The following is a 144179-nucleotide window of genomic DNA, read 5'->3' as shown; positions in this document are numbered from 1 at the left end:
CTCCCATTCCCCTACCCTCCTATTGTCTATTTGCTTATTATGTTTTTGTCTGTTCTTAGACTGTAAATTCTTCAGGATATATACTATATTTTTTATATATTCTGTAAAGAATCTAGGATACTTTTACAATGTATAACAAATAATAGTAAATAATGCCTGAATCAGCATGAGGAATAAGAGCTCCTTAGGGGTCAGTGATCAGCTGTTGCAGTGTGTTGTAATGATTCACTGCTAGTTATCAGCAGTTACAGAAGAAAAACAAAACCCAATCTCAGCTATTGGCAGGTAAAAGGCTTCTCAATAAAACCTTTAAAAAGAGGATTTCATGCTGGATCAAAATTGAATGATACAGTATGCTTTTTTCACAAACAGCTTTGATCATTAACAAATTGGGGCAGAACATGTTTGTAAAACATGCAAAGTGAAGAGACAGAATTGTGTTGAGACAAAAGAAAGTCCCCCCCCCATACTTACTATAAAAGTCCAATCATAAGGAACAGAGTCACCTAACATTAGCTCTCCTTCAGTATGCATCCACAATCATGATGGACAATTCATCACAGTGATATTTCAAGATTAGTTTTCTGGGACAAGTCATACCTATATAATAAGATTCCTCTTTGTATCACTCTGAAGCCTAAAATGTCTGTTGAATCAGTGTGTAGCAATGAAAGCAACTACAAGCATGACTGAGAGCTCTTTTTGTTCAGAATATCACAAGGATGAATCATCACTCGGTTTCATGGTTTGTTACCATCCAATTTTTAAGTTCTCAACCATTTTGAATTTACACCCATGCAGTATATAGCAATAGCAAGGCATGTATTGATGCCATGCCAAGAGTCCTAGATCATTGTGATATCATTGATATCAGAGATAACTCAAACACCACTCTAACTCTACAGTTAATTTGTATGCACCAATTTCATTGGTTGTATGAGAAAGTGCACAAACGGTGGATTATGCAGCCCAACTGTCACCCACACAATTTGTAAGGGACTGGGGCATAGGCAGCCTGGCCTAGCAGTCACTGCTGGGCTGGTGTCCACTAATCAAGGACAGCCACAAGGCAGTAGTCAGTGACCAGGAATCAGTGTAAGTCACTGGAGCCAGGCTTGATAGGCAAGTATCAGGGCCAGAGAAAGGCTGGTATCAGAGCTGGAGATCAGAGTTAGTTACCAGGCTGCAATCAGGAGGCAAGAATCAGGGTCAGAGTCAGGCTCAGGACAGAGACTGGAGGTGCAGAGAGCAAGGTGAAGTCTGGAGTTGCAACAAGACAGAAGTCTGCATGTTGCTCAGAAAACTTCATGGGGCACTCTCTGGAGTTAAACAGTGAGCATGTGCTAATCAGAAGGCCACAGGGTCGTGTCGCTATGGTCCCTTTGAGCAGTACCTCTTGGGGCACCTAGTCTCCACAGTGCTCCTTGGATATGGCGCTGCATGGCCTCCTGGTGGTGATGTGGGAACAGCTGCTATCCCATTCTCCACAAACCAGAGTTCTAGTCCTATGGATTCTTACATTACTCAACCCCTTCAGGTGGCATCCTTCCTCTGGGTTGGCACTGGGCCTGGTTTGTCTGGATGGTCTTGATGAAAGCTTTTTACCAGGTCAGAGGCATAGCAGGTTCCCAGGAGTGCTCTTCCAGACCATAGCCCTCACAATCTTTGAGGTAGTACAGTCTCTCCCTCTGCAGTTTAGAGTCAAGGACAGCATCGACTATGTATTCCTTATGCCATTGGACCTGGACCAGCAGGGGCAGCTGTTGGGACCACTCAGGAAAGGGGTCTTCCTTGTAAGGCTTCAGAAGGGATAGAATGAAATGAATGAAAGACAGGATGTATCTTAAGGGATCTGAGGGAGCTACAATTTGAAGGTGATGGTTGATTTCCTGACAAATCTGGAATGGTCTGAGGAACTGGTGGTCTAGCTTTTAGGATGGTCTGTTCATACAGAGGTGTTCTGCGGCAAGCCAGACTTTTTTGCCTACTGTTAGAGCTGGGTCTTCCTCGCGTTGACAGTCTGTGTAGTGCTTGTAGTCCTTTTTCATATCTTCAAGGAGATCCTTAAGCTCCTTATGGATATGATGAATTCACTGGATCCAGTCAGTGGCTGCTGGGTTTAGGGAGACTGCCAGCAAGGCCAGGTCTAAAGTGAGGGTGGTACCCGTAATTTGCAAAAATTTGCAAAAAAAAGTGACTCTGCCCCATGGAGGCATGGCTGGTGTTGTTGTATGAGAGCTCGGCATAAGGCAGGAGGGACAACGAGTTATCTTGATGATAGCTGACAAAACATCTTCAGTTTTGCTCTAGTACTTAGTTCACCTTCTCTGTCTGCCCATCTGTCTGGGGGTGGTATGTGGAGGAGGTAAAAGCACAAACATCCAGTAACCAGAGAGTTTCATGCCCAAAGCGTGAGACAAACTGTGGGCCTTGGTCCAAGGTGATATGGTTGGAAGTCCATGAAGACTGATAATATGCACCAGCAGATGAGCTGTTGTTTCAGCATAGGGCAGGCAATCACAGGGATGAAGTGTGATATTTTGGTCATTTGGTCTACAACTGTCAAGACCACTGTGTGGCTGTCAGATTTGAGAACTTCACTATGAAATCAAGGTGATTGAGGCCCAGGGTCTAGGGTGGGGTACTAGAGTTCTGAGGGACTTAGCACAGGGAATCCTGGTGCATAAACACAGGTCAGAAGTGTCAACGTAGTGCTGGACTTTGGTTCATATATGGGGTCACCAGAAGAAACAGGAAACCGTGCAGAATGTCTGAAGGTGGCCATAATGGTCCGCCAATGGGCTGTCATGGCAGAGGTGAAGCACTTCTAAACAGGGGTACCCCGGCGGAACATATATGTGCCCATCAAGTTATATGGCCTTGTCTTGTGTGGAGCTTTGCATTTTGGTTCTGGCTCTTAATTTCTTGGTCTGTTCTGTCACCTCCTAGGCTAACAGATTACCCATGAAGCAGATCGGATTAGCTCAATCTGATCTTGGTGTATTGTGGCACTAAGGAAGTTGCGAGATTTTAGGAGACAGGATGATTCTTGGTGAGGTTCCTCACCCTCTTGGTAGTATTCTCCCTTCCAGCATAAGGCATTGGCTTCCTCATTACCAAGCAATACATGATGATGAAATAGAACTAAGAGAAGAATATTGCCTACCTGAGCTGTCTTTGGTTCAAGGCGCAAGCCTTACGCAGATATTAGAGGTTCTTACGATCAGAGAATACTTGCATCTGATTTCAGGCTCCCTTGAGGTGAAGGCACCACTTTTCAAAGGCTGATTTAATTGTAAGCAGTTCTCTATCTAATATTTCACAATTTCATTCAGCAGGGGTGAGTACTGGGGAGTAGTAAGCGGAGGGGTGCAGCACTTCCTGTGGCCCATGACTCAGAGAGTCTGAATCCAATGCAGACATTTCCACTATAAATGCCTGGACCGAGTCAGGATGTGCTAAATCAGGAGCAGTGGTGAAAGTGGCCTTGAGCTGTTTGAAGGCAAGGTGAAAGCTTCAGGCACCCAAACAAATTCAACACCCTTACTGAGGAAGTTTGTCATGGGGACTATTTGCACTGAGAAGCCTGAAATGAACCATTGGGAAAAATCTGTAAAGCCCAGGAAGAGCTGCAAGTCCTGGGGGGACCTGGGCACTGCACAGCTGGAGATGGCATCCACCTTCTGGAGGGTCCATCTTAATGTCCTCTTGGGAAAGGCTATAACCCAATAATTCTGTAGAGGATTGGTCAAAGGTACATTTTTCATATTCAGTTTCACATACAGGCTGTGCTTCCAGTCTTTCCAGGATGGAACAAACCCCATAACAATGCTGCTTGGGGTTCTCTGAAAACAAGGTGCTTTGCCAAGATAGATGACTATGTTGGTCCAGGATGCCTCTAAATACATCATTCTTGAAGTGTTAAAGGGTTGCGGAAGCACTGGTCAAACCAAATGGCATTACTAAAAATTCTAAGTGCACATAGAGGGGTTTGAAAGACAGACAGTCTTCCATTTATCTCCTACCCTAATGTGCACTAGGTTGTGAGCCCCTGCCAGCAGTCTGTTTTGGTGAAAATTCTGGCAGACCGCACTTGAGCTAGCAACTCCAAGATTAGGGGTAGAAGACACCGGTTTTGGACTCTCACTTGGTTTAGGGCACAATAGGCTATTCAGAGAGTAGCATTCCATCCTTTTTCTTAACAATAAGAACCAGAGCTTCTGCTGGGGAGGTGGAGCACTGGATGAAGATCTTGGCCAGATTTTCTTGGATGTACACACAAAGGGCTGCTGATTCTGGCTTGGACATTACACAGATCCATCCATATAGGGCTTTTGCCTCGAGTTGTAGGTCTATAGAGTAGTTGTAGTCTCAGTGCAGAGGTAGCATGTCTGCTTTTTTCTTTTCAAAATCCTCAAAATCTACTTATCAGGTAGATGGGGACTCAAGTTTGGGAGTGGTTCCTTTTGATTAGCCACTGCTACCTGGGTTTCTCCTGATCAGCGGCAGGAGCCAGGGACAGAGGGTGGGGGCCACCAGTATGCAGATCCTTCATCAATGTTCAGAGGGGAAACTGATCCTCTCCTCTCACCAGGAGATGCAAGGATTGTGCTGCACCAGCCAGGTGACACCTAGAATCGGGGAAGCATGGAGAATGAATTTCACAGAATTGTAGCACCTTGTGATGCCCCTGGAGTACGGGCTCTACAGTTAATATTTCCTGTATTACGGTTCTGAGGACAAGAGTGACCCATCTATCATTTCTATGAAAACTGATGTAGACTTTAACAATAGGGGGATTTGTAGGGCTTGAGCAGCTTTAGCACCTCTGAAATTACTGGTGGCCCCGGAATCAATCAGGGCCCACTGAGGGGGAATTGGCTTGGCCCCATTCACAATACGCAACTGTATCTGTACTTGGAAGGGGAGGACTTACATGTCCCGGATAAGGTTTCCGTCAAGGGCTGAGGGGTAATTCTGGAGCAGAGCGACCTGGTAGTGTTCAGACTGGCCCACTCTATATGGGTTCACTTGTTTCCAACTCCTTGTTGGTCAAGGTCCATGATAGGCAGGAGGTGCGGGCATGTCCTGGCACTCCATAATAAAAGCATAAATTATTGCCCCATCACCATTCCTTCTCTTACAGGATCAAGTGTCAGTGCGCCAAGTAAACTGGCATCAGTACATGGTTGGACCCTGAGGTTTTCAGCATGGCATACAGGCAAGGTGGCGATGACATGGTTCCCCTTCTCCTTTTGCTCACGCAGCAGTTGTCAATACGGAGAGAGAGTTCAAGAAAAACATCCATCCTGGTTAGGATCTCAACATGGGTTAGCTTATCCCTTACCTCCTCACTAAGTCCATACTAAAATCGGTGCAGTTTAGGCTGCCTCGTTCCACTTGTCAGTTGCAAGTCACTGGAACTGGGCAGGGTATGAGGCAGCTGGTTCTCTCTCTTGCTGGAGCCTTTGTAGTGGAACTTCCACTGAGTGGGCAGAATAAGGGTCATCTTGTGGGGAAAAGAAAAAAAAAATCACAGAAAGACATTTTAGTTTGTTAACATCAGGATGTCCTGCTTCAGCAGGAGGAAGGCCCAATTTAGCACTTTTCCAGCTAGCAAATCGATCACTATTCCCACCCTCACCTGGTCAGTGGGATACATTCCTGCTCTGCCCTTGAAAATGAAACTGCATTGATTCAAGAACCCCCTGAACTTCTGGCGGTTCTCATCAAAACATTCATGTAGCAGTACTGTCGGACCCTGTTTGGAGGGCAGTGGCCCAACATGAACCTGCAGCATGGCCTTCTCTTCCTGGGATCATGCTAGCTGCATGCAAAGTGTCTGATTTTCTGCTAGGAGCTGTGCCACTTGGGACCACAGCACATAGTTCTTGGTTTGGAGTTGAACAAGCAGCTCCTACAGATCTGGTACCCCAGTGAGTCATGATAGACATGCCCCTTCCATATCCCTACTAAGGGGCTTCTGCAGAAGGGGTCAAAAGTGGTCTGGGGAAACTACAACAGGACCAGGGTGTAAGAAATCTTACTTAGCAGTCACAGCTGGTCTGGCAGCCACAAGTCAAGGGCAGCCACAAGGCGGTAGTCAGCAAGCAGGGATCAGAGTAATTGCTAGAGCCAGGATCAACAGGCACAAGTCAGGGTCAGAGTCAGGCTGGGGTCACACCAGAGATCAGAAAGCGAGGTGAGGAGTAGAGTCACAGCAAGCCAGAAGTCTGCCTGGTTACCGAGACAACTTCCTGGGCCACCCTCCAGGGTTAAATAGAGAGCATGAGCCAATCAGAAAGCCACAGGAGCTGTTGCCATAGTCCCTTTGGATCTACATCCTGCAACTCCTAATCTTCACAGTGCTCCTTAGAGGTAGCTCTGCATAACTTCCCAGTGGCAATGTTGGAACAGCAGCTGTCCCAGGCTCTGCAAACCTGGGTTCTAGTTCTGTGGATTGTTACACAAATAACACAACAGACCCAGAAGTGAAAGTAAGGCAGTATAGCATACCGGTAAGAAAGTGGTCACCAGCACAGGTCGGTACACAGCCGACATTAAAAGCACTTTAAGCTCCATACCAGCAGGGCCACTGATGTGGGGCGGGGAGGGGGCAAAAGGGGCAGCTGCCCCGGCAATTTAAAAGGGCCTGGGGCTCCTGGCAGTTGCCGGAGCCCCGTGCCCTTTAAATCGTAGCTGGAGCCCAGGGTGGTGTGAGCTGGGCAGCGCTAAAGGGCTGCCTGGGAGAATGTGGCCCCAGCCCCGCCCCTTCTTCCCAAGGCCCTGCCCTTCCAGGGGCCCAGAGCCCCCCCCCCACCTTGCCCAGGAGTCCAGCCGCACTGCGTACTGGTAAATCCTTTAAATTACTTTCACCCCTGAACAGACCCCCTCGTTTGCCACCAGCATACACGATAATCCCAAGCATCACTCTGAATCCTAGAATGTGAGTTAGCGTGAAGCAATGGGAACAACTACAAGAGGTTTTTGTTTAGAATATCACCACGTTCAATCATAACTGGGGTTCACAGTTTTATACCATCCAATATTTTTAAGGCCTCAATCATTTTTAGATTATTTGTTTGTTTGTTTTGGTCACACATTACTTTACAAATTATACCCGTGCAATAGCACAGGCTTTTAGCTACTAGTTTGTTATCACTGTCACTGGAATGTTTGATAATGGATTCTGTTGAAGACAACAGATTCCTGCATTGTCAGGGAGACAGTCTGGATACATTAAATCAGTCTTTTCCATCTCTAATTTCTGATAACATGGCCATTTCCTTCCACTATAAAACCTGGAGCTACCCTCTCTATTAAAAAATATAGTCAATAAAGCCAACAACAACTGTAGAACCTTCCTCTTTGTTTTTCACATTGTTTTAGATACGAAACCTCTGCTGTGATAATTTCCTGGAGAAGCAGAATGGTCTAGTGACAGGGTACTGGATTGGCAATTAGCATTACAGGGTTCTACTCCTGGCTCAGACTATGCTTTTTTTTTGCTCTCCCATCTTTATCTTGTCTTGTCTATTTAGAAGATTGTAAACTCTCCATCTTTTACAATGCGTTTGTAGCGTCCTAGTGCCTACCACAATGGGGCCCCAAATTTCAGGTGAGACCCTCTAGGGCTAGGTGATTCTGTAATTATAGGTGAAGGTGCCAGCTTCACCTATAATTAAGGTTACCTAACATTTCCATTATAAGACCCTGTTTTCAGTTGCTTATAATTTTGCCAAACTTCAACTGCTGAGGCTGAAATTTTCCATGCAAAGTGGTTGCCTCAGGCTGATTATTATTATTACTAAGTTTCAGTAAAAATGATTCAGTCATTTGCAAGATCGAGAATCAGGTAAAATACACTGTTTTGCCCATGTTAAATTCTTACAGATGTTTGCTGAAAAGTTCTAGCACCTCCACATTTTGAGCAGAAGGGTTGCCTTGGGGGCGGAGATGTACTTTTTGCTATTCTTGTGAAAATCCATCTAAATTTGGCTGAATTAAAAGCTTCTGAAAATTGCCATTTGCACATGCTTAGCAAAGGTTTGTTAGAGACTGGCTGCAAAATTATCTGAATGTTTCATATACCCTGAGCATGGCCCACCTCCATACTTGTGGGGGACAATACTGTTCCACATGATTAAGTTTATGTTTTTTCAGTTTTCTTTATTAAAACATATAAATTATATAGAATAAAACTCTGTGATAAGACATTACGGTTGTAAAATCAAGCACAAGATGGATGGTGCACAGAGAATGAGGCTGTTGTCTGTAGGAACTCTGCTTCATTTGCCCAGAAGTCAGATGTGTAGTGAAGAAAGCAGGGGACTGAATGAAGAGAAGGGATAGTCTTGTGGTTAAGGCAACTGAATATCCCACTGGGCAAGTGGATCCTATCCATGCCTCTGCCACAGAATTACTCTGGGATGTTGGACACGCACATCTCGGACATCAGGAGCCTGATATGCAGAAGTGCTGAGCACTGACAACTGCAACTGAAGTAAAAAAGAACTGTGCTTTGAATATATAAAGTGGTGTAAAAATGCTATTATGAAAAATCGGTCCCTACGTTTTTCAAATTTGGCAGCCAAAAATTAGTGGACACTTTTGTCCTTAATCTCTTTCTGAATTCCTCCTCTGTAAAATGAGGATAATACCTCACAGGCCTATTGTGAAGATAAATTTAATTAACATTTGTAAAGGAGTCAGATGCTATAGTGATGAGAACCACAAAAAGTCCTTGAGGAAATTCGTAATTCTAGATTCACTGCAGGGTTTGAATTGTGTACAACAAATAAAGTATGGGGCCCCACATTAAATCAAGAAGATAAAATAAAATATTTAATAACGACTGATTTGGTGCAATGAACAAGGCAGGGTCCTATGGAAAAAATAATATGTGACAATGTAATGTATCACAAGGGGCTGAATTAAGATTGCATGACCAAAACTCAAAGAATCCCATACAAGAAAACAGTGCACTACTCCATTCCCTGCAAAATTCATCCAGGTCACAAGAGTGTAAAGAAGCATGAAATACACAGGGTGAGTAGTTGACCTGGCCCGGAATGCAAGCTCAGCAAATTCTCTGTGTCAGACTGTACTTGGAGAACTAAACAGTGATCCTTGCTCTAGTCAAATCTGTGCGCATTCAACGTCACATAAAGAATCCCACACTTCTATATAGAAGTGCTGGAAGAAAAATCTTGTTCTAGTGTAAGGTTTTCCAAACTGTCTCATAGAAAACAAAATATTAGGACTCCCTAATGAACATATAAAAGGTGTGTGGAGTTTCCCATCATCATATTTTCTTGGGGTAAGTGGGGTGTGAAGGAAATTGGTGAGTGTAAGAGGATAGTCCAGTTTTAAAGAATATTTCAACAGCAAAACTTGCTTGCTTGGTATTTTTCACTTCATGTTCAGCAAAAGTAGAATTGTGTCTTGAATATTCAGAGGAGACTATTTTTATTTTAGAGATTAAAGTGAGAATCAACACAGAAAGGAAAAGAAGGGGGAATTCTTTTGTTGTATTTCCCTCCACTGTGTTTTCTTGTATCACTCAGAAAAGACAGTGGGATGTCCTAAGGAATCCACTTTGCCCAGTTTGAGAAACACAGTTTTAGGAGAAGACTTTCGTACAGATCTAGACTATGCAATAAGATCTCTGTGAAGGTATGAGATTGAGAGAAGACAAAAGATTGATCACTATCAAAATAAAGACACAACAGTATATGAGCAGGATCCAGAAGCTGGGAAGCCCACTGGTTATCAGCTGTAGGGAAAGGGCTTGATGTGTTTTGAACTGGCTGTGTTCATGCATGGAGGTCACACCTTAATTATTGTTTGTGAGAAAAAATGGAAAATCTACTTTCCTCTATTCTGCTAATTGTAGCTGTGACCTCAGTGGTTCTAAACCTATTTACCATTGTGGGGCACATATGCAGCTCTCTCTGTTTTATGTGGGCCACAGCCACACAATATTTTGTATATATATATCTATATATATCTATATATAATCTACACACAAACGCTACCTGCATGCCCTGAGGATGTCACATAGGCTGCAGCTGTGTGCTCATTGGACCACAGGTTGAGAAAACCACTGTCTCAAACCCTCACACCACATTTCTTAACTATCTAATTTCTGTGGAGGCATAAATGGTTTTGGGAAAGGGTGATTATCTATAGTACTAACTGCAGACTTAGAGAAACAAAAATGTACTCAATACAAAAATGTATAGGGTTTATATATATACTGCTGATCTTACACATTTTCAGAGGATATGCCAGAATGGTTTAGGGAAGATTGGAAGTGGATGAATGCCAGTTTTTGCTAATCCCCAGTACCCACTTCTCTTCTCCCACAAATGATGTTCACCAGAAGAGTGACCTTCCCACCAGGCATATGCATAAATTCCTTTCCACCATAAGGTTATACATCACAGTTAACTCTCAGTTTTATAAATATTTTATTATTTGTATTGCAGAAGTCCCAAAACCCACAGTCAAAATCAGTGTCCTATTGTGCTAACTGCTAAACAAATACATAGGAGGGCACCATCTCTGCCTTGAAACCCCTCCCAAAATATTTGTTTCATTATTACTCATCTGTCTTTTCCTGGTAGCAGCTGCACTTCTCATAGAATTCCACTCCCACTAACAGCAGTTTGACCACTAACAGAGCCCTTGATGATGGCAGAGCGGGTTGCTTCATATGGGGACAGTACTGCTCCATTGTGCCTGTCACCTCATCTATACATTTTCCCTGCCTGCTCACTTCTGTCCTACTCAAGGTGGTCCAGCTGCTGTCACTGCTGTGTCTTCAGACCTTTCCTTCTCCTCCTCCTAGCTGCCACTTCCAAACTCCAAAGACTCTGTTCTTTCTCATTTTTTAAAAAAAGGATATCACCAGAGTCATTTTGCTACTGTTTGAACAACAACAGAGTGGAAAAGATTATTGCTCTATTGCTGAATTCTGTAAGACCACTTATATTGTAATTCTGGTCTCTCACAGCTGCAGGTAAAAACTTGCACCTTATTTTATATTAGTATTTTTACCAAATTAAAATGTTTTCAAACAAGAAGTAAATCAATGCATATTACAACCTCCATGCCTTATTCAAAATGACCAATAGTTGCCAGTTTCTCTCTTGTATTCCCTTCAAAGGACTTGGCTCTGAGACCCATTTGGAAGTTCTCCAAATGTAGTATGTTGTGATCTACCCAGAGCCATCTCTTTCTTCTCTTTTCCAACCATGACATTTTCAGTAGGGTTTCTTGAAGCCAACAGCCCATACACCAGTTCTACACAAAACGCCTCTTTCAATTTGTATTCTGCTACAGTTAACCCAGACAACAACTTTGGAGTGCTTTTTCATTGAGTTTTCTGTTAAACACATTTTGAATAGGTTCCTGTGTAGCACTCGCTCAATACCCTCCCCTATCCCTGGCCTTACCATATATACATGTTTTAGAGTTTGGCTGCTTGATCTCTGCATAAAGCTTTGCTTTCCATTTACTTGCCAATTTTCCTGCTTTCTTATTACCGCCATATTACTAAGCCACCAAGATGAGATACAGTCAGGCTATGCTTTCATCTCCAAACGTGTTTCCTTGCCTTTGTAACACACACTTCAAGTATTACATGTTTTTTGGAACCTGCAGCGCTTCACTCAGGTTCTTTTAGAACATCATGGAACATCTTACAGTATGACTCTCCAAGACAATGAGAATCATGTGACTAAGGCTCTCTTCCACTTTTGTTTAATATTTGCTCCAGTTCACTCAGTATTCTCAAGTAACTTTTCTTACATTTTCTTCTATAAAGTGTGTAGGTACCAGCTCTACTCTGCTGCAGCTAATTCATGTTCTCTCCTGCTTTTCCTGTTTTAACTTTATTAGCTTTGTACTTTGCAGAATTTGTCAATACCTGCAACCAAACAGATACAAGCCTTTGCCATACCTGCTTCCACCTACTTGCAAATCTGTTCCTGTACTTTTCTTGCTTTTCTTTAGCGCTTCTTTTATGACCCTTGTAGTCTCTTTTTGAAGTTTCAGTTTTTACTATAATATTTTTGCCTTTTCAGCAGCTTTCCAGAACACTTGTTCACCCAGCCTTAGACTGGAGCTACAAGAAATCTGCCTCCGTATCATACTTCTGGCAGATAAGACTAATATTGTACTTATTCTCTCTATGACTACGCAAAAGTTACTTACCTACCTCAGTCTCGTCATCTGTAAAATGGGAACAATTATACTTTTTTGTGGGCAATAAGACTGTTCTCTTTCAGATATTCCGACAACATGATATGAATGAACAATAAACTAAGTCAAAACCTAAAGTTGTTTGGGACCCGCAGGTTGTCCTAAAGTACCTCCCTGGTTTGTCTTGGAATGAGCTTTCCCTAATACAAAAGGACCATTTGAAACTCTTTATGAAATTGTTCCCTGGATGATTAAGAATCCACCCTTTCCTAGATAGACAAGGATTTTAATCCACTTTGTTCTGATAGAAAAAAAACATTAAAATGAAAGAAAATATTGCAGGGAAAAGTCTTATGTCACTGAGAGTATTGTTGCTACATTTCAGATATGAACAAAGGAGGAAATAGGAGATGGTCTGAAGAGGATAGGTGTGAAAACATAAATACTGGGGAAGCTAACATGATCAAGACAGTAAGGCAGAGTAGAAAGAGTCTGCAAAATTCCTGGAAGAACACAGTGGAATCAAGAAGCAACTGAGCTGAAATAAATCAGACTTTCTCATGGAGAAATGAGCATGGCTGGAATGGTCTAGGTTAGCAGAGAGAGAGAGAGAGACTTGGAGTGTCCCAGTGGTGAGTCAAGTTAGTCTTGGAAGACCTGAAAACAGAGAGAAAGCAACATAATGTGGATATTGAATTAGTGGACGAGGCCAGAAGAGGGAGGAACAATTAAAAGATACTCACAATGTTAGGGAAGGGAAGTTGAAAAAGCTCATTGAAATCATTGTGTTGTGGGGAGCTGAGAGGTTCACCAGAACTCCAAGTTAACTTGCTCTGTATATTGATTTCCTTGACTTGATGGTACTATTCCCAAAACTTTATCTGCACTAGTCCTTTTTTAAAAAGCAAAAAAGAGGCATGATTTAGTCACATGGTCTCCGCTCACGACTAGAAGCCAGGGAGGCTGATTTCTAATGTGAATTTTCACAGATGTTCTCTGTGGCTGTGGAAAAGTTATTTAATTTCTCTTTTTCTGATTCATCATCTGTAAAATGGGAACAATTACAGTTATCCTCCAGATGTGTTAGGGTAAATTAAATGTCTGTAAAGAACTTTAAATAGGTAAAATGTTATATAAGTGCTAAGATTATATATATACTTTCTTAAAAAAATTAAAAAACCTTCTTGTGGTCTCTCCGTAGGGTTACAGAAGGCTGGTGCATGCATGCTAATAGTTTACTTGGTGCAGAATCCACCCTTTTACTTTAATTTCTACTCATATCAGGACATTGAGTGAAGAGCAAAGAGGGTTATCAATAACAGGATAACAATGTTAAATGGAAGACTCAAAGAATTATGTTAATGGAGAGGTTATTTAGGGTTTGGGAAGGTTGGCTGGAGAGGTTGGCTTCGTTCAGAACTGCAGTTTGAATGATAATAGCAGCTCACTTTCACATTTCTACACAAGCATCCCTTGGAACATGGTAACAATTACTGTTTCTAAAAATTCACATTTCATATAGCTTTGAGAAATTAAACAAAACGAGAATCAGCAGTTTTCCCTTTTTGGTTCCTGCAAGTGTAGCTCTGATCAATGGAGGTCTATGAAGTAAGTCTGCTACCCTACAAAATAGCTTGAAGTTATCCCAATTAATACTCTACCAAAGCGTTTGTGGTGTGGGGGGTTGGCAAGGAGGAAGAAAAGCAGTGACCCTATGTTAAGAAGGAAAGAACTCAGATCAATGCATCAGTGGCTGGACAGTCTTTTCTTTGCTTATTTTCACCAACAATACTACCATCTGTACACACCACTTCCTCTGCCTCCTGCCTTTTATAGAACAGCTCACAGAGAAAATTAACCTTAGTGCTACTGACATGGTTAAAAATATTGTGGAAAGATAAAACACCACACAAGTAGTAAAATGTATGTCATTCAAGGTGGTCAAACAATGAATGCACAAAATAAATGCAAAAACTTAGTTAAGCTCTGTGCTCTCAAAGTTGGAAAATTAAAAGAAAGTAACTGTTACAATTGAACAAGTCCAATAGATACTATGGAGCTGTGGGAAAATACAGACAGGATTGTATCTTGATTGGATGAAGCACTTTCACAATGGCAAACAGTTTAAAATCAAACAAAAAGACTAAGCCTGGATGAGGGGCCTATCAAGTGTGTCCTAAAGACTTTCTATCTTTAAGTATCTTGATTTAGGTGTGTTCATCTGTCTTGGTTGTAAGTAGGAAAATGGACAAATTTGCAAGATTTCATTTACATTATGGCAACAAGAATTTTAAAACATGAACAAATTTCCCTGGCCATCACAGACAATTTTTGCTAAGAGACATGTTAGTTATTTATGCCCTGTACTATAGGAGGCAGAAATAATGGCTCTCAGGGAACAAAAATCCTTGTTCCATCTTCCAACCTCTAGCATCAGTAAAAGCTGATACCCTAATTAAAAGAGAGATGAAGAAAAGGAACTACTAGGGGTATCCCCCTTCCTCATTTTCTTTGCTGGTAGTGAAGAACAGAGCTGGAATGGCAGAACACAAGAAGCCCAAGCAACACCTTTACAGTGGCCCAGATTTGTGTGTTGTAAAATTGGGCCCCTCTGTAAAACCATTCAATTGGGGTCACTCACATGCTTAAAATATAATCACTATACTATATATATGTTTTTATTAATGTTTTGTAACAACTTATTTAAAATATATTCATTATTTTTTGTAATGTTTTATAAAAATAACACCTTTCCCTTGCTTTTGTTCTCTCTTCTCAGTTACTTCCATTTTTAACTTTCACTCCACCATTGGTGTCTTTTTCCTTTATCTTTTCCAGTGTCTGCATTTGTTCAGTCTAACTTTTCTGCAGTGTTTAATAATGGCTCCCTCCCCCTTTAAATTCCCCCTCCAACCAGTTTGTGCCTCCCTCCTTCTCTTTTTTCCGTTTCACACTCCTCTCTTCCTCCTTTGCTTTCTATTCCACATGATCTCATAAAAGTCTCTCAAATTCTCCTTCCTTTTCTCTATTTCCTCATCCTCAATCTTTTGTTCCAGCCTCTCTATTTCTTTTCTGTACAACCCCAACAAGGGTGAAACTGGAAACAAATGTAATCGTATTCTCCAAAGTTCCCTCACAAACTGAGATTTATCCAAATGAGACTTTACTTACAGTATATCTTCAGAATATGATTGTCCCTCTTCTTTCTAGCAAGCCTTGATCAGCAGTGAAATAATTAACAATGCTGACATTTAATTTGTCATTGTACTTCAGAGATAATAACCACTTTAAATTAATAGAAGTAATTCATACCTCTCTCAGAGCCATTGTTTCAGGCTGCATGCAGACTCAGGCAAACATCCTCCTCAGGCCACATTTTTAAGTTGATTGGTGTAATCATAAGAGTTAAAGTTTATATTCTGGAGCACAAGATGATAGCCTTCAGGGAAAAAAAAGTATTGTTTTGCCAAACTGCAGTGAACTGGATCAATTCAATCCCTGACACCCAGCATCCACTCTCACTCCCCACACACACATGGCCATCGGACCTGTCGTTCTACAGATACCCCTTTGTGACTAGCCTTCCACCCCTGCATATCTTGGAAGACAGGGAAAGTGAAATAATTGGGAAGGAGGCAAGGCACTGGTGGAAGCAAGCAGAATGGGAAGCCAATGGGTGTGATGAAATAGAAGAGATGTTGGGATGTGATGGAGGTAGGTAGAGCTGCTGGGCTAAGGCTGATGACTCCCAGGAAGCACAAAGAATGAATTGCTATGCTGCAAGCTGCCTGTACATACATTGTGCTGCCAGCTACATGTTGAAAAGCTAGTACAACTAGCAGGACCTGGGGCAAACAGGAGCTGCTGCTCCCTGGCCACTCAACTGCTCAGAAGAGCAGCACCATCTCATTTGGTAGCGCAGAAGAACCTGAAGAAGCAGTCCTATCCTATGGACCAAGGAAGAGACCATCACACCATGAAAGTGCCCAGTTGTGTAATGGCCAACAAAGGACAGAGAAGGAGATTCCTTCTCTTCTGAGCAGTCAGGTTGCAGAGGAAAGAACGAGATATACTGCATTGTGTATAGAAGACAACATTTTAAAAAAATTCAAGGAACAATTCTCCAAATAAGGTAGAAGTCCGTGGACCCTGGTGGAGCTACTGTCTTGGTGTTCCTCCATTATGGAGAGGTATTTGACATCAGATGAGTCCTTCAGCTCATCTCAGTCTAAACAGAAATTATTTTTACTATGATCCTCTTCCTGCCTCCAGTTGCACTTGTCTAGTTGATGGGAATCTTAAGTGTTTCACGAAGTACTAACTCTGACTGTACTGGAGTCTTCAATACAAAAGCCCCCTCTCCTCTTAAAGGAAGGGTCAGTTCAGATAAGGCACAATCTCCTTCTCTAACAAAGGAAAAAGGCTTTGGACTTGACAGCCAAATTTACGATGGTATTTTTGATACAACCAGGTCAGACCAAGCTGATCTCCTATCACAAACATACAGAACTGGGGTTATTAGGGATTATGGGACAAAAAGTTTTGCAAATAGTCCAATAACCTACCTTAAGCTAATAATACAATAAGAGATACAATTTTCCAAAAGAGGAGTACCCATATCTCTCAGCATGTCAAAGGATGCAGTCAGTACCTTGTAAGCTTTCAGTTAATTTGCAATAAATAACTCTAATAAATTCCACTGGAGAGATTTACAAATTGAGACAAAACAATGCACAGGAGTTCTTAAAAGGCAATGAAATCAGAGAATAAAGATTTTGTTAAAGCATAAGAATCATTAAGTCATCCAAGCCCATTTACAATTACTGATGGTAAATCTGTCTAGTCCAGATGAGAAGTCTTCTTTTTCCAGAGCAAGTTTATGAATAATATGAGTGATTTAAAGCTCAAAGCAGGTGTGAAAGTGACTAAGACTAGTAAGAAAGATGGGAAAGAAACCATACACACAAGAAAATAGTCAACTTTGATTCTGAAATCACAAAAATGATTTACCCTAATCAGTTTTCAATACATATCATCTTAGTTTACACACAAACAGAAAAAAAAAATTAAACTCTTGAAAAAAAAATGAAAACTCCCCCACCCACCAAAAAATTATTTTTACTTTTAGCTCTCTATTTCCCCCCTTCCACCATGGATGACCTAAATTTCTAGCTGAAGTATCTGGTAAACTCCTTGCTTGGAAAAAGAATGCTAAGCTGCAAAAAGGCAAACTAAAAGGAGGGAAAAATTAATATGAAGGGCTCACTGGGCCAGGAGGCCATAAATGTCGCAGAAAGGAGAAGACGCTGAAGTAATACTTCCCAGCAACATTAAAAAAGTGATTGCGTTTGCAGAGAGATAGCAGAGGGCAGGTGTTGCCAACCGTGTTGAGAATACCAAAAAAAAAACAAAAAACCCCTCAATTTTGCCCTCATTGCATTCATTATTTGTACAAAAATAAGTTAGAGAGAGGGACAAGCCATCAAACCAACATCCCAATCTTTCCTACTACAGAATGAACATTTACAAGGAAAATACTTGATCAAAGTAAGACAGGGACCCAGAAGGATGGAGGACCATGTTCTATTATGAGCAAAATCTAGAGGACACCCACTCAGAAGCAGGTAATCCAGTTTTATGGCCTACCAAACATACATTCAGTTCATAATTTTAAAATTCAATAGTTACTTAGATACATACCCTTGACCTCTTTCAATTTCAACTGAAGTCATAGCAAAATTAAATAAGATTAGATTATAGTCAGTGTCTTACTTCTTTTAATTATTATTCCACTCAGTAGATGTTCATAAACAGACTACCTGAGCCAAATTGCAGTTTCCAGCATTGATATTTCAGACAGAGACTTTTTTCATATGGTTGAAGAGTTCCTAATTTATTGCTTAAAGTTAAAAAAAAATCCTCACTTACTCCAAGGCAAACTCTCTTAATACAAAGCTTTCTCTAGCATAAAACGTGTTTCTGACTTCCATGCCTATAGTATAGCTTTCCAACAATATATAGCATCCATGTTCTTAGTGTTAGATTCCCCCCCTTCACTCCAAGATACAGTAGTTCCCTTTGTTATATAAAGATTTCCCCCAATATAAAGTGATTTTTTCAATTACAAGGCTCCATTCTCTCTGTTTTATAAAGATGACAAAACACCATTGATACAATATTTATCCACCATATTGAAAGAAGAATTTAACATTTTAATAGAAACTTACAGAAAAATGTTAGAAAAAGGCAGAGGAAAATAAAACCTTTGGTCTTCTGGTTTAGATTTACCATTACAGTATTTCCTGTTGAGGATTAGATATAGTTTATTTTTAAAAGTAATTTCTACAATTATAGGTATTTCTAAATCACTGATTGCTTTGGTATCTAAGCATTGTACAAACTTAAATAGTATCAGAGTACATAATGAAAGTGGTGTTACTTCTCTTTGTTCCCTGGTGAAGTGGGGTGTATGAATTGAGGGGGGTTTGTTTTTGTTTTGTTTACTAGCACTGTTCCAGGACCTTTTGTTGAAAGGCACATCTTACATTTGGACCTAAACACAGCCAGGCTTGGCCTTGATCTGATTTCTTCTGGCACGGAGTTCCTTAGGCAAAAAGTTCCATAGCTAGGATGTTGCCACCAAGAAGACTGGCCCCAGCAGCTGAGAATCTGATAAACAGAATTGATCTATTAATATAAATCCGGAAAACTGTTCGTACAGAAAAAATCAAGTTATTTTAAAATGAAGCCTGACTCAGTAAATAATACTTTGTAGTTTTATAACACCTTTCCTCTAACCTTCTTAAAGTGCTTCACAAGTATTAATTAAGCCTCACACAATGCCTCCAGAAAAAAAGTGTATATAAACTTAAAGGTACTCTAAAAACGATAGCATGTGAAATGAGTGAGCATCCACCTGTACAGGACTCTTTTGCTGCAGCATTCCACACACACACACACACACACATCCAATCCACCTTGTGGTTACAGCTTACAAGTTTGTGGTATGTAGAGGGAACGGCAGAGCTGGTTAAAGATTCTCTTTTGCTTCGCATACCATGCAAACCTCTCATTAACTCATACATTACTTTCATTAGTGCTGAAGCACTCTACCTCAGTGTGCTTCATGACTGGTTTGAAAAAAATTCATTAACTAAAATGAGATATCACAACCATAAATGAAAAGTCATCCTTCTGAACCGATTTCTGATTTAAAAATGGAAGGGGTTAAACTGACCTTCACTGATCCAGAAGAGGTGACGAGATAGAACTTTTTAAAAGACCAACATGGAGAATTTCAAGGGGTTATTATGAAGGGGTATCTACAAGATTATTTAAAACAAAATGTTGTTCTAAAAGCATGCTGCAGCCTCCAAAACAGAACAGATCACACATTTTAAAAAACTACCATTTGTGAATAAGCAAAATGTGGGGAATCACCAGTTTTTCCTGCAGGGCTGTGGAGCTTGGATAGAGAGTTGGGGGAAGGGCAGTTGGGTTGGTGTATATGAAAACAGAGCTGGCTGCGGGGTTTGCACTTAAAAAGGGCTGTAGAGCTGGGTACTGGTTGGTAGAAGGGAGAGAACAGAATAAGCCTGAGAAAAACCCATCAGAGCTCCTGTCCTCCCCTTTCAGTGTTAATGGAAGAGATGCAAGTCTATGGAAGCTGCAGTGGGGGATGGGGATAGTGATGATGGAGGGGGTGGGGAGAAGCCGAGCAAGGCCTGAGAATCATCAGCAGCTCTTGTCCTACTCTCCTTTCAACATTAACAGGAGGATGTGAAGCCTGCTTAGCTGGGAATGGGATGAGGGAAGCAGGGCAAGAGCATAGTTTAGCTTTTGTCCTCTCTCCTCAGGGTTAATGGGAGGACATGAAGCCTGTGTACCTGGGAAGGGGGAGGGTGTTGGTGGAAAGCAGGACCTTAGAAGGATCACAATTTTTTCCCCTCCTCTCCCTGCAGGGTTAATGGAAGGATGTGAAGCCATTGTGAATGGGCAGCTTTAGGATTTGTGGGGTCCTGTGTGAAGTAAAATATGCAGGGGCCTCAAGCAAACTTCCACAAACATCATGGTACATTTGGGTTTGTTGTAGCTTTGCTTATTCGGAAAAGGAAACTAAACCAGTAAGTTACTCAGTGTTGGGGAGTAACAGTCAGCGGGGTGGGGTAGTGGTGAATTGGGGTCCTTATCTCTGGAAGACAGGAGACTTTGGTTCCCAAGTTCATTTTTGAGGGCAGAAGGCAGTTCCAGCAGAAGGGGGGGGGGTCCCACAAAAGAACAAAAACAACTTGCCCTGCGTGGCTGCACTCTTGGGCCGTGTCCAAGGCCACCCTTGATGGTGTGACTTGAATTGGGGGGGAGGGGGGAAAAGGAGGTGAGCACAAAGCTGAGAACTGCCATGTCTTTTTACCCTGCAAGATTAATTGGGGTGGGGGGGTCATTCATGTGGTGGTGGTTACTGTACCCGGCAGCCCCACTTTTTTAGTCACCTTATTTTGTTGCACCAAATCTCCAGACCGGCTGGGGCTTTACAAAGCATCACTAACACAAATCCGACCCATGTCCTGCTTTTGTCTGCCCCACTGGTGTCTCCTCCAGGCCTGCCCTTCCTGCACCCCCTATCTGACCCTACACACAGCCCCTGTCCCAGAGCCCACCAGCCCTAAGGCGCCTGCTCCGACCCCCCTGCCCCACACCACTCGTCCCCCTTTGCCTCCCCCTGTCTCTGAGGGGGGCGCTCGCTGCTGTGGGGAAGGAGAAGCCCCGTCCCTGGGGATCCCGAGGCCCCTGCCTGTGTCTGGTGAAGTTAGGGGCCCGGCTGCTGGGGCAGGAGCCCCTGAGCCTGAGGGGCGGGGTGGAGCGTCGCTCTGCGCGGACAGGGCCCCTCATACGGGAATGAGACGTGGGAAGCCCCCAACTGTGGGGCGAGATTGGGGGTGGAGGCTGTTCCCGGCTCCATCCGCGCCGGGTTTTCCCGCTCACTTCCCTCCCTCGCTGAGAGAGCACCCGGCTGCCTTTCACTCTCTTCGCCTTCGGATCCCGCCGCGGCGGCCGGGACTCCTTCCCCCCACCTCACAGTCTTCCCTCCCCAAACTCTCACTTTAGCCCCAGGCTGGGCCAGCTCCTTTTTAGTTCGGTCCCCCCCGGCCCCCGGCTGGGTGCGTCCCACTCTGGGCCCAGGCTGGGGGAAGTCTGGTTTGGGTCGGGACGGGGACTATTTGACGTTACTGCCACGGTCTCAGCGGAGGCGGGGGAGTTGAGCCTGCGCGGTGAAACGGCTCCTCTCAGCGCTGCTTCCTGGAAACTCCCGGTTTGGGGGGGCGGGGGAGAGAGTCCCAGCTCCGACAGAGGAACCGAGCGAGCCCCTAGCTGGGGGGAGTAGGGGTCCCCTAAGCCCGAGGGGAGTGGGGCATACACAGCCCAGCCTGATGGAGGGTCGCCCCCCAAATCAGGAGGGGCGCAGCCCCCCTTACTGTATATGAGGGCGAAAGGAGAACCCCAGCCAGATTAGGGCAAGGGGGGGGGGGGAGACGTTTAGTGCCTCCCATGCAGTACACAGGGAGAGCAAACCCAGTGGGGGGGCAGAGACCCCTCCTCATGCTCATCACCATGACGGGAGCCAGCCAGGATTGGGAGAGACAGCAGCTCAAATGCCCCATACGTGGGGGGCAGGGAGGGAAAGCCTGCTGGTGGGGGACAGTGGGACACAGAGTCTTTCAGTCCCATCCTGGACGAGGGGAAACCTGGGTGACCAGGGGGTTCCCATAGCCTCTCTAGCCCTTACAGTATACTCAGGGAGCGCAGAGAACCTCTGTGCCTCCACCCCCATCATGCTGTATGGGAGGTGGAACAGGCTGCAGCCGCACAGAGTTAATGGTAGAGAAACTGAGAGGGGGAGGGGGGAGGGGAGGCAGAGTTTGTAAATGGAAACACTGGCATATAAGCATTTAGCACAATCAAGCTGAAAAGCTCCAACTGCAAAGGGCTGAAAACAAAAAATCTCCCTTTGCTGCCCCCTGGCAGTCAGCACCTGCCATTTCTCTCAGCAAAAAGAAAGAAAATCTATACGTACATCCAGAGCCCCTAACAAAGTTTAAGTTTCTGCCGACTTGCAACTGTGTGTAAAAGATACTGTGCACACATTCTTAGAGTACAAGTCAGGGTTGGCCCAAGGACATATGAATATTGGTACTAGACCCATTTATATATGTCCCTTTCTCACTTGAATCTCAACAGGGTCCCACTTGCACTCAAGGCTCTCCCCACTTCACATGTCAAAACCAGAAACTCACACCCATGTGTCTTCCCTTCCATGATGAATGTCAAACAGTGAAACCCATCACATTTATAGGTAGCCTTCCTCACTTTGAATACAATGGATTCCCCTCTTCCACACAGATGAATTGCACCCTTTCCCTCCAACCCCAAACAGTAACACTCCCCTTGAGATGCTAAAGTATTAAGACTAGCATCTACATTGGTTATGAAGTATGGTTATTCTGCCAACAGTCCAAAAATAAAGATCTTATTTTCTCAAAGTCCTCCAGCTTATTGCTTTTGTAAGTCACTCTCTCCAGAGAGGCTAACTCCCACAGCTCACTGCACCCCTCCTTTAAAAATGGAGCTGTTGATCATTTCCAGTGTTGCAATGCCATTTCCCCAACCATTAAAGAAACGTTTTCTTCATTGAAACCCCCAGATTCAGCAATTTTGGGATTGCACCCAATTTAAAAAAAACAGATAAAAGGTAATGAATTACTTGGAAGAGTAAGGCTATGTCAACACTACACAGCTTTTAGCGACATGGCTGTGTTGCTACAGCCGTGCCGCTAAAAGTCGTGCAGTATAGCCGCTGTTTGTCGGCTCTCCTGCCGACAAAAGCTTCCACCCACAACAAACGGCGTTTGCGATGTTGGTAGGAGAGCACTTTTGAGGGGTGGGGGTTTAACACCTCTGAAAGACAAAAGTTTTGTCGTTCAATTGCCAGTGTAGACATAGCCTAAGATTAATTCTTGCAAGTAGATCCTCCCAAAACCGATGTGACCAAGCATTTCCACAAGACTTGTATGATGCTTAACATCCTCAACAAGCACCCATTTCCTTAATGCTAATGCTGTGCATTTTTATGGGATCCAATATAATCTAAATGTAAGTTTCTGTTATATGAGTTGGTGGTGGAAATTTAATGAGACTCAATTGTACTAGAACTGCTGATCTATTTGAAGTTACTGGCCCACAAATCTTTCTGTAGTTCTAATTTGACCTCCCATGAGGGAGGAAAGGAAGGTTGGAAGCTGGTCTCATAGAGGACCCTATGTCTTTAAGAAATGTTGATGCAGGTAATCTCAGGAGTTGCTATCAAGGCCAAGCCAGAAATGTCCTGAAACAGCTTATATACAGTGTATTGTAGCTGTGTCAGTCCCAGGATACCTCACAGTGGGTGAGGTAATATCTTTTATTGGACCAACTTCTGTTGGTGAGAGACACAAGCTTTTGAAGTCTGGGATATATGCCATAACACACTTAAAACCGCCTTCACCAAATAAGGACACTCCACTGAAGTAGTAGATCTCATCATGGAGGAGGCCACCCAAATACTCCAAGAAAAGCTTCAATACAGAAGAAAACCCCCTCTGACCGCACATCCCTAGCTGTCACCTGCCACCCCATACTAGAACCCATATGGGGTATCATCAAACCACCACAACCCATACTCAATAGGGACTGCATCCCAAAAGAAAATTTTCCTGATTCCCCCACTTCCGGCTTTCAAACAACCCCCCAACCTCTCCAAGCTCATCATCAGAAGCAAACTCCCACAGACCAGGACCCACCAACTCAAAGCAGCACTCGACTCTGCCAGAGCAACAGATGCAAAACATGCAGACATATTTCCATTGCTACACTGATCAACACCCCCCACAACACAGCTTTCAAGATCCATGGATCCTACACATGCCTATCACAACACGTGGTGTACCTCATCAAGTGCACTAAATGCCCCCAACAACAATTATGTGCATGAAACGGAACAACCACTAAGCTCTCGAATTAGTTTACACAGGAAAGTGATAAAAGTCAAAACCATCCTATCACCTGTGGGTGAACACTTTTCAGAAAGCGATCACTTTATATCTGACCTAGCAGTCCTCCTCCTCAAAGGAAACCTGCTCAATACTTTCAAAAGACTAGCCTGGGAGTTTAAATTCATTACTTTGCTACACAACAAGAGCATAGGCTGAACAGAGACAATTTTGCAACAATCTGTAACACACTGTGAATATTCCACTCCCCTGAGCGACATAAGTTACGCTGACATAAGCTTTAGTGTGCACAGCGCTATGTCGGAGGGAGAGCTTCTCCCATCGATATAGCTTATGCTGCTCGCGGGGGGTGGTGAGTGGGGTTATGCCAACAGGAGAGCTGTCTCCCATCGGCATAGAACGTCTTTGCCACACGTGCTGCAGCAGCGCAGCTGTACCGGTACAGTAAGTGTAGACATGCCCAGAGATCCCTATGCATTAGCATGACAGGGAGCAAATGTATCAAATAGTTTTAATAAATGCACATAGATTCAGTAAAACAGAATGATTTATTAGACCAGTGGCTCCATCATTTCAACCACACTCCCAAATCCACATGTTTAAAAACCTTTGTGAACTTTGTAATGAGAAAAGCTTAGTGCACATTCTTTAAAACAATATTATTATTTGTATTACAGTAGCACCGAGGGGCAAATGAGTAATTCCAAAATACACAAAATTTCTAAACCATCTTATGCACTAGTTGTCTGTAACACATTAAGAAAAAGGACTCACTTTTTAAATAACAATATTTTCAAATTTTTGTATCAAAATAAATTTACTTTGGGACAGATATTGTGCACCACATTCACTGATAATTTTTTACAGCCAAGTTATAAATTCCTGAAAATAAGGGGTTTATAACTGAATTGCTGACAGACCCTTAAAGAGTGACACTAAAAGCAACACTATAATGATATATTATTATCCCCACCATAACTTTATTTAGTCCACTGCAGAGTGAGGACCCAAGCTGGTGTCCCCCAGCCTCCTTGACATGCAAGTTCTTGCTAATGCTCCTCGTTTATCTCTTCACACCTCCATTGCCCTTACATTGCATGGTCTCCATTCCGTGACCTGGGCTGAGCATCTGACTCTAATTTTTTTTCAAACTATCAGCCTTCTGCTGCTTTCCTTTTATTATGAAAATATTAAAAGATAAAAAGCTTATACACCAATAGTTGATCATCTGTACACATGAGTAACTTTCTTTGGAGAAAGCTAGCAACTAAAAACATCCTACCCAAAGAACTTTGGCTAAGGAACCTAGTTTGATTTTGCCCAGGGCCTTTCTTCCCCAATCTTATAAACAAACAGGTAGGGGAAAACTACCAAATAACCACTACCAAGAAGCCACTGATGCACCAGGTCCTGGTGCTGATTCTCTTGGAATAATTGTAATTTGCTGTTTAAATAGCAGGAGACAGGAAAATAATATCACTCCATCTGCATGCCATGTTACAGTAATTTTTCCTGAATGATTTCAATTCTAGGGTCTTTGAGGGGATAAAGGCCCAGATTTTGAAAGGTTTTTAGGTGTTGCTGCACTCAGCATTACAACGTCTAACTCATTTAAGAGCCTACATCTCATTTTCAAAAGGGGTTTAGGCACTTGGGATTTAGGCTCTTAAGTGACTAAATTCCTTTTGAAAAAGAGACTCATACTTCTAAATGAGTTAGACATTGCAACACTGATTGCAGTGACACCTAAATACTTTTACAAGGGCCAAAGTGTCTATCAATGAGGAATTTATAGAATATCCTTGTCCAGGGGTTGGAATCCTTTTCATTGCCCATTGAACAATTCACATTTAGCAGTGGGATGTCCCATTGCAGAGGGAAGTTTTTCACAAGGTTAAAAATTAAAAAAAAAAAAAAAATCAAGCATAGCTAAATAAATAATTTTTTAAATCCAAAACTACACTGGAAATATAGCTGTAAGAGAAGAGAGAGAACACATAGCTTGTTGAGTTTATGAATCCTGAATTTACATAACTCCTTTTAATCTTAAATTCCGTTTTTGTGTCCTGCAGCCTGTGTGTATGTCATTGTTTGTCACCTTGATTTTACAAATCTCCACTTTCAATTAATATTTCTGGTGCCACCTGAAAACTTCATACATTTCTGGGTCCTACTGTACTTCCAAGTATTTTGATAAAGGAATTCTCTTCATAATGGATATTTGAAGTACAGTTATATTTGGAAAAGTGATTAAAAATGGCACTCTGGGGTTCCATGTGTATTGGTTATCAATTATTCTCGATAACATTTTCTCAATTTACAACTTTTTCTTCCCTTCACTGCCAGGCCTGCAGGTGCAACCTAGGATCTGCAAATCCAGCAGTGTTTTCTGGCTTGCATTACATCACCAATAAATAAAGATTCTGTAATTGAACTTAATTAACAATTCTGTTGAGAATGAGTGGCCCAGAATAGAATCCAGCTCCCTTTCCCATGGGCACTGCACAGCTAATGCAGCTAACAGGAATAGAGTAAAGTCTAGTTTGGTAAAGAGAATGAAGTGATTGAAATATCTGTTTGATTTTGTAATTTGCCAGTACCTCCAGCTAATGTGGTTTCCATGAAAATGTAGGCCATTACTAGGTTACCAGTGGTATCTTAAAGGAGAGTACATGCTTAACCATATTATTTCTTGCTGGATGTATACAGAGTTGAACTGACTAGTCAAATTTGGGGCAAAAAGAGAATTTCATTAACTTGGGTCCGACCACAATTGCCTTGGACACTGAGGTTCTTTCATTTTTGCACCTTTCACAAGAGTACTGACAGCTTTCCCCTACAATTGCAGGAGAAGGACATCAGTCTTTTCCATCTGTATTTTGCTTCTTTGTTAAAGATAATTTTAAATACTTACAACCCTTTTGTGGGGAAAAATAAGCTCCTCTGTATCACCTATAGAGATGATAAAAGAGTAAATATGGACAGGAGTGGCTAATCACATCCTGTAGTAACTCTTCAGGTGACATCAAGTTACCCTCTCTACAGGTTTGTTCAAAGTCAACCTAGAGTCAGCAGCTTTAGCATATAATTTGAATAAATGTTAATCCAAATGTTCAATAACTAGAAGGTGATGAAAGTGAATAATAGAAAGCATAATGCAACAGATAAAAAAAAGACTGTATTGCATAGAAGTGGTAGCAAGTGGAACAAGTGAGGGTACAATGTGAGATCTAGTATACATGTGAGTGTGCAACCATGCACAAGACCCTTTGTGTGTGTTTAAAAGAGAAAGACTGTGAAAGGACTGAAGATTTTCCACACACATTTAAGGCAATATATGGTTATGCATTTATGATTTGTTGAGCATGTAATTATCCAGCACAGTATGTACATGGTATAAAATAAGCATGACTGTGAGTGGGACAGTAAGAAAGGGAGAAAATGTCTGCATGTGGGTGGATAGGTTTGTCTGTTTATGTTGTTGATTGCTTCAGAGATACAAATGGGGAATGCAATGTAGGGTAAAGCCTTATCTGGGAAGAGAAGGAGAAAACATCCTGGCTTTTGTGCTGCTACCAATTACAGTCTACTTGCTTACTCTGAAGTGAGATCCACAGCACCTAGCCATATCTCCTATCTCCAGGTAGATTGGATGATAAAAGATAAAAGTTTTAGAGTTTCACAGCTCTCAGAGTTGTGGGTGTTACATTTCTCACTAAGTGTCCTTGCTGTAAATGCAAGGTAAATTATTCTCTCTCTCTGTTTTTAGTTCCCTTTTTCTCTTCATGCTTTAATCGTTTTGACACCAGGCTGTACAAAAGTAATTTAAAATTAACATGACTGACAGTTGGTAGATAGAAGGGCCCAGTTCAGAACTCCGCCTCCTTCTCAGGACTACTGAAAGAGCTCTTCTGATTGGCTGCAGGACCTGAGGCAGCTGACAGGGTTATAGGAAAAACATAGCAAACAATTAATTTGTTAATTTAGTTTTCTGTTTAATTTGAAACCAGAAAATTGTCAATCACTCATCATCCTATGAACTTAGCTGCATGGTTTCATTGCAGTGGCTGCAGCTCTTGCTAGCCAAGAGGGGACATGTTTGAAAGACAGGGAACTGTTCTGTGGAGGTATCCAATGCCATTTAATAGTCCTGGGAGAAGTTGTTAGCCTTTGAGTTCTGTAGTGCTGTTTTTTAATGTCACATTTATTAAACACAAACACTCTCACATTTAGACTGGAAAATATGTAATATACACACATGTATACCAGCTTTATAAAATTGTTGTGGAAACTTACTGGTCTAGGCTCAAAATTTACTAGTCCATCATTAGCATGATAATAAAAACAAAGTTTTATTTATTTATAAATAACTTGTCTTGGACAATCAGAATGCTTACAAGGCTAAATGGTACACACTAGTTAGAAGGTTTGTGAAGCATAATGGCCCTGGGAGTCTTGTGGTATGTCAGGGCTAATATCCTTTGATGGAAGAGGAAATTCAATTTTCTCCTATTCAGCTGTGAATGGGAGTGTGTAATTTTGAATCAATTTAGGGGGAGGGCTTCTTGAATTTGTAAGTGTTCTATAATAAATTCTGTACATACGTTTGAGGTAATAAACTGAATTGTAACAATATTTTTATTTGTGAATCTGTTATTTATGCTTTGTCTGAGTGCACCTGCTTACAGAAAGAAAGTGTCATTTGTATTCAAACTGAGAAGTCATCTCAGCCCTAATGTAAATTAATTTAATCTCAGACTGTAGCTTTTGTGGAGTGCCTTGATGAGGATCTGATTTTGCTTAGGGGGAAAAAAGTTGTAAACACACATTTAACAAATGAGTTCTTTGCCACAAAGGGAAGCCTTTGTGGCAAGTTTGTAGATGACACTAAACTGGGAGGAGTGGTAGATACGCTGGAGGGTAGGGACAGGATACAGAGGGACCTAGACAAATTAGAGGATTGGGCCATAAGAAATCTGATGAGGTTCAACAAGGACAAGTGCAGAGTCCTGCACTTTGGACAGAAGAATCCCATGCACTACTACAGACTAGGGACCGAATGGCTAGGCAGTAGTTCTGCAGAAAAGGACCTAGGGGTTACAGTGGACAAGAAGCTGGATATAAGTCAACAGTGTGCCCTTGTTGCCAAGAAGGTGAACAGAATTTTGAGCTGTATCAGTAGGGGCATTGCCAGCAGATCAAAGGATGTGATCATTCCCCTCTATTCAACATTGGTGAGGCCTCATCTAGAGTAGTGTGTCCAGTTTTGGGCCCCACACTATAAGAAGGATGTGGAAAAATTAGAAAGAGTCCAGCAGAGGGCAACAAAAATGATTAGCTAAAAGAAAAGGAGTATTTGTGGCACCTTAGAGACTAACCAATTTATTTGAGCATAAGCTTTCGTGAGCTATAGCTTCACTCCGATGAAGTGAGCTGTAGCTCACGAAAGCTTATGCTCAAATAAATTGGTTAGTCTCTAAGGTGCCACAAGTCCTCCTTTTCTTTTTGCGAATACAGACTAACACTGCTGTTACCCTGAAACCTGTCAAAAATTATTAGGGGGCCAGAGCACATGACTTATGAGGAGAGGCTGAGGGAACTGGGGTTGTTTAGTCTGCAGAAGAGAAGAATGAGGGGGGATTTGATAGCTGCTTTCAACTGCCTGAAAAGGGGGTTCCAAAGAGGATGGATCTAGACTGTTCTCAGTGGTAGCGGATGACAAAACGAGAAGTAATGGTCTCATGTTGCAGTGGTGGAGGTTTTAGGTTGGATATTAGGAAAAACTTTTTCACTAGGAGGGTGGTGAAGCACTGGAATGGGTTACCTAGGGAGGTGGTGGAATCTCCTTCCTTAGAAGTTTTTAAGGTCAGGCTTGATAAAGCCCTGGCTGGGATGATTTAGTTGGGGATTGGTCCTGCTTTGAGCAGGGGGTTGGACGAGATGACCTCCTGAGGTCCCTTCCAACCCTGATGTTCTATGATTCTATAAGCCAGGACTGGGTTAGGACATCACCACACACTAAAAGCAATGGACAGTTGCAACTAAGAAGTGCTATCCATCCCAGTCTTTTATATTGCAGTAAAATAGAGGGGTAGATTTGCAGGTAACTGCTCGGGGATTCCACATGAACTCAGCAGCTCTTGGAGCGATCCAGTCTTTGCATCTGGTGACACCTGACTGTCCAGTTACTGTTTAGGTCGTCCATAAATCATGAAGCCAAACTTACTAGCTAGTAGTGCCATTCTTAACATTAGCACCCTTGTACCCAGGCCTACACAGGTCTTGGGGGGTGGAGGGGGGAAGAGTGTCCCACCATGTGTGCCCAAGTATGTGTGAGATAGCTAGATCAGCCTACAATTTATCAGGTACATGCAAGCACGCGGCCCCAAACCATCAAAAGGCTGAGGGGAAAGTGGGATGAATTTACCTCAGATGGTCCTCTTGTCAGAGAGAGTGGTGGGAAGCTGTCTTGCCTTCCAGTCCTGCTGCCCAAGAGGGTGACAGGGTCACTGCATGAATTGCAGGCTTGTATGGTACAAATGACCCCAATCACCATTTACTTTGCGCTTACGGTGAGCTGGGCTGATGGCAACTGCATCTCAACAATAAGGGCCTTATCCTGCACCAGCAATGTTGATAGAATCTTTGCTACTGACTTCAGTGGACACAGGATTGGGCCCTACTATTAGGCTAAAACCATAGCTGTGATAATGAGCATCCGGCTACAAAGCAGGGGAGGATTACACCTCATTTAAAGATCAGAGTCAGTCCAAGGTGGGTGCACAGTTCCACAGATCTTTTAATCAGTCACATCTACCCACTCTCCCAAGCTTTCAGATGACACCAGCAAGAGATTGTGGTCACTATTAGAGGGCCATTGACCTTTCCACTCTGATTCATAGAGGATGATACTAACAGGTAATTGTGTCATACTCTACATCAAGTTCCAGCCATCCCATCTGCAGAACCAGCTGAACTGTCATTCACTCAACCATCAGCAGCAGCTATTTGGAGACACTTTACCTGGTCAGGCAGTCTGTGGAGAGCTGCCTAGTGCCATGTCTCCAGTTAGGTTTCTATCTGAGGGGAGAGTCATGCCAATTAAATCAGGCAGCATTGAATCTCTAATTGACACAAATGAGACAGACAGACAGCTGGAAGGGTGGGGGAGGGAAAGGGAGCAGGTGTTGTGGGTGAGAGAGAGAGAGAAATCTACTCTCATAGTGCTGCAGTCTCTTTATGCTATAGATGTATGCTAGTTAGAAACATTAAAACATATTTAAAAGTGTCAAGGGCTTTCAACTGGCGATAAAAGTAATCAGTGAAGTTAATACATTTATGAGTGTTCTATGGCTGACTGGAAGATTTTTAGAAATCTTCCACCCCAGCATTTTCTTAGTTTCCCCTCTTATTTTTATTCATCTATATAAATAAAAACATTAAAATGTCCTTCCCCTCTACACTTGAAAGTCACAGAATTGCTGTTGAACAGTTACAGTTGAGAGGATTTTAGATGTGTACATCTTTATGTTACTTTTTCTGCATTTAACAGTAGTTGATTTAGAAACAGTATTTTTTCTCCCTTTCTTTCGTTAGCAGAAGATATTTTTAGCTTAAATGCCTTTTAAACTTTAATTTACAAATAAAATGTAATAGTTCTGTCAATTCATAGATCTCAAACTTCAAAGCACCTCAGAGAGGAAGTGACTTGCCAAAGGTTACAGAGAAAGTCAGCAAGAGAGCCAGTAATAGAAGCTAGGTTGCTCGACTCCCAGGCAGTGCCTTGTTGTGAGTAGAGATTGCTGCCTCATCCTTAATACTGCTTTTAAGGAAATAAACCCTCTCTCTAGCATTCTTGAAAAGTAAAACACTTTTTTTTTGGTTGTGTTTCTGGAGCTTCTAAAAGGGACTAGAAACTTTTATCTTAAGAGCATTCTTTGCTTTTCATTTGGGCACAGATAGCGAGCCAGCCAAATTCCACTTTGGAACACTAGTGTAAATTTTGAAGTAGCAGCTGTGAAGTCAATAGTCACTCTGTTTTATACTCTTGTAACTGGGATGAGAACCTGAACCACTACATGCATCTCCATTTGCATGCATCTCACAGATTTGTGGGTTGCGGTGCAATTACACCAAGAACATTTTTCTTTTCCACCCGCCAAAACTTTTGGAATCTCTTCCAGAATGTGTTGAACAATTTTCCTTCAACATTTTCCCTGCTGGGATCATCTCCTCCAGTAAAGACAATTCTTTGTGGTATCCATGGGAATTGCTTTCGTAATTAGAAGCGTACCCAGCACGGATCAGAGAGTGTTCAAACCTGGGAGCTGGAACTAGTAGGCGGGTCTGGTTAAATCTGCCCTGCCACAAGAAGAGAAACCCAGTTATTGTTTAAACATCCTTGCCCCATCCTTTAAATAGCATTTGGGAGTAGGGGAAAGAGGTGGGGGGGGAAGGGGACATTTTGATTTTATTTTACTTCAGAGTGGATTTTTTAAATCTCCTTAAACTTCATTGGACAGAGAGAGTAGAATCTTAGGCTTGAAATCAGTAATAAATCCAGTTCAGGATATCAACTCTCCAGCAACAACAGCTACTACTGTTTAAACAAAGTAGCATTCAAAGTATTTCTTCAAAGTTGCAATAAAGATTAGGAACATCTAAGCAAAGGATGATTACAAGAGACAAGCCACAATTCTGCTCTCATTTGGACCCCTGCAAATCTGAACTAGCTCTACTAACGTCAACAAAGATGCATTGGTGTTAACCACTGTGAGATCAGATTGAAGCTGGATGGTTATGTAACTCTTAGGAAAACTGCTTGTGTGTGAGATTCTTACTTGGATGCAGGAGGAATTATTTGTATCCATCCAAGCATAGCCAGAAGAATATAGCCATTTTGGAATCTAAAACTAGTCAACTTAACTTTACCTGGTTTTGTTGGTGCAAAATAAATAAACCAACCTCAAAAATTGATCAACTGATGACTTAAGTCTACCAAATATTAGAAATATATACACAGTCCTGGACTATTATTAGTAAATATTTATATTATGTAGCAAACACCTAAATCTGTTTTACCCATCCCATCTCTATTCCAGTGATGCTAACAGAGAATTACCTTAGCTGGGTTCTTTCCATTATAATCAGAATGATTCAAGCCAAAATTGCTTTCATTCATCCTAATATGTGTGGCTCAAAAGCTGTTTTCTGCCTTTTTTCTTCTGTTGCAAATATTCAAGTAGATGACCAACCTGCTGTTTGCCTAATGAATGAACCTACCCTGGGGAAAAGAGAAATTTCTGTTACTTCTGATCTCTTATATTAAGCTGAAGAATTTCCACCTGTTGTAGGTTTGCAACACCATCTGCTGTTTAAAAGCAAGACAGCATTTGAGGTACACATCACACAAGCATTTGGGTTTGTTTAATAAGATACAAATGTGGAAGGGCTTTGTGTAATTAGCACTCTCCCTCACTTCTACTTTTTCAAGCTCCTGAATATATTTCATCTTGGTCTTGTTTATGGTGAGTAGTGTTGTGCTTTCTCCACTGGGAAACCTAGAAGGCATGTTGGCCAACTAGAGATGGTTAATAAAATCTAATGGCCACAGGCTGCAAAACAGGGATCTTAATCCACATCCAAACCATCCCAAAAGATGCTCAGATCCAGGGTTTGGGTTTGTATTTTGGGATAATCTTTGGCCACCATGAGAGGATGTGGATGATTTGACTTTTCTTTTGCAGCCCTGTCTGCCCCACCCTACCAGCATAGCAGATTTCTAAGTAGGACTGTTCTGTTCCCAAACAAACCTCATCCAAAAGGAGCTTGTTAAGAACTCATTCTTGGAGAAGAGCGATCTACTTCCTGGAGAACTATTGATTCATAAATGAACCCTCTTGCTCTTCAAATCAAGATGTTTCCCTGAGTTATGACACTGCCAGGGTGATGCAGAGTGAATACACTAACCAGGTCCCCTGCTGTGAAGGTTAGATATTGACCTTGTAATATAAACCAAAGGCCCCAGTCAGGATTGCGTGACAAGCCTTCCCAGTCTCTACTGAGATTCTTTGACTCTTCACCCAAGAACCTCTCACTGACGTTCCCCCCACTGGAAGCTAGTCTAACAAACAGGTATATTTTTGCAGTGTCATTCCAGGTGCTAGCAGACTGGTTCACTTTGTGAAGAACCTTTTGACAGAAGAGAGAGGCTGAGAAAGCCAGAAGGCTTATGAGTGGAGGCAATGCCAAGGAGCTGAACACCTTCCTTTGATTGGTGCGTCAGACCTGAGCTGAAGGGATATCTCCTTTAGTACATCTATCAATCTCCTTACTTCTTGGAGAAGTTAGTCCTGTCTTCTGTAAAAATATTTGCTTAGAGTTGGGATGATTACAATTAGGCCTGTCAAGTGATTAAAAAAATTCATTGCAATTAAAAAATTAATCGCAATTGCACAATTAATTGCACTTTTAAACAACAATAGAATACCATTTATTTAAAGATTTTTGGATGTTTTCTACATTTTCAAATATATTGATTTCAATTACAACACAGAATACAAAGTGTACAGTACTCACTTTAACTTTATTTTTGATTACAAATATTTGCACTGTAAAAAACAAAAGAAATAGTATTTTCAATTCACCTAATAAGTACTGTAGCACAATCTCTATCATGAAAGTTGAACTTACGAATGTGGAATTATTTACAAAAAAATAACTGCATTCAAAAATAAAACAATGTAAAACTTTAGTGCCTACAAGTCCACTCAGTCCTACTTCAGCAAATTGCTCAGACAAACAAGTTTGTTTACATTTGCAGGAGATAATGCTGCCTGCTTCTTGTTTACAATGTCACCTGCAAGCAAGAACAGGCATTCGCATGGCACTGTTGTAACCGGTGTGGCAAGATATTTACATGCCAGATGCACTAAAGATTCATATGTCCCTTCATGCTTCAACCACCATTCCAGAGGATATGCATCCATGCTGACGACAGGTTCTGCTCGATAACAATCCAAAGCCGAGTGGACTGATGCACGTTCATTTTCATTATCTGAGTCAGATGCCACCAGCAGAAGGTTGATTTTCTTTTTTGGTAGTTCGGGTTCTGTAGTTTCCGCATCTGAGTGTTGCTCTTTTAAGACTTCTGAAAGCATAGAATCATAGAATATCAGGGTTGGAAGGGACCTCAGGAGGTCATCTCGTCCAACCCCCTGCTCAAAGCAGGACCGATCCCCAATTAAATCATCCCAGCAAGGGCTTTGTCAAGCCTGACCTTAAAAATATCTAAGGAAGGAGATTCCAGCACCTCCCTAGGTAACGCATTCCAGTGTTTCACCACCCTCCTAGTGAAAAAGTTTTTACTAATATCCAACCTAAATCTCCCCCACTGCAACTTGAGACCATTACTCCTTGTTCTGTCATCTGCTACCACTGAGAACAGTCTAGAGCCATCTTCTTTGGAACCCCCTTTCAGGTAGTTAAAAGCAGCTATCAAATCCCCCCTCATTCTTCTCTTCCGTATACTAAACATCCCCAGTTCCCTCAGCCTCTCCTCATAACTCATGTGTTCCAGTTCCCTAATCGTTTTTGCCTTCAGCTGGACTCATTCCAATTTTTCCACATCCTTCTTGTAGTGTGGGGCCCAAAACTGGACACAATACTCCAGATGAGGCCTCACCAATGTTGAATAGAGGGGAACGATCACGTCCCTCGATCTGCTGGCAATGCCCCTACTTATACATCCCAAAATGCCATTGGCCTTCTTGGCAACAAGGTACACTGTTGACTCATAACCAGCTTCTTGTCCACTGTAACCCCTAGGTCCTTTTCTGCAGAACTGCTGCTGAGCCATTCTGTCCCTAGTCTGTAGCGGTGCATTGGATTCTTCCATCCTAAGTGCAGACTCTGCACTTGTCCTTGTTGAACCTCATCAGATTTCTTTTGGCCCAATCCTCCAATTTGTCTAGGTCCCTCTGTATCCTATCCCTACCTTGCAGCATATCTACCTCTCCTCCCAGTTTAGTGTCATCTGCAAACTTGCTGAGGGTGCAATCCACACCATCTTCCAGATCATTTATGAAGATATTGAACAAAACCGGCCCCAGGACTGACCCTTGGGGCACTCCACTTGATACTGGTTGCCAATTAGACATGGAGCCATTGATCACTACCCGTTGATCACTAGCCCGACAGTCTAGCCAGCTTTCTATCCACCTTATAGTCCATGCTCCACATCTCATCCCTCTTAGATTCTGGACAGCACTTCAGATCCTTGGGTCAAGTGCTATATAGCATTTTTAGAAATCTCATATGGGCACCTTCTTTGCATTTTGTCAAATCTGCAGTGACAGTGTTTGTAAATCAAACAACATGTGCTGGGTCATCGTCCGAGACTGCTATAACATGAAATATACAGCAGAATGCAGGTTAAACAGAGCAGGGGACATACAATTCTCCCCCAAAGACTTCAGACACAAATTTAATTAATGCACTATTTTTTTAACGATCATCATCAGCATGGAAGCATGTCCTCCGGAATGGTGGCTGAAGCATGAAGGGGCATACGAATGTTTAGCATATCTCGCATGTAAATACCTTGCAACACCGGCTACAAAAGTGCCATGCGAACGCCTGTTCTCACTTTCAGGTGGCATTGTAAATAAGAAGCTGGCAGCAGTATCTCCCGTAAATGTAAACAAACTTGTTTGTCTTCGCGATTGGCTAAACAAGAAGTAGGACTGAGTGGATTTGTAGGCTCTAAAGTTTTACATTGTTTTGTTTTTGAGTGCAGTTATGCAACAACAAAAAAATCTACATTTGTAAGTTGCACTTTCACAATAGAGATTGCACTACAGTAGGGGGTCTCAAACTGGGGGTCATGACCCCTCAGGAGGTCGCACGGTTATGTGGGGGGGGTCGCGAGCGGTTAGCCTCCACCCCAAATCCCGCTTCGCCTCCAGCATTTATAATAGTGTTAAATATTAAAAAAAAGTGTTTTTAATTTATAAGGGGGGGGTCTCACACAGAGGCTTGCTGTGTGAAAGGGGTCACCAGAACAAAAGTTTGAGAACCACTGTACTACAGTACTTGTATAAGGTGAATTGAAAAATACTATTTCTTTTATCATTTTTACAGTGCAAATATTTAATACAAAATAAGTGAGCACTGTATACTTCGTATTCTGTGTTGTAATAGAAATCAATATATTTGAAAATGTAGAAAAACATCAAAAATATTTAATAAATTTCAATTGGTATTCTATTTTTTAACAGTGTGATTAATCGCGATTAATTTTTTTAATTGCATTTAATTTTTTCAAGTTAATCGCGTGAGTTAATGGCGATTAATTGATAGCCCTGCTTTTTACATGACCATTTATCTTCAAAACATTTTTAGAGGTGGAGGGAATCTCTTCCCAGAATGGAGTTAGCATTAATAGCTGCTGTTCCAATGTAACGGAAGGAGGAAGGCAACAAGTTAGCTATGGTCATTAATCAAGACATCTTGGTATTTTAATAACCAGAGGCAAAAAATAGCAGCTCCAGCTTTAGAAGGGTGAAGGAAGGTTTTATTCAGAATTCACTGAAGCTAGAACTCATTGTCCTATAGAAATGTAGGCATCATCTAGTTCCCATACACCCCTGATGGAGAAATCTGTTAAAATTCTATTAAAACATTTGTTTTAAAAGGAAAGAATCAAATTGGAAAGAATCAAATTACATCTAGGCAATACAGTAATCCACACACAAAATCAAACATGTCCCTGAACTAAAAGGACTCTCTCTATTCCCTGAAAAAGAGCGTAATATACTGGATATTTTGTCCACAAGAGGGTGCTGGTACACACAAGTCAGACATACTTCTTCTGATTTGTTATTTGTTTTATTTTGAAATACAAGTACATGGTGAGAAAACTAGAAAGTTGTTGATAAATGTAAAATAGGTGAGAATGGTCTTGTGCAATTCACACTCTGTGATTGGAGGGGACACTCCAGTAAATCAAATTGTGGTAAATTTAGAAGGAAAAAAAATGAAAAAAATTTACAGTTAGCCTCTGAAATTCACTGAACTCATGAGACTGCTGAAAAAATGACTTTTTAAAACTAATAATTTTGGCTGGATAATTATGAACATTAACCTTTGCAGGCATAGACAATTAAATACATTTCTAGTCTGGTTTCCTGTTTGACTAGGTGCAGTACCATATCCTTAAGAGGAAGGCATAAGGAATCCTATATATAGTGCAGTTATAAAATAATCTACCCAGTGGGGAAGTTTCTTCCCAATCACAGACAGTTAGTGGCTGATTTATGCCCTGAAATAGGAGGGTTTAATCTCTTTTCAAGGGCTTATCCTGGCTTTTGCTGCCAGAGCAAAGTGAGGTCTTATACTCGATGGCATATGCTTGTCTGTAACATGATAACTTTTGAACACTGCCTCCAGCAATTCCAAAATGTCAGGGAATGATCTACATGTGAATGAATGGTCAGAACCCTATTGATTTTGGTGAAATCTGGAAAACTGGCAGGTGGCAAATGAAGGAAATATGGAGCTCCTAGCACTTGTTGTGTAGACCCAGCGACTTCAGCCACCTCTAATTGTCTCCAGATCAAAGATTACTCCTGCCACCCTTCTTAGCTCTGATGATCCTTCCAATCGTTTTAAAATGTTGATACCCTGAATAACTTATCTCCAAGAGAGAAAGAAAAGAAATGGGGGGGGGGGGAGGGAGGCAAAGCAACAGAGCCCCTGGTATAGGGGAAAGGGTGTTGCAGGGAGTCCTTGAAATAGAGGGGGATGGAAGACAGAAAGCTTGTGTGGAGAAAAACAAGGAGCCCCGGTATGTGCAATGCGCTCAGCCAACAGCAGCAACAAACAGTGTGTCCTCATGGTAACAGTAATGTTACCTGTTGAAGTGTCTAGTCCTTTTTTTTAGGTTAAGGTTAATCATGTTAAATGACTAAGAAAGCAACCACCCACCTCCCTCACAAGTAAGCATTTGTCATTCATCACTATCAGAGCGCTTTACGAAAGGAAGGAAAGTATTGCCCGCTCGTATTTAAGGAGAGAGAAACTTGTCTGCAGTGGTTAAGTGACTTTTCCAAGGCCACCTGAAGCCAATGGCAGTCAGGAAGAAAATGTCTACCCCCCAGCTCCAAACCCCTGGCTTTCTGCCTTTTCTGTGAAAGAGCAGGTGCCTAACCCCGGCCAGAGGCAGGATTCTGGACTAGATCGACTAACTGATCCAGTACAAATACATCTTATGAAAAAAAAGCAGCTCACTAACATTCTTTCCAGTTTAGTTGTTTATGGATTTGCACAATACTGCTGCACAGGGTCATTCCAGCTGGACCCAGATATAAGAGACAAGAGGCTGCGACTTCTAAAGCCCTCCTCCCTCACACACTGACAACAGAAGCAAATTTTAAACACCACTGGGTTGCAACTAAGCATATAAAATCATAGAGCAAGAAGTCTCCAGGGAGACATTTCCTCATGTGTGAAGAAATTAAATGCACCATTTGATCATCTAGGAGATCAGCCCCAATCTCTTGTGGCATTAACACCCACGGAAGGATAGGTACAAGTGCAGTCACAGACCCTTGTAGAAACCTACAGCTGGATCTTCTGCAAGTAAGCTCAGAGCTCACCATCCTGAACTTAAGGGAACCAGTATAGACTTAACCTTTCACCAGGAACCATGTAATAAAGGGAAAAATCACTTCAACCTTTCCCTGCTTTTGGTCAAGATAATTAAGACTTGATCAGCCTGTCCAATGTAAACTAAATGAAAGTTACTTACCTGTAGCCAAGGTTCTTTGAGACAGACTATATATTCACACTCTTGGGATATGCACTGACCCGTTCAGCCTTCTATTAGCAAAACCTAATCAGTTGCTCACTCATCCCTCTCGTCCCCAACCCTCAGGGTTGGAGCACATCCTGAAGGCACAGCTACAAAAGGGGGCACAGCAGTGGTTGCTGCCTCAGTTCCCTCCCCACTAATGCAGAACCATGAGTAGACTGGACTCCACTGAAGAGGGGAAGGAGGGGGAGGCCTGTGAATATGCAAAGTCCATTTTGAAGAACCTCAGTTACAGGTAAGTAACCTTCATTTCTTCTTCAACTGTCCTCTCCATATTCCCATGCTTGGGATAGGTTAGTCAGAAGTATGTAAGAAGACTGGATGGCAGGTAAGGAGTCCTAACTGAGCAAAGACTGCTGAACCAATCTGTCAAGCAGAGCAGCTGCCTTCGCTGCAGTATCTAACACATAAGAGTCAGTACAAGTCTGACGTGCACACTTGGTAGCAAAATGGGATTCCCTTTGCCGTTACCCACATATGAGAAAGAATGTGTGTGATAATCTCAAATCCTTAGTTCTGTCTAAACAGAATGATAACACTCTTTCAGCATGCAAACAATGTGATTTTGCTTAATGCCTATTTGAATGCTGTTTGGAAAAAAAATACACTGGCAGACTAACAGGTTGGTTAACATGAAATTTCAAAATTACATTTGGTATAAACAGTGAGTGAGGATAAAGAACTACTTTGTCTTTATGGAAAACTATAAATGGGGGAGGGGGCAGTCAGCCATCAAGGCATGAAATTCATTAACCCTCCTTGTGGATATTATTGGTGGCTCAAATGGGTGGCTCAAATGGGGGTGAAACACATTGTAAAAACACTAAGTTTAACTTCCAGGAAGGAACAGCATTTTTCAGCTGCAGGATACAGATTGAGTGCACCTTTCATAGATCTCTTAACAGGCTGATGGGAGGCTACTGATTTACCATCTATAGGTGTATGAACCGTTGCTATTGTGGCTAAATATACCCTCCGTGACACCACAAACTTTTGTCCTTCAATAACAAGTACTCTAAAACGGATTGTAGAAAAGCTAACGGAGCTACAATCCTTATAACCACCACCTAGAGACAAATCTTTTCCATTTCAACTTCTAACATTTTCTAGTAAACTGTCTTCTTGCCGTTAGTAATACATGTTGTACATCCTCCGAGAAAGATTTCTCTATTTCCGGCAAAGACCTATTGCCCAGGCTCTAGGTGTAGTGAAGATAGATCCTGGTCATCCATCCTCCTCTGCTGCTGTCAGAGCAGGTCAGGGGCAGTGGGAATACTTTGATGTTTTCTTTGACAGAAGGAGTAAGTCGGTGTACCAATGCTGTCTCAACCACGCAGAAGCAATCAGAATCAGCCTGTCTGACCTTCCTTATATCTGTCCAAATTAAGGGACGAAGGTGGGAAGGCAAGATACATCAGATCTATACCCCAGTTGAGGAGGAAAGCATCCATCAAAGTGTATAGGTCCCCACCTGCCCTTGAATAAAAAATAAAATTAAGAAAAAGAGGACATTTTGTGTTGAATATTGTGGCAAAGAGATCTGTATTTGGAATGTCCCAGAGAGCAAAAATTTCCCTGATTACAGTGACTTTCAAGGATCATTTGTGCATTTGATCTGTTATCTGATTGAGGGATCCTGTTATATGAAGACCAATTGCATAAACTTGGTGAGTAATACACCACTCCCAGAGTCTCATTGCCTCCCTGTAAAGCTGGAAAAAGCATGCTCCTTGTTTGTTTATATAATATATTGCCGTCATATTGTCTGTTGCCATCTGCACCACACATTCCTTGAGGTAGGAAAGATTTTAGTGCTAACCATATTGCTCTTAACTCCAGGATGTTGCTACACAGATGACACTCATGCTGGTTCCACAAACCTTGTTACCAGATGTGCACCTTGGTGCACCATGATTTGAAAGATCCAGTGAGTCCCCTGAATAAGAGAGAATGCCAGGCCCAGAAAGATGCTTGGTCTTGTCTTTCTTCTTCTTGGAACTAAAGGCCTCAGTTCTATAGAGGATTCAGACATAGTTCAAGAATTGTTCATACACCTTTCCTTCAACAACAGATCCCTTCTTGGAATAGGGTCAGATGTGTTTGTAATCAGATATCTCTGATCTCAACTTTGGTGTCAATGCTGAAGACTTTGACGAGGACGACTTCTTGGAACCGAAAGGTTTCTGAGCCAAACCAGCTCTTTTGTTTTTCTTGTCTGGAGTCTTATAGCTCTTGGTTCTGGGGTGTTTTTTTTTTTTTGCCAACAATGATTCTTGTAAAAGGAGGGCCTGAAGTTAGTTCTGCCTCTCCTTCTTAGCTCGAAGTGTAAATGTCCCAGAGAGAGTGCATCAAGAAAAGATTTTTATAGAGGGACACTCTAAGCATGAAGCTGGAAAAACTGCAAGACACGATGCACATCACTTGAATCTGTGCTGCTTGCTCTTTAGATCTGCCATTCCCTTAACAGCTAAACCTAACACTATAATAATCTATTTACAGACAGAAGCAAGGCACTTATGTCAATCAATAAGGATCTTGAATCCTGAAGGCTCTCATCTGTCTGTGGTAGCTGCTGGAAACAACTGAGGCGGCCACACCTGCTGTACCACCTTTTATAACCACTCCCTCAGAACACGTTCAGGCACAGAGTTGGGGGAAGAGAGGGGCATGCAAGCAATGGATCAGGCACTACTAGTAGAAGGCTGCATCATTCAACAACAATGGTCAGCACATGTCCCAAGAGTGGGAATATGCAGAGGAAACTCGAAGAAGAATCTAAGTTTCAAGGGGTATGGAGCTGAGAAATCTGATGAGGTTCAATAAGGATAAGTGCAGGGTCCTGCACTTAGGATGGAAGAACCCAATGCACAGCTACAGACTAGGGACCGAATGGCTAGGCAGCAGTTCTGCGGAAAAGGACCTAGGGGTGACAGTGGACGAGAAGCTGGATATGAGTCAGCAGTGTGCCCTTGTTGCCAAGGCCAATGGCATTTTGGGATGTATAAGTAGGGGCATAGCGAGCAGATCGAGGGACGTGATCGTCCCCCTCTATTCGACATTGGTGAGGCCTCATCTGGAGTACTGTGGCCAGTTTTGGGCCCCACACTACAAGAAGGATGTGGATAAATTGGAGAGAGTCCAGCGAAGGGAAACAAAAATGATTAGGGGTCTTGAACACATGACTTATGAGGAGAGGCTGAGGGAACTGGGATTGTTTAGTCTGCAGAAGAGAAGAATGAGGGGGGATTTGATAGCTGCTTTCAACTACCTGAGAGGTGGTTCCAGAGAGGATGGTTCTAGACTATTCTCAGTGGTAGAAGAGGACAGGACAAGGAGTAATGGTCTCAAGTTGCAGTGGGGGAGGTTTAGGTTGGATATTAGGAAAAACTTTTTCACTAGGAGGGTGGTGAAACACTGGAATGCGTTACCTAGGGAGGTGGTAGAATCTCCTTCCTTAGAAGTTTTTAACGTCAGGCTTGACAAAGCCCTGGCTGGGATGATTTAATTGGGGATTGGTCCTGCTTTGAGCAGGGGGTTGGACTAGATGACCTCCTGAGGTCCCTTCCAACCCTGATATTCTATGATTCTATGAGATATACAAAAAGTACTTTGGAATCAAGTTAGCAAGGCAGTTAAGTAAATTCAGTATTATTGTGGAGGATTTGCATATGCAAGTTAGGCAGTGCATAGTAGAGTATCCTCAGCTACCTTAAGTGATACTCCTTGCACATACTGAATACCCATTGCTGTATATACCATTATCCCAAAATTGGTGGGATACCACTACTTTTGAGCCATCAGGCCAATAGGATTGACTCGAGTACTGTTGTGACAATTGGGCCTACAAATTTTCTGTAATTGAAAGCTCAATTGTAAGACGTTTATAAGATGGTAGGATAACTTTAACAAGTGTTGATGGAAAGTAGGTCAAGTTGTTTTCAGTAATGAATGTTATAAACGGGTGCAAAAGAAACAGACAGGGACTAAATCATTGCAAACAAGAGAGGCCATGTTGATATAACTCCAGGACTATGCTGAAATCATGCTGGGTAAAAACAAGATGTGGGGCTGAACCAAATTAATGAACCAAAAGTGGGGTGTTGGATATTAGGCTTATTTGATGACAAAATAATGAGGCAATGGGCTATTCTACCCACCATTTCCTTTGTAGGTCCTTATAGAAAGATTTTGGGGCACAATACAGAAGAACAGATGGAGGAAAGTAAAATGAGCTTCTCCATCATGCTGTCACTCCCACCATCTCCTGGGACCCCGGACCTTCGTCATCCTAATCCTGAGCGGTTCTGACCAGACCAGAGAGAGGGACCCAGATATAGCATTGCCAGCCTTACAAGGTCCAGCTAGATCCCAGCACCAGCTGGGAGGAAATGGGATTGGACTTCAAGAACTGTTCCAGCTCATCTGAACTAATTTCTTCTCTTTTTTCCCCAAAAGGACAGTTATTACCATCTTTAATAAGTCTAAGAGGCTGTCAGACAAAGGGGGTTGTCCTTCTAAAATTCTCTCCAGCTAAAGGGAAAAGGAATGGGAACAAGAAATGTTGTCAAAATTGAAAGCCTTACTTAATACTTCACATTTCAAATGCGGTTTTTCCTTTTCTGTATCTTTCCATGTCTAAAGGTGGCTGATGTCTCTGTATACCAAACCCTGAACCTTGTTTAACACTATTTAAATGTTGGACAGCGAATGGGTTATGTTAACACCTTTAGCCCCCATATTCCATCTAAATGAATACAACAGTACCTCTGTGGGGAGGATTCTGTGAGGCCTTAGGTGTCCATCCTGCTTAAATAACTATTGTATCAGAGTGCATATGTGATGACCTTATGAAATTGTGATTGTTAGACCACCTTTCAAGCAGGACAAATATTGGTTTCTAGACCTGCTCCAGACCCTCCATGTTGTTCTGAGGCTCACTGCAAGTGGTGAATATGAGCAGCATTTCAAACACGTTCAAGCTGGTTAGAATGGAAAGTTTCAACCCCAAAGTTGGCTGGGAAGTATCCTCTACATTCCAAGAACATTTATGCTTCAATCTCTTGTTGTCAATAAATTGATACGGTCTACAGCTAACAGTTTGGGCAACATACCAAAAGTTCAAGGTGAGCGGCCCCATGCGCCAAACAGTTTATCTGATTCCTAACTCTGAACACATTTGTATTGACACAGACGCTGATGCACAGAGGAGGAGGAGTAGTAACATAAGACAGCCTTGTTGGCATGGATACAAGAGACACCATACCAGCGTGTGCCAGACCTGAGACAAACCAGAAGGGAAAAGAATTTTTAAAGAAGCCGTTACATGCAAAGGACCCAAACCACCCGCCACTAAACTATGGATCAAGGCCAGATTCAAGCAGGCACAACTCCATTGACCTCACTGCTTAAGTCTTCTGATGTCCCTGAGGAAAGTCAGTTCTGTTTACGCAGGGAAATTGACCAGCATAGCTAGAGCAGAATGACTATTTCACTGTAGTCATGCCATTGTAAAACTCTTACTCCAGATTAATTACTCTGCTTCCAACTTCCAAAGTATGGGGGAGTTAAAATGACATAGCAATGGAAGAATAATTATTTTACTATAGCTATGCTGGTCAATTTCCCCATGTAGGCATACCCTAATAGATGGACCTGTGTTGCTGGGAATAGCGAGTGGACATCTCAACAGCAAGGCTTCAGAGTAGATGGCAAGTGGGAGGGGCTATTCAGAGTAACTGAAGGGAGAAAGATACTTGTGCTGTTGGATTGCTGCAAGGAAAAGGAAACTTTTAAATTGGAGGACTCCCATTAGAGAGTCTACTGGGGCAAACCAAGGAAAGTTGACACTTCTCTGCTCTCAAGAGCAGTAAATACAGCTGAGATTCACACACTGAAGAGAAAAGGAGTACTTGTGGCACCTTAGAGACTAACAAATTTATTTGAGCATAAGCTTTCGTGAGCTACAGCTCACTTCATCGGATGCATCCGATAAAGTGAGCTGTAGCTCACGAAAGCTTATGCTCAAATAAATTTGTTAGTCTCTAAGGTACCACAAGTACTCCTTTTCTTTTTGCGAATACAGACTAACATGGCTGCTACTCTGAAACCTGTCACACTGAAGAGAGTTGCTCAGTTCAGTCCTGGAAGCCATCCTTATACAGTTATTTCAAGATTTCCCCAGTTCCTCTCACTGAAGATCCACACAGACACACACACACACGGGAGGGAGGCACCCAGGATATACAAGGCAGCTAGGAATCTAGGTCTCAATACTACAATATCTAAGGGTTCAGAAGGACTCAAAAAGTTCAGATGAACAGGGCTAGAAGTACAGTAACTCCACACTTAACGTCCTCCCGCTTAATGTTGTTTCAAAGTTACATCACTGCTCAATTAGGGAACATGCTCGTTTAAAGTTGTACAGTGCTCCCTTATAATGTCATTTGGCTGCCTGCTCTGTCCATTGCTTGTAAGATTTTGTGGAAGAGCAGCAACTTTACAAGGGAGTATCACACTATTTCCTTTTCTCTGCCTCCTCCCCCTCCCTCTCAGTGCTTCCCGCACCGCCAAACAGCTGTTTGGCAGCGCTTAGGACTTTCTGGGAGGGAGGGGGAGGAGTGTGGAAGTGCTGCATCTCCACTCCTCCCCCTCCCTCTCAGAAAGTCCTAAGTGCCACCAAACAGCTGTTTGGAGGCGCTTAGGACTTTCGGGGGCAAGGAGGGGGGGAAGGAGTGGGGATGCAGCGTGCTCCAGAGAGGAGGTGGAGTGGGGGTGGGAAGAGGCGGGCCTGGAGCATCCTCCGGCAAAGTCGGTGCCTGTTCTTCTCCGGGTAAGCTGCCATTGTTGCTGCGAAGGTGCTTCCTAGTGTCCTTGCCTGCAGCAGGCTGTGCCTGTGTGGGATAAGCCAGGGGCACTTCCCACACACAGTACAGTACAATACAGAATGCCTTTTGTCTTCCCCCCAAAAATTTCTTTGGAACCTAACCCCCCGCATTTACATTAAATCTTATGGGAAAATTGGATTAATTTAACATTATTTCACTTAACGTTGTAGTTATATTCCCGAAAAATGCAACTTTAAGTGAGGAGTTACTGTAGTCTCTGAGGGCTGATTTCTATTAAGATTGTGATATTTAGTTCCTGTAAATAAGAGTTTCCCCTCTACAGGCCAGATTCTGCCATCCTTAAATCTTGATTAGTGCCTTATTCCACAATTAATCCTAACGATTTCAGTTGCAGAGTGAGTTCTAAACTTGAGTGAAGATGGCATAATTTAGCTATTAGCAGCACTGAGTTCCCCCACCACTGAGACACCTGGGGAGAAGAAATGCATTTATACACACATCTTTTCATCTGTAGATGTCAAAACGCTTTACAAAAGGCAGGCAAATACCATCATCCCCATTTTAAAAGAGAGGAGCAGTGACTAGCATAGCTTATTCTGTAGCTAAAGGGATGGGTGAACATTCAGCCAGTAAAATAACTTCAACTGAATGACATGTTTATTATAAAGTTCAGACAGAAACCCTGAGTTACCAGCCATAGAACAAAATTAAATTAAAAAAGAAAAAAGAAAAAGATTTTGCTTTGCATCATGGATTCCTGGATGGTGCTAAGTGAAACAGGAATAAAAAAGAAAGAAACCAAAGCCAACCCAGAAAGACTTGACTTCACAAAAGAGAATATTTCTTCCCCATCAGCATCTGTTCATCCAACAGAATCCTGAATGAATGCTGGGGGAAAGAGAAGGAATGGTCCAGACCCTGCAGGTATCTGGGACAGTTTAACCAAGTAGGTGCTTAAAATGGCTTATGCTCTCTTACAGCAGCCATGTGGGGGAAACCAAAACCTACAGGTTGAAATTTAAGAACTGGTTTTACAAACTGTACACAAAAATGCCGCAACTTCTCTAATAGGTGGAAAGAACAGCTGCTAGTTTGACATTGGGGAGGGTACAAAAAGTTTGAGGGGGGGGGAGAAAAAAAAAGGGTCAGACTTCCAGCTGCACCAGCTCTGAACCCCAAATCAGCCATGAAAGGTGATGTGTCTAGAACCAAGGTCTGGCCCTTCACAGGAAAAGACAAATCAGATTTGCTCTTTCGTGACATCATTACACAGATTATATATTCTAGTCCTCATATACACAAATGGATCCCTTTAAAAATTGTATCAATTTACACTTTTTAAAAAAAGGTTTTACAGTGAACTTCTATCAGGACAGGCGAGTCCACAAAGAGAAGAGCTAGTCTTTCAGAAGGAAAAAGGCACTTGGCCTTGACATGGTTTGGAGGAAGACAGTTTGCAAATGGGCTTCCTTTCACACGTTGTTTTCCTGCCTGTTTCCCTGCTTCCCATCTTCAGCAGCTTGTGCAATGTCAGGAGTGACAGCACTGCACAGCGATGGCATGGACTGCCCAGGCTTCCTACTACAGTGAGGTGGAGGGGAGCTTCTTCACCCGCCTCTGTGCCAGAATGGATGACTCAATGGGCTTCAGCTGGGGGCTTGGCTTGGAGCGGTTTAATGCAGAGTATGTTGCAACCATGGCTCCCTTGGAGAAAAGAATGAAAAAAAGAAGTCACTGAATTGTCACAGGACTGCATCCACCAATAATAGCTGGGAGGCAGAAATATCTTTGTACCCTACTGAAAATTACTTCATGGTAGGCTGGCCATCATATGAGAAACTGGTTTCTTTTTAGGAGAGAGATTATCAGAAGTCTTTCTGTGGCCTGCAGGAGTCAGTTTCTGCCTTGTACTTACTTACCATTCCCCTCCCACTGCAACTTCCCCCAGATCATTCCTTTGCCCTGGCAGCAGATGTTCTGTCCTGATCACCCTACCCCCCACACCTTGAGTCTGCTTTACCTGCTACCCAGAGGTGGTGATGGAGCAAGAGGGCACTGCTGAATGCACCACAGGCCAGGCACAGCCCCACAATGCGTACCTTTACAAGCTGTACATCCTGGTGACTCAGCTGGCTCTGGGGTAACCTATCCTTCTGCGTTATCCAGGGATGCTGCAGAACTTGTTTGGCTGTCAGGCGCTGGTGAGGGTCAATATGGAGCATCTTTGTTACCAGATCCTGGAGCAAGCATTCAGAGAATTAGACTTCAGAAAGGTGGTGCAAACCCATCAGAGAGAGGTTCATCTCATTCAAAGGCCAGACTTAGAAATTCGTTATCCTGGGGAATAGCAGCTATCAGCCTGGCCACAAAAGATGGGGCTGAGCCTCAATGGCCACGGATGGGCCACTATAGATTGGTATTGCATGCCAGCACTAATTGCAAAATGCTGAAGTGCCCTACAGAGGCACCGCTGCCCCTGTTTTGGAGGGAAACGTGCATGTGAGATGGGAGCTACTGAACCCAAATGGTGCGGGAAGAAAAAGTGAAAGCAGTAGGGAGGTTTATTTTAAACAGGCTGCACAGCAGCTGTCCTTACTTGACCTGAGCTACAGACTTAATGCAGGTACCAGACCCTACCTTGGCTGCCTCAGAAACCGTGTCCCAATTTCCTCCTTTGAGAGTGAACTTCCCCCCGCCTATTCGGCTCAAGATGTCCTCTGGGGTGTCACTGGGCCCATTTGCAAAAGGAGTGTATCTGAAAAACAAAAAATTTGCAGGTTCCTCTTCTAACCGAGCAGAACTGAAATCTGAGTGAGTGATAGCCAAGAAGGGCAATACGGCCTCTGCAGCAGGGCACACCCATGAGCAATATACCCACAGATGCCGTCAGTGGGTAAACACAGCAGGTACTTACCCTGCCAGCATCGTATAGAGGAGTATCCCTAAACTCCAGATGTCACATCCCTCATCGTAGCCTTGACGTTTTAGTACCTATGCAGAATAAGCCAAGGGAAAGATGTCAGTTTCTCTCAGAGTTCCTGCTCTGTGAGGCAATGAGCATCGGTTTGACCCCTTTGCCTGCGTGCCGGACTTTTCTACGGCTCTGTCAGGGTCAGGGGCTGAAGGCTGGGACTCAGCTTGGCTTTGGTTCCATGGCTGAAGAGGAAACATCTCAGGCATGTCAAAATAGCCATGGAAAAGAATCAAGCACGAACAGAATCACACTCTGCATATTAATTCTACTGGGAAGCCAGTTCTCTGACACCTAGATATACTCATTGAATTAGGTGGCCAGTACACTGGCTTTTCAGCCCCCTAAATGAGGGGCTTGTTTGCAAGCCAGCGACCCACCCAGTCCTGAAATGGAGGGTCACTGCTTCTAAAGCCCCACCAATAGAGCAAGTTTGTTAAGGAACCCAGAGATTGCAGGAGACAGAAATAAATCAGGGGGCAACTTCTAGACTAGGAAAGGGAGTTGACAGAATCATTTGGGTTTGAATTGTGCCAATACTTCACGAGGAGGCAATAGATAGAGGGTAGGAAAGAAAAGAAGCAGGAGGGTATGAAACCTAGTCCCAGAACTTGCCTCAGTTAGTTTCATACTGGGAGAGTATTTCCGCTTTTGCCTGCTCCCCAAAGCGGGCCCTGCTGGCAGAGTGTACCAGAGCTAGCCCTGGCCAACATTTCAGCAGGTAACTAATGTTGGCAGAGAACCACAGCCTGATGGAGGACAGCGAGAGTTTCAGGTCATGAGCCGCTTACCTCAGGGGCCACGAAGTTTGCAGTGTAGCAAGGGGTCATGAGAAGGCCATTCTCAGCTCTCAGCTGCTTGGCAAAGCCAAAGTCACAAATGCGAATGCTCTCTGGGTTTCCAGACTCATCCACGTAGAGAATGTTGCTGGGTTTCAAGTCTCGATGAACTACCTGTGAAGTAAACAACAGCAGGTGCTGCTGTCACACATCTCTGGCAGCTGCACTCAAGGCTGCAGGTGAAGCGAATGGCACAGTCTTAGATTTCATGCCTGGCCTGTCTCAAGACTGAAATGTATCCGAACAGGCAGCTACTTCCTGGAGAAGGGGCAGGATAGTAGCCCTGTGCCCGCCTGCTTTCCACTTGATTGCGCAGGGACCGGTCAGCATCTCAGCCTCCCGTACTCACCCCTTGAGAATGCAGATACTCTACAGTTTTACAGATCGTGTGCAGCACAGAACTGGCCTCCCGCTCAGAGAAACACTTCTGTCTGAGGATCCTGTCCAGCAGCTCCCCTCCTCTCATCAGCTCAGTCACCAGGAAGACATGCTTCCCGTCATCATACACCTGCCAAAGCAGTCATGCTGGGGTTAGTCCCTAAAACAATAATGCTCTCTCTCTCTCTCTCTCTCTCTCTCACACACACACACGTACGTTCTGGGGGCAGAGTTACCTACAGCCACGCACCCTGTGGCCATATTAAAGTCATTTCCTGCATGTATTATGTGCTGTTTAGTCGCATGCAGATCTAGTTGGAGGGGACTTTCACAAGCTCTTTAAAAAGCTGAAGCAGAGCCAAGTTTTGATTCACAAGTGGAGGGACTCCTCTACGCAGCCTTTGTTACCAGGCAGTGCTGGGGGAACAGGCTGGTTTAATGCTGTGTGCACTCTGCCTGGGATCAGGTAAGGAATGGAGCATGGACCAAAGAAGCGCTGCTCACTGCTGGAAGACCTGATGACACCACAGCCGCTGGGCGCACTAAGAAATTCAGTGATACTTCAAGGGAAAGTAGCTGTGTATGGTGAAGCAAGCTATGGCTTGAGAGAGACAGCCGCTCTGAGCTAGGACTTGTAGCAATCAGGTGGTATCAGAAACCCACAGTGCACATCCAATGGGATGTTTCCAAAGCAGGCCGCTAGTACTTCTACCACAAGCTCTACAGAAACCCTCCATCTCCCCCAGCACATTGCTGGGGAGCTCTGACACCTCCCCAGACCTGCCACCATTCTACTGGGGGGTTCTCAGGAGCAACAGCTTCAGCCTCAGCAGGCAGGCCTGCCTGTGCTTTCAGAGACAACATCTCTGCTTCGGTGCACGTTCAACACGGTTACACTCACATCTTTCAGTGTGATGATGTTTGGGTGCTGCCCGTACCGCAGGAGGATCTCCATCTCCTCAGAAGGGTCTCGTTTACTCTTATCAATGATCTGCAGGAGAACACAGGTCAGTGTTAGCCAGGACTGGGGTCCTTCTGCAAGGCAGGTAGGACAGAGCCGTGTGCATGGAGAAACTACAGGCGGAGCGCGGCAGAATTTAGCCAGGTTTGAGATTCTAAAATTATGTCCACTCCCCACCTCCTGCTGTCTTGATTTCCAGAACAACTCATTTTACGGTCAGTTGTACATCCCCATGATCACATGGGGCACCACATCAGCCTTTGTTCAGGCCAAGAAGCACTCGATGGAATCCCTAAAGCCCAACACACAAGTGCAATTACTGAGAAGTCAGGTATGGTACCAAACTTCCCTCTCCTGGAACAGAAGGTCACTTCTGTTGGACCCAGGACCCCCAGCCCAGAAATCCAGCCTGGCTTCTTGCAGGATTGTACAGAGCCGCAGGGACAACGGCACTTCACTCCGTTTTATTTTCAGAGGCTGTTACTAGAGTAAAAAGGAAACCTGAGTGTGGGAGTGCACATGAGCGAGAGATGGCAGACTGCAAACCTTGACGGCATATTCCATGTTGGTGGATTTATGAATGCAGCGTTTACACACTGAATAGGAGCCCACACCGATCGTCTCCCTCACTACGTAGCCTTCATTAAACTGGAGGCTCTTGCCATGCAGCTGCTACAGTGGGATGAATGGAGACACGAAACAAGGAAAAAAAAGTGTTAGTTTAGGGAAACACCACAGTATCTGTACACCAACAAAATGGAGGATGGACTGACTGACTGCTACCCGCTGTATCACACAGCTTCTTACTCTCCCTGTCCTTGGCAGGGAGAATAAGAAAGAAGGGCAAATGCAAACCACATTTCTAGAGTGCCTTTCAGCCCAGAGCTACCACCCATTGAAATGCAACCACCTCTAAGGTGGGGGACAGCAGCCACATGGCACAGAGTTGGGGCAGGGCCCTGGTGTTCTTGGCTGAACAGTTCACCAGCCCGGGGAAGTTACGGAAAGAGTCACAGGATCTTCAGCATTCAAGCAAAGCCGAAAGGACCTTGGTCTTTAAGGCTGTAATTTTCAAAGGTCCCTAAGGGAGCTAGGCATCTAAATCCTATTTAATTTCAATGAAATCTGGGCACATAACTGCCTTAAACCCTTTGAAAAATCATAGGCCATTTCATCCGAAAGACCCACATATGGCAAGCTGCATCGACTCAACTGACTTGCCGCTGCAGGATGAAGGGTTGAGCTTGCCCCAGCAGGATATGAATCCTCTGGTCCTGTGCGTAAACATGCACGATTGGGTCAAACCTTTCAGGATTTTTGATCTTGTAGCATGTTGAAGTCTGATCTCTAGTAATCTTGCCACAGGAGGTTATGTGGTGACTTTACCTTGGCCCACTATAGGCTAGGTCTCTTCATTTGTAATAGGTGATCAAGAGCTGCCTTTTCTCCCCTGCCCTTCCTCTTGTTCACATCCACAGCCTGGCTAAGCTATTGAACAAATTCATACACGTATCTGGAATCCACCGGGGAACTGCTCAGGGAGTTTGCAAGAGGAAATCCCTCCTTTTCCACAGGAAAAAGCCTTGCCCTCAGGCTTCAGCCAGGCTGTCACTTATCAGCCCTCATCGTCTGGCTGAGCCATGCCAGGCTTCTGGAATTACCACTGCAGTTTAAGATAGGTCTTTCCTTGGTCTGGTCCCCTTACCTGTACCACAGAATGCAGAGGTGCCTGGGTAGGTTTGACCATGCCGTCCTCCATCAATCCAGTTGCCACAAAACTGAACCCTCGGAAGAGCTGATGGGCCCCCGCGCTTGGGGGAATTCCGGGGGAGTCTGGAATAAGTCAGGAAAAAGAGTGGTCCTGCAGCAGCCTGCCAGTAGCTGACAATTTACCCCTCGCATACTAAGAGTTATGGTTACTCCATAGTACTAGACAGTAGCCATACCGCATATTATTCCACAGCTGAATAGACCATTTACCCATGAGAGCCCCCTGCAGATTTTACTTCTGCGCCACCTACTCCTTGTCGAGAGCTGTAACCCTCTGAAGTCAGTGTTCCTCATTTTACAGTGAGGACAGGCCTAGTCCTGCTGGAATAGGAGTCAGTGTAATACGCCTCACCCCAGTACTGTGTGTTTATACAGCCAGAGCATCCAGTACCAATTTCCTGTTTACTGGGGTGCACACAAACCTTTCGGCGTACGAGAGGTGAACTCTGTGTCAAAATAAAAGGTGTCATCTGGTCGTGCCACTGCAGGCTTGAAAGGTGGTTTGATCTCCCTGCGATATAGCTTCTGCAAAACAGAACGCCAAGGATGCCATTCAGCAAACCATCCCTGACAGGGAGGTGTCCCAATTGGCAGACATTCCCAAACACCCTAAGGGGATGGATTTACCAGGAACGAGAAGTCATGAGGAGGAAACTTTACAAGCTGGAAATTGCTTGGTAGCGTAGTGAAGAATTATAGCTCAGTCAGAGTTTAAGTCTCTCATTGGAAGGCCCTTCCATGGAGCTGTTGAGTCACTTCTGTGGCAGAAGCTTGCAGTATTTCTCCTCCCTAGGCATCTGCTACCCAAGAGCCAAAACACCTTGTATCTCCAGGGAGCCAAGAAGCCAGCTATCCAGGAACTAGTTTATGCCACCAGGGTCTGCTGTGTCTTCTCTGCTCACTCTGGCATCAGATGCTGGGCCTGAAACCTACATCTAGGAACAGCTAGAGGAATTCCTGGCAGGGAGTTTTTTCCTTCCCACAGCCTTTCTGAATTGCTACTTGAAGATAGTTTGAGAGGTTCCCTATCCCAGCATCATGGGAGGTCTGTTCTAAAGCATTTCTAGGTCTTCTATAGCCTCCATCACCACAGTATCCGAATGCCTCAAGCACTAACTGGCCAGTCCTCAGATGACCTCTCCAAGGTACAGGAGTAGAGATGGGGAACACAGGTGCCAAGAGATCACGTGACTTGCTCAAAGTTACACAGGAAGCCTGTGGTAAAGCAGGAAACTGAGTTCCAGTCTTAGTCACCAAACCATCCTGGCCCAATCGCTTCAGCCAGATATTATTCTATTAGGACAGTTTCTGTCTTTCCAACTGTAGATCCATTCCTTCCAAAGATTCCTGTCCCTCAAGGATATTTTCCAATACCTCCGAGGCCATCCCTCTCCTGCTAAATCCCAGATTAGCTTCCACTGCAAGAGACGGATGATCTCATTTTGATCTGAATTCACACATGTAGGGTATTTGCTGTGACAAACATGATTTCTGTTCAGTTTCCTACTTCAGCCATCCAGGTGACTCCCGTTCCTTTTGTGCAAACACTGGTTTGGGGAAGGACTCTGACAGCTGATGAACAATAGGACACAGCCTGTTGACTGCCGGTCACTCTATAAGCATCTGTATTATTGCAGAGCTAAGTCAGTCAAGTGACTCATGCCTCTCCCCTTCATTGGTATGCAAGTTTGAGAGCATGTAGAATCCAATATCTAAGCAAAGAAAGGTTCAATACTCACATTCCAGTCAATGGTGGAGTAGAAAGGGTGACGCTTTATCTCTTCTGCCCCATCTGTACCAGAACCTGGAAGACAGACATCACTCTGGATTTAGTGCTATATACCCACTCCACTGCTAACAAAATAAGCAAGGCAAAAATCCACTGTGCAATGTGACTGGGTATTAGTGGGAATCAAGCTGTACTGAGATATGCGGGAGAACCTAGCCAAAATCCAAATGTATCTGACCTACTTGGACAACAGGAGCCAAGATGTTGCACCTGGTGCTCCCAGAAACAATGTAATACCAGATGTCTTACCTAATCTGTTGGCTGGATTTCTTTTGAAAAGGGCTCGCAGGAGACTCTGTGCTTCGGAGCTCAGGAACTGAGGCATGCCCAGCTTTGCTCTGGAAAGAAGAGAAATTGTGCAATTAACTCTGAGTAAGTAAAACAAACAAACAGGCGCTGACTGCAGCTCCTCTGCCACCTAGCTTCCCACGTCTTCCCTTGACGTATGAGAGATAGTCAGTTTTTCGCTCAGTATTTTAACACTGTGCCCTCTGTAAGTCTGTTTATAGAAATTCTTGCAAATTAATGCCATTAAACTGTTATAACCCCCAGGATGCAAAATTCCGGACATCCTAGCATAGGGTGACCAGATACCAAGTATGAAAAATCAGGACAGAGGTGAGAAGTAATAGGAGCCTATATAAGACAAAGCCCTGAATATCGGGACTGTCCCTATACAATTAGGGCATCTGGTCACCCTATCCTAGGAGCAGAGCAGCAAGCTTTGCCCCTGTAGAGACACTGAAGAATAACTCCTCTTACTTGAGAATGAAGGTCATTGTCTCCTTACGGTCTTTTCCCTGGAATGGCAGAGAGCCAGTGAGCATCTCAAACTGGAAAGAAGAGCAAGAGAGAAGGTTAAATGATTGAGTGAGAGTTTCGAGGAGCAGCAGATCCTAATATGCTTTAGGCAGAGAGCCCTGTAACACTGACCCTTAATAGGGTTAATGGTAATTTACATAGTCTTTCAAAGAACTCCTTAGAGCTGAAAGGGTCATGGATTGAATCGCCACCAGGTGGCAGCTCTAGATCCAAACAAGGAACACTAGCATCACTTCCAGTCTGAAATGAAAGTATCTTAACAAGAAACTTAAGTGGTCTTAATGAGACAAAATGTGACAGTCTTGAGAGATTGTCAGAAACCATCTAAATTCTACATGGAACAGCTATGAATGTAGCTGATCCCTGTGAAATTCGTTGCACTTCACTACTGATCGCTTTGGGCAGAGTAACTTATATGGGAGCTTGGAAACATCGGAGTGATTATTAGATCTTTCCCAGTTCAATAGTTCTCTGTTAGAGATACAGTATAACGCACAGAGATATTGCACCATCTCTCCAGAGCTGCCATTTAAAGAGCCACCATAAAATTAGGCTTCAAACATGCTAGTTAGCTACCATACCATTAATACACCATATGACCACCAGTCAGCGCTGTGGGTGTGGCCCTGACGATTCACAACTTCTGGTGCCATATATTCCACTGTCCCACAGAAGGAATATGCTTTCTTCTCATGGTCAATGGCTTCTTTACTCAAACCAAAATCTACACAAAAGAGAAAAACCATGAACACATGCCCACTTTCTACAAATGTCTGTATCTCAAGTTGCAAGTCTGCTGTAGTGCAAGATTTTTGGAGTCACCTTACCTGTGAGTTTGATGTGTCCTTCTTCATCCAAGAGGATGCTGTGAGAGTGAGAAGAGAGACAGGCATGTAAACACCAATGATCATTACCGTAACAGAGATATTAACAAGCGATCCAGCACTTTTTTCTGCTCCTGAGAGGCTAGTTAAAAAGCTTTAAGAACCCCAGAAACAGATCTTAACTCCACCACTTTCAGCCCCGATGGTTTAAACCCTTTCATCAAGATGTATGATGCAAAGAGAATGGCCCCACTTTCCTCCAGCCACTTACACTCTCCCTCCTAACAGGGATGCTTTGTGCAAGGACTCCATTATTTAAAATACCGTAGCATCTTGGAGCTCCAGTCCTGGATCAGGAACCCACTGTGCTAGGCATTATACAAACACAGAACAAAAAGACACTCCTGCCCCAAAGAGCTTACAATACAAGTATAAAGACAAGAGACAACAGATGGACAGACAGAGGACTACATGGAATCAATGAGACAACACTGGTCAGCAGGACATGCAGCTGCCTCAGCACACCCACGGCCTAACTGTTAAGCTTTTTGTAGGCACTATAGCAGAGGAGATTTGAAGAACCCCTACTTTTCCTTTGATGGCTCTACAGGGGGGTTTGATGCCTGAGCCTTTATACAGTCTCTTTGGAGTACTCCTAGTATTTGCTATTATAAGCAAGCCAGCATTTTAGTCAGCTAGAATACAGAATCTGAGTCCTTGGGTCAACAAGAAAAAGCAAAGCTTAAAAAGAAGTCTGCTATTGTCAGAAACAACTGCCCTACTATTCCATACTCCCCTGGAATCCATTCTCTCTCTCTGACTGTGTCTAGGTCATCTGATGTGATGTGCAAGATTCTGAGCCCAACCCTCAGGCTTCATGTGAACTGGGTCCCAAACGATTTCTGTGCAAGGACTATTCAGTTGCACAAGTGATGTGTATCTCTACAGAGGTCCTGCTTTTTGCATAGCCCCTCCCCTGGGGGACTGTTCATTGCTCACTATATAGCCCACTACTGCCAGAGTCAGCTGGGAGCTGTAGACTAGCACGAGTGCTCTCCTAGCCCAGAAGAGGGCAAGCATGCTGCGCCAGTGTTCCCAGCCCGGCTGCCTAGGAAGGGAAGGAGAAAGCTGGAGCCTTCTTCTCCTTCTCTCTTTCCACACAAGAGATTTAGGCTACTGCTACTCCTTTGTCCAGCCTACTTTCTCAGCTTAACAGGACGATGCTTTGGCATTTAAAGACTACAGACGTGAGATTGAGCTGCAGAAGAGCTGGCCCAGTGCTTTGTCATTAAATCAGAGGCATCGTAAAGTTCTGCTATACATACTTCTCTGGTTTGAGGTCTCGGTATAGGATTCCCAGGCTGTGTAAATGATCAAGCCCCAGAGCCAGCTCAGCTAGGTAGAACTTCACATCTTCCTCAGTGAACATTACCTGAGGGACAGAGGAGACAGACACCTGAGTTATAAGAAATCAGCCTCCCAAGAACATACCATGAAGTTGTTTCCCATCCCAAACATCCCCTCACCAACATACCCAGCCACTTGCTCCCTCTCACCCCTTCAGACTTGTATTTCCTGCTATCCTGAGATTAAACAGCACAATTAGATGTTGCTAAGCAGTGAGCTGATGTTAATTTAGGATCTTCATTTACATCAGCTATTGTTCTCAATTATCTTTACCTGTCACTTCAATTTGCAGATCAACTTCCCATCCCTAGACGCCTTCCTTGCCCCCTCCTCCATAGGAGCAAATCAGTTCAATTAAGCAGCTACACTGCAGCAGGACAGAGAAAGGGAGTCACTGGTTCCCATCTCTGTCACTTTACACAGCAAGAGACACAGCTCTAGCCAGTCAGGGCTCACCTCATCTATGTAGCCACTGTTTTCTTTTCCGATGAGCTGGAGAACAGTGCTCCAAATACCAGTGGTCCTCTGCAATAGGCACCCACTGTTGCCTACACTGGTAGAGCTGAACATGCACGCACCGTGAACAGCCCAGCAAGATCCCAAGGCATGCTCACCTCTTTGGAAAGCCGAGTAAAGAGATCTCCTCCTCTCAAGAAATCCAAGATGAGATAGAGTTTGCCCTCTGTCTGGAATGCTGAAACATAGGCCAGAGCAGGAATCAGTGCCCTTCTACTCATTGACTGCTTGGCAATGTCAGATACCACCCAAAGATGGGTGGCTTTAGGTTTTTAGATGCCCCACATTCCCACTAGGCTCAATACAGATATGGCTAGTGACTGGGTGTCAAAATGAGATCACCTGCAAAGTCAGCACTGGGATGGGAGAGGACCAAGAACACTAAGGCGCTGCAGGAATTGGCACTGGTGATTGAGTAGGTGATTGAGTATTTCTTCCCTTGAAATCGGTGCCTAATCAATGCATGCATGCTGCGAGGCAGTGACTTACTGGAAGTGCTGTTTTTGCAAAGGAGAAATAAGAGGTGCCGACCACTGTAGTGCACAAATCTCCCACGATACCTTTCCTAGGAGTAGGAGTGTTAACCCTGGGAACAAATTCTAGTACAAGGAGTTATTCTGCCTTCTTAAATCTCCCCTGCTGTTTTGGTAACTGCAGCACCAGCTGCCTCTGGAGCCACGCACAATGGAGAGCTCAGCCCCCTAGAATTCTGAACTTAGGAGGGAGGGTGGGGAATGGAAGGGAGGGGAGACCAGATCCAAGGGGCTGCACGGAAAAGACAAAACTAAGCTTTCAAAAGGGAACAGATTCAGGTGCATCTGCTACGCCTGCTCTTCTGTGCTTAGATAGAACTGCACTGAACACACAAAGCCCAAGGGTTTAAAATTCATCCTCCTGTGTTGTTCTATTTTCCTATTCAATAACCAGGCAGGGCATGGGACCAAGATCCTATCGGAGGAAGAGTTCATTTTTAGGGGGAATTGTGCTTAGAAAGACAACAGGGCAATCTAGGCAGTAAGAGGGACAGGGGCTACTTGACAGATAAAGGCTCCTCCCATATTACTGCTATTGGCATAACCCTTCCAGACAGTATTTGAGAAAAATGCTTTGAGCACATTCAACAAGAATCTGTTGCTGGACACCTAAGGAACACCTCACCCCAGCAACGCCCTGCACCTGCAGTAGTGCATAGTGGACTGTTAGAAACTATTCAGGGCTGTTGCCACACACTGGCTCTGCCGTTCTTCTGGCCCAAGGCTAGCTGTGTACTCACCATAGTGCAGTTTCACCACAAAGGGATGGTTCACATCAGCTAAGATGTCCCTTTCCATTTTTGTCCTTACGCGATCGCGCACTGTGGAGAGAGATGCACAGTTCAGACCCTTCGGAACGGCACAGTGCCCCTGACACCAGCTACAGGGCTCCGCCTGCAGCCCCATGGCTTCTCTAGCTCTTGCCAAACTGTGTCTGAGCTAGACGGTTCCCCAGTCCCAGCTCTGAAGTGACTTTCCTTCTTGGAGCACCATTGAATTACTCTCTCCCACCTCAGTCAGTCAGCTAGCTGTGGGGAGATATGGGTGCATCACGACGGAATGGTGCGGAGTTTTCCCAGCACGACTTCTCATTCCATTTTGGGGATGCAGATGTGGATCAGCACGCGGAAAGCCCTTCTCACCTTTCAAGGTTGCTTTCTTCAGGACCTTCATGGCATAGAGTTGGCCATTGTCAGGTGGGGTGATTTTTCTTACTAAAAAGACCTGCATGCACAGGAGGAGAGAGCAACTTGTGACTCAAGTTGTCTGGATAGAATTTTACCGCATACTAGCAAATAAACCCCCATGCGACTTCAGAACAGCGGCGAACTGCAGGGTCAGCAAGTTCAACGCTTTGAGCTCCGCAAGCAAAAGCCTACAGGTTTCCAGAGAGTCCTGGGGAGGGTATTTTAATGCTTCACCCTTCCTGCTCCCCATCTCCAAAGGAAGCTTGCCCTTAGAGCACTCCTGCCTCTGCTCGTCACACCTTTTTTCCTCCAACTGTCAAAACTGAAAGCAATATCTATTAAGAAGAAGAAAAAAAAAAAGCCAATCCCCAATACCGGTCATGACCCTTGGTACCGTGTCAGACTATATCAGCCTCAGGAGTACCCAAGCAGTCACAATAGTGTCCCGCTGTACTAGGAGATTTCCTGCTGACATGTGGATTTGGCAGCAAGACGGACTCCCAGGCATTCATGATTAATGCCATCCCTGACAGCTTCCCCTCCTTTCCAAGTCCTCATATACAACAGTGGCTGGATCCAGACAGGGAAATGGGGCCTCATTATCGGAGAGTGGCCATTTCTTTTGGCAGCATGAGAAATAGAGCTCAGAATCCTAGTCAGATCCTCAGTGACCCATGGAGATATCTGGGCTATTGACCAATGCAATATTGGCCAGTCTCAAGACTGTATGCAGCAGATTGTTTTTAGATATGGATTATTCATGGGTTGAAAGAGAAGAGAGAGTTTAGGTGCCACTTCCTTTCCCCTCCATAAAGGGTAAAAAAAGATCATGAGTACAAGTGAGTGGAGGCCTTGGATAGTCACCCATATATAGAGTAATCTGAGAGAGGAGGGTGGGCAGAGTAACATGTGCTGGGTCATCATCTGAGACTGCTATAACATGAAATATACGGCAGAATGCAGGTAAAACAGAGCAGGGGACACACAGTTCTTCCCCCAAGGAGTTCAGTTACAAATTTAATTAACGCATTTTTTTTTTTTTTAAATGAGCATCATCAGCATGGAAGCATGTCCTCTGGGATGGTGAATCCCTAAATTCTCTTTATCCTGCCACATGGTTAGAGAGCCAATCGGAGAGCAGCTGGATGTTGCTTTGCCACATGGAATACCTACATTTTAGGGCTGTTGATTAATCACAGTTTTAATCGCACTGTTAAACAATAGAATACCAATTGAAATGTATTAAATATTTTGGATATTTTCCTACATTTTCATATATATTTTGTATTCTGCATTGTAATTGAAATCAAAGTGTATATTATTTTCAATTACAAATATTTGCATTGTAAAAAGATAAACAAAAGAAATAGTATTTTTCAATTCACCTCAGACAAGTACTGTAGTGCAATCTTTTTGTCGTGAAAGTGCAACTTACAAAAGTAGATTTGTGTTTTGTTACATAACTGCACTCCAAAAACAAAACAATGTAAAACTTCAGAGCCTACAAGTCCACTCAGTCCTACTTCTTGTTCAGCCAATTGTTAAGACAAACAAGTTAGTTTACATTTACAGGAGATAATGCTGCCCTCTTCTTACTTACAATGTCACCAGAAAGTGAGAACAGGCATTTGCATGGCACTTTTTTGGCTGGCATGCAAGGTATTTACGTGCCAGATATGCTAAACATTCATATGCCCCTTCATGCTTCAGCCACCATCCCAGAGGACATGCTTCCATGCTGATGACGCTCATTAAAAAAAAAATGCGTTAATTAAATTTGTAACTGAACTCCTTGGGGGAAGAACTGTGTGTCCCCTGCTCTGTTTTACCTGCATTCTGCCGTATATTTCATGTTCTAGCAGTCTCAGATGATGACCCAGCACATTTTCATTTTAAGAACACTTTCACTGCAGATTTCACAAAACGCAAAGAAGGTGCCAATGTGAGATTTCTAAAAATAGCTACTAACGCAAGATTTAAAAATCTGAAGCGCCATTCAAAATCTGAGAGGGACGAGGTGTGTAGCATGCTTTCAGAAGTCTTAAAAGAGAAACTCTCTCATGCAGAAACTACAGAACCCAAACCACCAAAAAAGAAAATCAGTCTTCTGCTGGTGGCATGAGACTTAGATAATGATAATGAACATGCTTTGGTCCGCACTGATGTGGATTGTTATTGAGCAAAACCCGTCATCAGCATGGACGCATGTTCTCTGGACTGGTGGCTGAAGAATGAAGGGACATATGAATCTTTAGCACATCTGGCACGTAAATATCTTGCGACACCGGCTACAACAGTGCCATGAGAACGCCTGTTCTCACTTTCAGGTGACTTTGTAAACAAGAAGCGAGCAGCATTATTGCCTGCAAATGTAAACAAACTTGTTTGTCTGCACAAGTGGCTGAACAAGAAGTAAAAAGAAAAGGAGTACTTGTGGCACCTTAGAGACTAACCAATTTATTTGAGCATGAGCTTTCGTGAGCTACAGCGAGCTGTAGCTCACGAAAGCTCATGCTCAAATAAATTGGTTAGTCTCTAAGGTGCCACAAGTACTCCTTTTCTTTTTGCGAATACAGACTAACACAGCTGTTACTCTGAAACCTGAACAAGAAGTAGGACTGAGTGGATTTGCAGGCTCTAAAATTTTACAGTGTTTTATTTTTGAATGCAGATTTTTTTTTTGTACATAATTCGACATTTGTAAGTTCAACTTTCATGATAAAGCGACTGCACTACAGTACTTGTATTAGGTGAATTGAAAAATACTATTTCTTTGTTTTTTTACAGTGCAAATACTTGTAATAAAAAATATAAAGTGAGCATTGTACATTTTGTGTTCTGTGTTGTAACTGAAATCAATATACTTGAAAATGTAGAAAACATCAAAAATATTTAAATAAAAGGTATTCTATTATTGACAGTGCGACTAATTGCAATTCATTTTTTTAATTGCTTGACAGCCCTAGTACATTTATTAGCAAAGATCTCTCCTTCCTCCCTCTTCTAATGAGAGCTTGTCAGAGCTCTCATTAGAGCCCACTGGAGCACTGTATGCACAAGGACTGCAAGAGTGGACCTCCAGGAGCAGACTGCTCCTGCAGCAGCACCTGGTCTCAGAAGAAACTCAGTCACATTGTTATTCCAGCTATGAGCTGGTGGGAATCGTGAAGCCAGGTGCACTTCTCCCATCTCCTGGCCCCAAAATAGATTTAAATGACATATAAAGATACAGTAAGAAGCAAACTCACTTTGCCAAAAGAGCCTTGGCCCAGAACTTTGAGAAGTTCAAACTGCGAAGGATCAGCCTTCTCAGAGCCCTCCTTCACATGGTGTGTGATGTTAATTTCTTTCACGATACCTTCATCCTGAAATAAAAAACACATGGATGAGGAAGACTAAACCTCCAGAGCAGAGGAAAAGCCTCATCTGTTCAAATACAACTACAAGCTCTTGGGAAGCAGGACTGATTCCATAACACAAGCATCTCCTGCTTGCAACTTCTAGGGCAAAATCACTAGAAGGACTTCAGCAAATACCCTAGCACCTTACAAATATTTCACTCTTACCAAACGCCACACTCCATGGAGGAGCACAGCATGGGGAGGTGGTGACCAGCCCTCTGTGGAGAAAGAAGTGGTTCGGGACTATTTAGAAAAGCTGGACGTGCACAAGTCCATGGGGCCGGATGTGTTGCATCCGAGAGTGCTAAAGGAGTTGGCGGATGTGATTGCAGAGCCATAGGCCATTATCTTTGAAAACTCATGGCGATCGGGGGAAGTCCTGGACGACTGGAAAAAGGCTAATGTAGTGCCCATCTTTAAAAAAGGGAAGAAGGAGGATCCTGGGAGCTACAGGCCAGTCCGCCTCACCTCAGTCCCTGGAAAAAATCATGGAGCAGGTCCTCAAGGAATCAATTCTGAAGCACTTAGAGGAGAGGAAAGTGATCAGGAACAGTCAGCATGGATTCACCAAGGGCAAGTCACGCCTGACTAATCTAATTGCCTTCTATGACCAGATAACTGGCTCTGTGGATGAAGGGAAAGCAGTGGACATGTTGTTCCTTGACTTTAGCAAAGCTTTTGACACGGTCTCCCACAGTATTCTTGCCAGCAAGTTAAAGTAGTATGGGCTGGATGAATGGACTATATGGTGGATAGAAAGCTGGCTAGATTGTCGGGCTCAACGGGTAGTGATCAATGGCTCCATGTCTAGTTGGCAGCCGGTATCAAGTGGAGTGCCCCAAGGGTCGGTCCTGGGGCCGGTTTTGTTCAATATCTTCATAAATGATCTCGAGGATGGTGTGGATTGCACCCTCAGCAAGTTTGCAGAGGACACTAAACTGGGAGGAGATGTAGATACGCTGGAGGGTAGGGATAGGATACAGAGGGCCCTAGATAAATTGGAGGATTGGGCCAAAAGAAATCTGATGAGGTTCAACAAGGACAAGTGCAGAGTCCTGCACTTAGGACGGAAGAATCCAATGCACTGCTACAGACTAGGGACAGAATGGCTTGGCAGCAGTTCTGCAGAAAAGGACCTAGGGGTTACAGTGGACGAGAAGCTGGATATGAGTCAACAGTGTGCCCTTGTTGCCAAGAAGGCCAATGGCATTTTGGGATGTATAAGTAGGGGCATTGCCAGCAGATCGAGGGATGTGATCGTTCCCCTCTATTCGACACTGGTGAGGCCTCATCTGGAGTACTGTGTCCAGTTTTGGGCCCCACACTACAAGAAGGATGTGGAAAAATTGGAAAGAGTCCAGCGGAGGGCAACAAAAATGATTAGGGTACTGGAACACGAGTTATGAGGAGAGGCTGAGGGAACTGGGGATGTTTAGTATACGGAAGAGAAGAATGAGGGGGGATTTGATAGCTGCTTTCAACTACCTGAAAGGGGGTTCCAAAGAGGATGGCTCTAGACTGTTCCAGTGGTAGCAGATGACAGAACGAGGAGTAATGGTCTCAAGTTGCAGTGGGGGAGATTTAGGTTGGATATTAGGAAAAAAACTTTTTCACTAAGAGGGTGGTGAAACACTGGAATGCGTTACCTAGGGAGGTGGTGGAATCTCCTTCCTTAGATATTTTTAAGGTCAGGCTTGACAAAGCCCTGACTGGGATGATTTAATTGGGGATCAGTCCTGCTTTGAGCAGGGGGTTGGACTAGATGACCTCCTGAGGTCCCTTCCAACCCTGATATTCTATGATTCCTTTGCGTCTAGCTAAAGAAAAGAGTTCAGTTTCTTTGAACTGCATTTCATAAGAGTTTTGAAAGCAGTTTTTTTAAAGCAATAGTGGCAATAATGTTTATACTGCTAAAAATCCCAACACACGGCATTGTAGTCATACAACAAGGATGTGGCTGGCAAGTCAGACACACACAACCCCATCTGCTCAGCAATCTGAGTAGCCCTGTCACAGGAGCCTTAGTGCATCTTCAGCACACAGGGATCCTTTTCTACAGCCTCAGCTCTTCTGGGAGATAGAGAAGCCAATGTCTGTATCTGACACGTGGTTTGTTTAAACACATTCTTTTACAGAGCTCGAGAGCAGACATGATCAGAAAATAATGAAAGGTGGAAGGAAGGTAAGTCACTACCTTCCATCTACATTTTCTTCAAAAGACTAGAACACAGGGCAACAAAGGACATTAAAAAGACAACATTTAACATGTCCCTCCCCACCTCTCAAACAAAATGTCCTGTGGAACTCCCTGCTACAAGACTATGAGGCCAAAAGTTTAGCTCAGTTAAAAAATCCCTAGACATTTATATGAATCAGAACATCTCCAAAGATTAAAAGAGGGGCATAAGCGTTCATGCTTCAAAGCAGCCGGTCATTAACTACCTCGTGAACAGGAAGGAGTTTTACTTATAGTCAAATTACTTCATAATTGTAATTTTTTTAAATTAAACGAAGCACCCAATACTAGACCCAGGCAAAATTTGACTAAAACCATCTTTTTGGGGACCCAAAAAAAAAAAAAAAACCAAACAGATTTGGCCACACCAAAATATTTTATGATGTTTTTTCCAGAATTGTTCCAGTCAAAGAAGCCTTTAAAAATGTCAAAACCTGCCCTCCGAAACATTGTTTTGACATTTTCTAAACAAAACAGCTCAATTTGGTTTTGAAATGACTTTCAAAATTTCCATTAATTTTAACGTAAAAAATGCTTAAAATTTCTCAAAATCTAAACAAAAAAATATTATTTGATGCCCCATTTGTTTTTGATTTTTCAGCACTGCCAGTGAACCAGAAAATCTGTATTTGCATGGCTCCATCTGAAATTCGCCAGCATATGGAAACTCAATGAGCTGGACCTCTGGTCTGGGAATTACGTTCTGGAGCACACTGAAGACCCAATCTACAGCAGGGCTCAGAGACACTGGGTTTAAAAGTGTCCCTGACTTCCTAATACTTTTTAGTTGACTGTTAACATCTTGACTAAGTCAGGCTTAGAAACAACAATTCTACCCTATATACAAACCCAGTTTTGTACGGTTTAGTCCCTACAGGTTTTAAATAGAACAGTATTTAAATCAAGTTTAACCACCACCCGAGAGGATGGAGCTGCCGTGTAGTTTGGGCACTAGCTTGCTTTCCTTACCAGAGCTGCCTCCACCCTCTCTGAAAAGGTTCTCCGGAAGCGGGGAGATGCACACAAGGATGTGGTTGCCTACCTAAGTAGTGCAGCCTTTTCTTTCTAGCTGATGAGCTTTGTTCTCTCTAGACTAGGAAGTGCCTTTGTTTTCATATTATTGGGCAGCTCTGTTCTCTCAAAAACAGACAGTAGACACTGAATTCTGGTACCAACTGAAGCCTTTACACACACACACACACACACACCAGGTCCAGCAAGAGCAGCAGCAGGGCCAACTTCCCTGACATTCTCCTGCCTGTCTCATCCTTCTTCTGGAGGGATCAAACTAGAGGCAAGAAAGGTATTGTCTCCAAAACTCAGTCCTAAGCTTCTATGCAGAGACTGTCCATCAAATGGTCAACAGAGTTTGTGGGTTTTCCATTGCTGGCAGCTGTCCACGAGGGACTCAATCACCAACTCCTTTCCCATGCCAATGAAAAGCCATTCTCTAGGAACAGCTTTCCATCATCAAGCTGGTTTGGACTGAAATGAGCAAGGGGCCCTATGACACTATCTCCCAGTTGCTAAAGCATGGCACCCAAACCACCTGAAAAAGGACCCGGAAACACCAAGCTATTTGGGGAATGTCATGAAAGGTACTGGAGAAAACCTTCAGTCTAGGAGTACAAGCCTCAGCATTAGGACTGAACACACGCTGTTCTGACAAGTCTATTTTGTCAGACTGTAGAGAGTTTCATTTCCAGCACACTACTTTTGTGGCCAGAGTCACTTTTCTGGACCTCAGCAGTACTATTTGCTGCTCATAATCAAAGGAAAAAGATATAGCAAACAGAGTTCCCATTAACACGAAAGAACAAAGAAATAGTCAGACTTCTGGACAGCTTAATGACCCAGTTCAACAACAAGGAAGCAGTATTAATGTTAGGCTCAACTGTAGAATAGAGAAACAAAACTGGAGTTTCATGAAAACAGTAAGGAGAGAAAAATATGGACACTGATTGGGTTAGGTTAAGTTTACTACCAAGTTATATTGTCTGCCTCGTAGATCAATTTTAAATGAATATTTCCTTTACACACAGGCATTTATGCTCCTCTATATTCCTTCATTAAAACTGAGGGACTCACTATGGTAGGTACAGTTCCATGAACACCCAATAGCTGCTGTTCCAAGTCCTTCCAAAGGAGGTACAGTACAATTGTGCGAATGATCTTAACTTCAGTATATCTAGCCAACAATAAGCCCCAACTTGTTTAGTCCTAGATGGGTTTTCACCGCTATAGTTGTCTCTCAAGGCTGTCAGGCAGGGAAAGATTTGCATAGAGAGCCTGGCAACTAAAGCAGCTCAGTGAATATAGGAACTCTGGGAAAAATTGACATTTGCAAGGAGACCGAAATTGATCACATTTCGAGATGAAGCTTCAGAGATCAGCTAACAGCTCCCCTATAAAAAGGGGTGTTTTTAAAATGTTTTTGCCTGTCTAGTCCATTAAACCTACAAAACTACTGCAAGGCAGACAACATCATGACTGTTTAGAGCGTTAGTCAGAAGATCAGATTCCGTAACTTGGTCAGTTGCAAGCCAGACAAGCAGCGGGTATAATAAGCAAGTCACAACACTGGCCAGTAGGAACAATCGCAGCAGCCAGACGAGAATAAGTGCATTATCACCGCACTGATCAGTAGCATTAACCGGCTTTATACCTGGGTGAAGGAACTTTCCTTCTCCAATGCTATTAAGCCAAAGTTACCCTGCAGGAAAGGAAAGAGGGAAGACCCAGAAGGCTGCATCCACAAATTGCAGCGACTGTTAACCCAACCAACACCAGTCCAATTGAAGTGAGCAGTTACAAACACAAGCTGAAGCCACAGCATCCTCCAGCAAGCTAGCTGCAGTACTAACCGAGCTGGAGAGCTGGCCTGGGGCAGGCAGTTGCAGGCTGCAGGGTTTTGCTCGGTGTTTCCTGTGCCACAGTGTGAGAAAGGCACAGATGCGAGGAAGCTTGGGGTCCCTCTCCATGGTCCATCCCGTTCAGCATGACACATCCCCAGTTACCAGGGGCTCTAGGGGAGCATGGCAGGCTGCTGGAATACACACTGCTTCATGGAGGACTTGAGACAGGCTTCAGGTTTTAGAGTCACAGGCTGGAGGAGCTGCAGGTGGTTAAAGCCCCACTGGCAGATGCGCAGTGAAGGCAGCGGTCTCCGATTCTCACAGCTAAGCAGGTTAACACTCCCACTCCCCAGCCGAAGCACTTGCAGCTGGTTTTTACACCTCTCAGCTTCTTGCTCAGATCTGACTCCTCTCTATTCAGAGAAGACTCACTCTCTCTGCTGGACCCTGCGGGGTCTACTCTAGGTAGTCTGAGTTTATGTGGGAATTCCCACAAAGGGGGAATATTTTGAGGCGTTCTTTACATTTTGAACAAGAGATAAAAGCCCCACATTAAGAAGAGCCTGTACAGTGATAACAATACTGCCTACAAGATCTGCAAATGCATCTTTGCCCCTCTGACTGGGCATGGAGAAGAGGATTTAGTATCAGATCCATCCTGGGGGTTACTCTCCTTATATAACCACACTGAATTCAGTGATAAATTTGGTCCGTAGATTTCCACACATACAACTCTTGCACAGCCAAGAGAAGGATGCCTTCTATCAAAGGGGAGGAGGCTTTGCCTAATCCCTTCCCGGAATCCTATCCATGATATTTAGAAGGCACCTCTGAAGATTATAAGTAAGCAACTAGCCATGGTTCTGCAGAGGCCAGGGCTCAAGGAGCTGCAAACAGGGACAGAACAGAGGTTAAAAGAATGTTGTGGCAGACAGAGTAGCCCTTTCGTCCCATCATTGTCCCAATTTACTTACAGGATGGGAGCGATTGTTCGGATTTAAAAAAAAAATACAAAAAAACCATACCAGCCTCCTTTCATAGATACTAAGGTCAGAAGGGACTATTATGATCATCTAGTCTGACCTCCTGTACAACGCAGGCCACAGAATCTCACCCACCCACTCCTGCGAAAAACCTCACCTATGTCTGAGCTTCAAGGAGCAGAGACTCCTCCAGCAAGTGACCCATGCCCCATGCTACAGAGCAAGGCGAAAAACCTCCAGGGCCTCTTCCAATCTGCCCTGGAGGAAAATTCCTTCCCGACCCCAAATATGGCGATCAGCTAAACCCTGAGCATATGGGCAAGATTCACCAGCCAGATACTACAGAAAATTCTTTCCTGGGTAATTCAGATCCCACCCCATCTAACATTCCCACTCCCTCTTCTCCATGTTCCCTTTTCATAGCCCCGCATGCTGGGCTAAGTGGGCATGTTGCTCCCCACGTGAGCATAGAGTTATTCCCTCCAGTTATGTTTCTCTGTTCCAAGCTATTTTTTTTTTTTTTTTGCTTTAAAACTAGCCTAGCTTTCAAGAAGACATGAGCCTTTCTCCGTTCACTTCTGGAAATACCCCAAGGCTCTGGAGGTGTTTGGAGTTGGGATTTTAGTCTGAGTCTATGACCACTTCTGACCTTTCTCCTCCTCACCACGCACACACCACGCTCTTTGGTAACCGATAATGAAAGGAGGAAATGACTGTTATTTATGTTGCATTAACACCAGTCAGGGATGAGGGCCCCATTGTGCCAACACCGTACAATTGAGTTAGACCAAGACAGGCTTTGCTCCGAAGACACAACAGGTAGAGAAGTCAGGGGTCCGGGACAGCAGGTTCAGTAGGAAAGATCCCGAGCAACGGGCCATAGCAAATCCTTGCTACAGTCCAGATGCTGTCAGTTGTCACTGGAAAGAGTAAAGTCTAGGTGCCTGATTCTGATTTACACTACTTTATTCAGCCAGGGCCCCAGTGTGAGCGGCAATCAAGGCCAGAGTTTGCACTCAACATCTGTAAAACGAAGTTAATGACACTGACCTCCTTCGTAAAGAGCTCTGAGGTCTACTAGATCTACGAGTTAGGTAATTATAAAGAAAGTGTCAAGAATGACTAAGGGTTGCATTGGGTCAATTATTTCTGGTGGACACAGTAGCCATCGCTTTGCTCAAGAACTGAATGTGAACAGTTACTGCTAAACTGTTAGCATGGATACAAATGCAATCCTCTTCCCTCCCAGGGCAGCAAGCTTATTGGAGAATAGTACATCACGCAGAGGCAGAGATGGGCAGAGTGCCTTAACAACCACACAAAATGGTGCCTTCTGCCCCAAAGACAATGTAAGAGCACATCAGTTGATGACTACAACATGGGGTGGGCTGGGGGAGGGTGAAGACATGATCACAAGGTCACATGAGCGAGTGACTCATGTCTGTCGCCTTCCATATCAGCAACTCTATCATTTGGCCAAAAAACATGTGCCATAAAAGACTTTTCAGAGAGGGACTTGTGCACGTTGCTAACACCTGGTTGTATGTCCGATTTTGCTGAAGTTCACAAGTACAGTTCAGACAGTGTTAAAGGTGTGCAAAGCCAACACAGGCATCAGAGAATGATTCACAACTCAAATATGAGCTCAAATCCTATACTGTAATAAACAGTCAGAGAATCTCATCATACGATAAAGTGTGAATGAAAAGACACAAGTCTCTTCAAGCCGTGTGTTTGCAACGGGCTCTCTTACCTTATCTGCTGAGTCTACAACGTCTTTCTCTATCCAAGATATGTCCGATTTTGCCTGTGGAACAGCAAATGAGTGTCAGCACAAAGGGTCTGTGATGCTCAGTTAACATTTTCCTCATGCATTTATTTAATAGAAGCAGGCAAGCTATTTACAAAGTCACAAGATAGTGCTCCCAGTAACATTCCTCCCAAGAGGCAATTCAGAGCTGTGTTGGTACTCCAGGAAAGAAGGGTCCAGTAGGTTTAAGAGTTCTTTACAGACTCATTTGCGTAGCAGGTGGGAGAGGGGCGTGAGAACGTCAGAAGCGAATCCTGCATACCTCCCAAGGTCACAGGATCACTGCGGCTATGGAGAAAGAAAATTAAGCTCCTAGGTCTTCACAGGACGACTGGCCTCTTTAAAGGAAAATGGGACCAGCCTCACCCATGCCATAGTTAGTCCCCCCCGCTTAGGCTGGGGGACAGCTAATTATGGCACAGGTGGGGCTGGTTCTGCTTTCCCTTAAAGGGGCCGGTTGCCCAGGGCCAAATGCTGCTCTCAGTCACACCTGGTGTAACTCCACAGCAGCTCTCTGCTTTGGTAGAGTTACACTCATGGACATTCAGAAGAACAGCAGAAATTGGGACCTGTACTCTTGCTCAGCTCTTACCAGCTGAGAAATGGATTCTCATCTGAGTGGGAATCAGTGCTCCTAAACCAGCTAGCAGGAATACAAACAAGTGCATCACATCTTGCAGGAAGAGAGTAGGTCTGGCCCTGGGCTCATGGTCTGTTTCCAGACCAGCTATTAGATCTCATCTCAAAGGGCGACGTGAGAAGCACTCATCCAATTGCCTTTTAACCTGATGCTGATCCAGTTCTAGGCAGCCTTCTTTTGATGAGAGATAGAGTAACTGTTTGAGGAAGGTTTAACCATGCCCTGGTTCAAAAGCTGTTCCTTCTGCTTTGCCCCCACAGAAACACTGGCAGACAGATTTCAGACAAGAAGGTTACATTTGAAGAGCCTGAGTTTTGGAAGGTTAGAGATCAGATCCCAAAGCCTGTTGTATCTCCAAGAGATTAACTCATGTACATATAGATTCATTATCACAGCTGGGTGCTTTTTCAGCCAGCTTTGAGAGGATGAGCTGAAGTTTAAATAAAAATAAAAAAAAATCCCCCAGATGTGATGCATTTCCCTCCAAGGGGCTTAATGCACAAGTTGCAGAGTAGGGGTGGAGCCTCCTGTAGCATGGCCACATAATGTGTTTTTTAAAGAAAAACACTCGAATGCTACTTCTGCTTTCTCTTGATGCGGTTAGGTAGTGTCACAGGGTGGGGTGTGGGAGCTTGTGGCCCAGCATTTTGGATAATCGGAGCTACAGTTTCAAGGTCCTCTGACCACAGGTCGAAAGGAGAAACCTCCCCAACTCTGCACCCATAAACAGGATTACTGTCCAAAAAATCTGAAGTAAGTAATAGCTGTGAAGGGAAAATGAGAGGAAAAAAAAAAAAAAAGCCTTGGGAGAGCATCACGAAAAAGAGATCCTTAACATTTTTAATAAGGGAGACATTTGAAGCCTGGGAAGAAGCTGAATACAGGGTGCGGGGGCCTTGTTTTCACCTCTCCTCCCACGTGACCCCATTACTGCAGCTGCTTGGCACAGCAGCAGGAAGGCTGAGCTCCCTAGCTCCTCCTGCCACCCGTGCCGTTGCAGCCACGCTGTTTTCCACATACTAGCGCTCACTGATCTGGCACAAGTAGATCTCCTTGAAGTGGGATTTACACGTCCAGCCTGAAGTGCAGATGTACCCGTAGCGAAGAGACTGACTGGCCCAGCCTCTGCCATGATGGCGCAAATTCTGTGCCCCGGCCAAGAGTTGCCATTCACAGCTGAAGAAAAACAATCGCCACCAGAGCCTTTCACTAACTTCCAGCAGGTGCTTCAAAACCTCACACAGACAAACATTGTCCCCCATTTACAAATAAGGAAAGATGCAGAGGTTAAAGTCACACACGTCAGTGATGGAACAGTTCTTTTACAACTCTTCTCCCGATACCCTATCCTTTGCTCTGACCACTTTCCTTAAGCAGTGTGTTCATTGGGTGCACTTTTTTTTAAACCAAGTCTCCCTTAGTAGAGTGGAGCCCCTGCAAACTATGCACACTAGCTCACATAAGCAGCAGGTTGCATTATCATGGGACTGCAGTGGAATTAAGGTTGCCAACCCTCCAGGATTGTCCTGAAGTCTCCAGGAATTAAAGATTATGTCAAGCGATGAGATCTCCAGGAATAGGTCCAACCAAAATTGGCAACCCGAGGCAGAATATTTTGCAGCCCTCTGCAAATTCAGGAGAAGTCATTTACAGAGATCCCCTGTGTGAGTGGGAGATTAGCATTTGCTGCTACTCCCACAATACTCCTCTTCACCCCAGTCAGGTTTGAAACCAGGAAGTTACTGCAAGTCTGAGAGGAGAAGACTGAGTTTCTTTTGAACTGAAACATCTTAGAGCTGCTTTAGTACTAAGCAGATCACTTAGTCAAGCCTAAAAGAGTTTGTACTGCAAGGGTCTCAGGATATAATTTGTCGTCTCTTCCCACAATACCAGTTCAAAATGCACTCTCCTGACTCCTCTCTCTCTCCCCTTCTTTATATAAAGAGCTTTAGAAACAAAAGTGGCAAAAGACCACGTGTGTGTCTGATAACCTTGGTAGCTGATATATTTGAGTCTGAATGTTGGAAACAGGCGGTGAGAACTAGATGCTATTTCGTGTTATGTTTTCTGCATCCTGCTTTCATGCATCAAGGACCATAATCTGAGGGATCTTTTTGTTCCACCGTTGCTTCAGTCATGCTCATGTTCCAAGCCACTCCCAAACTCTGCCAGTACAGAGAAGAGAGTCCTCAGGAGAGGACACCATGGCTTTTATCATCAGAAAGGCCCTTTCAAAAGAGAATACATAATACAGTAAATTAAATGCAGCCTGGCTGGCTCTAGAGTCTTGCAAGTCTCTGACTTCCGCCTTTGATCCTGTGAAATAGAAAACACGATACTGAACACAGAACTGATAAAGAGACCACGGCACTTGCCTCCTGGATCCTTGGTTTGGTGCGAAAGAGCAGCCTCAGCATCTCCAAAGCTCCAGATGGCTACTCTCCCATAGTTTGCAAGGGAGCTTCTGATCTAGCGCTCTCCCCAGCACGGACACCAGCACAAGAACCCCCAGTAGTAGCTATGTCACTTGGATGTATTTTGGGAGTTTCAGCACAAAAGGAAACTGTGGTTTTCTATGGGGAAATTACAGTGATGCTCACTGCACAACACCAGCAGCCAAATGAAAGCACTAGTCAAGGCACATGACCCCTAATGGGATGCTGATTTGTGAAGCCCAATTCAGAGAATCCAAATGATGTGCTGCCCATGTGCATGCAGGTTTAATTTACACAGTGGATTGTATCTCCATTGGACAGGGCGAGGGTGTGGCAGCATTCAGGATACCCGTGACTGAATCACCTATTTACACCCCCCACCCCCAGCGAGAAGGAGGCTTGCTTGTGGTAGCTGGGTGTCAGCCTGTCAGCCGCTCAAGCACTCCCCTCCGGGCTCTGTCAGCCTGTCTTTGCCTGGCAGGTGAACAAAAGGAGTACCTCAGTCCCCGAGTCCCCTTGAAGCATTTGCCTGTGATACCCAGCCCCCAACACTGGCTACTCACAGGAATCTCAGATCCTCTGCCCTCAAAGGAGCTGGCTACCCCAGTTTACCACTCCTGTGTAAGGCACAGCACTTGTTAGCACTTACAATAAAACAAAAAGAAGGTTTACGAAAGAATAGAGACTTCACTAGAAACCAGAGAGTAACAGAAACAAAATGGTTACAATACAAACCAAAATCATAATACTAGGGCGGATAAGCGATTAAAAATATTAATCATGATTAATCGCACTGTTAAACAATTAAAAAAATACCATTTCTTTAAATATTTTTGGATATTAAAAAATAACTGCATTCAAAAATAAAACAAAGTCCACTCAGTCCTACTTCAGCCAGTTGTTCAGACAAACAAGTTTGTTTACATTTGAAGGAAATAATGCTGCCCATTTCTTGTTTACAATGTCACCTGACAGTGAGAACAGGCGTTCGCATGGCCTGGATGTAGCCGGCGTTGCAAGATATTTACATGCCAGATATGAATCTTTAGCACATGTCCCTTCATGCTTCAACCACCATTCCAGGGGACATGAATCCATGCGGACGATGGGTTTTGCTTGATAACAATCGGAGAGCAGAGCAGACCAACGCATGTTCGTTTTCATTATCTGAGTCAGATGCCACTAGCAGAAGGTTGATTTTCTTTTTTTGGTGGTTTGGGTTCTGTAGTTTCCGCATCAGAGTGTTGCTCTTTTAAGACTTCTGAAAGCATGCTCCACACCTCATCCCTCTCAGATTTTGGAAGTCACTTCAGATTCTTAAGCCTTGGGTCGAGTGCTGTAGCTATTTTTAGAAGTCTCTCAGTGGTGCCTTCTTTGCGTTTTGTCAAATCTGCTGTGAAAGTGTTCTTAAAATGAACATGTGCTGGGTCATCATCCAAGACTGCTAAAACATGAAATATACGGCAGAATGCAGGTAAAACAGAGCAGGGGACACACAGTTCTTCCCCCAAGGAGTTTGGTCACAAATTTAATTAACACATTTTTTTAAACAATAGTCATCAGCATGGAAGCATGTCCTCTGGAATGGTGGCCGAAGCATGAAGGAGCATACGAATGTTTAGCATATCTGGCATGTAAATACCTTATAACGCCAGCTACAAAAAAGTGCCATGCGAACACCTTTTCTCACTTTCTGGTGACACTGTAAATAAGAAGAGGGCAGCATTCTCTCCTGTAATTGTAAACAAACTTATTTGTCTTAACAATTGGCTGAACAAGAAGTAGGACTGAGTGGACTTGTAGGCTCTAAAGTTTTACATTGTTTTAGTTTTGTGTGCAGTTATGTAACAAAAACAAAAATCTACATTTGTAAGTTGCACTTTCACAACAAAGAGATTGCACTACAGTGTTTGTCTGAGGTGAATTGAAAAATACTATTTCTTTTGTTTATCATTTTTACAGTGCAAATATTTGTAATTAAATATACACTTTGATTTCAATTACAACTCAGAAAACAATATATATGAAAATGTAGAAAAGCATCCAAAATATTTAATACATTTCAATTAGTATTCACATTGTTAAACAATAGATTAAAACTACAATTAATCATGATTAACTTTTTTTTTAAAATCGCGATTAATTTTTTTGAGTTAATCGCGTGAGTTAACTGCGAATAATTGATAGTCCTATATAATAGACAAACTAGGGCCTACACTTTATTAATAGTTGCCTTTCTTATCTAATAAAGTAGGTTTTCCTCCCCAAAGTTCAGTCTGTTGTGTTGCTGGCTGGCCTCACATGAACCAGGATCCACTCTTTCATGAAACACCTCCCGCTCCAGAAGATGTCTCCTCACTGAATGGATCCAGAGGGGTTCTCTCTACTCTCTCATATACTGAACCAGGCTTGTGTCTTTATTCACAGATCACACAATCCCCTGTCTGCTATAATGTTTCTTTTACCTCCAAGTGGTTTTGGTTGTTTGCCGTTGTCTTTGATGGTTTTCCATTGACTCTTCTGGAATAGGGCAAGGGTAGACAGTTGAACCTTGCATTATGTCACCGGCTGACCAGGAAAGAGTGACAATTCCCTCCCACCTTAATGGGCTTATCACCGAGACATGTGATTCCCTAGTGCCTAACTTTTACTCTAAGACCATAAAGCATAATTTTCAATATAGTTACATTATTCCTTCAATATTACCCATACACACATCTCACAAGGATTATGAGTATTGATAAGTTACAAGATTTCAGTAGAGACCTCACAGGCTACCCCTCATGGATAAATACAGTGAAAGCGGTGCATTAGGTGTACTGAGTTTGTCAGGTCTGGGACAGGAATTGCCTGTAAAGAACAGGAAACCCTTTGCCCATTGGCACCAATGGGCCTCCGTCAGAGGGGGAGAGATTATTTTTCTGAACATAGTATAGTACTTTGAAAGGAACAAGAGTTGCAGGAGGTCCACACCTCTCAAGATCGGGCCCTTTGGGCTCCCGTAAGTGGATCTGTTAAGAGGTGAGTGTGAAGTTTTTCCTGTCACAGAAGGCATTTTCAGAATCCCGCAGATCTCTCCTCACACGCTTATGGGCCAAATTACACACTATGATATTGCAGGTTGGGGGAGGGATAGCTCAGTGGTTTGAGCATTGGCCTGCTAAAACCAGGGTTGTGAGTTCAATCCTTGAGGGGGCCATTTAGGGAACTGGGGCAAAAATTGGGGATTGGTCCTGCTTTGAGCAGGGGGTTGGACTAGATGACCTCCTGAGGTCCCTTCCAACCCCGATATTCTATGATTCTATGAGGTTATTATGGATCATATGCATTCACTAATATTGATCACATCCAGGCTTGCTCAAATTCACTGCAAAGAATGGTGACCACTTGTGCATGACTTGTGTCACATGCTCACTTCTAGCTCCCAAGTGTGGAGCCTTCTGTATTTCAGATGTGCAAAAACACTGACAGGAGACTATCTGGGGTAGAGAGTTACACAGTAGTTTTGCTAATATCAGTGCAATGTATCTCACAAATGATACCATCAGCAGCCCTGTGGCTTGCTCATGCCACACTCCGATAAACAAAACTTTGTAAGGCAGAGCTCTCTTGGGTGGGGGGGGGGATCGGTTCCATTTAGCCATCTTTCCAAAAGCAGACAGCACCGGCTTGACTTCTAGTGAGGTACACCCAACTCCATGGTGGTTAAGTCACCTAGCACTATCATTCCTTATATAACAATTCACCTAGTACCAAGAACAAATCGGACTCGGGCCAAAGTCCAAGTCTGAGCACCCAAATCTCACACCAGTGGGAAAGGCAGCTCTTGAGGGGTTACTGTGATGGCCCGGAGGTAGATGATGGGTACCCGGTTTGAAGATTGTTTCATCAAACCTCTTCAAGTCAGTTTTCTACCTTGTGCATTAGTTATTAATCCCCTTCACACACAAGGCTAGCAAGTGGGCAGTTTGCTTCTCCCTTCTACCAAGGCAGCAGAGAGGTTGCTGGCACCTCAATTCAAGGACAATTACATGCATTATTTCTCCTTGCTAACAGACAGAGGAGACAAGCATGGCTGCCCTTCTCCCTTTTCTTGTAAATGGCAGTTTCTGAATTTTTGACAGGGATTTCAATATTTGCACTAGCAGGAAACAAGCCTATTTGTGCAAAACCTAATGACTAGAATCGTCTTAGCAGAGTCAGAAATATTAACTATGATCAAGCGTTTCTGTCCAGATAGAACTGGTAGCAAGAGAGGACAAGCGTTGCCTGAAAGTGCAACATGCAATTTCCCACTGCTTTAATTTAATTAAATAATGGGAGTCTGTTTTTAAGTGAAGGCAGATGTTAATTACCACCAACATTTAGCAATTCAAGTCTAATTCTACAAGTACTATTTAAGGCACATCAAACTGCAAGACTGAAGTTAGAACACGCGGCACAGAACCATCCATAACTACTAGGGGAATTCTGCTTCTGCTATTGCCCTCACCCCAGCCCAGGAGTAGTAAAGACGACAGTCCACAGCACACAGTTTAAAGTTACTGCAAATTAGATTTCGTCAGCTGATCATGATTCTAACGTCAGCTCTGTAAATTGTTGGGAAAAAAAAAAAAAAAGAGGCACCATGCGTGCTCTAATTTTAATCAGAATAACTGGAACTGCCTTTGTCTGCTGTTGAGATCTGCTCACACATCCTGTAGAGTGCTGGCAACAGAGCATCAGTTACAGCAAGAGAGAGTGAGGAAGGATCAGAGTTTCATAAACAGGAAACTGATAGTGTGAAAAGCTGCTGTTTGAAGAGAGACAGCAGCTGTCATTTCAGCATGCTCTTAAAGTGGGATTCTTGCCCCTTACCCAAGAAGCCACATTTCAGCAGTGGGTTATGCCACAAGCCAGACAATGTGCAACTGAAGGTTTGCGGTAGTTGTTGGGAAAAGGAATCATACCATGTGCAGTCTGGGCACTGAGTGTAGACAGTGTCTTTATTCGGGGGCTGCAGTTTTTAAGAAGAGCCCTAGATGTTCAATGTTTTCACTAGGAGCAACAGGAACTCAAGTGCATTCAGGCCTTGCACTCTGGAGCATCTCTGGCACTAGGAAGGAGTTTGAAGCAGTTTCCAGTAAGAGTATAGAATTATGCTCATGTGATCTACTTCAGATCAGTAGGTGGCAAGAGGAAGTGACCAGAAAGCAATGCTTCCTAAAGAGTTGTTTTAAATAAAGCTGAGGTTGACTGGTCTTCTAATAAACCTTTGCATGTTTTCTACAGGAAAGAACAAGTATGCTACTGTGAAGATACAGGGGCAGACCAACCCATGTTTTACTCCTCTTAGCCCCAAATAGCAATTTTAGAGCATGATTCCACACTTAAGATAGATAAAACATGTGTCTGTTATAGCCTGCATGTGATTTGTGGGAACAGTTTCAATTTATGATCAAGGGAATTAAAAAAAAAAATTAAGAGTGGAAGATGTCCATGTACACTGACCAACTGACCCCCAGTCTGCAGGATCAGGCTAGAGAATTATCAGAAGAGAACTGGACTAAAGGAAGAGAATTTTTGCAACAAGGGGTGTTAGCTCTTGATAGAGAAACCATTAGTGAGGTAAGAGGAAGTAGCAACCCTAAGTACTGCCCACAGCAACAGCAGATTTTACGTTTTTGAAATTTGGGGAACAGGGAAGAGAGTTCAAAGTAAGGTCAGTAGTAGAGCCATGGAAATCGCAGGCAGGCACCATGAGACTAAACCTGCACAGAACTCTGCCACACCAGCCCTGGGCCGCCTAGCAGAAGGATGCTCTATAGGAGAAGCAAGGAGTCTGCTTAATCCTGGTTTTCATTAATGCCTTCCACAGAGGGAGGAATTAGGGCATTAATTCACTGCTGGCTGGGCTGTCCATACAGCCTGAGACCCACAGTCACAGAAACCCTATTGTGGACAAGGCAATTGTTTTCACACATTAGCTGGCCAAGGTAAGTCCTATGCTCCCCTCTAGTGTTTACCTGAATCTGTTAACGCTGTAGTTTTCACACAACTTCTTCGTCCACACTAGAATTTTGCCATGTGTTGTCACATGATTAAAAACGACACCTCTTTTTCTCCTAGTGTGGATCACCCCAAGTGGGGGAGACTCTTCCTGCCTCACATAGTGGGCAGTTATGAGATTGCTTAATCAGAAATACTCTCTTAAAGAGCCAATTTCTGAAATAAAACACAGTAGAAGCTAAGAACAAACAAATGAAGTCATCTAGGCAGAAAAACTCTCCCATATTCTTTATGGATGGGAAGAAAAAGAATTCAGGTGCACAGAATGTCAAAAAGAAAGTCCAGCTGAATACAAAAGTAGATTACAAAAAGAAAAGGAGTACTTGTGGCACTTCTGAGCTGTAGCTCACGAAAGCTTGTGCTCAAATAAATTTGTTAGTCTCTAAGGTGCCACAAGTACTCCTTTTCTTTTTGCGGATACAGACGAACACAGCTGCTACTCTGAAAAGTAGATTAGAACTTCTTATTGTGAAGGGAAAAGAAATGACTCAACATGCATGTGTTTGATCACTACAGATCTATACTTATAGAACACCCCGTCTACAAAGCTCAAAGGTTCTACCTATTCCCTAGAGGGTATTTATAAAAGCCTGCAGTATCTGGATTTGCCACTCAAATGTTATCCTAAACTGTATGCTATACAATTAACAACCTCCGTCAGAACACCATCTTCACCGCCATGGATGTCACTCACACCAACGTCTCTCGTAATGACGGCATTGCTGCCTACCTCAAATATTTACAAGACAATGGGCAACTCTCAGATATCCACCTCCAACACAAATCGCCAAACTCATTAATTTCATCCTCACCCATAATGATTTTATAGTCAACAACAAACATGTTGTCAAAATCATGGGAACAGCTTTGGGTACTAAGATGGCTCCCCAATATGCCAACTTCTTCATGGGCCCCCTTGAACATAAGAATGGCCATACTGGGTCAGACCAATGGTCCATCTAGCCCTGTGTCCTGTCTTCCGACAGTGGCCAATTCCAGGTGCTTCAGAGGGAATGAACAGAACAGAGAATCATCAAGTGATCCATCCCCTGTCGCCCACTCTCAGCTTCTGGCAAACAGGCTAGGGACACCATCCCTGCCCAGCCTGGCTAATATCCATCAATGGACCTGTCCTCCATTAATTTATCTAGTTCTTTTTTGAACCCTGTTATAGTCTTGGCCTTCACAACATCTTCTGGCAAAGAGTTCCACAGGTTGACTGTGCATTGTTTGAAGAAATATTTCCTTTTGTTTGTTTTAAACCTGCTGTCTATTAATTTTATTTGATGACCCCTAGCTCTTGTGTGTTATGAGAAGGAGTGAATAACACTTCCTTATTTACTTTCTCCACACCAGTCATGATTTTAGAGACCTCTATCACAGCCCTCTTAGAAGAATTTCTGGACAAATGGACCATTAAATCAATGATATACCCGAGGTACATCAATGATATTTCTATCCTCTGGACAGATGGTTTAAACTCCCTCAAAGATTTCCACTACAACTTCATCAGCCACCACCCGTTCATTAAAAACTCTCTGGAACACTCCCACACTAGCATCAACTTCCTGGACACCATGACCATCATCACCAATTGAACCATAGAGACAACCATATACAAGAAGCACATGGATCACCACACCTACCTTTATAGGTCCAGTAACCACCCCAAACACACCAAGAAATCTGGTATCTACAGTTAGGCACTCAGATACCACAGAATACACTCAGAGGAGAAAGTTAGGGATAGACACCTTAGCACACTTTAAAACTGCCTTCACCAAACAAAGACACTTCACTAGAGAAGTAGATCGCATCATGGAATAGGCCACCCAAATAGCCCAAGAGATACAGAAATAACCCCCACTCCAACGGCACACCTCTAGTTGTTACCTACTACCCCACATTGGAATCCATATGGGGTATCAAACAACGACAACCCATATTTGATGGGGACCCCATTCTGAAAGAAGTCTTTCCTGAGCCTCCATTTCTGGCCTTCAAACAATCCCCAACTTCGTCATTGGAAGCAAGCTCCCCACAGACCAGGCCCCACCAACTCAAAGTGGCACCAGACCCTGCCAGAACAGATGCAAAACCTGCAAACATATCTCCACTGCTACCATGATCAACACCCCCCCACAGCACACCTTTCAAGATCCATGGATCCTACACATGCCTATCATAACACGTGGTGTACCTCATCCAGTGCACTAAATGCCCCCAACAACAATTATGTGCCTGAAACCAAACAAATCACTAAACTCTGGAATGAACTCACACTGGAAAACGATGAAAAACAAAAACACCCTATCACCTCTAGGGGAACACTTTCCACAAAGCGATCCCTTTATATCTGACCTAGCAGTCCTCCTCAAAGGAAACCTGCTCAACACTTTCAAAAGAGGAGCCTGGGAGCTTAAATTTATTGCTCTGCTACACACTAACAATCACAGACTGAACATAAATCAGAGACACTGGATTTATGGCTTTTATTACAACAATCTCTAACTTACCAACCCGGTCTTTTCCTCCTATGACTGCAGAGGTTCTTAATGAGCCACTCTACCTTGAATGGTCCCTAACAATATGTGCTAACTAGTTACACTAAACTATCTGTTCCGCCTTACATTTTGCTGTGACTTGGGAGAACCTTTCCCAGATCTAAAGAGCAGCTCTGTGTAATTCGAAAGCTTGTCTCTCTCACCAACAGAAGTTGGTCCAATAAAAGATATTCGCTCACCCACCATGTCTCTCTAATATGGTTTCAACATCACAGCCTGTTCTAATTTAAGTTCTTGCTACATCTCCATCCCCTTGAATAACCAGGGATGCAGCACTCCAGAGGTTCTTTAAACCAGAGTGTACAGTTCCAGCAGGCGCACACCTCCATGAGCCAGAACAAGCTCCTGGGGCCGGGGAGGGCGTTGCATGCATGCGGGGGTGGTTTTGAAGATATAACTAGCATACAATGTCAATAAACTGTGTGTATAAGGAGCAGTGCTGAAGACATTGGCAACCAGAACTTCCTGACAGATGGATAATAAAGAAGGGGTGGATTCTTTGGGATTAGCTCAGGTAAAGCACTAATGTTTGCAAGTACAATAGGGAAGGATTTGTTTACAGTGGGAATGCTACTGCTACAGATTGGTCACCTTCCATCTCACTTGGCCTCTCTCCCCCACTCCCACTTTTTTCTTTTTTTAAGAGTAGGAATAGTTTGATGACCGAATTAGAAGAAAAATAGGCATGAATCTTATAGCAAAGTCCGCATGCAAAAGCAAGAAGCTCTCTTTCCTTAAGGGCGGTGGGGGGGGGGCACATTTCAATCTCATTTACATCAACAGAGCCAATGAATGAGAGTTCATTTACTCTGGATTTATACCAGGTCAGAATCTGGTTTACGGTCATCTTTCCGCAAGTTTTTAGTAATACAGGCTTCTTAGGCTATTCCTTCATGGCAAATAAGTGATTTGACAATTTTATAGTAATTAAAATGCGACGTGCCTGCGATCTGTATGGAAACCTGACATTGGGTCAAAAGCATCCCGGTTGCCATTCCATTGAATTCAGTTGAACTGTAGCGGTGATGAACTTGGCATCCCAGAAAAGGATAAAGTTACTCTATGGTTGTACTATTAAAAAAAAATTGTGTTATTTTGCTAGAGGCTGGAAGCAGCAATGATTAGATGGAAATAGCCCTGTTCTACACAGTCCATGTCAAAAGTATGCCCTGAAGTTTCTGCTTGAAGTCAGTATGCCAAGTTAATCCCCTGGTAACATCACAGAACTCAGTGGAATTGTGCACCAGAGGTCCTTTTGGCTCAGCATGTTAGGGCTTTCAGGCAGTGTTCCTCATGGAAGTATTTCTTCCCACAAACAAAAAAAAGGCTCTGGCATTAATAGCAAAAATTAAAGAGGAAACCAGACTTCACTCCCCTGGAAGGACTTTTCTGCCAGTGCAGTTCGAACGACCTTCTGCCAGAGCAGCTAGAATGACCTCTCTGATCAGGGCTGCAAGTGAAGCCTAGGAAAGCAGGCCAATTTCAGCCCTTGTGCCTGGTGCTGGGGCAGTCTCTTCCCCACTGAGCTGATTTGCCAGTGGAAAGTTGGCTATTTTTGTGACTGAGAAAATGCCCACTCTCTCAGTACATGAAAGGCTGATTGTACTTTCTGAAAGTTCACTCCCTTCCTGTGACAGTTCTAAGTCCAGAGGCTACAAACCGATGCCAACAGCCTCTTTAGCAACAGGCAGAGAAGTCCTTGCAGGGGAAGACAGTCTGAAGTCGGCATTGGGATAGAACTGACAGATACTAATATTAGCAGTTATAGGGACAAATACATACCTGGTTTCACCGACTTACACGCTACTGAAGCCAACTGAGGGACATCCACCCCCACGAGGTAAGACCCTAATGTTACACTGGCCAATATCAATTGTTCACTCCACCAGGTGGCACTCTTAAAGTAGATTTAAAGTAACAGAAATGTTTCTACATCTGATAAACAAACCAGCCAAGAGGACCCATTTTATGATGGGCTCAGAGCTAGATTCAGCGTCTTTGAAAATAGTTTTCTTAAATCCCCTCTTCAGCAAATCAGTACTGCCTAAGTAACAGCTTTAGTCAGAGGCTAAAGGGAACAGGATATAGCCCAGCTTGACATCACAGGACAGAATTTCCAGGTCAAGCCAAGTTTCTTACACATTTAGAACAGCCCTTCTGGCCTGGCCAGATGCACCACGTGGCTACCACAGCAAGAATACCAGAATGTCCAGTTTTAACAGAGGACATTACCTCTAGATACTGATCTAGGAACTCATGGATAATGGGAATCTGGTGTCACTTGGAAACGTAATCACGCTACAGAATTAGCAAGGATCTTTCTATTTGAGTCAAGGACACATGGACTAGATAAAGCAGCTTATTTTATTGCCAGGCCTTGGTTCCTTAGAAAGCAAGAAGAGTTTGGCATTTGAGCCTGCAAATTTCTAGTGACTCTCCATCCTTTCAAGGCACTAAAAGCCACACCTGTCTGAGATCAGCTGACAGCGGAGTTCTGTCTGAAGATACATGCTCAGACAAAGATTCTTTGTAAATTGTGTGTTAACAGCTCACTTGTGCTACACCAGACTGTCTCCAGAGCAGTAAACAGAGCAGCAGCCATGCTAAGCCGGGCTTTGCATCTAGTGAAATGATGTACCACAGTGGAAAGTATCCCACAACACCTTTCACGTAAGAGTCTGGATGCAGAAGTACCTAGTGTGCAACTTTTAAAGAACAAGAAGTCTCTAGAGAAAGTGCAAAGGAAACTGCTGGTCTTTTCTGACATTTCTGAAAATTCTATTAAAGGCAAGAAGGTAGGGATGTCTCCAGTTTTACCCCCAAATAAAATGCACAGCAACCTTGGATGCTTGATAAAGCAAATCTAGTTCTTGTCGTTGAGAAATATTAAGAAATTCTTAAAAACCCTGTACATCAATGCTATGCTCACTCTAGACATTACGTAGCTCTTGTTATTTTTACACTCTTGGTAGAGGAACGACAGACTCCTTTTCACTGCCTAAGAGGATCTAACACTAGTTCCACAAATAGAGCTGATACTTGTTTGCAATATTAAGTGAAGTGCCTCTGGAATTGCTGTGGGATGTGGAATGTATTTGCCATCATGAGGATGTGGGAATTCCATACTCCTCCCACACCAACACAGAAGACACGTTTCCTTGTAGGACGCTCAAGGCCTCTGTGGTCCCGACAAAGCTTTTTTTTTTTAAATGGGTTACATTTGTGGGGGTGGGGGTGTACAAAGCAACAGCCATGCAGTGGCAGCCTTCCTCCCCCCACCAGCCTGCAGTTTGGAAAGCTACCGCAGCAGGTGTATGAATAAATCATGGCAGGAAATTAAGCAAGGAAGCATTGTTTCCATCAGTTCAGATAATGGCATCTTAGAATACAAATTACTGTTTTTTGGATTCTGTGAATCCTTAAAGCTGAGCTATCTGATAGCAGAGCTGTACTAAGAGCAGTACAAGTTGGCACACACTTGCCTGGCTGTGACATGACAGAATGTCATTTCCTTCCATGCCTGTAAAAGCCATGCTGTGAAACCAAACTGATACCAGGAGGGATCACCACTGCTTAGAGACTAGAGCTAGATATGTTCACCTGGGCTGGGTGCTTAGTCTAGGATACTATGCAGGACTTTGGGTGGGGATAGGAGAAGAAAAGGTGGCTCTCTGTATGCTCTACACCTGTGATCTTTGAATAGTGATAGGGGCTGGTGTTTTGCCCTGTTCACCAAGAATGGTGTCGTTTCCATTTGAGAGTTTCGGACCAACTCCCCTCCCTTCTCCCTGCCAGTGTGAAGGGAACTGGGACTTGCTTTCCAGCACTTCATTTGCACAGCAAACTCTACCCGTTGCGTCCAAGAGGGTGACACTTCTCTGTACATTCAGCAGTGATGTTGTAGAGGGTTGGATTGAGCTGCTGGAGGCCCAGCATATTCATTCAGCCCCCCCCCGGCCCCCGCTGTTCAGCACAGAGCAGCAAAGAAAGCCCTTCTGGTGCGACGACATGAACGTTACAGAAAGTGAAAGGAGGGAGTAATTAGAAACACATTGAAAATATGCAGTAACTGGATCAACCTGTGCTAAAGCATTTCAGCTGATGCATCACTTCTCTCCTCACCCCAGTGAATCACTGACACTACTAGATCACAAAGCCTCTTTAACAGAGTCCTTTTATGTGCCTCTAACTGCTGATTTCTATTCCTGACTCCAAGTCCAAAGCTATAGCGCTGTCATTTCCAGTGGAGAACTGCAGAGGAACCAGCCAGAGGCTCGAGCTGGTAGGAAGAGACATCAGAGCAAGGACTGCTGCACTGGGAGGAGGGGGTGAATTAAGGCCCTGCTGGTGCCCTCCATCCCTCCAGAACCACCCCCAGACCTAGAACTGTGCAGGGGAAAAGCCGCCCAAACAGAGAGCACCAGAAGCCAAAGTTCTCCCCTGCCAGCCTTGGGGAAAGGATAAAGGAGGGAACAAGTAGGAGACTCCAGCCGGCCATTGCAGACACGGCTGGCCTACGCAGGGAATTCGAACATGCAGAGAACTTCCTACAGTTATGACTGGACTCTCTGCTATGTGTTGACTGGCTGCTTGCGCCAACCCGCTCCCTCCCTCCGTCTGTTCATCCTTGCCTCATGCCACACCTACCCCACCTTACTCTCTTCTCCTTGGCCCTGCCCCTCACCTCTTCTCTGTTCTTTCCATTTAGCTGATCTCCTCCTAACTAAATGCCCTGCTCCCCACCCTCCAAAGTAAGGGAATTAACATGGTTGCCAATATCTTCACATTGTTCACTCTGCTTGGGTGTGTTATACCCCTTCCCCCACCTTGTGTGTTTAGACTGTACCATTGGGCAGGGACTGCTACTCAAATAGCACCTCTTACAACGGAGCCTCATTCATGGTTGGTCCTTAACACCACCGTAATTAACATGACTGATTAATAAGTTATGCGACAGCGCTCTCTTCAGATACAGCTCCTGCTACAGAGTGGGAATCCTTCTCCATGAGACACAGCTGCAGCGAGCAGGAGTTTTGGTGAGGCCAATTTAAAACAAAACAAAAAACAAAACAAAAAACCCACCACCACTAAACTGACACCTTCTTCATAACAAAATATGCGCCCATCATTCCGCTGGGGAAGGGCATGGATATTGCAACACCTGCCATTAGCATCCAAACCCAGAAGAGTGGCTGAAGGCAGGACCACGCAAATTTCAACGGCAAGTTTGTATGCCACGTTGAGCTAGACCCATACAAGCAAAGATTTCATGGTCCGGCTGAAGAAAACCCCTTTGCCTTTGAGTATCATTATGACAAGAGGCAGGGGGGGTTGTTATTTTTTAAATCCTAATAAGTGGACCGTGTGGTCTCCAGGGCTCATGCTGCAGAAAGGCTAATGGATTTTACCAGAAAAGAAGAGAAGGAAGCGGCTAGCCACCTTTCTGGGCCAGACAGCCTTTGATAAACAACTTCAGAGCCGCCCCATACTCGTGTCGCGAGAAGAGCTATTAATACAGAGTTCAAGATTGTTTGATCACCGCCCTGTTTACACAGCGCAAGCAGGTCCCGCCTGGCATTTCCTTCCGTGCCGCTCCACGGCGGCGAACCCTCAGAAGAGCCACCATTGTTTGTGCCGCATTTATCTGCGTGGCCTTTGACAGCCAGCAGCAAGGGGAGGAAAAAAGGGATTCTGCAGTTTCACCTGAAGCTACAGAAGAATTTGACTGCTTCTGTAAAATTACTTTTAGCCCCCACATAAAGTCGACACTTGTAAAGCTGTTAAAAAAAAAAAACCAACAACCCACAAACTTCACTGAGATCGTTAATCTCTACATGGGGGAAAACCTTGGCTTTAAGTTTAAACCAGCCTTAAAGCTAAATTACCTTCTGTCAAGTTAAGCATGCAGGGCTCAAAGCTAAGATTTTAAATCTGTTAAACATTATAAACTCTCTCTAGCTTCCCAAAATAATGAATTACAAAGTCCTAGCATCATGAGGTCTGCAGTTCTCGGCGTTCCAGGACTCGGAACTGCCATTTGTCTCACGCACCTTACAAGTGCTTTGCACCATGGTGGTGAAGAATCACAGATGTAGAACAGTTAGGGCTACTCTATGCTGGCAGCGCTTTAACGGGCCTTGTGTGGTCACGGCGCAGCACTGGGAGAGTGTTCTCCCAGCACTCTCAAAAAGCCCACCTCAACAGGGGGCGTAGCTCCCAGCGCTGGGGCACTCTTTACACTGGTGCTTTACAGCGCTGCAACTTGCTGCGCTCAAGGGGGTGTTTTTTCACACCCCTTAGCGAGACAGTTGCAGCGCTGTTAATTGCCAGTGTAGACAAGCCCTTAGAATAAAGAACGGTATTATCCCTAAAGATAACCCCTTCTGCTTGGAACATTCCCCAGCCCTTCGCTCCCTGCTATAGATGAAGTAACAGAACACATCTCCTCACATGGAGGGAGGGGGGAGGATGGGAGTAGCAGCTTATTTAGCCCTGCTGGGAGAAATGCAGGCAGAGTTTTTGTCAGGTTTTGTTGCGTTTCCTTCCTAGTCTGAATGCTACTATAAATTACTCCCTAGGATCACAGTCAGTTCCCCTTTGAAATTGCGATCCCAGTCTGTCCTCAAAGCCAGAGCAGTGCCAGCAAAGTTTATCAGGTCAAGAGAACGCAGAAGATGAAGGGCTGAAAGGAGGGGCCTTGCTTTATAGCTCTCTTCTGAGTCTTGCTATGAAGGGAGACAGAGAGAGATGGATGGCTTCTGCGCTGAAACATAGCGCAGGTTTGCGCCAGTGGATAGCTATCAGATAAAGGGAATTTCTTTGGAACACAAAGAGCCAGAGGTGGTTTTTATTTGAATTCATAATTAAAAAGGGAGAGGTTTCAGAATCAGCAATGCCAAGCTAGTTCTGCAAGCAAAATTGCTACAAACACAAGCCTCGCTGGCTGCTGCTAACGTCACTGCATTCCTCATGTGCAAGTCCTGTAAACTGACCCCTATTCAATTATTCATTAAAGTCTGCAGCTCATCTGAGGCCAGCCTTCTCGAGCAGGGATTTTTTTCTTTTTTAATAGCTTTGAGAAACTTCCCATTAAGCAGAGGCCGATCCTTTCAGAGGATGACAGCAAGAGCGCTGGCAGGAATACAGCCAGGCGCCTGTCAGGCACTACAGTTACATTAAATTTAAGACCACTGGATTACTTGGCTGACAAGTAGGGAACAGCCAGTTTAAACAGCAGGCTTTAACTGTGACAGGCTGAAAAAGCAGTGACTAATTAAGAGTCAGGGCACCAATCAGCTCTTGGGCTGGAGTGGCGGGGCAGATTTCCCGGTAGCAGTGCAGTCAAGGAGATGAGTGTCAGTAAACTACTCCAGTACAGATTACACCCACCCACAGCAGATGCCTTCTGCAGTTCACTCATGTTGGCCCATCTTTGAGCAACTTTTGCCATCCGTCTGCTCTCCATGCCCCAGATCAGCAGCAGACCTTTGCAATTCTTAGAGAAAGCTGCTGCAGCTGTGTCAACAGATTGGGCCTCTGCTTCACGGGGGAGCCTTTAGATTTATTTATTTTTAAAGCCCTCATTTTCAGAGGCCAAGACCAGAGCAGCTATCCAATCTTGGCAAGGATCACACTGCTGGGCATTCCTTGTCAGCAGGATTTATGCTTAGACTGAATTAAAAACCACTTACAATGACAGCATGTTCAGTAGACAAGACTGGGCTTCACTGGCTCAGGTACAGCAGGCCCCTGCCACCTGGGCACCTCTGTATTAGGGATACAGGCCACACCTGTGTTTTTGCCTGATCTTTCAAGTCATGGCTGCCTTGGTGAATTGAGTACCAGTCTGGATTAGGCAACTGATCCTTTACTCTGATGACTAGAAACAGGTGTTTTCTTAATACTCTTAACCTGTATTTTGAAGGAACCTGGCCTAGTCCAACTACAGACCAGTTTTCAGGGGCAACCCCATTTGATGTTCCTGCCATGCAACCACTCTGCATGAGAGGCCGGCCATCTCCAGATAGATGGGCAGCACCAAGCTTGGATTCAGGAGACAAGTGACCATAAAGGGATAGGTGGAGCAGGCTGATTTAAGAAGCATCCTTGGCACTGGTTCAGATGCGCCATCATGGGGCCCAGTGCATGAAGACGTACCCAGGCTGTAATGGAGATGACTGTGAACATAGGCAGCTCCTTGATTCGCGATCAGAGGCTACAAGAGGAACCCCCTTCTGGTTGACCTTGCAGAGCATCAAGCTTGTCCCAGGAGAGACTAGTGCCTGGGAGAAAGAGGCCCATGCAGCACTTGGTTGCTGGATTCAAAGGGAGACAGCACACAGCTCATGGTCAGGATCTCTCTGTCTTTTGTCTGCATCAGCCAGTCACCCAGGTGTGGGTGCACAAAGAGACAGCATTGTTTATAGCATTAGAGACAACCCCCTTTGCCAGGAGCTGTGAAACTCATTCGATCAGATGGGGCATCACAGCTACCAAATGGCTTGTAGTTTATAAGTTGAAAGAGTTACTGGGACACAGTTTAGAGAGGTCTACGCCATAAAGACCAACTGAAACCTCACCCGTAACAGCAGCCTGTCACCCCTGCCCCATGTCCAAAGGGAGGAGCCATGAGACACTGCCATATGTCCTTCTAACATAGGCGAGTGTCTAGGAGTTACTGAAACTTATGGGCCAAACCCTACCTTGAGATATAGCTATGCAGTCCCTCTGACATCAGTGGGGCATCTTGTGCCACAGGCATAAGTGAGGGCAGGGAGTGTCCACAGGACCTCGTCATTTCCATTCCCCTGCATTTCCACCTTGTTCTCCCTCTCATCTATGGGTCTAATCTCTCATCTCTTTCTGCTCCACTGAGACTAGTAAATGAGCCAGAGCAGCATTCCCTGTGTTCTCTCCCCTCCTCTTTAGGCAACTCCCTGTTCCCTCCCTTGAGTAAACCAACTTGCATTCCTGGTCCCTGCAGGGTGGACTGCAGCCTGTGCTCCACCGGACAGCTCGCCTGGACCACCCAGACAACAGGAATTGAGCCCAGCCCTTCTCACTTATTAGATTGGGGAAAGAGGGTCATAATCATCCATCTGAATCTCATTTCAAGGAGCTACAGAGCAGAGCTGGATAGTACCAAGCACAAAGGTTTACACTTGAAATAAAGCCTCTGACTACGCTGGCTTTATCACAAGAGATGCTGCTTCTCCAGAAACCTGGGGTGAACTGATTTTGCTGCAAGGGACGATGCGTTTAGTTAAATGCCTCCTTTATAACGTAAGTCACTCAGCTTGGTGCATCCGGCCCCAAATGGCACTCCACCGCTCAGGGCTGGCCAGCACGAGGTGGCAGTGGTGATGCGGATAAATTAGAAAGCTTTGTGGTATCAGAGAAAAAAGATTTGTGGGGGTGCTGCAATTGTAGACAGAGAATGAATGGGACCTGCAGCTGGGAAAGGGAACACGTAGGCCGAGAGCAGTAACGGTCTTACTGGGCTTATAAGCGGATGGCATTCCCACCCTGCTCTGAACACACACACACTGGTCCAAACACAGCTCTTTCCTGCGGCTTGGTTTTATGAAGGTGGTAAGACAAAGTTCCGCCTAAGCTTTCCCCAGGAATTTTCCCTGCAGGATACCGCTGCCTTCGACAGCCCTTTTTAATGACTCCTACAACGCTGCATCTCTGTGCCAGGTCCACTTCTTCCACCCCACTGCATGCCACCTACTGCTCATTACATCCACTGCTTAAAACAATCCAAGAACAAGATTCAGCTCAAGCACGGAATGAGGTGTGCATACCACAGGAGTGTGGAGGCAGGAACCTAGGCACTTCCAAAGGTCTCTTTTATGGTGTTGAACTAGAACCCCGAGAGGTGTTTACTCATTCACTTCCCGCCTCGTTTTCATGAGGAGCTATCATTATAACCCCGGGATATGCAGATCACCGGCTCAGCTGTAATTCCAGCAGTGGGTATTAGTTTTACTGTCACAGAAGAAGAGTGGGCACAACTTCAGCACTGTAAATCAGCTCTGTTCATTGTGAAATGATTTCACTGATTGGGTCTTGTCGTTAACAGCAAGGCATTATGCATTAATTCTTTAAGAGTATGCAACCTGCCCTTAAGGTGAGCTAGTTAATCAGCATTTTAATGTATATTCCATCAAAGAAGTTCCATTTTTCCTGTTGAATTTGTTACTTTCTATTCCTGTTAATCAGCTGTGGAATCAGCAGCCGAGCAAGGCAGCTCATTTCTCTGCTCTTTAGATTTTGGAACGGTCAGTTTAGCTGAGAAGTAACAGGATTTACGACCCACGAGGCTAATGCAGACACTGCCAGTCAGTCTAATCCAGTGGCTCTCAACCTTTCCAGACTCCTGTACCCCTTTCAGGAGTCTGATTTGTCTTGTGTATCCCCAAGTTTCACCTCACTTAAAAACTACTTGCTTACAAAATCACACATAAAAATACAGAAGTGTCATACCCACACGATTACCGAAAAATTGCTGACTCTCTCATTCTGTCTGCATGAAATTTCAGTTTACGCTCACTTTGTTAGTGCTTTTTACATAGCCTGTTGTAAAACTAGGCAAATCTCTAGACGAGTTGATGTCCCCCTGGAAGACCCCTGCGTACCGCAAGGGGTACACGTCCCCCTGGTCTATTTAATAAGCCAATAGGGCCCCCAAACCAGCACAACTTTTCTGAGCAAGTTCCTAAGTTCCCTTCTGACATCACAGACGGCTTCTATGCAAGGCAGCCAGTGAGTCATTGTGAGTAGAGATGTTACAAACTCCCTCCTGGTTTAGTCTAGATCAGAGCCCGAGTATCTGCTGTGCACTACACTCCAGTGCCAATACAGAGCCAGTTGGGATTAACCCTTTGTCTGCTTCCCAGAGACCATCACTGGAAAGAGTTCTCTCAATGGGTGGGGGAGGGGAGGGGAGGGGAAGGATGGCGCGGGGGGGGGGGGAGAATGGAGATTACTTATCTGTAACTGGAGGTTCTTTGAGATGCGTGGTCCCTAGCTATATTCTGCACATGGGATATGCATGTGTCTCATGCACCCAAGTCCTGAATTTTCTTGCGAACAGCATCCGTTGGCCCACACATATGCCACAGCTCTCCTTGGGCTCCCAAATAAGGGCATAAATCGAGGTCCAAGCTGACGCCTCCCCAGTTTCCCATTCTTACTGTAGTGAAATGAATCCGCAGCAGAGGGGATGGAGCAAGGGTAGTGGAATACAGATCAGGACCACACATCTCGAAGAACCTCCATTTCTTCTTCAAGTGATGGTCCCTCTGTGTATTCCACGCATGGAGATTAGTAAGCAGTAGTCAAACAGATCGGTGCGAGGGCGTAGAAGAGAGAACTGACTGTAGTAGTGTTGTCCCCACATCCATAGGTGCTGACTCCGGGGGTGCTCCAGCACCCACCTGCAGCCAAGCTGCCCCCCTCCCCCCAGCGCTTCCCGCCCGCAACTCCGCTGATCAACTCCTCCCTCTCCCCTCCCAGGGCCTCCTGCACACTGCGGAACAGGAGAGGGAGGAGCAGGGACGGGGTGTGCGGCTGGGAGCGGGAAGAGGTGGGATGGGGGCTTGGGAGAAGGGGTGGAGTGGGGACATAGCCTGGGGTGGAGTGGGGATGGGAAGAGGCGGGGCAGGGGTGGGGGCTTGGAGGAAGGGGTGGAGTTGGGCCGGGCCTGCGGCGGAGGGGAGGGTTGAGCACCCCCCAGGTAGAGAGGAAGTTGGTACCTATGCCCACAGCCAAGAACTGTACCAAGGCGTAATCTCTTGTGAATGTCTGCAAAGTCCTCCAAGTAGCTGCCCTACATATCTCTAGTGTGGGTGTCTCAGAGATGCAGCTGAAGTAGCTTGCCCCCAGTGGAATGAGCCCTTACCTCTTTCTGGGTGGAGGATGCCAGCTAGTTGGTACCAAAAGATAATACAACCAGAGATCCATTTTGAAAATCAGTGTTAATATAGGTTGGCCTCTTGATCACTCTGCTATTAAAACAAATAGTTTAGGTGTCTTTTTAACATCTTTTGTTCTTTGCAGTTAAAAGGCTGAAGCCCTCCGGATGGCCAGAGAATGGAATCTTCTCTCCTCTTCCAAGGCACATGGTTTAGGAAAAAATACAGGTATGTAGATGACCTTACTCATATGAAACTCAAACTACCTTGGGTATGAATCTGGGGTGGGAACTTAGAGAGACTTTTTCTTTATAGAAGGCAGCATATAGTGAGCCTGCCCTATGTGCTCCCCGTTCACTGACTTTTCTGGCCGATGTTATAGCTATCAGAAAAGACACCTTCATGGACAGAGGGGTCAGAGTGCGTGACCAGTGGCTCAAAACAAGAGTCTTAGTGAGAGAAGAGGGGGAAAAAAATGGAGATCCCACTGAAGTGTGAACTTCACCACTGGTGGAAAGGATCTGAGAATCCCCTTCAAAAATCTAGTTGTGACAAAATGCGTGACGAATGTATGGTTATTCATTGGAGGATGGCAAGAGCTGATTGCTACAAAATGTACCCACAGAGAATAAGTAGATACTCCCAGGGATTCCAGTAAAGTTCTGAGACAAATTCCTCTGAGGAACCCAAGCAGAGAAACATTTCCATTTAGCTGAGTAACAGCTTCTCGTACAATCTTTTCTACTTTGGTTAAGGATGGATTGCACCCCCTTGGAACATGAATGTTCTAGATGGGGTTGTGTGACCTTGCCACTGGGTTACATTAGAAATCCAGTAACACTGGGATGTTCATGGGTGGTCACACAGAACTTCAACAGATCTGAGAACCAGAAATGTCTCTGCCAGTTGGGCACAATGAGGATGACTCAAGCTCTGTCTGGGTGGATCTTCCCTAAAACCTGTGGTATCAAAGGAATTGGAGGGGAAAATATATCCCAGGCAACACTTCCACAACCTCAGAAGAACATCTCCCAATGAGTCTTTGCCTGGGGCTGCTCTGGAGCAGTACTGAGGAAGCTTTCTGTTCACCTGTGAGGCAAAAAGCTCCCAAGCAGTTATTCTCCATTGACGGAAGACATCACTGAGAACTGAATCATAAATCTCCCATTCTAGATTTGTGGAAAAGTGTCTGGTCAGGTAGTCCCCTGGGGACCTTTGCGTCCCTGGCAAGTATGCTGCTGACAGGGCTGTGTGACGTTTGATGCACCACTTCCAGAGGATGACTGCCTCTGCACAAAGAGATCTCATTCCCCCTAGCTTGCTTATATAAAATACTGTTGTTGTATCGTCTGGCATTATCTGAACATGTTTGGACTGGATGGGACTGCAGGCCCAATGACTCCCCTAAATTCTAGTAAGTTGATATGCATTCTGGACTCCTGGGGTCCAAATGCCCTGAGCCATATGATTGGCCATGTGCGCACCCCAACCCAAGAGGAAGGCATCGGTAATGATGTTTACCTTCTTCATTGCCTTCTCCATTCTCTTCATTGCCTTCTCAGGGAGGCTGCTGGTGGCTCTTGACCCAGCCTGACTGGCTGGGGAGGAGGGCCATCAGGGGTGGAGTTGCGGTGGCCTGGCCCAGTACTTGGGGGGCGGGGCAGGCAGGCCCCCTCAGAGCTTTTCCTTTCGGGGGTGGGTTCACCTGCCACTCATGGGCGCATGTGGAATACACATAGGGACCATCACTCGAAGAAGAACCATAGTTCCAGCCCATGTTGTGTCAAAGGAAATGAAGAGAAAGGAAAAACGGAGGCCTCTCAAATGGCTTTGAAAATACATGTTAACAGGCTGTTAGGGGGTGGTGTTTCATATTCTCTGTGTATATATAAAGTCTGCTGCAGTTTCCACGGTCTGCATCCGATGAAGTGAGCTGTAGCTCACGAAAGCTCATGCTCCAATAAATGGGTTCGTCTCTAAGGTGCCCCAAGTCCTCCTTTTCTTTTTGCGAAGACAGACTAACACGGCTGCTACTCTGAAACCTGCTAGATGTGAGCGTTACTGACCTCATTCCATAAGCAATGAAAGGTCTGTGCCACTGATACAGAACAAGAAAGAAAAAGGTTCCTTCATTCAGCAACCCGTAGGAGTCCTAGACAGTTTATAGAACTCCTTTGCCAGGGCAGCGTTCCATACGTCCATCCTAAAGGTCAACAAACGCACGCAGTGGAGCTGAGCAGGAATAGCAATACCAACCGTTTAAGCTTTTACCTACATAATTTCCTTTTTATAAAACTTGCTTGGTTTAGGGTTGGATCCATCTTCTGGCATTGTGGATCTGAACTAATGTTGTCTAACAATTAGACTGCAAGCTTCTTGGAGCCAGGGCAGTTCAAGTCTGTACAGTATCGGGCATGCCAACAGCACTCTGGTAAGCATGACTCTGCTTTGGGCTCATGCTCATTTATACTGTATGGGGTTTGTCATCTGCAGCCTGTGGGTTCCTTATAAGGAGGATCTGAAAGGTTGGACTATTAGTTCAGATTTCATTGCTTCTCCTGAAGAGAGTCACGCTACCTTTCCCCAAGACTATTACTGAGTGCGAAGCAGGTCTGGACTTAGAAGTCAATAGACGTAACTCCTCCCATCCCCAGCGTAGTTGCAGGCGCTGCCAAGGTGCTCACAGAGCAGGAGTGAGGAACAATGCTTGCACAGACTTGTGACGGCAAGACTTTACGGAGTCCCACCTTCAAGAACACAAGAGTCATCATAATATGGTTCTTTTCAGAACGTAGGGCTCAATGCCAAGGACAGTGGTGTTACAATTACACTCACACTCATACAGTTAATCATTCCAACTGCATCTATCTGTGTCCCACTGAAAGAGACTGACCCACACCAGAGAGTGTCGAGACTGGTCCCAATAAGGCTGTCAAGCGTACTCTCAGAATGCACATTGCCCTACAACATCCACAATGCCGCTGTTGTACATAGCGGCAGTTCTTAGCATAATGCTTTCATACAAGGATCACAAGAAACTTTGCAAGCAGTAACACCCCCCCCCACACACGAATTATCCCCATTTTACAGATGGGGAACTAAGGCACAGTGACTTGCCCAAGACCACGTGGCAAGTCAGTGCCAGAGCTGAGACTAGAACCCAGCAGTTCTGACTCCCAGCCTTGTCCACTAGCTTTTACCGTGCTTCATGTCTGACAGCGAAGAGGTAGCACGTGCAACATCACACCACCACCACAGTCCCTTATGGGAGTGGGAGGAAAACTACCTACTGGTAGCATAAGATTTAGAGAGAATCCAGCGAGGTCCCTAGCTGGTTCTTTTAGATGGACATCAACGGGTTCCTAGAGCGCGAACCTTCACTCACTGCACAACAAAAAGTACATTTTGGCTAACATGTGGGGACAGAGGGAGTGGAGGGCTGCACTACATGTGGGTGCTGAGTAATGCTCGTTATCTGCTGATCTCACTGATGAAGGCTATTTTTAGGTGAGATGGCAGAATTAGGCTATGTCTACAATACCACTTTTGTTGCTATAACTTCTGTCACAAGGGATGCAAAAAACTACACCCATGAGCAACGTAAGTTACACCGATAGAAGCACCAGTGTGGACAGTGCTATGTCGGTGGGAGACGCTCTCCTGCTGAGCCACTCCTCGGGGGGTGGTTTAGGTCGGTGGGAGCACTGCCTCGGTACAGCTGTGCTGCTGTAGCTGTCTGGTGTAGCCTTGACCTTAGTTGTAAGAGGGTAGTGAATAAACCCCACAAACAAAAATGATGGGGGGGAGGGATAGCTCAGTGGTTTGAGCATTGGCCTGCTAAACCCAGGGTTGTGAGTTCAATCCTTGAGGGGGCCATTTAGGGATCTGGGGCAAAAATTGGGGATTGGTCCTGCTTTGAGCAGGGAGTTGGACTAGATGACCTCCTGAGGTTCCTTCCAACCCTGATAGTCTATGATTCTATGAACAAGGGGTTTACTCTTACAACTATTCCAAACACGGCCATAGCAGATCAGAAAGCCATGCAACAGAGGCAAAGAGGAATTTTTCTTAACTTAATTTTTCTTTCTGACTGTAAAGGTGGAACCACCAGTTCTACAAATGCAGCAAGCAACTGCTGACAATCTGACCTCAAACTAACCGGTTCAGTGATCTGAAAACATGAAGCAAGATAGCCTTGGAGATTTTTCTGCTGATATCCAGGCCTGCCAGAATTGGTTGAGCTGGTTACAGGGTATTTCAGAGTTAGCCGTTCCATTTCAGAGAAAAGGAGTTTAAGCAGGGACTTCCTTTGCATGTACTTCTGCTTGAAAACATCAGTTGTTCTACTTTTTTACAAGACAAATAAGGGGTTATTATTCCAAACAGATATTTCACAAATTATGTTACTGAAGCCCTGGATAGGGATGGGAAGGCTTTTGTTAGCCATGTGTAGTAGTTTATTGTCAGTGTAACTGACACGGAGGCCATGGCAAATTTAGAAAGGCTCAAAGAATAGTCACTCAGTGGCTCAAACAAGACACTAGCCTTCAGGACTCCTGGGCTCCCTTCCCAGCTGCCACCAACTTGCTGTGAGCACTTGGGCAAGACACTTAATTTTACTCTGCCTCAGAGTTCCCCACTTGTAAAGTGGTAGCCACCTCTTAGCCTCATGAAGGGGAAGGAGATTTAATGACGAGGTGCTTGCACAGCCTGTAGAGAAAATGTTAGCTAGCCTCTCTCAGACTGGAACAGAAGTCCCACCGCATCACTTTCTATAGAGCTGAGTCTCAAGCAGGATCAGCTGGGCTGTCTTCCCACGTAAGATCACCGTATTAAAAGGAATCCCAGATTTTTAAAGACTACTTGAGGTAGCAAGTGCTGCTGTGTACCTCAGGAGAAGAGCTCAGCAAAGTGCTTGAAGATCAAAGAGGCAAGTCCCACAATGAGCCTCAGCGAGACAGTGGGAATCCAGCCAGGGGAGGCAGCACGTCTGGCAGGGAAGGAAGGGCCAGCTGTATTCTCAATGCAGAGAGGTGCACATCATCACTGATCTTGAGATGCCTGGTCCTGTGTCAGCATCAGGCTCTACATGCTACTTTTATACCACTAAGATGACACCCCTAAAATCAGACTGGCAAGTTGAAGATCAGAGACCCAAAATAGTCAGGAATAGGTCAATATACTAATGTGAATAATCTAAGCACTATACCCAGATGTACAGACACTCTTTTCTCAGCCTATGTATTATATAATTTAACATTAGCGTTATTAAAAGCCAGGGCACAAGTCTGGAGAAGAGAACTGGCTTACAAGAATTGGTTCTTTTGGCATCAACCCCTAGACAGGCAAGACAATTGCTATTCCATTCAAACTTCTTTAAATGGCACAAAATTAAATCTAAGGAAGTGGGAAACTAACTTGCTGGAACACAATCAAAATCAACCTCCAGGGCCAACAGAAAGGAAAGAAAAATCCATGGAGCTGCAGGCTAAAATGCGGTGTCAGACTGAAGACTCCTTCCAGGATACACATCAGATACCAAGGGTGACTCCTGATTAGGAGAGAATGTGTTGAATGAACTCTGATGAACAATCCATTCATCATGACTTGTGATAGGTGTTGCATATTCCACAGGGCCTTTCTCCACAGCCATAATATTAGCATATTGGAAAACTACATTTTAAATACTCATCTACCCATACTGAAGGGCTTATGCCTTCAGGGTCCCAATCAGACAGCCATTATTCCCCACTCCTCAGCATGACCATCCTTGTGCAGCAGGTAGAGAAACAAGGCAGAAGCACTAGTGCAGGTTAGGGTTAGATTAACAGCAAGTTGCAAGATGTTCCTGTAGGCTAAGAGGCAGACCTTCAGTTTGAATCTCATTTCTCCTACTAGATGCTAGTTCATCTCAGGGAAAACACATCCCTGAAATCAAATTCTTCAACACTATACAGCTCACATTTAGACTAGAAAGCGCATTAGGCCTCCAGAGCAGAAGGATGAGCCCATGGTTAGGGTGCTAGCCTAAGAGGAGGTAAAATTCCCTCCTCTGTCCCTGACTTCCTGTGTGACCTTGGGCAAATCCTAGCCTGTCTGTGCCTCAGTTCCCCATTTGTACAATGGGGACAATAGCACCTACCTTAGCCCCGCCTTGCAGGGGTAGGAAAGGGGATGTAGAAATCACTAGTATGTTGCAAGGATAAATAAACTAAAAACTGTGAAGCACCCAGGTACTATGGTAACAGAGGCCATATACCCAAGAGATAAAGACTAGGTGTAGGGGGAAATACTTTGCACCTGCAACCCCTTTTTTTGGAGAACCTCAAGACAGTTGCACTGACAGTCAAGTCTCACAATATGCTGTGGATTTCTATTAACCTTTCCAGAGATGGGGAAATGGAAGCAGAAAGGTAAAGAGACTTGCCTAAGGTCACAGGGCAAGTCAGTATCAGAGCCACCAACCAATCCCAGGAGTCCAGACTGCTAGTCCTCTGCTCTAACCAGTGAGCCCACTTCCAGTGCATTTTGCAGCACCTCCATTGGGAGGAGAGTGATTGAGGAGATTCAAGATGCTGGTTTGGTGAAATTGTCTATGCAAATCTAGGGGAAAGTGAGAAGGCAAGGATGGGGCATGACACAGACATTCAACCCTTCCCCTCCCTCCCTCCTTCTACCTGCAGTTAGCAACAGAGCAGCTGATTTTAAACCATCCCCTCTCCACGCCCCATAAAATGAAGGATTACTCAGTTGGCTCTGGACGAAAGGTCAGACATAGCAGTGTAATGTACAGCTTCGATGAATGTTTCCGAGACTTGAAGATGCTACATTTGTTTTTGTTTTTTTACCTTTGATGGATGTCTCCCACCTTCTTCTGGTGCAACCTGCCCATTCTGCAAAATGCAAAGAAGAATCCACTGTTAGCAAAACGCCAGGCACTATGAAAATGCCATTTTGGAGAGGGGCAGTCAAGTTTCCTGAATAGACTTTTTATACTAGGCTAGAAGGTGATGAAACCTCCAGAAGTTGTTTGGGCCAGATTTATAAGACACAGCACAATTGATTTATAAGACACACATCAGATATACAAGGCAAGTGGAGATGGTCAAAAACCCCTGACATTTCAACTGAAAGAGACCTGGTATAATCAGCACCATTTTGGAACTCAGCCAGGTGCGCCAAGGGAGTGTGATTTATGCACGCTTGCTGTTCTGTGAACATTGGCTGGCGGGGGCGTAGGTTAAAGGAGAGGGAGAGCTGCGTCAGCTTCACACTCTTGTATTAGCAGGAAAAGCTACACGCTGAGATGGATGTGTATGTTACACTTTGCATTGAATGAATCCCAGATCGGAAGTTACAATTTTACTACCAATACCCATTTTAAGATGGGCTTATACTTGATATCATTTACATCACTGCTGACAGTGCCCCAGGACCTTCTGCATCAACTGCTTGGCTTGAGGTTGCATTTGGCCCTTTGTATTCAATAAATACTATCTTGCTAGCCAAACTTCTATTGCTGGAATAGGCAGTGAAGTCCTGAAAGCAGTGTCAAATTCAGCAAGATGGCAGCCCAGAAGGAGCAAGCAGACTTGGAGGTAAAGATAGGTGGGAGATATTTGCTTAGATATAGATATCTGATATTTAGCAGAGTTGCAAGAACACTCCGTAAAAATCCTTCCCCTGTAAAACCAATTTACCTGTGTTTATTAATAAACTTAGCTGAGAAGTGAGGTGAAAGAATTTGAGAAATCTACTTGCCTCATCTCTGTTTATGCTCTTTATTTTTTTTTGCATCTCAACTTGAGCAACGAAAGACAATAAAATTAAAACAATGAGGAGTCCGGTGGCACTTTAAAGACTAACAGATTAATTTGGGCATAAGCTTTCATGGGTAAAAACCCACTTCACCCGCATGTTCTAAGCGCTGTAATGTCGGAGTTATAAACATTGTAGAGTGGGAGGGGCTTAGATCAACTTTTGTTAGGATTAAGTGTTTTTGTTTTTCCGAGACTGGTGTCAAGCTTTCATAACACTTTTAACAAGAAATGATGTTTTGGCCCTGTTTAATCCATGCCCTTTTAAAACAAGGCAGAGAAAACTTGCATTTATTGACCCCGGTATGACAGCTTTTGGAGTGTGACACTAACAAAGTCTCACTTTAACATTACAGGGATTCAGTTTCTACCATAGCTTACTGGTGCTCCACATTTGTCTTGAAGAATACACACACAATTAAATATATTTCTGAACTTCATGCGTACCACCTGGTGGCTAACTCATGATAAAGAGTTTAGCATAGGGAGGAGTTGGCAGACTCAGCTCTTCACATACAAGTTTATTCTTCAAAGATAAGCACAGTGGAAAACAGCTGGTAGTCTCCAAGGTTTTTTTTAAGATGAAAATTTTTATTCATATCCTTAACAGAACAACAAAAGTTTATGATCTTGGTCTCTCCTTCTTGCCTTTGTACAAAGCTAAGAGGGAAACACTGGCTACTTTGACAACCTTGAAAACTCCAGGAATATCACCAACAGGGGATCCCCCTTTCTCTGAGAGCTATGCCCCGAGCAATACATTGCATGTGTGAATTTAGAGCTACTACAATTCACAGCATGGCCACATCAGTTACAGAAGAGAGCGAACCCCTGCCTGCTAGACTGACATTAGCCCCGCAATATTTACACCTATAGGGCACAATTCTGATCTCACACCAGTGTAGTTCCAGTTGCTTCCAGTTTACCCTAGAGAGAGATCAGTCTCAACCTGTAGTACAACCAGTTGCTTCTCTAAAGTGTGGACTTAAGCGCATGCTTAAAGCTATTGACTTCAATGGGGAAAATCAAGCATGTACCTAAGAGCTTCCGGGAATAGGGATTACTCAGTTTGGGTTTGTGGAAGTGACCTTGGCACCCTTGCCACATTCCTTGGCCTGAGCAGCTCAGGTAAGCAACATAAGAGAACACAAGAGCTGCCATACTGGGTCAGACCATACTCCATCTTGCCCACTATCCTGCGTGGGACAGTGGCCAGTTCCAGGATTTCAGGGAGTACACAGAACAGGGCAATTACAGAGTGATCCACCCATCTTCCGCTCTTGGTTTCTGGCAGTCAGAGGCTTAGGGTTGCCCTGAGCATGGGGTTGTGTCCCCAGCCATTGATGGGCCTATCCACCATGAACTTATCTAATTCTTTTTTGAACCCAGTTATACTTTTGGCCATCACAACACCCCATGGTAATGAGTTCCACGGGTTAGTTGTGCATTGTGTGAAAAAGTACTACGAGTTTGCATTAAACCTGCTGCCTGCTAATTTCATCAGGTGACCCCTGGTTTTTGTATTGTGTGAAATACACCTCAGTCTGGCCCATGCAGTCCAGTCTGATAAAACTGGTTCCCCTAGGCCAGTGGTTCTTAACCTTTACTGCGTGCACCCGAGGTTAAGAACCACTGCCCTAGGCTGAAGCCAGCTCATTTGTCCTAGACTGCTTCCTTCTGAATAGACAACCATCCAGATTAACGACTCCCGACTGCTTTAGACACAAGGATTTCTCTTGGCACCTCCTGGAATCCCAGTTCAAGATGGAGGTAAAACACAACATGACGGCCCAGCGCCATTTACAGTCAAAATGGCATTCACAAATGGAGTTTGTCGTTTGATACAGATTCATGCGGACATATACTCATCAGTCACATCCACCAGTTATCCATGCAGCACCCAAAAAAGCATGGTTAGAGGTGGTTTAAGGACTTAGGGCCAGATTCCCAAAGGTATCAGAGCTGCTTGTTCTAACTCAGCCACTTAGAAAGGACCAAACCACGTTGTGTTTCCTCTCATACACTTGCGCAATTTAAAGAATCAGAAGTATTTGCAACCATAAGCGGCCAGAGGAAAATAATGGTACCACTACAGAACCCAACCAGCAGAAGTGTTTCCAAGAGATCACAGACGTATTGTTTAGGAGAAGCTGTCAGTGGCTTTAGCCTACAAAGAATATTTAAGAAATGAAGTAAGATCCTTTCCTTGCATAGAGGAGGGTGCCTCCTTGCTCTCACTAGTGTGGAAGGGCTGGAAGCATGCTCATGTTTATTGGCTCAGCTGTTTCTGATAGACAATTCATACATCACTGCTCATTAAAAATGCAGCTTTGTAAGGGTCGTTTATGTATTTAAAAAATAAGTCTGACAAGAGGTGGAATGCCCATTTTAAGTTGAGGAAGTTCACATTTAAATTAGCAGCCACTCAGAGGCTACTAGAGACATATGCCAGGAGAGTGAACCGAGCTTCACGTGGGCCAAACTCTGCTTTCATTTGCACCCAGGCAATCCACAGAAACTGAAAACAGACTTTGGCCAATCTGAAACTCAGACGCCCTTAAATAGCCTCAGGAGGAGACACAAGGAGGTGAGGGGCAGTGGTTCTCAACCAGGGGTATGTGTACCCCTGGGGGTACGCAGAGGTCTTCCAGGGGGTACATCAACTCATCTAGATACTTGCCTACTTTTACAACAGGCTACATAAAAAGCAATAGCCAAGTCAGTACAAACTAAAATTTCATACAGAATGACTTGTTTATACTGCTCTATACACTGAAATGTAAGTACAAGATTTATATTCCAATTAAATTTGATAATTATATGGTAAAAGTGAGAAAGTCAGCAATTTTTCAGTAACAGTGTGCTGTGACTCTTGTATTTTTATGTCTGATTGCATAAGCAGGTAGTTAGGGGAGGTGAAACTTGGGGTACGCAAGACAAGTCAGACTCCCGAAAGGGGTACAGTAGCCTGGAAAGGTTGAGGGCCACTGACACAGGGCACACACACTGCCCCCCCAGGTACTGGTATACCAAGTTGTCCACAAGCACACCTAAGTGGAACACACATCCACAACCACTTGGAGAAGAACATCTCTTTCTAGACCGCATAGAAGGAGGAAAGCAAGAGACTGTGGGTAAGGCACGTGACACCTGGGTCTGCTACAGCTTTCCTTGGGCTTTGAGATCTTTGGACGGAAGGGACTATTGAAGCACAAGATTTCAAAGCACCGAGTGAGCTGTAACTGTAACCAAAAGGGATCATCGTCTATCCCAGCAGCGTCTCCCCCTTTCACCCTATTGCCTCTTCCCGCTTCCTAAGCATTTGGCACGTACCCTTAAGTGCCACATTTCACGGACTTCCTCCCGTGAAGGAGCACGTGTTCTGCTGAAAGCTCTTTGTGAGGGACTGTAATCCTGCCTGGGAGCGGTAGGGATGCTTGGAAAAATCAAAACAAAGCACGCATTCCAGGGGGTGCTTTGCCCACATATACGTGCTTCCACCGGGAACCAAATCCATCCAACCAATGAGTCACTTTTCAAACTGCTGTACAACTTAGCATTGCTGGAAGAAGCCTGCACACTTTGAGCCAAGACTCTTCCCCCCCCCTCCCCCCAAAGAAAAAACCCTTTACCGCCTCACCTGGTGGTTTCCGTTTAGATCTCTGTGACCCATCTGGAGTTATGTACATATCTCTGTCCTGACACGTAAAGCAGTCACCTCCCCAGGTAACATGCTGCGTTTAATGCTTTATAAATACACCTGAGCAAATCTGTGGGTTTTTCAGCTTCATCTTTTTGTCTTGTAAGAAGCCTTTCAAGGCTCCATCTTACATTCTTGTACGTACACAGCTAACCAGCTATATGTGGCACAACCAAAGAATCTATGGCAGCAAACTGTTCTCTTGTTTCCAAACATAAGGCTACATGAGTGCCCCACCCCTACGGTGACTCAGAAGAGAGCAATGCTGATGAGAGTGCCATAGGTACTGACCAGGCAATGCCGGCTCCAAGCATGCCATTGTATGAGACTTGGCTGTAGAACCTGGAGCGTTGTATATTAACAAGGGGCTGACACTGACTGGCCAGGAAGAGCAGTTCAAGCTACAGAAACTGCAGCTCACAGGCATCTCTGTTGGGAGTCAGCAGTCTGTCCACTCAACTTTTCCAGCAAGCTTTGCTCTGTCTCTTTGCTCAGAGCTTTGCTCTGCCTTTTAGCTGTCACTTGCTCCAGAAATATCTGAGTGCATCACTTTCAGAAACAAGCTTTGCAACCTTTCATACACAGACTTTAACACCATAGGGATGTGTGTCCAATACAATCATCTATTAAGAAGGCAAATGTATATGGTTACATAACTCTCACCTAAGGCTGCACTTGGAGATGTTTATCTTAGGACATCTTGCTTTTTAAATACCTTTAATTCTACATAATCCTTATCACAGCCAGAAAGCAATTGCCAGAACTGAACACGGTAGCCATGGCTGCTCTGAATCAGAGAAGCAGGAAGAACTCCTCCCCCTTGGGTCATAAGAGAATGAGCTTCATTTTTACATTGCTACTAGGACACTCAAGACATATTTTCTAACGAGAGTGTTCAGCAAAAGTCGAGCCTTGGACTACTGATAGATCTGCTATTTAGATACCCTGGTGCTATTTCTAAAGCTTTAAATTGCAACTAGTCACTATTCAGATGGCCATAAAATATAACTAGACTAGGCAGAACTGGAAGTTTTAAAAATAATTTCAATGGATAATATTGATTCTTTTAAAGCATTTTTTCAGTTATTGATTTAAATTTTTACAGTTGCATAAAATTATGGGGTGGGGGAAGTCAGATGATAATTTGATGACAGTAGATGTTGAGATTCAAAAAGTTAGAGCTTTATAAGCAATAAAGCATAAATTGTCAATATCACATGTCAAAATATACCAAGTAAATATCCTTAAACTAAGTTTTCTAGAAGAATTTCTTATTTTGCCTAGCTGTAAATATAGATTACTATACTATTGATGGAAATATTTTTTCATCCGTTTATGTTTGTATGGTGAAATTAATGTTTATCGACATTTACCTATAAAAATCTAATCCTTCCATGCCTAAACATAACTAGAACATTGCATATCCAGAAAGAAGCTTCCCCACTCACTTCTATGAATGGTGAAACATTAAGTGCTGATGTACAAAATCCCAACATACTCTCTCTCTAATGAGAATCAAACCCTTCGTTCAAAAGTCTTTGGTACTTTGATATGCAAACTGTTTTGTTGCTAATTTTCTTTTAAATGGAACTTGAGCGTCTTTGCTGATTGTGGTTCCAGGAAGGAAAACGCCACAAAATAAAAAAACACCCCACACAACACTGCATAGCCCAGATGACAGACTGATGAATTGGCTGTGTGATGCTGGAGAAACGTATTAACATAGAATTGAGATCACATAGCTTCCTTCTTTATCTGATCACTGCTGTATGTAACGTTCAACTAAGATATTCACAAGAGACAAGTTAGCCATAGAGAACTTTTGCTAGTAGAAAGAGGATGACATATTTATAATGGGCAAAATAATTCCAGTTTGAAGTGACTGTCAGTTAGGTTGCTGTATATTTGCCTAATGAAACAAGAGTTTAGAGAAAAGCATTGCCTAGAAATTGCTTGTCATTACTATGACAATTAAGTCACTCAGATTCATTTTCTACTGCTTGCACTTTACTTCACCCACATTTGCTCATTATGTAAGCAACATTCTGATCAATGCAGAGAGCAGAAGAGGGACTGAAATATTTGTGAGGCTGAGTATTAGGTGCCCAGGACTCAAGTGCATCCCTTCTTGCCTCCTGCAGTGCATTGGTCTCACACACACTCCCATGCATGCCCCACCTTCTTCACTTGAGATTGCTGCGACAAACAGAGCCAACTATGACCAGTCTCAAAAAAAAAAAAAAAAAAAAAAAAGAAAGATTACTAATGCTGATGGAGCATGAAAAAAACCAATAGGTTGGATTCCTCCATGCACACTGCGATAACCCCTCTGATCCATGACTCAGAAAGCAAAGGTTTATGGAAGCCCATTTAAGAGCTTTGTGGCAAGGATCCCAGAGTAATTTACGTAACTGACGTTCCAGAATCGTCTCGCTATGTTACCCTTCACAGGAAGGGCCAGCAGACTCTCACCACCCTTTAATAACCTTCGAAGCCATGAGGTGCTAATAACCTGCTGGTCTCACTGATTTTCTTTGGGGTTGTGGATGCTCAGCACCCCAAAGAGGGGAGGGAAAGGAAGGGGTGCGTGGCGGGGGAAGGTGACAGGAAAAAAGCCAGGCCTTTGAGACTTAAATCAGGCTGCTAATGAGGCAGTAGGTGAGAACACATTAGTTCATGATGACAGGTTTCAGAGGAGCAGCCGTGTTAGTCTGTATCCGCAAAAAGAACAGGAGGACTTGTGGCACCTTAGAGACTAACAAATTTATTTGAGCATAAGCTTTCGTGAGCTACAGCCCACTTCATTGGATGCATCTGATGAAGTGAGCTGTAGCTCATGAAAGCTTATGCTCAAATAAATTTGTTAGCCTCCAAGGTGCCACAAGTCCTCCTTTCCTATTAGTTCATTCATTTACTCATTCTCCTGATGTTAGAAACAAACTTCAGAGACAGGACTGATTTCCGAACATACTGGACACCTGAACTCCACCACAAACAAAAAAACCCCAAGACATCCGTTTCAGGTCAGCACGATATCTCTAGTAACGTTGACACCATCAGCAGACGGGCATGCAGCACACAAAAGCGCAGTTGGCCATAGGATTAGGCAGTAAATCCCAGTCCTGCCACCAGCATTTCATGTCATTGACACTGGCATTAATTTTTCCTCCTGTTAGAGTTTCCTTTTGGGTAATCAGGTGTTATGAGGTCTTCCGATTCAAAAAAAAAAAAAGCAAACTTAAAGCACCGTGGTATCTTACTACAGCACTGTCATCTTCCAGATCTCAGTTACCCCACCGCAAGAGTCAGCCCTGAAAGCACGGCATGATACCAGGCCTCTTGATCAAATCACTGTGGAACAAGTAACGCCCTCCTCTCCCACCCCGTACACACACATGCGCCTTGATGACTCAAAACTTTACAACAGATGCTGTTAGTCCACTTCAAGATGAATCCTCTGCCTATCCATACACCCCAGATGTTCTAAGCCCACAGCAGATGGAGACCCTTAACACTGCTGCTAACCAGCATGGTGAAGTATTAACCCAAAGCTTTGCAGGGCTTGGCTGGCAAAGAGAAGGGGCAACTGTGACCAATGACATTCTCTCAACAGAACATTTGTTGTTATTGTCATTGCTCAGAGGTTTCAAGTCAAGTTTCTTTCTTTATCATGAAAGACCTATCAAGAGGCTAAGTGTTAGGGACTGGTCCGCTTTAGCAGGAGAACCTCAGCTTGTGCACCCGTGTGAGGTGGTGGGTAGGTAGAATAGTACACAAAGGGAAAGCCTCAGGGCCCGAGAAAAACACAAGCTGTAGAATAAAGGTACTGGGTCTAGTTACCATTAGTAGGAGCTCAGTTACATAGCACATGGCCATAGGTGATTCTTTAGTATTCAGTTTAAATGCTCCCCAAACTTGCACCCCAAAATTTGTAGCACAAGCCTGCAACAAGGCACGTTCATGGCACATGCAGAATCCCGGCCATCTAAACAAAGATTGAGTTACGGGGGGCGGGGGTGATTTATGCAGGAAGGAAAGAAAAGTGTGTAGGCGAGAAAGAAGTCTTTATACTTGATAGAACACCTGGGCATTTTAAACGTAAGCCCTTCCTAGCAAACTGGATTAGGGAAGTGTCAGTGTGCACACTTTGAAGGGGAAGCAGCGTAGTGCTCTTATGGGGACGTTTTGACTTGGGACTTTGAAGCTGGAAACTGCGTTTTCATCCACGTTTGAAAAGACCCTAGCGTACTTGCGGCACTACTGCAATCTAAACAACAAGAGATTCGGAGAGAAGGTGAGAGTTCCGGACTTCATTCTGCACTTCAGAGCATTTGTTGGGTTTAATTAGGCCCTTAAATGTTGGATAGACTACAAGCTGGATAAAAAAAAATTAAGGGAAGGAGAGTATCTAGGGTCACATATAGCTTAAGGAGTGGTTAATACACTGATCTGACAGATCATTACAATGCACTCCGTCTAGCAAGCATACTGGTGGATGGTTTTCCTACAAATCCTCAGGAAATTTGATTAGTTGTGCGTGTGTAACGTATGTATTACAAATAGGAGAGATACAGGCACAAGACACTTTTTGAAGAAGTTAATTCCTCTGCAATATTAAGAAAGTAATACAGGCAAAACACTTCTAAAATGTGGTTTAAAAGACAACAGTTGTACAATTTGTTGTTTTTATTTGAAACTTGTAGAACTCCCCCCCCCCAAGGACTTGGTACAAAAGATTGCTTGAGGACTGACGCTATTCAGCACTAAGTTTTAGCCCCGGACTGGTTTGTACAGCCCAGCAGTAAACCCACAAGGGGTCACCCCTAAGGGGCTCAGCAGCCTAAATATTGCAGCGTGATAGGCCAAATCAATGCAGTGGATTATGGATGGCAGCCTCAGGGCAGCACACAAAACTCACAGGATTACTGTGAATCTGCTTCTTTGCTTAAACAACATAACTAACTGCTGGCTGTTGGAACCCCTGCAACCTGCTTGCAGATATGTTGATTGGATCAGGTGAGAAGTCCCTGCCTTCCCCACCTCCCCAAAAATGAATTTCTCAATTCCTTTAGCGCAGGGTGAGGGCAGAGAGGTGATCCAGAGCAGCAATCTTGGGTGTAGAATCCCTAATTGCATTCATCTGATCATTTATGGGATTTTTATGCCTTTAATTAGTAGGCAAGCCTAAAGCGAGGCTTAGCTGCCATACTCCTCATCTGGGTGAGGTGGAGACCTGGGCACTTTCTTTGTTCAAAGGGAAACTTTGTGTGTGTCTCTGATTGGGGGGACACGGACCCGGACACACACTTACTTTCTCCTCAGCGCTGACCTCGGGGCTTTCAATGGGAGAGCGAAACATCCCTCTCCCAAAATCTCTGGGATCTCGCCCAGCCTGGCCCTCCTGCCCTGGCTCAGCCCCAGACCCGCCGTGGGGCGGGCAGGCTCCCTTCAGCCCCTTCCCCGCAGTGCGGGCAGGGGTCCCGCTCCCCTCTCTGCCCCGCGGGGGCTCGCATGGCTTCCCCAGACCCCACCAACAACTAGGGTGGGTTGGGGCTACCTCCACCCCAGCCGGGCCCCCAACACCCTAGGGCAAGCGGTCCGGGGAGGGTTGCATGCCCCTCCCCACAAAGGCCCCCCCAAAATCCCGCGCCCGCATGCCCTGCCCTGCGCGCCCTCCTCACCTCCGTGTCCAGCTGCACCAGCTCCATGTTGGGCCATGGATCTCCCAGCTGGGCGAGCGGCATCCTGGCGGCTTCTGGCCCCGGGAGCGGGGCTGGCTCCTTCCCCCGGCTGCAGGTGGGTCAGGCGGGACAGCGGCGGGGCTCCAGCCCGAGCTCCGCCGCCCTCCGCTCCCGAGCCAGCTCCGGAGCGCCGCTCGCTGCCCCCATTGGGCACCGGCCTCTAGCGCCGGCCCCCTCCGCCCCATTGGCTGAGTCTCTCCGCGGGGCGGGCGGGAGGTTCCGCCCGGGCCCGCGGCGCTGCCTTCCCGCGGGGGCTCGGGGCGCAGTCCCCGCCTGCTCCGAGAGGGACCCGGGCACGGAAAGAGGCCAACCCCCTGCCCAAGGGGGGCGCACTCAGTCCGCACCCCTCACGGATCCCCTCCTAGTGCTGGGGCAGGGCTGCACCCCAGAGCCTCCTCTTTAGGGGGTACAAATTCTCGCTCCTTTCCAGGAGCTCCCCGAATCCCACCTCTATACCCCTGCTTCGGGGGCAACCAAAGTCTCATTCTTTCAAGGGGGCACCTCAAAATCTGCCCCCCGTGGAAATGGTCACCCCTTCCCAGGTGCTAAAAGAGGCTGGTGTCAGTGCAAAGCAGTTCAGTTCAGTAAGTCTCATGCTGCTGCATCAGGAGTGGCTAAAAAATATCCAGTTCCTGAGCAAAAGATAGAACCTGACCCACCTCCTCTCTCCAATTCTCCAGCGGCAGTCCTTGACCCAGACAATGCAGGCATAGAGCTCTAGAGGGGCCAGAAGATGAAGCCAGAGCAAGTCTACACTTGAGATCTGTTGTGCTTTCCTCTCTCTCAACCATCCCCCTTCAGCCTCTCTGCCGCGCAGGGGCTTGCATGGCTTCCCCAGACCCCAGCAACAACTAGGATGGGGGGTACCTCCACCACAGCCGGACCCCCAACACCCTAGGGCAAGGGGTTCGGGGAGGGTTGCATGCCCCTCCCCACAAAAGCCCCCCCCAAATTCCCCGCCTGCATTCCATGCCCTGCGCCCCCTCCTCACCTCCGTGTCCAGCTGCACCAGCTCCATGTTGGGCCATGGATCTCCCAGCTGGGCGAGCGGCATCCTGGTGGCTTCTGGCCTCGGGAGCGGGGCTGGCTGGCTGGCTCCTTCCCCTGGCTGCAGGTGGGTCAGGCAGGACAGCGCTGGGGCTCCGATGAAGTGAGCTGTAGCTCACGAAAACTTATGCTCAAATACATTTGTTAGTCTCTAAGGTGCCACAAGTCCTCCTTTTCTTCAGCCTCTGTGACTCCTGATGTACCACAGTCTCCAGCATAGCCTGTTTCTAGCTGCATCTTCCCAGCTTGCGGGGTTGATGCTGAAAGTTTTCAAGTCCCTCCTGTGAACATCCCGGAACCTGAGCCTAGGTTGGCCCCGTGGCCTTGAAGCGTCCATACAGTACACCCTTTGGAATGTGGCCTTTGTCCACCTGGTGTGCAGATGAGAGTCTAATAGAGACATCTGAGTGTTTGAGAATAGCAACGCGACTTGGTAACTTTGTTTTCTCAAGTACTTTGGTGTCGTCAAGAACATTGGATTCCCACTTGCTTTTTAGAAGACAGTGATGACAGTGAGTATGAAAGGTATTTAGCCTTCTCTCATGCTTGCTGTAGATGGTCCAGGTCTCACCACAGTACAGCAGTGTGCTCCAAATGTAAGTCTGATAGAGCCGTATCTTGGTGTTTAGTGATGGCTGAACGTGGTTGCTGCCTTCCTGATACAAGAATTAAGCTTTTCATCTAGAAATAAGTTATCCGATACCTACCAGGAGAGCCAAACCAGTGGTGGTCAGGCTGGGAAATGTAAAGAGCAAATGTCTAGTGTGGACAAAGGCTATGTGGTTTACCCAAGACCACGCGGTGAGTGAGTGTCAGTTAGGATTTGCATGTAGGAACTTGTGGCTCCCATTACCAAAGTCGGTCCACTAGACTAAGCTGCTCTGTTTACCAAATTACAAAAGAGACTGAATAGTCCCTTTTTCATTTCCCCTTGACTTGCTTAATCAGAGGCTCCTCAAGGGGAAAACCGGGGAGAATGTTTTCCTATCTGAATTATTTTTAAATTATATCTGTTTTTAACCAAGGCTGGGCTAAGCAATTTTCTGATGTGGAGCCTGAGAACGAGTGATAATTGGAGATGAAGTCAGAGTGATTAAGTACTGGAACTTACCAAGGGATTTGGTAGATTCTCCATCACCTAAAGTCTTTACATCAAGACTGGATGTTTTAAAAACAAAAACATCCTTGATCACAAGATAAGGGCTTGATACAAGAATTCCTGGTTAAAAATCTATGGTCCGTGTTATACAGGTATCATCACTCTAGATGATCATAATGGTGTCTTCTGGCCTTAAGATCTATGACTTTACAGACTTAGATGTGGGAGGAAAAGGAGAAATCAAGGTCAAGGAATAAAGTTATTGAGAGTGGAGGTAAACAAAGGTCTAAATCAAGGAAGAAAATGGAGGATATATGAATATGCTTTCCCAGAAAATCACTTCTGTTGTCTTTCAAGCATTAAGCAAAAGGAAGTGGAGAGGAAGCCTCAAGATTTCTTGGCCAAAATAGGGAGAGGGAGGACAGATTGAATCAACCTGTCAGAAGATATTTACAGTTAAAGACATAAAACAGACCAGTATCTCAACATATGGTAACATGTCTTTAAAGGCAAAGCTCAGTGGTTGTGCATAGGCATTTACATGCATTGTTTGAATAGTAACACTGGTCAGTGACAGGATCTTCCCTAATATATATATGAAAATAACTGAACACATACAGAAGGTACCATATTCACAGGCTTACATCAAAGAGCCACTCATGGTTTTGGATGATTTTAAGTACTGTTTGTACTTAAATATGTACAACTGTTATGTGTACATATTTCTACTGGTAAGGGAGATTTTCAAAGGCACAAAAGGCAGCTAGATGCCCACTCTCACTGCCCAATTGAAGTGAGGTGCCCAACTGCCATGTGTGCCGTGGAAAATCTCCCCCCTAAGCTTTAAGCTGAGTTGTATGCTGCCTTCATTGTATATATAACCCTGGAAAATACCCCCACAAGAAGGGCCCCCATGAAGCTGACCTTTGGCAATTCCACCATGGTGGCACTGGTCTTGATTCCGCCACACTTTAGGAATCATCCAGCCCTGGTGTCTAACTGAAGTGATATATTTAAGCCATTACTGGCAGAGAGGGCATTTCCCACCAGTTGGCATGCAGAATTCCTATTGACTTCAAAGAGGAGATTTGCCTGGAAGTCTTGCAAGAGCAGGTCTTTAATAATCGTGTGGAGCAACTGAGGATATAACTTTGACCCAGCTGGCCATTAACTGCTGTGAATTTTCTGACCCAGAAATCATTATTGCTATTGTAAAGAGTGAAAATATGTTAAAAATAAAGTAGTTTCCTTTTGGTGTGTTAAAAAGTTGGCATGCACATGGCCCTGGATAGGGTGCTCTGTTTACAGCACTGGTATTTTTCTAGCACTTAACAGTAGTACAGTAATCAGTAAGAATGCAAGACAATTTTCAAAATTATTGTGGGAGGTTAATGGCCACTATCTAGAGGGATTCTATTTGAAACGCAGGGCAAAGTGTGTTGGAATTCAACTAGAGAGATAGGGAGAGAATCCACTGCTGACTCTATCCCCTGATGGCTCTACTGAGATGCTGAAATTTGCTTGTATTTCACAGAAGAAAGATTTGCACGTTGACCGCATGCTTGACAAAAGACAGGAAATATTGAGCTTTATAGAAACGATTTATTTAATTGGAAGGGAACAGAAAGATCCACGCCCAGGGATGCCGAAGAGTCTAGACAAAGTATCAAATCACACATGCCACAGTTTCACAGTAAAACTGTAAATTCAAGATTTTTTTTTTAACTGAAAAAAACACTTCACAAGTATTAGCACGATAGTGCTTGTGCTCTGTTTATTGTTTCATTTATACAAAGACTTCAAAGAACTTCTCAAAGGTGGCTACACAGTATCCCCAAATTAGATTAGATAACTCTCATAGCAATTCAGTGGCTGAGCTAGCCATAGAATGCAAGAATCCTGAATCCAAGTCTGCTGCTGTAACCAATAGGCCACACTGCCTCCCTTCTGAAGTTTGATTTCTGCACTAGACAACCCTGAAAGATACAGGTGACTGGTAACAGAATATGGAGCCTCATTATTAGGTTGCCAGGTAAGCTCAGGGCAATGGTGACTGAAAGTGTTTTCTTGATAGGTGAAATGAGATAGTGGTCTCAGCCCAATTTGTATTTCCCAGCTAAAAGGCTACCATACCAGGTGGCTCCAGTGTTGGCATCCAAGAGCGCACAATGGCTAAATGAAGCTAAACAACCTTCTTCCTTTCCAAATGTTCTCTTCAGGTAAGTGCAGAGGTCTTTGGGGCATCATTATGGCTTTGATGGAGACACAGAGGTCTCCAAAGCTCTTAAATGGCCCCTTTCACAGAATTAAATTCACTGAAAAACTCAAAATACTGCATTGCTGTTTGTTTTCTCCAGTTTCAAAATCCAAATCCTCTTCGTTTACAGCAGGAGACATTTTAGCATCTGAAGCTGGCTGACTTTTGGTTTATAAATGTGTTCCCATCCAGAGTGATTGTGATGTATGTGAAAGGAACAGCCATTGAAACAACAAACAACCAGCTTTCCCAGGCTTGGCCACAGGTACAGTTCTCCCTTTTGCATTAAAAGCTGTTTGATTTGCTGGCCCCTTTGTGTTCCCTGTATAAGAATGCACAGACCATAGCTACTCAGCATAGCTGCCTAGGAATAGTGATCCCCTGAGTCATCTTATCTGTCCGCTTCTCCTTTCTGGAGCCAAGATGCACAAGGAACATCTTTTTAACAGGTTTCAGAGTAACAGCCGTGTTAGGAGAGTGATCACTTTAGATAAGCTATTACCAGCAGGAGAGTGGGGTGAGAGGAGGTATTGTTTCATGGTCTCTGTGTATATAATGTCTTCTGCAGTTTCCACAGTATGCATCCGATGAAGTGAGCTGTAGCTCACGAAAGCTTATGCTCAAATAAATTGGTTAGTCTCTAAGGTGCCACAAGTATTCCTTATCTTTTTAACAGTGTGTTGTACTAGATGATTGTATTGTAAGTTTGGAGGTGTACGGATAATGTCTCTCTCTTTATTCTCCTGTATATTTCTATATTTTCTGAGACTCAAAATTGTATCCCTGTCTTCCTATATAATGTTTATCAGGCAGCCTTAGATCATTTTACAAGCATCAGAACAAATCCCACCAGCCTTTACTCACACAAATAAATGTAATGGGATTCCAAGCACAAATTTGCAGGATGAGTCCCATTATCAAGGCTGTTATTTACTGAGCAAGATCAGTGTGGTCTGCACTCTACATGCATTCAGACATTGTTAATTAAGCCTTACAACAACCCTGTGCAGTAGGTATGTATGTATTTTTTTTTTAAATGCACTAATCTGAAATGATCTTCTAATACATTGCTGTTATTCCTGTTGTGCAGATGGGGAAACTGAGGACCATGTCACGGAGCAAAGCAGTGGCAGAGCCAGGATTAAAACTCAGGAGTCCCGTCATCCTCTCATAACAGCAGAACATAAGACCGGCCATACTGGGTCAGACCAAAGGTCCATCTAGCCCAGTATCCTGTCTTCTGACAGTGGCCAATGCCAGGTGCTTCAGAGGGAATGAATAGAACAGGTCATCATCAAGTGATCCATCCCCTGTTGCCTGGCCCATTCCCAGCTTCTGGCAAACAGAAGCTAGGGATACCACGCTGCCCATCCTGGCTAATAGCCACTGATGGACCTAGCCTTCATGAATTTATCTAGTTCTTTTTCTAACCCTGTTATCGTCTTGTCTTCCATAACATCCTCTGTCAAAGAGTTCCACAGGTTGACTGTGCGTTGTGTGAAGAAATACTTCCTTTTGTTTGTTTTAAACTGCTGCCTATTCATTTCATTTGGTGACCCCTAATTCTTGTGTTATGAGGAGTAAATAACATTTCCTTATTTACTTTCTCCACACCACTCATGATTTTATAGACCTCTATCATATCCCCCCCCTTAGTCGTCTCTTTTCCAAGCTGAAAACTCCCAGTCTCCCCTCCTCTTACCACCATAATGGGACAACATCGTTTTGATCACAGAGACGTTTTCCCTTTGTGTAGTGCAAGTGTCACTTTTTAGACATAAAACAGAAGCTCTGTAAATGAGAAACTTTGGCTGGCGTGTTTAATGACCGATTACTTTTTCCTTTTCTGGCGGATTTCTTTCCGTTGTTGTACTCATCACCATGTGTGATTACAGCTGCCTGAAATGCCACTGCTTTCTGAGGCAGGTCCAGGCAGCAGCCGGAATGCGGAAAATACATCACTGCAGATTATGGTACAGTGAGTTCCTTAGGGAACACAATCAGTTCTCTAACTCTTGTAGTGAGGGCCTATTAACAGGACAAATACCTGCATCTTCTGCAAACACAAACATGAGCCTCACAGTCCCTCCTGACATTGCTCATGTGGCCAGTTCTTGCAAGAATTAAGCCGTCTCATCTACTCAAACCAAGTTGAAAAGGAGTACTTGTGGCACCTTAGAGACTAACCAATTTATTTGAGCATAAGCTTTCGTGAAGCTCACGAAAGCTTATGCTCAAATAAATTGGTTAGTCGCTAAGGTGCCACAAGTCCTCCTTTTCTTTTTGCGAATACAGACTAACATGGCTGCTACTCTGAAACCTGTCAAACCAAGTTGTGTTTCTTATGGCACCATTTACTGTATTTTCCTTTGAAAAAGGCTCCTAGTTCTATGAAGTGATTGTGGGATCACCGACCCCATCCAGTCCACTGCTTCCACATTAATTATTATGGTAAGTATCACAATAACACCTAGGAGCTCTAGTCATGGACCAGAGTTTTTGACTGGAGCCCCAGAAATCTGCAGGAGGATTGTTTAGCATGGGCACGTGCAGCCTAAAGTGGGTCTGGCTAAGAGAGAATGCATTGGTTAAACTGATGCCTAGGAGAGCCTCTTTTTATTTGGGAATTTGCCACCTGTGTCTCCAGAGCACCAAGTTGGAGACAATAGGTGTCCTGAGCAAAGGGACCCATTGAGGTTGGGAACACATCCTGGGAGGACATGGGAACCAATCAGGCACCAGCCATCTGGGCAGCAAGGCCATATCTGCTGGTTGTCATGGATACAATCTTTCCGTCGATATCAGTTACCTTCCGTTTCCTGGATGCAAAGAAACGAGCCATGAGTCTAGTCTAATTTCCATGAAGAGCAGAACACTTGACATCCAAACAAAAAGAAAAATTATTCTGTTCAAAGCTCAGACATCTCTTCCTAACACGAACTGAACCAGGAGCTGAAGCTGACTTGCTTTTTGGTATTTCAGCTATGTGAACCTGATAATGCTCTGAATAATTCCATTTTGATGCTGCTGTTACCTTCAAATATCTCATAGGACCTCAGAGGAGTTGTTTTCTCCGCCTGTTCATATTTTTCTCTTGTTTAGCCTTTTGGATCCAGGATAAGCCACTGTGGAGTCTCCTTATTGCCTGATTACTGCGCAGACATGCAGTTTCATTTACTTCAGCTATGCATTAGGAAGTTCAAGCTAGTAACATCAGCTAACAAGAAACTGGCTCAGCCTTTCAGATCCTAGCTGCCTTCAGCTCCTTGTGTGGACGAGACAATGGTGGGTCAAATGTGGCTTCAACGTTTTATAGAAGAGAAGCCCTTACAAAACCTAAAGCCAATTCCAGGGGAAACAGCAGGTGGGGATAGCGACTTATTCACAGTGTATAGTTTATCTAATGAAGTTGGAAAATTTTGTTGAATCATTGGCACTCAGAGGTGTTCATCATACAGCCAGCTCTCACTGCAGCACCATGCCAGCCAGTGAGAATGTGAAAGGGAAAATGACTAGAAACTGTAAAAAAGAGTGAAACTGACAGATGTGCTTTCATTGTCCCCAGCTGGGGAGAATGCAGAGTAAACAGTACAAATCCAGGCACCTGGGTCATGAGGCAGGTTTGCCAGGGATATGGGGGAACCTGGCAACATAAAACAAAAGCACCCTCCAGCAGAAGCACAATTTGAATTAGCTGAAAATCTTAAATGAGCTATTAACAGTACAGTGCCTACAACACACAGCTGGGCAGTTCTCATCCCACTGTGTAGAGGGCAGTGGTGTGCATTACATCCATTCATTCCAAATTAAACAATTTTACACTTTGGGAAATGCCACCCACTTCAACAGGTGGGAAACTTGAGAAGGCGTGCAGCGATTGGGGAAGAGAACACATGCTGTGGGGGGATGCAGGGTGACCTCTCGTGCTCCTGAGTCTCTAGCCACTCACTGACCAGCTTGTGAAAGATGGCAGCTGATAAGTCCCTCATCCTCCTCTTTCATTTTAATTTAAACCCTAGCCCAGGTCATGTGGAGCTACTTTTTGCTGTTTCAACAGACGCAGAGAAGTTAAGTCAGTTGTTCAAAGTCATACAGTGAATCAGTTTCACAGCTGAGAAGAAAACCTAAAAGTCCTGACTCCCAGATTCTTGGCTCTAACCCCAAGCCACACAAAGCAAATAAACAACCCAGACTCATTGGAAATCCAGGCCCTTGGCAGCTATTCTTCTTTCTCTCTGGCCTTGTCTACACTATGAAATTAGGTCGAATTTATAGAAGTCAGTTTTGTAGAAAGCGTTTTTATACAGTCGATTGTGTGTGTCCCCACACAAATGCTCTAAGTGCATGTTGTCAGCGGAGTGTGTCCACAGTACCAAGGCAACCATCGACTTCCGGAGCATTGCACTGTGGGTAGCTATCCCACAGTTCCCGCAGTCTCCGCCGCCCATTTGAATTCTGGGTAGACATCCCAGTGCCTGATGGGACTAAAATATTGTCGCGGGTGGTTCTGGGTACATATTGTCAGGCCCCCCTTCCCTCCCTCCCTCCGTGAAAGCAGCAGCAGACAATCGTTTTGCGCCTTTTTTCTTGAGTTACCTGTGCAGACGCATACCATGGCAAGCATGGAGCCTGCTCAGCTAACCATCACCGTCTGTCTCCTGGCTGCTGGCAGACGTGGTACTGCATTGCTACACAGCAACAGTTTATTGCCTTTTGGCATCAGACAGTGCGGTATGACTGGTAGCCATCGTCGACGTAGTCCAGGGTGCTCTTTTAACCAACCTCGATGAGGTCAGGGGCGCCTGGGCAAACATGGGAGTGACTCAGCCAGGTCATTTCCCTTTTAAGTTTCGTCTCATGGCGATTCAGTCCTACCAGCAGTGCACTGTCTTTTAATCTGCAGCCAGCAGAAGACGATGGCCAGCCGTCATACTGCACTGTCTTCTGCCGAGCACCCAGGAGATGACGATGACTAGTGGTCATACGGCACAGTCTGCTGCCAGCAAGATGTATAAAAATAGATGAAGTGGATCAAAACAAGAAATAGACTAGATTTGTTTTGTATTCATTTTCTCCTCCCTCCCTCCGTTAAATCAACGGCCTGCTAAACCCAGGTTTGAGTTCTATCCTTGAGGTTTTGAGTTCTATCCTTGAGGGGGCCATTCTGTTTCTCACAAAGCCACCCCCTTTGTTGATTTTAATTCTCTGTAGGCCAACCCTGTAAGCCATGTTGTCAGTCGCCCCTCCCTCCGCCAGAGCAATGGCAAACGATAATGCATTTCGCGCCCTTTTCCCTGGATTGCCCGAGCAGGAGCAGACGCCATAGCACGGCAAGCATGGAGCCCGTTCAGCTCACCGCAGCAGTTATGACCATTGTAAACACCTCGCGCATTATCATGCAGTGTATGCAGAACCAGCACCTGAAAAACCACGCGAGGAGGCGATGGCAGCGCGGTGATGAGGACATGAACACACTTTTCTCTAAAACCGTGTTCCCCCGCAATTTGGATATCATGGTGTTAATGGGGCAGGCTCATGCCATGGAATGCCGATTCTGGGCCCGGGAAACAAGCACAGAGTGGTGGGACCACATAGTGTTGCAGGTCTGGGATGATTCCCTGTGGCTCCGAAACTTTCGCATGCGTAAGGGCACTTTCATGGAACTTTGTGACTTGCTTTCCCCTGCCCTGAAGCGCAAGAATACCAAGATGAGAGCAGCCCTCACAGTTCACAAGCGAGTGGCAATAGCCCTGTGGAAGCTTACAACGCCAGACAGCTACCGGTCAATCGGTAATCAATTTGGAGTGGGCAAATCTACTGTGGGGGTTGCTGTGATGCAAGTAGCCAATACAATCACTGAGCTTCTGCTATCAAAGGTAGTGACTCTGGGAAATGTGCAGGTCATACTAGATGGCTTTTCTGCAATGGGATTCCCTAACTGTGGTGGGACTATAGACGGAACGCATATCCCTATCTTGGGACCGGACCACCAGGGCAGCCAGTACATAAACCGCAAGGGGTACTTTTCAATGGTGCTGCAAGCACTGGGAGATCACAAGGGACGTTTCACCAACATCAACGTGAGATGGCCGGGAAAGGTTCATGACGCTTGTGTCTTCAGGAACTTTGGTCTCTTTAAACGGCTGCAGGAAGGGACTTTATTCCCAGACCAGAAAATAACTGTTGGGGATGTTGAAATGCCTATATGTATCCTTGGGGACCCAGCCTACCCCTTAATGCCATGGCTCATGAAGCCGTACACAGGCACCCTGGACAGTAGTAAGGAGCTGTTCAACTATAGGCTGAGCACGTGCAGAATGGTGGTAGAGTGTGCATTTGGATGTTTAAAGGGTCGCTGGCGCAGTTTACTGGCTCGCTCAGACCTCAGCGAAAGCAATATTCCCATTGTTATTGCTGCTTGTTGTGTGCTCCACAATCTCTGTGAGAGTAAGGGGGAGACGTTTATGGCAGGGTGGGAGGTTGATGCAAATCGCCTGGCCGCTGAATACGCGCAGCCAGACACCAGGGCAGTTAGAAGAGCACAGCAGGAAGCAGTGCGCATCAGAGAAGCTTTGAAAACCAGTTTCAAGACTGGCCAGGGTACTGTGTGACACTTCTGTTTGTTTCTCCTTGATGAAAACCCGCCCCCTTGATTGACTTTAATTCCCTGTAAGCCACCCACCCTCCCACCTTTGATCACAGCTTGCTTGCAAAGGAAATAAAGTCACTATTATTTAAAAAACATGTATTCTTTATTAATTGATTATAAAAATAGGGAGATAACTCACAAGGTAGCCCGGGTAGGGTGTGGGAGGAGGGTAGGAGGGAAGGAAAAGGCCACTTTAAAACTTGTTGAATGCCAGCCTTCTGTTGCTTGGGCTGTCCACTGGGGTGGAGTGGTTGGGTGCCCAGAGCCTCCCATCCCGCGTTCTTGGGCGTCTGGGTTAGGAGGGTATGGAACTTGGGGAGGAGGGAGGGCGGCTAAGCAGGGGCTGCAGCGGCAGTCTGTGATCCTGCTGCTGTTCATGAACCTCCATCAGACGCCGGAGCATGTCCGTTTGATCCCGCAGTATCCCCAGCGTTTCCTCATGCCTCCTCTGATCTTCCTGCCACCACCTCTCCTCACGTTCATCGGCCACCATCCTGTACTCTGCTATTGTGTCCCGCCACACAGCTCTGTCAGTACCGGACGACTGCATGAGCTCAGAGAACATTTCATCGCGTTTTTTTCGCTGCCTTATCTGAGATAGCCTGTGGGACGGAGGAGGGAGGCTTGAAACATTTGCAGCTGCTGGAGGAAAAAAAGGGAGTGAAGTATTTAAAAAGATACTTTTTACAGAACAATGGCTATACTCTTTCACGGTGAACAACACTATTCACATTACGTAGCACATGTGATTTTGGTACAAGGTCACATTTTGCATCTTATATTGAGTGCCTGCGGCTTTGGTGTTAGAGATCACACATGCAGGGCTGGGCAACAGAATTCGGCTTGCAGGTGGCCATGGTAAGCCATAGTCTTTCAGCTTCTGCAACCTTCATAACAGCAGCCCCCTCCTTTCCTATACCAAGCAAAGCCTGTTGAGTTGGCCATTTACTGCTGCAGTTTTCCTGTTAACGTGCAGCAGCAGAAACCAAACTAACCCCCTCCCCCCATCCAATTCTCTGGGATGATCGCTTTTCCTCTCCCCCCACTGCCTGGCTGGTATCAGGGAAGATCCCTGCTAGCCAAACGCGAACAGCTCAGCGCCAATGGCCCCCCTCCCACCGCATGGCTAACTGCAGGGAGGATTTCTTTTCAGCCACAGGCAAACAGCCCAGTAGGAAGGGTCACCTCTGAATGTCCCCTTAATCAAATTCCCCTATTTCAAGCAGGTTACCATGAACGATATCACTCTCCTGAGGATAACACAGAGAGATAAAGAACGGATGTTGCTTGAATGCCCGCAAACACTGGGACCATACGCTGCCAGGCTTTGTCATGCAATTATACCAGATTACTTGCTACTAACATGGCGTGGTAAAGTGTCCTACCCTGGAGGACGGAATAAGGCTGCTCTCCCCGGAAACCTTCTACAAAGACTCCAGGAGAGCTTCATGGAGATGTCCCTGGAGGATTTCCGCTCCATCCCCAGACACGTTAACAGACTTTTCCCGTAGCAGTACTGGCCACGAATGCATCCCAAGTCCTCAGGGCTACTCAATTATTAAAAAACGCTTGCTTTTATAACGTATTATATTTAAAAAGGTACACTCACCAGAGTTCCTTTCTCTGGCTTCGTTGGTTTGGGAGGGTGGTAAAAAGATCCTGGCTGTCGGGGAGAATGGTGTGCTGTGTGTTCTCCCCAAGCTCGTCCTCCTCCTCCTCATCTTCCCCATCTGCAAAATCCTCAGCCGTGGCAGAGAGTATCCCATCCTCAGAGTCCACGGACAGGGGTGGGGTAGTGGTGGCGGCCCCCCCCAGAATTGCATGTAGCTCAGCATAGAAGCGGCATGTCTGGGGCTCTGTCCTGGAGCGTCCATTTGATTCTTTGGTTTTCTGGTACGCTTGTCTGAGCTCCTTAAGTTTCACGCGGCACTGTGTTGCGTCCCTGATGTAGCCTCTGTCCCTCATGGCCTCGGAGATTTTTTGAAATGTTTTGGCATTTTGTCTTTTGGAACGTAGTTCTGATAGCCTCTGATTCCTCTCCCCATACAGTGATCAGATCCAGTACCTCCTGTTCAGTCCATGCTGGAGCTCTTTTTTGATTCTGGGACTGCATGGTCACCTGTGCTGATGAGCTCGCCTGGCCAAACAGGAAATGAGATTCAAAAGTTCCTGGGGCTTTTCCTGTACACCTGGCCAGTGCATCCAAGTTCAGAGTGCTGTCCAGAGCGGTCACAATGTTGCACTGTGCGATAGCTCCCGGAGGCCAATACCTTCGAATTGCATCCACACTAACCCTAATTTGAAACGGCGATGTCGATTTCAGCGCTAATCCCCTTGTTGGGGAGGAGTACAGAAATTGGTTTTAAGAGCCCTTTATGTCGAAAAAATGGCTTCGTTGTGTGGACGGGTGCAGGGTTAATTCGGATATAATGCTGCTAAATCCGACATAAACTCGTAGTGTAGACCAGGCCTCTGACTCTCTGCTTTCTCCAAGAGGTAGCATTTTCACCTAAGTGGCACTTCATTGCTTCTTGGCTGTTGGTGCTGCTACACAGCAGGGACTAAGCCCACACCAACCGGTAGTGAAAAGCCATGCCACAAAAATGAATGGAGTGGATTAATTAATAACTTAATAATTTGGCAGCTAATGAGATCTCAGAGCAAACATATTCCCTGATCAACAGAGCTTTGATTCCGCTCCCAGCTGACTCCCATTAGCCATTCTTTCTGTGATCCTACTCCTCAAATCCCAGAAGTGATCCTGCTTGAGAAATTATTTGGGATGAGCACCCCCCCTCCGCCCCCGGATCCCCCCAAATCACAGAGCGGTATTATAGTGTGTGGGAATTGAGTCCTTTTACATACTTTATGAGCCCTCTAGTGGAACTAACTGTATTCTATATTTTAGAAACCACCTGAAACTGTTCAGAGCTGCAATATGTATGCAGCTACTAGGCCCGTGTATAGTCAGCAAATGCAGTTATTTGGGACCCAGCTGTGCCCTGTGGCTTTTTCATATTCTGTTGTACAAAGAGTAAAAGACATAACAGATTTAAATATGCTGGGAAATGCATTTACTTGGCCAAAGGAAAAATAATGCCTCACAAGCTTCAAAACAACAACAACAAAACCCACCTGAGTTTGTGGCACTCTTGCGTATTTGGCAATGCTGCAGCTCAAAGGAGCATGTGTCACCACAAAGGAAAAGTGGCTGGAACAATATAAAGCTTGTACTGTGTTGCTTCTCTGTATGTTTCATAACCTTTTTTCCCAGAGGGAATGGACCAAAGTATGAAGTCTACAAAGGGACTCGGCAAGTGTTTGTTTTTTTAATCGGACGTGTGCCCTTTTTTCCTCCCTCTTCTTTACGATAGATAAACAAAGACCTGAGAGGAGGCTGGACGTTTTTTGGGTATCCCAGCAGCTCCCTCCTCGCAAAAGGAAATTTTTTTCCTATTTCTTTTTTACATTAGAAATCTCAGGAACATCCAGTCTGGCCTTCCCTGGGTCTGTCAGACTAATGTTTATCCTGGCTCTTGCACCTTGATGACAGGCGGGCGGGAGGGCATCGAAACTTTTACAAAAAAAATGTCCTAACTCAGTCATATTCACTAGGCATCAATATGAAATAGACATTAACAAACCCAAGTGGTTTTACAGTGTGTGACTGAAAATCCCTTCCCCACTGAGCTTCCGCTCATAGCTCTTGGCATCTCACTAGTTCTCCAGGCACCACCGACTCTTCCAGGACATATTAGATCTGAATTTATAAGATTTAAAAAAAATAATAATCCTGCTTGTTTTCTAACAAAACTTTTTAGGCCTCCTGTTCCATCATAATGAAGTTGAAAAGGGCATTGCCCTTTTTTCCCCCTTTGCAGCTAACTTTGCATTTGAGCCTGTGCTCCCCCTCTCCATCGCTACAAGATGAGGACAACGTTAATCAATTGCAAGGTTTTAATGCTGGTTAATTTAGCCAACAGACAATGTCTAATCTGCTATATATTTTTCATGTTATAAAAATGAAAATGTGCCCTGAGGGGCTCATATTAAAAAATGTGTAAAATAAACATAGCATCTATAAAAAGATACAAGTGCAGGGAAATATCAAGGATGCATATGTGTTTTTAATGAAAATAATGCATTGCACTTAGGTAAGCACCTTCCATCTAAGGATTTCAAAGTGCTTCATAAAGGTAGATATTGTTATACCCATTTAGAAGATGGGGAAACTGAGGTACAAAAGTAAAACTACTTATCCAAGGTCACAAAGCTCACAGCCAGTCTGTGACAGACTCGAGACGAAAATCCATGTCTCCATGTCAGTTTGCAAAATATGAACTTCATGCATTTTGGCCCCTGGTAGATTAGATAAAATCTTTATTGCACCTACTTTATATTGCAGCATAATACTATAAAGCCTGTGTCCATGGAAGTCAATGTGAGTTTTGCCATTGACTTCAGTGAGAGCAGGGATAGCAGGGCTTGCAAGGCAGGTAAATAAAGGTTTCTTTTTGCCTACTTTCCAACAGGAGCTCAGTGAGACACTTGCTCACAAATTAGCTTTTGAAGGCCCTGGCCAAAGCTGTGGTGTTGATTTGTCTCTTTCAAAGTCTCCACAGAATCATTTCCCCCCCGCCCATCCTTGCATGCCACTAATTAACATATAAGATAAACATTCCACAGCAGCCCAGAATAAGATATAGTGGAAATGAGGTCAGTGTGTTGGAAACAGATAATAAATAATGTTACATCAGATAATATTTAGCTCAAAAATCCTATCCACTCAAACAGCAAGAACTCCAGTGTACAGTAAGAATCCTTTAAAAGGCCACAAGATCCACTGGATATTGACAGCAATAACACATTAGTAGCTGGCGGCGGGCAATGGTAATAGGTCACAAAGAACCTGGTTACTCACCTTCTCGTAACTGTTGTTCTTCGAGATGTGTTGTTCATGTCCATTTCAATCAGGTGTGTGCGCATGCATATGCATGATAGCTGGAAGATTTTTCCGCTAGCAGCATCCGTGGGGTTGGCCTGAGCACCCCCTGGAGTTGTGCCTTCATAGTGCCCAATAAAGGGCCCTGCCAACCTGGTACCGCCTCAGTTCCTTCTTGCTGGCTACTCTGACTGCGGGGAAGGAGGGTGGGTATTGGAATGGACACGAACACATCTTGAAGAACAACAGTGATGAGAAGGTGAGTAACCGTTTTTTCTTCTTCGAGTGCTTGTTCATGTCAATTCCAATCAGGTGATTCACAAGCCCAAGTTCAGGAGGTGAGCTTGGAGTTGTTGACCAATTGGAGCACTGCTCGTCCCATCTCTGGACTGCTGGGTAATCACCTAGTGCGTGGCGAAAGTGTGTATGGAGGACTACGCCACCGCCCTGCAGATTTCCTGAGTGGGAACCTGAGCCAGGAACACAGTTGACGAGGCTTCCGCCCTGGTGGAGTGTGCAGTGATTGGAGGTGCAGGAACCCCCGCCAGGTTGTAGCACTCATGAATGCAGGACATGATCCATGACGAAATGCGTTGCGATGACACAGGCAGACCTTTCATTCTTTCCGCCACTGCCATGAATAACTGGACAGATTTTCTGAATGGCTGTATTCTCTCAATGTAGAAGGCTAGCGCCCTACGGATATCCAGTGAGTGAAGTCTCTGCTCCCTGCCACTGGAATGCGGCTTAGGGTAGAATACCAGGAGGAAGATGTTCTCGTTGATGTGAAACTGCGACACAACCTTTGGGAGGAAAGCAGAGTAAGGTCTGAGCTGAACCCTGTCCTTATAGAACATGGTGTAAGGAGGCTCTGATGTTAACTCTTAAGTTCAGAATCCCTCCTGGCTGAGGTAGAGCAGGGAGCATGATGCCAAGGGTTCAAATGGAGGTCCCAGGTTGAGGTCCCAAGCTGGGACAGGCTGCCAGATGGAAGGGTATAGCCTGTCAAGACCTTTTAGAAACCGGCTGACCATCGGGTTAGCAAAGACAGAATGTCCGGGTGGAAGGCTGAGATGGTGGCCAAGTGAACCCTTATTGATGACACTGAAAGCCCCTGCTGCTTCAGATGGAGGAGGTAGTCCAGAATAAGCGGCACTGAGGCTAGTATTGGGAACGAATGGTCCTGTGCCAACCAGACTGAAAACCTCTTCCACTTGGCAAGGTAGGTGGCTCTCGTAGAGGGTTTCCTGCTGCCAAGGAGGACTTGTCTAACCTGGTCTGAACAGGAAAGCTCCACCGGGTTCAACCACGGAGCTTCCACACCATGAGGTACAGTGACCCGAGGTTCGGATGTTGGAGATGACTGTGTTCTTGTGTCAGAAAGTCCGGGAAGAGTGGCAGGGTGATCGGGGCTTCTACGGACACATCTAGGAGAGATGTGTACGAGTGCTGGCGGGGCCAGGTTGGAGCTATCAATCATAGAATCATAGAATATCAGGGTTGGAAGGGACCTCAGGAGGTCATCTACTCCAACCCCCTGCTCAAAGCAGGACCAATCCCCAACTAAATCATCCCAGCCAGGGCTTTGTCAAGCCTGACCTTAAAATCTTCTAAGGAAGGAGATTCCATCACCTCCCTAGGTAACGCATTCCAGTGTGTCACCATCCTCCTAGTGAAAAAGTTTTTCTTAATATTCAACCTAAACCTCCCCCATCAATATGACCTGAGCATGTTCCCTCCAGATCTTGAGGAGTACCTTGTGAACGAGCAGTATGGGCGGAAAGGCATATAGGAGACAACCTCCCCATGGGAGGCGGAACACCTCCGTGCTGGAGCCCTGGCTATGATTTTGGCGGGTTGGTAGGGCCCTTTATTGACCCCACGGATGCTGCTAGGGGAAAAATCTTCTGGCTACTGCGCATGTGTGCACGCACACACCTGACTGGAACTGACATGAACAAGCACTCAAAGAAGAACCTTTCACCACTGTGTGCCTGTTCAAAGATATCCAAGGTCAGTAGTGATTGGAAATAGTTATCTGACAGTCATTCAATGGCCCCTGTGAAATGAGTGGGTGGATCTCTTAGTTTCAAATGGACAAGTTCTGCTCACAAAACCACCACCACTTTTGGCACTCAGGCTTTATCTACACTGGAACTTAGTTGGCAAAATTTTTGTTGTTCAGGGGTGTTAAAAAAATCACCCCTCCGAATGACCAAAGCTTTACTGATGAAGCGCTGGTGTGAACAGTGCTTTGTCAGCAGGGGCACTCTCCTACCAAAGCTACAGCCATTTGTCGGGGGGAAGTTTTTTGTCGGCAGGAGAGCTTTTTCCTGTCGACAAACAGCAGCTACACTGCGTACCTTTTTGCGGCACGGCTGTAGCAGCAGAGCCGTGTCGCTGAAAGCTGCGTGGTGTAGACAGCCTAATTGACCAATGGCAGTCTCAGCAGAGGCAATGGTGGGCATGGAAATAGGCATGCTTGGGCACTGCCAAATATATAAGGCTGGCACTATACTAGGACTTTAGAAATTCACTTAATAAAAAAGAATAGTAATGGAAAGTGAACCCCAGGCAGGGTAAGTCTCTAGTTTGAGACACATTAGTGGAATGGAGCAGTGGAAACTTGGATAAGTGAACCAAAATGGTCTGAGTCTTGCAGTCCGCACCATCACCCACTTCAACAGCTTGGGATCTGCCTTTGTGCAGGATAGGGATTGTATCTCAGATTGACAAGAGCCGCAACAGGAATGCAGAACTAGCGTGTTTTTGTGGGGATACCACTGTAAAGTATCCTGTTTGTGAGGAGAGGGTGATATTACAAGCTACATAAGCAAAACTGTGTGTGTGAGGATTGCTGAAGGGGGATGTGCCCAGACCCAGTGGGCGTGACTGCACAGAAGCCCAGGGCAAAGAAGCATCTGTTCTGCCTGCATATGTATCCGGTTGTGTAATGAAGTGAGCTACCTGTTCAGTGTTCAGATTGCAATTGCTCCATATCTGGGCTGGAATCCAATGCCTTAGGGAATAAATCATCCCACTGTTCCCTGCTCCGGTGCACACAGGCAGTGCGTGCACAAATCTGGTGCTGAGCATAAACATTGTGTGATAAGGAACTTGATGACATTGGGGCTTTTTAACTTCAAGATCTGGGTCCAGGCAACCCCTATTGTTAGCAGGGCATTATGTAAGCTACCCCAGATCTATTTCAGTGCGTCATAACAGAAGCTTTCATGTTGTGGCCCCTGCGAATTCTGCTGCCTGTTACTGACAATTTCAAATGAATTATAGACTGAACAGGGACACTGGATTTATGGCTTATTATAACAATCTGTAACCCACTAACCCTGTCTTTTTGTGCTATGCCTGCAGAGGTGTTAATGGGCAACCCTACCTTGAATAGTCCATTACAATATGTGCTAACTACTTAAGCTAAACAATCTGTTCCACCTTGCATTTAGCTGAGATGCTTGGAGTACCTTTCCCAGACCTGAAGAGCTGTGTGTGGTTCAAAAGCTTGTCTCTCCCACCAACAAAAGTTGGTCCAATAAAAGATATTACCTCACCCATCTTGTCTCTATTTATTTTTCATTTAATTTTAACAGTTTATAAATTCACTGCAGTCTTGAAGACCTTCTAGTACAGGGGTCTCAAACTCGAATCACCAGGAGGGCCACATGAGGACTTGTACGTTGGCCTGAGGGCTGCATCACCCCCTGCTGCTCCTGCCCCCCACTCCACACCTGCCCCTGCCCACGGGGTGCAGGAGGGGACTTAGGGCAGGGCGCTGGGATGCAGGAGGGAGTGCGGGGCGTGGGAGGGGGTTGTGGTGTGGCAGGGGGCTCAGGGCACGGGGTTGAGGTGCAGGAGGGAGTGCGGGATGTGGCAGGGGGTTGGGGTGCAGACAGGGGCTCAAGGAAGGGAGTTGGGGTGCAGGGTGCAGTAGGGGTTTGGGTTCCGGCCCGGCACCGCTTACCTTGAGCGGCTCTGGGGTGGCAGGGGCACGCACCAGGGCCAGGGTAGGCTCCCTGCCTGTCCTGGCCCCGGCCCTGTGCCACTCGGCTCCAGGAAGCGGTGGGCACCCTGTGAGCCCTTCTTGCCTGTGGGTACCTCCCCCGAAGCTCCCATTGGCCGCGCTTCCCTGTTCCCGGCCAATGGGAGCTTCGGGGGAGGTAACCACAGGCAAAAACAGCTCAGGGAGTTCTCTGATCCCCCTCCCCCCAGGGCCGCAGGGAAGCGGTGCGAGGCCCTCAGCACCATGGGGTTGGCAAATCCCTGGGCCGGATCTGGCCCGGGGCCGTAGTTTGCCCACCCCTGGCCTGGAGGTAGGCTGGGGACGTGGCGCGCTGGGGAGGGGACGGGCAGGGGGGATGCAGGGAGCTTGGCGGGCCGCAGGGAATAACCTCGCAGGCCGTGTGTTTGAGACCCCTGTTCTAGTAGCTGAAATCCTAAAACAGTTTCCAGGAAACAGTCTGCTTTGAACTAGGCCATGCTGGATTGGCTCATAGTTTAATTTTAATTGTAAGTGCTTTAGGGCAGAACTGCATTTTCTACTACACTTTGACTTTGCTTGGGGAAGAAGCTAGTTTTCAGGGAGTCCAAAGCAGATTGATGCACACACACACACAAAAGTAAATATATTTTCAGACAGACGCTGAGTTTAAATAGGCTTGGCAGAATTCCTTTTTATAAAATTTTAAATGAATCATATAAATGGTTATTTTTAAGCTTTTTAAAAAACTTTTATTTATTTCAATTTTCAGAGCTGTAGGAAATTATGGGGGATCAGACAATAGTTATTTAATGATGGTAGACATTGAGATTTAAAAAATTAAAGCTGTATAACTTAAAACACAAATTTTCAACATTACATGTAAAAAATATACAAAGTAAATATCCTTAAATCAAACTCCAATAAGTTCTCAAGCAGCATTTTTTTTACTTTGCCTATATATAAATTTTGATTATTGATGGAAATATTTTCTCATCGGTGTGTGTGTATATGGTGAAATCAACATTTACTAATAAAAATCTAAAGCCTTTCAAGTATCAGAAAACTTGATTCAATCAGAATTTAATGTGCCTTATGAAGTGGGACAAGTCTTAACATCCTAGATCCTGGAGTGCATTTATATTGTGAAAGAAACTGGAGAGAAAGCGCAAACAAACAAAATATTTGGGATGGGCTGATTGGGTAGAAAAGTGAGGGAACACAATAATAAGTGGAGGAAGCTTGCAGTGAAGTGAGGTTTAGATTATGTGATTTATACTATAACCTCAATTTCATGATTTAGCAGTACTGACATAATAATTTTACACTAATAAAAGCAGGATAATATTAGGCTTGCGGATACCAATTTAAATTTGAGTCTGAAATAAGGAATCCCCTGCTAACTGAGGACAAATAAGGATGACAAAGGTTCTCAGGTTGGACCCAGGTCTCTAGGATAGCTCTGATAGCACCTGTAACAACTCTTCAAGAAGGCTGATCCAGTGCTTCATGTTCTAGTCTAGGCCTTGGGAGACCTGGATTCAATTACTTTCTCCACCACAGAATTCCTGTGTGAACTTACAAGCCTGAACAAAGGTCTTGTAGTTCCCTACTTCACATGTGTGTTGTGAGGCTAAATTAAGATTATGAGGTTCTCAGATCTTGTGGCAATGACAGCCATATAAGTACCTTAGATAGAGAGACCACCAGGCTCTTAAGGGAGCCTCATGTTGCTTAAGTGACCAGTTGCATGATTTTGCTCTTTTCAGGTCAGAAGAACATCAGCACAATGGGGAATATTAGAGCATTCCAGAGAATTACCTTTCTCCACCCTAAAAGAACACACAAGTTAGATTTTGTTATTAAAATGGTTTGAAAACACCTGCTTGTTGACAGGCACAGACTATGTTACAGGTTGTCAGTGTCCCAGCTTGTGACACATGGTTCCAAGTATTGATTTTATGTTTGCTGGTGATGCCACCACATGGTGAAGTGGGGAATAGTCTCTTAATCAAAAGTGCTGCTAACTTGAAGAGCAGCACTGCATAATACAACCCTGAATCCACCTAACTGGTGTAGGACTGTCCTGAGCTTGCCAAACACAGTGCTACCCTGGCAGTAAGCTTCAAACCTGACTTGCAGGGATGCTCACACTTTTGGGGGTGAGTGGTGTTCATTGAGTCCCCACGGCCCATTAAATTCTGGGCCTCTCTGAAGAGGCTAATTATAGTGACTGGGACACTTGTGCATTAAGAACCAGACTGAGACTCAGCAAAATCATTTCACATAGGCCACTGAACAGCCAATATGATTTAAAAATCTTTGGTATTATCTCCACTTTAGAGAGGAGAAAATTGAGGTAGAAGTTAAATTAATTGCTGAAGGACACAAAGGCAGTTGGTGCTAGGGCTGGGTTTACAAGCCATGGGCTTAGCATCCTTATGCTTAGATCACATTCATCTGCACCAGCATTAAGCACCAAGAGATGCCATGTTGTTAGAATAATGGCCTCTCCTATGCCTATCTCTTACTGTCTGTATTAGTGGAGCTAGATTAGTAACTCTTGCCTAGAGGTAACTGCTGTCTTGTCTCATCTGTGACCATTGTGCTGTACCCCTCTTGTTCAAGAGGGGTATAACACAATGAAAATGGCTAGAAGAATTTAGATCTGGAAACTGTTACTCTGGGGAAAATTTCAGTTAGAAACCCAAAGATAAACTGAGTAAGATCAGTTGAATAATGGAAGATGCTGTAACAGTAGGTGACAAAATCATCATTTAGAAGGGGAAACCAGCCCTAAAGTCTGGTTTTGAAGGACCGGTCCAGACGGCAAAAAGTCTTCCTGAACCCCGACTTAGTAGAAGTTAGAGAATGAAAAGACCTATTAGGTCACATTGATGACATCCCCCAGCCATTGCAAGATTGTTTCTTATGCTAAGTCTAATTTTAAGCATCCAAAATATGAAGGTTTCTACTGTTTCCCCTGGGGAGACTATTCCATTTGAACAGATCTCACCAACAGGAAGTTTTTTGTCCTAGTTAGCCCAATTTCTCTTCCTCAGCCCTGGTCTACACTAGGAGTTGAGGTCAAATTTAGCAGCGTTAAATCGATTTAACCCTGCACCTGTCCACACGACGAAGCCCTTTTTTTCGATTTAAAGGGCTCTTAAAATCTATTTCCTTACTCCACTCCTGACAAGGGGATTAGCACTTAAATCGGCCTTGCTGGGCCAAATTTGGGGTACTGTGGATGCAATTAGACAGTATTGGCCTCCGGGAGCTACCCCAGAGTGCTCTATTGTGACCGCTCTGGACAGCACTCTCAACTCAGATGCACTGGCCAGGTAGACAGGAAAAGGCCCGCAAACTTTTGAATTTCAATTTCCTGTTTGCATGGTCACCTGCAGCTTGCCATGCTGGCCAGAGCTCATCAGCAGAGGTGACCATGATGGAGTCCCAGAATCGCAAAAGAGCTCCAGCATGGACCAAACAGGAGGTACGGGATCTGATCGCTGTATGGGGAGAGGAATCCGTGCTATCAGAACTCCGTTCCAGTTTTCGAAATGGCAAAACATTTGTCAAAATCTCCCGGGGCATGAAGGACAGAGGCCATAACAGGGACCCGAAGCAATGCCGCGTGAAACTTAAGGAGCTGAGGCAAGCCTACCAGAAAACCAGAGAGGCAAACGGCCACTCCGGGTCAGAGCCCCAAACATGCCGCTTCTATGATGAGCTGCATGCCATTTTAGGGGGTTCAGCCACCACTACCCCAGCCGTGTTGTTTGACTCCTTCAATGGAGATGGAGGCAACTCAGAAGCAGGTTTTGGGGATGAGGAAGATGATGATGATGAAGTTGTAGATAGCTCACAGCAAGCAAGTGGAGAAACCGGTTTTCCCGACAGCCAGGAACTGTTTCTCACCCTGGACCTGGAGCCAGTACCCCCCGAACCCACAAGGCTGCCTCCTGGACCCGCCAGGCGGAGAAGGAACCTCTGCTGTGTGTCCTTTTAAAATACTATACATGGTTTAAAAGCAAACATGTTTAACAATTAATTTGCCCTGGCATTTGCGGCTCTCCTGGATGTACTCCCAAAGCCTTTGCAAAAGGTTTCTGGGGAGGGCAGCCTTATTCCATCCACCATGGTAGGACACTTTACCACACCAGGTCAGTAGCATGTACTCAGGAATCATTGTAGAACAAAGCATTGCAGTGTATGTTTGCTGGCATTCAAACAACATCTGTTCTTTATCTCTCTGTGTTATCCTCAGAAGAGTGATATAATTCATGGTCACCTGGTTGAAATAGGGTGCTTTTCTTAAGGGGACATTCAGAGGTGCCTGTTCCTGCTGGGCTGTTTGCCTATGGCTGAACAGAAATGTTCCCCGCCGTTAGCCATGGGGAGGGGAGGCAAAATGCGACCTTGGAATGAAAGCACATGTGCTGTGTATGTAATGTTAACAGCAAGGTTTACCATGAAAGAGTGTACCCATTGTTCTAGAAAATGTGTCTTTTTAAATTCCACTGTCTCTCTCTTTTTTCTCCACCAGCTGCATGTGTTTCAAGGATCACAGGATCTTCTCCTTCCCAGAGGCTAGTGAAGATTAGAAGGCGAAAAAAACGCACTCGTGATGAAATGTTCTCTGAGCTCATGCTGTCCTCCCACACTGACAGAGCACAGACGAATGCGTGGAGGCAGACAATGTCAGAGTGCAGGAAAGCACAAAATGACCTGAAGGAGAGGTGGCGGGCTGAAGCTGAAAGGTGGCGACAGCGTGATGAGAGGCGGCAGGATTCAATGCTAGAGGATCAAACCAATGTGCTCCAGCGTATGGTTGAGCTGCAGGAAAGGCAGGAGGAGCACAGACCGCCGCTACAGCCCCTGTGTAACCAACCACCCTCCTCCCCAAGTTCCATAGCCTCCTCACCCAGATGCCCAAGAATGTGGTGGGGGGGCCTCCGGCCACTCCACCCCAGAGGATTGCGCAAGCAACAGAAGGCTGGCATTCAATAAGTTTTAAACTTTTAAAGTGCTGTGTGGCCTTGTCCTTCCCTCCTCCACCACTCCTCCTGGTGCTTCTCTCCTCCACCACCCCTCCTGGGCTACCTTGGTAGTTATCCCCCTATTTGTGTGATGAATGAATAAAGAATGCATGAATGTGAAGTAACAATGATTTTATTGCCTCTGCAAGTGGTGATCAAAGGGAGGAGGGGATGGTGGTTAGCTTACAGGGAAGCAGAGTGAACCAAGGGGCGGGGGGTTTCATCAAGGAGAAACAAACAGAACTTTCACACTGTAGCCTGTCCAGTCATGAAACTGGTTTTCAAAGCTTCTCTGATGCGCACTGCGCCCTCTTGTGCTCTTCTAACCGCCCTGGTGTCTGGCTGTGCATAACCAGCAGCCAGGCGATTTGCCTCAACCTCCCACCCTGCCATAAACGTCTCCCCCTTACTCTCACAGATATTGTGGAGTGCACAGCAAGCAGTAATAACAGTGGGAATATTGGTTTCGCTGAGGTCTAACCGAGTCAGTAAACTGCACCAGCGTGCTTTTAAACATCCAAATGCACATTCTACCACCATTCTGCACTTGCTCAGCCTGTAGTTGAACAGCTCCTGACTACTGTCCAGGCTGCCTGTGTACGGCTTCATGAGCCATGGCATTAAGGGGTAGGCTGGGTCCCCAAGGATAACTATAGGCATTTTGCAAAAAGAAAAGGAGTACTTGTGGCACCTTAGAGACTAACCAATTTATTTAAGCAAATAAATTGGTTAGTCTCTAAGGTGCCACAAACACTCCTTTTCTTTTTGTGAATACAGACTAACACGGCTGCTACTCTGAAACCTGTCTATAGGCATTTCAACATCCTCAACGGTTATTTTCTGGTCTGGGAATAAAGTCCCTTCCTGCAGCTTTTGAAACAGACCAGAGTTCCTGAAGATGCGAGCATCATGTACCTTTCCCTGCCATCCCACGTTGATGTTGGTGAAACGTCCCTTGTGATCCCCCAGTGCTTGCAGCACTATTGAAAAGTACCCCTTGCGGTTTATGTACTCGCCGGCTTGGTGCTCCGGTGCCAAGATAGGGATATGGGTTCCGTCTATGGCCCCACCACAGTTAGGGAATCCCATTGCAGCCAAGCCATCCACTATGACCTGCACATTTCCCAGGGTCACTACCCTTGATATCAGCAGATCTTTGATTGCGTTGGCTACTTGCATCACAGCAGCCCCCACAGTAGATTTGCCCACTCCAAATTGATTCCCGACTGACCGGTAGCTGTCTGGCGTTGCAAGCTTCCACAGGGCTATTGCCACTCGCTTGTGAACTGTGAGGGCTGCTCTCATCTTGGTATTCTTGTGCTTCAGGGCAGGGGAAAGCAAGTCACAAAGTTGTGCCCTTATGCATGCGAAAGTTTCGCAACCACTCGGAATCGTCCCAGACCTGCACCACTATGTGGTCCCACCAATCTGTGCTTGTTTCCCGAGCCCAGAATCGGCGTTCCACTGCATGAACCTGCCCCATTAGCATCATGATGCCCACATTGCCAGGGCCCATGCTTTGAGAGAAGTCTGTGTCCAGGTCCTCATCACTCACGTCACTGTGCTGACGTTGCCTACTCACCCGGTATCGCTTTGCCAGGTTCTTGTGCTGCATATACTGCTGGATAATGCGTGTGGTGTTTAATGTGCTCCTAATCGCCAAAGTGATCTGAGCGGGCTCCATGCTTGCCGTGGTATGGCGTCTGCACAGAAAAAAGGCGCGGAACAATTGTCTGCAGTTGCCCTGACGGAGGGAGGGGCGATTGACAACATGGCTTACAGGGTTGGCTTACAGGGAATTAAAATCACAAAGGGGGTGGCTTTGCGAGAAACTGAATGGCCCTCTCAAGGATAGAACTCAAAACCTCAAGGATAGAACTCAAAACTGGGTTTAGCAGGCCGTTGATTTCACAGAGGGAGGGAGGGAGGAAGGAGAAAATGAATACAAAACAAATATGGTCTATTCCTTGTTTTGAGCCACTTCATCTATCTTTATACATCTTGCTGGCAGCAGACTGTGCAGTACGACGACTAGCCATCGTCAACACCTGGGTGCTCGGCAGAAGACGGTGCAGTATGACGACTAGCCATCATCTTCTGCTAGCTGCAGGTTAAAAGACAGTGCACTGCCGGTACGACTCAATTGCCACGAAACGAAACAAGGGAAATGACCTGGCTGAGTCACTCCCATGTTTGCCCAGGCGCCCGGTTAAAAGAGCACCCAGGATTATGTCGATGACGGCTACCAGTCATACTGCACTGTCTGCTGCCAAAAGGCAATAAACTTCTGCTGTGTAGCAATGCAGTACCACGTCTGCCAGCACCTAGGAGACATATAGCGATGGTTAGCTGAGCAGGCTCCATGCTTGCCATGGTATGGCGTCTGCACAGGTAACTCAAGAAAAAAGGTGCAAAACGATTGTCTGCCCTTGCTTTCACGGAGGGAGGGAAGGAACGGGGGCCTGACGATATGTACCCAGAACCACCCGCGACAATGTTTTAGCCCCATCAGGTACTGGGATTTCTACCCAGAATTCAAATGGGCAGCAGAGACTGTGGGAACTGTGGGATAGCCACCCACAGTGCAATGCTCCGGAAGTCGATGGTTGCCTCGGTACTGTGGACACACTCCGCTGACTACATGCACTTAGGGCATTTGTTTGGGGACACACACAATAGACTGTATAAAAACGCTTTCTACAAAACCGACTTCTATAAATTTGACTTAATTTTGTAGTGTAGACATACCTTTATTCCATCATGTTGCTCCCAGTTATACCACTTTTGAGCACCCTAAACAATTCCTCATAGCCAGAAGTCAATAAAAGTCAGCACCAGGCTCTCTTACTACCTTGCCCCTCAGTTCAGGCAACAGACCTTCCAAACTCATTCTTACTAAAGTTTTTCTTCAATATAGGCCCAGATCCATACAGACACCTAAGACACATAAGTCTCAGTTTTAGTCTAAGATCCACTTAGACACCTAAGTCTCAGTTTTAGGCACCACTGAGATCCACAAAACCCCTGCTTGGCTGCTGCCTCTCTCTAGGCGCCTACATTCATTTGGAGCCTAAATTTCTACTGTAAAAGTTCCATAGGCCCCTACATTTCTGTCTCTGGGCAAGTGCACTGCTGCCTCCTTCTAGGCATCTGGTCTCTTAAGCCCTAGTGCAGGGTAGTCAACAGGCAGACTGTGGGCCAAATCTGAACCACCAGAGGCTTTTGACTGGACTGTGAAACTGCTTGGAGACTGTGGGCAGTTAGTGCTGGGATGGAGGAAGTCTCGTGCACGTAGAGGAGTGACTGGCTGTGTGCTGGTGGGCTTGGGGGAGCTGGTGCCCAAGCTGAAGGTGCCTGAAGTGTCCCCTCCTGCCCTCCCTAAATGGAACCATGCTGGGTGCACTGGGGCCTCAAACCCTGCTGGGCAAGCTGGGCGGGACTCCATTTCAGGAGGGTGGGACACTTGTCCCCTCAAAAGTTGAGTCATCCTCAGGTGCTTGCCGTGGCTCTTGCTCAGAGCCCCATGGGGGTGGGGCTCCATTTAGGGAGGGTGGGGAGGCACCTGCCACCCTGAGTTATGTGTCAGCCCTGGGCACCAGCTCCCCCAAACCTGTCAGCATGCAGCCAGTCACTCCTCTACCTGCATTAGCTGCCCCCACCTGCACGAACTGCCCACAGCTTCCAGAGTTTCCTGGTCCAGTCAAAAGCCTCTGCAGTCTGGATTTGGCCCATGGTTCACCTATTGACTACTTCTGCAGTAGGCCCTGGGTATATTACACAGCATTTTAGGTGTTTGTTGAACAAGGGGACTTGTGGTGTGAAAAATGATTCTCTGGAGTCTGGACCTTGTCTGTACCTTGACCAAGAAATTTGGACCATGAGAAAAAATAATTGACTATCTTTGCCCCAGTGCAATCCACAAACCAGATGAAGATAGGCATTCTTTCACCTGCACTTCTGTCCTGTAGGCATGCTCAGAGCACATCTAACTCCACACAAAACAGCGACCCCTGAACTATAGGATATTCTTATGTAGGTCTCCCTCAGCCTCTCTGTTGAAGCCATTCCACTTTAATTAAATTATTATATATTAATTGCACCAGAGAGAGAATCACTCCATAGTCCAGTGGTGAGGGCACTCAGCTCCTTGCCAGGCAGAGGGGGAAATTGAACTGTCGGGGTAAGTATCAATGAGGCAATGCAAGTGCCAATTAATGCAACCTAACTCTGTGGGGCAGGACTACCCACCCCTAGAGCTAGGAGTAGTTACATCTTTTGGCCAGTTCAATTCTTCGCCTTTCTGCCACGAATGCAGCCACCAGATACAGGGAGACTACCTGTGCTACATTTGAAGAGGAGTTATTTGGTTGCCCAAGTAATGCATTCTGAATCTGTACAGAATGCTTTGTCAAATATTTGTATATTGGGATACTGTACAACTGAAACATTATAAAGGTGCTGGCCCTTTAAAAATAAGCTGTCCCATATTTTTCATGCAGTAGTCGGTTTCCTTTAAACATAGGTGGTCCCTAAGGTACTGTAATCATTTTTAAAAGGATTATGAGTGTTACCTGTCTACCCCCCCTTATTCCACGTAACATAAAACAGGTGATTAAAGAGCTGGTGACATTTTGCACGATTAACTTTAACAGCAGTCCTAGACAAATCCAAATTAGGGTAAGTACATTCTGTTTACCTAATTTCCACTGCATTCTCAATTCAGTATAGTATTCTGAACTTCTGCCTTAAACTGGCATGTTCCACCCAAAGCTGGCTGCAATTCACGGTAGCCAAAGTGATTTTTGTATGTGTTATTTGTAAAGTGTTTTGGGATCTTTGAGGGGGCAAAAATATATTATAAATATGATTTCCCCAGTATAAAGTTTTTTGGGAAAAATGCATTAAAGACTATTTAAACATGTAGAGTGGACTGCTTATTGATTTTTCATTAAATTTTTTCCATCTCTTCAATTATTTGCATATCACATGGCATACATCCCTGTGCAAAGCACTCAATAGATATAGCTGTGTTTTCATAGAGATCGAGCCAGTAGAAAACTGTAGGACAACCAGAAAAAAAAATCACCGACAATTTTCCTGATGTTTTGCAGGGCCTTTGTTTTATAGTGTTACATCAGATGGGGACAGTCACTCACAAATGTCACACTGCTAATCATACCAGAAGATCCACAAATTGACAAAGTTAATTGCATTAATCAGTAACATCTAACAGGAGCGCCATGTGAAGGTTTTCATCTTAAGTTCAGAAGAAGCTTTTTCTAAACATCCAAGAAAGCCCCCCAACTTCACCACTATCATCTCCATATACTATACAAGAAATAAACAAGGCACTTATGGCCACTAAAAGTGGTAACGTTTCTGGAAAGGATGACCTAATGATTGCTATACATTCAATGGGAAAGATCCCCAAAAGCTGGTATGAGGTGATAAGTCATTACACTCTTCAAATGATAATGCCAGCTATTGCCCAATATCACTTCTTTCACTGGCTGGTCTCAACCCTATTTTTGATGTCGTCCTGCTGAAGAGCTGGTTTCAGACCAGGCCATAGTTGCTGTGACCAGGTTCTCACCATTGCTATTCATATTGAGACTGGCTTTCAGGGGAATCTAAAAACCACAACAGCACTGATACATTTATTTGCCACTTACAATATGGTAAGGAGATATGGGCCACTGCTCAAGGCATTTATGGCCATCAAGTATCGTAGCACTATGCAACTTCTGGCCACAATGTGGAGCAACAGAATATACTGCATTCTTCTGAATAGGGAGATCGGCAAAAAATGGTACGAGGCAAAGGTCTCATCACCCTCTCCATTGAATTCAACATAATGGCACAATATTTCAATACTGGAAGCTCCATGCCAACAGCCTTTCACCTAAACAACAAAGTCAACAACAAACACTTAATGTCACCTTTCGCAGTCAGCAGGTCTGAAATGAGCCCTGTCCAAAGAACTTTGACAGAAGAGCTTGACTTTTAAAGCCCACCTGGAAAAGATATGCGAAAAGATAAA

At 44.8% G+C, this 144179-nt stretch overlaps 1 protein-coding gene and 1 long non-coding RNA gene across 4 annotated transcripts; one reads left to right on the top strand and one right to left on the bottom strand.

The window, feature by feature from the left end:
* Window positions 1–47606: 47606 nt before the first annotated feature.
* Window positions 47607–113253, bottom strand: RPS6KA1 (ribosomal protein S6 kinase A1). Of its 3 annotated transcripts, XM_084609751.1 has the most exons (23): window positions 113053–113253; window positions 102703–102747; window positions 72193–72246; window positions 64213–64329; window positions 60920–61001; window positions 60518–60598; window positions 59343–59422; window positions 58647–58753; window positions 57325–57362; window positions 57079–57221; window positions 56438–56508; window positions 55925–56013; window positions 55626–55690; window positions 54309–54411; window positions 53822–53949; window positions 52663–52788; window positions 52057–52146; window positions 51127–51285; window positions 50730–50891; window positions 49882–49958; window positions 49605–49722; window positions 49067–49204; window positions 47607–48671 (listed from the first exon to the last, which is right to left on the bottom strand). In XM_084609751.1, exons 1-23 carry the CDS (start codon window positions 113113–113115, stop codon window positions 48549–48551), a joined length of 2259 nt encoding a protein of 752 aa, XP_084465877.1. In that variant the 5' UTR covers window positions 113116–113253; the 3' UTR covers window positions 47607–48548. The 3 variants fall into 3 exon arrangements, with proteins under 3 accessions (XP_084465877.1, XP_084465878.1, XP_084465879.1); XM_084609752.1 differs by lacking the exon at window positions 102703–102747; XM_084609753.1 differs by lacking the exons at window positions 102703–102747; window positions 113053–113253 and adding an exon at window positions 75265–75355.
* LOC311510229 lies at window positions 112316–119244 on the top strand. The gene is made up of 3 exons (XR_014709050.1): window positions 112316–112387; window positions 117646–117780; window positions 118606–119244. It is a non-coding gene; the product is annotated as an uncharacterized lncRNA (long non-coding RNA).
* Window positions 119245–144179: the final 24935 nt, after the last annotated feature.

The sequence above is a fragment of the Lepidochelys olivacea genome (genome assembly GCF_965140295.1).
Source record: "Lepidochelys olivacea isolate rLepOli2 genome assembly, chromosome: 19".
Lineage (NCBI taxonomy): Eukaryota > Metazoa > Chordata > Testudines > Cheloniidae > Lepidochelys > Lepidochelys olivacea.
The sequence above is the reverse complement of the archived record's forward strand: the minus strand, read 5'-3'. Positions and strand labels throughout refer to the sequence as shown.

Coding starts and splice junctions, on each gene's coding strand:
- RPS6KA1 (XM_084609751.1), bottom strand. CDS start 113,115: ATGCCGCTCGCCCAGCTGGGAGATCCATGGCCCAACATGGAGCTGGTG. Junction 51,286..52,056: donor ACATCATCACACTGAAAGAT/GTGAGTGTAACC, acceptor CTGCTTTGGCAG/GTGTATGATGACGGGAAGCA. Junction 49,723..49,881: donor CTCTATACGATGCTGGCAGG/GTAAGTACCTGC, acceptor TTTGTTTTTCAG/ATACACTCCTTTTGCAAATG.